The 111059-nt window shown below is 42.3% G+C and overlaps 3 protein-coding genes across 5 annotated transcripts; 1 reads left to right on the plus strand and 2 right to left on the minus strand.

Annotated features, from left to right (window-relative positions):
* Window positions 1–346: 346 nt before the first annotated feature.
* Window positions 347–26600, minus strand: LOC118357607 (pleckstrin homology domain-containing family M member 1-like). 2 transcript variants are annotated; one of them, XM_035734893.2, is made up of 13 exons: window positions 26263–26600; window positions 25778–25933; window positions 23959–24046; window positions 18900–19147; window positions 12597–13226; window positions 11917–12346; window positions 11495–11672; window positions 9047–10018; window positions 8791–8936; window positions 1575–1768; window positions 1271–1334; window positions 971–1128; window positions 347–861 (listed from the first exon to the last, which is right to left on the minus strand). In XM_035734893.2, exons 3-13 carry the CDS (start codon window positions 24010–24012, stop codon window positions 744–746), a joined length of 3192 nt encoding a protein of 1063 aa, XP_035590786.1. In that variant the 5' UTR covers window positions 24013–24046; window positions 25778–25933; window positions 26263–26600; the 3' UTR covers window positions 347–743. The 2 variants fall into 2 exon arrangements, with proteins under 2 accessions (XP_035590786.1, XP_035590785.1); XM_035734892.2 differs by lacking the exon at window positions 25778–25933 and having other exon boundaries at window positions 26263–26595.
* Window positions 26601–31571: 4971 nt separating this feature from the next.
* LOC118357608 (histone acetyltransferase KAT7-like) lies at window positions 31572–61021 on the plus strand. 2 transcript variants are annotated; one of them, XM_035734896.2, is made up of 14 exons: window positions 31572–31750; window positions 34830–34980; window positions 40099–40335; window positions 40484–40566; window positions 40695–40775; window positions 40868–40966; window positions 41140–41250; window positions 41399–41590; window positions 49822–49911; window positions 50161–50301; window positions 53765–53858; window positions 56489–56635; window positions 57403–57509; window positions 59816–61021. In XM_035734896.2, exons 1-14 carry the CDS (start codon window positions 31733–31735, stop codon window positions 59915–59917), a joined length of 1653 nt encoding a protein of 550 aa, XP_035590789.1. In that variant the 5' UTR covers window positions 31572–31732; the 3' UTR covers window positions 59918–61021. The 2 variants fall into 2 exon arrangements, with proteins under 2 accessions (XP_035590789.1, XP_052334346.1); XM_052478386.1 differs by having other exon boundaries at window positions 41140–41248; window positions 41385–41590.
* LOC118357768 (protachykinin-1-like) lies at window positions 60570–62072 on the minus strand. Its single transcript, XM_035735123.2, has 6 exons — window positions 61806–62072; window positions 61560–61650; window positions 61332–61367; window positions 61044–61097; window positions 60798–60872; window positions 60570–60613 (listed from the first exon to the last, which is right to left on the minus strand). The coding sequence occupies exons 1-6, from the start codon at window positions 61917–61919 to the stop codon at window positions 60570–60572; spliced, it is 414 nt and encodes a 137-aa protein (XP_035591016.1). The 5' UTR covers window positions 61920–62072.
* Window positions 62073–111059: the final 48987 nt, after the last annotated feature.

The raw sequence follows: 111059 nt of genomic DNA on the forward strand, positions 1-111059 counted from the left end.
TACTTGCACCTCCCCATCTGCTCATCTATCACTCCAGTGTTAATTTACTAAATTGTAATTACTTCGCTACTATGGCCTATTTATTGCCTTACCTCCTCACGTCATTTGCACACACTGTATATAGACTTGATTTTTTTCTATTGTGTTATTGACTTGTTTATTCCATGTGTAACTCAGTGTTTGTGTCGCACTGCTTACTTTCTTGGCCAGGTCGCAGTTGTAAATGAGAAATTGTTCTCAACCAGCCTTCCTGGTTAAATAAAGGTTAAATAGAAGAAATAATGTACAGAAATATACAGCAAGTGTTTCCTGTAAACATGAAATAACACCACAAGCTTCCAACCAATGACATCAATGTATACATTTATTTAATTTTTTTGTTTTGTTTTGTTGCATAAAGTAGATTCTTTGCATTATCCTTCATATTTGATTCCGTGGCTTGGACACTCAAGACAGAGAGAGTTCAGAGAGGTAAGAACATATCAGTGGGCTTCACCTTGTCAATCACATTAATTCAATAGCAGAAACCTTTCTATATTAGTGCAAGTTGTGTAGCTCCTGTTTTTTTACACTATCCAGTTCGGTTGGTCATGTTTGGTCTGTGGTCGTTACATACAGTCACACTTCCTAATTGCACTTGAGGTTAGTTCATGTAGAAAAAAGAAACTAGAAGCAGACAATGAATGTCTGCACTTGTCGTTTGTCATTTCATAGGTCTCTGCAGCTACAGGAAGGCCACTGGATCAAACAGAGCAGTCCTGCAGATCGCTCTCGAGGTACCTCTGAATACGCAGGCATCGTGGACAGGAGGACGACTCGGCCTTGCAGGTTGCGTGAAACATTGCCTTACACTCTTTACACCTGAGTGGGAGACAGAGCGAGTGAGTGTGTGGAGAGAAAGAGCGGGGTGAACTGATCAACGAGTGAACATATCCCAATGTATTGAAGTGATAAGGGACCAGGGCTCTACCTGACAGTGGTGTCGAACTGGAAGGGGAAGATGATGTCACTGGCATGACAGATCTGGCAGATGTAGCCCCTCTGGGTGCAAAGGTCACATTGTTGAACGTGGTTGGAGGCAAACAGGATCAACATATTCAAGTAGGCCACATATGTTCCCTCCGCTATCTAAACACACATGGGAAAAAAATACAATTTAAGCTTATTAACTACATCTACTTGGCGTGGTCTTGCAGGTTAAGAATGTGTATTATTTAATTGAAAGAGTGAAATGACTAACAGGTAATTCATGACTGTATATAGTAGATACCTGTTGTAAGTCCATGACACTGTAGAGATGGCTTGATTCTAACAGGTATGTCCTTAGGCCCAGTCTTGAGAAAAATAACACAATAGTTATACAAAGTCAAAAGCCTATGTGTAAATAATCAATGCATTGCCTTTTGGCCCAAGTCTAGATCACATAAAATAATGACCAGGGATGACTGGATTTCTCAGAATGAAGGATCAATATGATCCAGCTCACTTTGATAAACTTGCATTTGACCCAGTTCTGCAATACAAGAACATCCAAACAAAAGTTGCTCACACACGCGCACCACACACACACACACCTGGTCTGAATATTCTTGCATGGCCCACTGCGGCAGGTGAGCAGGTACTTTCCTACCAGCTGCAGCCTCTGTCTGAGACTGTGTGCCTGGGCCATGGGCTCAACATGCTCCCACAGGTTAGGGTTCAAAAGGTGAAGGTTGAGCAGGGGCTCATGTTCAACCTGAGCCAGCAGTTCGAGGGCCTGTCTGGAGACCTACATGTACACAACCAGGGCAAAGGACACACGAGAGCAGTTTAACAAACAATATTGATCAAAGGAGAACAAGATTAGTTCAATGTCAAAGCAAAAAGAAGAATTACAAAAATAGTTATTTTTCCATAGATGTGTGCAAATAAGAACAGGGTTCATATACATTTTGACAGGGAATTTCAACAAATTTCCATGACCAACAATTGGCGGTGTCTCCATGTACGTGTAAAGAAATTAAGCGTAATGTGGTATCAACACTGGAAGCCAGTGCTCTGATCCCATGTACCATCTCCTGTCGTTGTGCAAGGCACTTAACCCTCTGACATAAGTGAAATACCTGTTAGGCAACTGTATAAAACACATGGTCAACCCTCAGATTGGAGAGCTACTGGGTGTGCAGGCTTTTGATCAAACCCTGATCAAACACAGAGACGGTTTATCAAGGTCTGGTTGAGCAGCTCATTTCTCAAATGTGGTTTGTGAGTGGGGGACAGGAACAAAAGCCCACACTCCCCCATTAGCTCTCCTGGAGGATGGTTGACCACCCTTTGATGTAAAACATTGCAACCAAATACATTTGATGCTTTAAATAATTTGCTAATTTTACCTTTATTTAACTAGGCAAGTCAGTTAAGAACAAATTCTTATTTTCAATGACGGCCTAGGAACAGTGGGGTAACTGCCTGTTCAGGGGCAGAACGACGGATTTGTACCGTGTCAGCTCAGGGGTTTGAACTTGCAACCTTCCGGTTACTAGTCCAACGCTCTAACCACTAGGTTACCCTGCCGCCATTCAATATATTAATGATCATATGGCTATGGTAGGCTACAAATCTTTTTATTCAGCAGGAGCAAGCCCACAAATATTCTTCAGTCATATTTATCTTAGCTACTTTACAAGTGTTTACTTTGCAGTTTGACAAGCATCTATTGAGTTGCAATGTCCTATATATTGGATGGCCAAATCAACTGGAAAAGCAGTGCCTTCGAAAGTATTCAGACACCTTGACTTTTCCCACATTTTGTTACCTTACAGCCTTATTCTAAAATGGTATAAATAAATGTTTAAAAAAAACATCTCAATCTACACACAATACCCCATAATGACAAGGTGAAAACAGATACCTTATTTACATGAGCATTCAGAACCTTTGCTATTGATATCAATCCAAGATGGCGTAGCAGTCAGGAGTCTTTGTCTTGTCCCATGTATATATTTTTCTACGCATTCTTTTTCATATTTTTCCTAAACCTCAACTTCAAAATGCTCTCCTGCAACCCACCTCACCCAATGTGGAGTGGATCTGTTTTTTTTCTGAAGTATTTCTATTTACCTCCGAACTGGAATACCTCAACTGAAGCTAAGCTAGCTAACTAGCTACCAGCTATCAGTCAGCTAATAATTGCTAGCAGTCATCAGCTAACCTTTAGCTCGTAAAGCTCTCGCCAGTTCGTACAACGCGTTTCAAACCAGAGCATACCGGACATATTTTTCCCTCCATATCCCCGGATTCCTATCGCAAACTCTGAACCCTTTCATCTGGATCATCACAGCTAGCTAACCGCAACCCGGGTTGACTACTCCTGGCTAACGTTTCCGTCCCGGAGCTAGCACCAACTAGCCTGGAGCTAGCCCATGCTAGACCCATCTCCCAGCTAGGGCTCCTGGGCTACAATATCTACTCCCCAAGTTTGCTTTATTCACTGCTTTAGCACATTCTGCCAACCCGGATGTCTTAGCCGTGTCTGAATCCTGGCTTAGGAAAACCACCAAAAACCTGACATTTCCATACCTAACTAAAACATTTTCCGCCAAGATAGAACTGCCAAAGGGGGCGGTGTTGAAATCTACTGCAGAGATAGTAAGACAGAACCCTGCAGGCTATCCAGGTTTGTACCCAAACAATTTGAGCTTCTACTTCTAAAAGTACACCTTTACAGAAACAAGTCTCTCACCGTTGCCACTTGCTATAGACCACCCTCTGCCCCCAGCTGTGCTCTGTACACCATATGTGAATTGATTGCCCCCCATCTATCTTCTGAGCTCGTGCTGCTAGGTGACCTAAACTGTGACATGCTTAACAACCCAGCCATCCTACAATCTAAGCTTGATGCCCTCAATCTCACACAAATGATCTATGAACCTACCAGGTGCAACCCCAAATCCATAAACACGGGCACCCTCATAGATATCATCCTAACTAACTCGCCCTCCAAATACACCTCTGCTGTTTTCAATCAAGATCTCAGCGATCACTGCCACTACCTGCATCCGTAATGGGTCTGCGATCAAACGACCACCCCTTATCACTGTCAAACCCTCCCTAAAACACTTCAGCAAACAGGTCTTTCTAATCGACCTGGCCAGGGTATCCTGGAATGACATTGACCTCAACCAGGCATCATCTACTGACGGGATATTCTTTAAAAGTGCCGTCCTCACCATCTTAAATAGGCATGCTCAGTTCAAAAAATGTAGAACCAAGAATAGATATAGCCCTTGGTTCACTCCAGACCTGGCTGCCCTTGACCAGCACAAAACCATCCTGTGGCCGTTATGCATTAGCATCGATTAGCCCCCGTGATATGCAACTTTTCAGGGAAGTTAGGAACCAATATACACAGGCAGCTAGGAAAGCTAAGGGCTAGCTTTTTCAAACCGAAATTTGAATCCTGTAGCACAAACTCAAAAAAGTTCTGGGACACTAAAGTCCATAATAAGAGCACCTCCTCCCAGCTGCCCACTGCACTGAGGCTAGGAAACACTGTCACTACCGATAAATCCACAATAATTGAGAATTTCAATAAGAATTTTTCTACGGCTGGCCATGCTTTCCACCTGGCTACCCCTACCCCGGTCAACAGCTCTGCACCCACCACAGCAGCTTGCCCAAGCCTCCCCCATTTCTCCTTCAACCAATTCCAGATTGCTGATGTTCTGAAAGAGCGGCAAAATCTGGACCCCTACAAATCAGCCAGGCTAGACAATCTGGACCCTCTCTTTCTAAAAATGATCAGCCGAAATTGTTGCAACCCCTATTACTAGCCTGTTCAACCTCTCCTTCGTATCGTCTGAGATTCCCATAGATTAGAAAGCTGCCGCGGTCATCCCCCTCTTCAAAGGGGGAGACACTCTAGACCCAAACTGCTACAGACCAATATCTATTCTACCCTGCCTTTCTAAGGTCTTTGAAAGCAAAGTTAACAAACAGATTACCGACCATTTCGAATCTCACTGTACCTTCTCCGCTATGAAATCTGGTTTCAGAGCTGGTCATGGGTGCACCTCAGCCACGCTCAGGGTCCTAAACGATATAACCGCCATCGATGAGAGACTGTGCAGCCATATTCATCGACCTGGCAAAGGCTTGACTATGTCAATCACAACATTCTTATTGGCAGACTCAACAGCCTTGGTTTCTCAAATGATTGCCTCGCTTGGTTCACCAACTTCTTCTCCGATAGAGTGAAATCGGAGGGCCTGTTGTCCGGACCTCTGGCAGTCTATGGGGTGCCACAGTGTTCAATTCTCGTGCCGACTCTCTTCTCTGTATACATCAATGTCGCTCTCGCTGCTGGTGATTCTTTGATCAACCTCTACGCAGACAACACCATTATGTATACCTCTGGCCCCCTCATTGGACACTTAACTAACCTCCAGATGAGCTTCAATGCCATACAACTCTCCTTCCGTGACCTCCAACTGCTCTTAAATGCAAGTAAAACTAAATACATGCTCTTCAACCAATCGCACCTGCCCGTCCGTCCAGCATCACAACTCTGGACGGTTCGGACTTAGGTATTGTAGTTGTCCACATATTCTAGGTGTCTGGTTAGACTGTAAACTCTTCCACTCAAATTAAACATCTCCACTCCAAAATGAAATCTAAAATCTGCTTCCTATTTCACAACAAAGCATCCTTCACTCATGCTGCCAAACAAACATACCCCCGTAAAACTGCCCATCCTACAGATCCTCAACGATGTCATTTACAAAATATCCTCCAACACTACTCAACAAATTGGACGCAGTCTATCACAGAGCCATCCGTTTCGTCACCAAAGCCCCATAGACTACCCACCACTGCGACCTGTACACTCTCGTTGGCTGGCCCTCGCTTCATACTCGTCGCCAAACCCACTGGCTCCAGGTCATCTACAAGTCACTGCTAGGTAAAGCCCTGACTTATCTCAGCTCACTGGTCACCATAGCAGCATCCACCCGTAGCACGAGCTCCAGTAGGTATATCTCACTTTGCTTTATCTTGGCCAGGTCGCAGTTGCAAATGAGAACTTGTTCTCAACTAGCCTACCTGGTTAAATAAAAAAATTATGAGAATCGAAATTGAGCTCAGGTGCATCCTGTTTCCATTGATCATTCTTGAGATGTTTCTACAACTTGATTGGATTCCACCTGTGGTAAATTCAATTGATTGGACATGATTTGGAAAGGCACACACTTATATAAAGGTCCCACAGTTGACAGTGCATGTCAGAGCAAAAACCAAGCCATGAGGTCAAAGGAATTTGTCCTTAGAGCTCCGTGACAGGATTGTGTAGAGGCACAGATCTGGGGAAGGGTACCAAAAAATGTCTGCAGCATTGAAGGTCCCCAAGAACACAGTGGCCTCGATCATTCTTAAATGGAACAAGTTCGGAACCACCAAGACACTTCCTAGAGCTGGCCGCCCAGCCAAAGTGTGTAATCGGGGGAAAAGGGCCTTGGTCAGGTAGGTGACCAAGAACCCGATGGTCACTTTGACAGAGCTCCTCTGTGGAGATTTGAGAACCTTCCAGAAGGACAACCATCTCTGCAGCACTCCACCAATCAGGCCTTTATGGTAGAGTGGTCAGACAGAAGCCACTACTCAATAAAATGCACAACAGCCCGCTTGGAGTTTTCCAAAAGGCACCTAAAGACTCTCAGACCATGAGAAACAAGATTCTCTGGTCTGATGAAACCAAGATTGAATGCTTTGGCCTGAATGCCAAGAGTCACATCTGGAGGAAACCTGGCACCATCCCTATGGTGAAGCAGGGTAGTGACAGCATCATGCTGTGGGGATGATTTTCAGTGGCAGGGACTGGGAGACTAGTCAGGATCAAAGGAAACATGAACAGTGCAAAGTACAGCGAGATCTTTGATGAAAACCTGCTCCGGAGCGCTCAGGACCTCATACACGGGCGAAGGTTCACCTTCCAAAAGGACAACAACCCTAAGCACACAGCCAAGACAACGCGGGAGTGGCATTGGGACAAGTCTCAATGTCCTCGAGTGGCTTAGCCAGAGCCCGGACTGGAGAGACCTGAAAATAGCTGTGCAGTGACGCTCCCCATCCAACCTGACAGAGCTTGAGAGGATCTGCAGAGAATAATAGGAGAAACTCACCAAATACAGGTGTTCCAAGCTTGTAGCGTCATACTCAAGAAGACTCAAGGCTGTAATCACTGCCAAAGGTGCTTCCACAAAGTACTGAGTAAAGGGTCTGAATAATGATGTAAAATGTGATAGCAAATGTATTAAAAATAAAAACAAAGTTTCTAAAAACCTGTTTTTGCTTTGTCATAATGGGCTAGTGTGTAGATTGAAGATGGATTTAAAAAACATTTTTTTAGAAGGCTGTAATGTAACAAAATGTGGAAAAAGTCAAGGGGTCTGAATACTTTCCGAATGTACTGCATCTACAAAACATGTTTTGAAACCACATAATCCAAAAGAAAGGCAACATTAATATTTTTCCTAAAATGAAATGTTCACTCTTCACAAATGATTATTTAGATTATTTTCACAATTCAACAAGATTGTTTAGTTTGTTGCATCAACAACAATCGTTTCAATGAAGGGTAACATTTTTAAAATCAACTTTTTATGGCCTTATTCGTGAGTTCGGTGGAAAGTTTTTGGGACATGATGACATTCCGAAAACATTACTACAAGCTAATAACAGCTTACCAGTTAACTACAGGGTATAAGATACACAAAAGTATGTGGACATGCCTTCAAATTAGTGGATTCGGCTATTTCAGCCACACCCGTTGCTGACAGGTGTATAAAATTGAGCACACAGCCATGCAATCTCCATTGACAAACATTGGCAGTAGAATGGCCTTACTTTAGATCAGTGACTTTCAACTTGGCACAGTCATAGGATGCCACCTTTCCAACAAGTCAGTTTGTCAAATGTATGCCCTGCTAGAGCTGACCCGGTCAACTGTAAGTTCTGTTATTGTGAAATGGAAATGTCTAGGAGCAACAACGGCACAGCTGCAAAGTGGTAGGCAACACAAGCTCACAGAACTGGACCGCGAGTGCTGAAGCGCGTAAAAATAGTTTGTCCTCGGTTGCAACACTCACTACAGAGTTCCAAACGGCCTCTGGTATCAACGTCCGCACAATAACAGTTAGTCTGGAGCTTCATGAAATGGGCCAAGCAGCCACACAAAAGCCTAAGATCAAAATGCGCATTGCCAAGCATCGGCTGAAGTGTTGTAAAGCTCACCGCCATTGGACTCTGGAGCAGTGGGAACGCGTTCTCTGGAGTGATGAATAACGCGTCACCATCTGACAGTCCGACAGACAAATCTGGGTTTAGCGGATTCCAGAACGCTACCTGCCCCAATGCATAGTACCAACTGTAAAGTTTGGTAGAGAAGGAATAATGGTCTGGGGCTGTTTTTCGTGGTTCGGGCTAGGCCCCTTAGTTCCATTGTAGGGAAATCTTAACACTACAGCATACAATGACATTCTAGATGATTCTGTGCTTCCAACTTTGTGGCAACAGTTTGGTGAAGGCGCTTTCCTGTTTCAGCATGAAACGTGCACAAAGCGAGGTCCATACAGAAATGGTTTGTCGAGATCAGTGTGGAAGAACTTGACTAGCCTGCACAGAGCCCTGACCTCAACCCCATTGAACACCTTTGGGATGAACTGGAACGGGGACAGGATTTTTATGACTATACAAACCCTAAAGAATAAGCTTTACCAAGGATGTGTGTGTGGTGCATAGACCCCGTGAGAGACTCACCTCGCGAGGCGTGAGGTCCCAGTTATGCACCATGCGGGAGGGTATGGTGATGACGTCACCTTGGTGACAAGCTTCGCAATAGTACTTCCCTGAGAACTCGCACAGTCTGGCTTTTCCCCGGGAGACCCCCACCAGCTTTGGACAACCTGCAGAGAAGGCGGTAATACATACTCGGTCTCTCCCAGTAACGGCATGGTAAGGGAAACTTAATGTTAACAAAAGAGTTTCCTGTTATTAGGTTGAGCTGTAGAGCTACCTGCACACTTGAAGCCCTGAAGGTCCAGGCCCTTCTCCGTGGGCACTGTATATAGATGGGCCAGCAGCACCCCGCCCCCCTTCAGTCTATGCTGCACCAGTCTGTGGATGTTCCCCCCTGCCCCAGTGGCTAACCCAGGGCTATTAGGCTCCCCGTTCTCTCCACTCTCCAGGTAGGAGTCCAGGGCTCCCCTGATGAGGCACCTCCAGGCACGCGCCTCCTCAGGGCTCTTGGCCCTCAGCTTGAGCGTATCTCCGGTCGTTACGACCCTAAAGAAGGCCGGTCCCCCCAGAGAAACATCTGGGACCACGTCCCGTATCCCCTCGATGGGGTGGGAGCAGCACAGCACCTTTCGCCCATCCTGTACCCGGAAGCCGTTGAGAGTCTCCAAGGAGAGGGAGAAGACCAGAGGAGTCCAGTTGCGAGCCTCTGCGTCCTGGGATAGGTACAGCACCGCCTCCTTAATGGCGTCTGACTCAGGGTCTGTGGGACGCCTCCAGTCTAGCTCAAGTGGCGGCTGCTGCTCCTGCTCAACCACAGTACCCCCTTGCTCAGGGCTGGTGGGTACGGAGGGGGACGAAGGGGAAGATTTTGGGGGCTCTTCCAGGATGACAAAGCTGTCAATGGGCTGCAGCACCTCTGAATGGTCGTCAAGGAGGTGCAACGGGCGGCACATGCTGACGGCCTCTGCGATGCGGTCCACCCAGTCCTCTGCCTCGTCGTGGTTGGCTGCCCGCAGGTGGAGCCTCTTCCCTGGGAAGGCCAGGTCGAAGCGGCCCTCGGCCGAGGTGACGCGGGCGTCTTCGCAACGCAGCAGGGAGCAGTTGTCACAGCAGGTGCGCTCCTCTGCGTTCAGGTAGAGGCGGAACTCGAAGGGCGAGAGCTCGCAGTAGTAGTCCCGCCACAAGCCCACAGCGCCCCGCCGCTCCAGATGGCCCAGCTTCAGCAGCCCACGGAAAGGGTTGGACAGGCCTGAAGGAGAGAGGAAGAGTGAAAGGAAGGTCGAGGATGAAAGAGAAGAAGAGTGAAAGAGAAAAGGGAGGGAATGAAAGAGCGAGTGAAGTCAGGAGCGCCATTGAAGAACTGCACAACAGATCTCTGAAGTGAGGCCTCATTTCTGTCCAGATAAAACTTTGCTAATGACACGCAAGTATAACAGGTTTTATTGTAACATGAAACCGCAGTGCAAAAATGATATTCAACACATAAGTGTAACCCGTAGCTCTATATGGATAGGGCTACATTGAAATGTTTCTTCCAGAAGAAATATTGACAGCATATGCATAACCATGGTAGCAAACAAAGGGAACATTTTAGAGTATATGGGAATTTGAAAGCTTGTTCGATTGCCAACATGACTGGCTGATTCTAAAATAGGATTTTACAGTGTTAGGCTTTCACAATGCAATTCCAAGAAGCAGATTGTAATTTGTGAGCATAGAATGCATCTGCATTCAGATGTGTAAGTCCGCTGCAAATTGTCTTCACAATACAACAAAGATGGGCTCATTCTATATACCTTTACACTGTATATTACATGAGTTTAATGATATGGAAATGTGAAGCGCACATTTGAACTCACAGGTGATCGATCGGCTGGCTTGTATGACATTAAAGGGGGTATTTATTATCGTTCAAAATACATTGAGTCCTCAGTTTACAGCATTTCCCTCAGACAACAAAACATCTGCCGAAGTTGCCCAAATAGCAGGAGGGAAGGGGCAACTTCTTGTCACGGACGGTGCTCAAATTTAGAACGGCTGTCAGTCAACAGCCATGCAGATCTGAAGCGGAGAACCTGAGCGCTGACATTGTGTATAGCATGTTACTGTACAGACACTGCGTTCCAATTTAGGCACTTATCAAATCTGATTTGTTACATGGGCCAAATACAACAAATACACCTTACCGTGAAATGCTTACTTACAAGCCCTTAATTAACCAACAACGCAGTTAAGAAAATATTTACTAAATATACAAAAAATAAATAAAAGAGTAACAATAAGAGACGGTGGCAGAAACACTATGTACAAAATAAGTACATAATCAGAGTCCAAATCTGCCATTTTCAACCCATATATGGGTAGGAGTGTAAAGGGCTACACATACTGTATCATAAGGAGGAAGTACCAGCAAGATAACCTATTTATAATTATCTGAAGTTGTAAGCAAAAATGAGGAAGCACATACCAAGACTGTAAGACAGAATTAATTTACAGTACTGATAGAGGCATTAAAAAGTTCACACTGTCAGTTGTGGACTTTCCAATGACTCCTCATCATTGAACAAAACCAGAACAATGGATGAAAACTTAGGAGCAATACTTTGGCATGTCACCTCATGACCAAGGCCACTCTTATGGTGGTGATTGAGCACTGATTACAACAGACTGCATCACAAGGTGTTGTGTTCAAGAAGTGATGGTGCTCCCGGTTTTGAGAGCTTACCTATCTGCCTGCGGTGAACCACGCTGGGGGGAGACTGGGGAGTCTCAGGCTCTGGAGGGGGAGAGGTCAATCCATTCACACAAGCTGGGCCAGACCCTAGTAATGACTCATCGGGGTCAACCAGTTCCTCAAGGTGTGGCTTATAGATGTCATCCTCAGAGATCCAGGAGTGGGAATGCTGAGAAAGGGAAGACGGGTTTTACTTAGTGATGATTGGTGGCTAATTGAGAAAATCTTGAAATAGAATTGTTGTTTCAGCTTGTAACCATATAAATCCACAAATTCTTTATAATTGCACAAAAACTTTGCACAATATGACTGCAAAAGGTCAAGGAGAACTCAAAGAACTTAAGGTCAGGTCTGATGAAGGGAATGAGAGGGAGACCGAGAGATAAACAAAAAAAACAAGAGATTCAACTTACTGTGATTGAGTCTGTAGACATCCTCCTGCTATGCACACTGGTAGTAAGGCATAGGTTTGTGTGGGCTGAAGGCTCCGTGGTGCTCTTCGCGGAATCGTCTGTCTTTTTCTCCTTTGGCGTCTCTGTGACAGGCAGGTGAGGAGTTATCGCTGTTCTCTCCACACAGTCACTGTGACTGGAGGGCACTTCAGTGTGCGAGTACACTTCGGAAGGGACATGGGTCTTAGTGGACGGCTCCTCCTGGTCTGACCCCACTGAAGCAGGGTTAGAGGAGCCAGTGAGGGGTGTGAATGGCCCCTGGGCCTCGCCGTCAGAGCCACTGGAGGCCGTATTCTCTGAGAGGTGATCTGCACCCGGAGTGGAAACATACAAATCCTCGTGCATGGAGTCCTGACTGAAGGTGGCACTCTCCCTGAACTCTGCCAGATCACTGCAGTTACAGAAAGTAGGAAATGTCAGAGATCAACAGAAATCCCAAAATTAAAACGAGGGACAACATGTTAAGTATTTAACTAATTTCTGTACACATCGTTAGTTGAAGCATGTTGCTTTACATCACCTTTTTTTGGATAAAAACATCTGCTAAATGTATTTTAATGGTTTGGAGATTCACACCATGGCTGTGATTCAAAGGGCCTCAATTCGTCACACAGGCACACTGACCCACACTCACGACTTACTCTTTAAGAGGCCCCTTGGCATTGACATCGTTCTCCAGTCTGGCAGAGATCTCCAGTTCACATGGCCAGGGATCCTTGTCTGGGCTCTTGGGGTCCGAGCTTAGGCTGGAGGAGAGCTGAGATGACCCTGTGGTGTCCAGGCTCAAATTTGAAGAATTCAGAGGGGTCCTACCCCCTGAGACTCCACCAATCACCCTCCCTAGCACCCCTGCCCCCACATGCTGCACTTCGACCGTATCCGACCCGCCGGACGACAGTGACATCGTATCCCAAGAATCCTTGTGTTTGGTGAGACTGGGAAGGTCGACAGCGTCGGCCTGGGTGGCGGGGCAGAGGCCGGCCAGAGCCAGTGGGGTGGTGGTCCACTCATTGAGCACGGCTGACTTGTACGAAAGGTTGAAGACCAGGGAGGCCAGGCCCTGGATATAACTGAGCAGCACCTCACGCTCCTCAGGGTCCAGGAGCAGGGCGGAGGGCTGGTAGTAGGCCTGCAGGTTGGAGCCCTCACGGAACAGGGAGGCCAAGTAGCACTCCATCAGGCCGTGGTTGAGGGCCAGCCGTAGCCAAGCCCGGCAGCGACCCACCTCCGTACCCACAAAGCTCAGCTTCTCCAGCTCCGTGATCACGTCACTGAGGGGGCCAGGAGGAGACATTACAGAGAATCAATTTATGTACAGTAAACATACTACAACAATAGACATATACAGCAAGCTACACCATCTGATCTTAAACCTTTACTAATTGTCATTCTGCTTAACCACTAAAAACAGGGTATATGCAGGGTCCATGAAGTTTCATTTAAAGACTAAGACCTTTTTAATGCCACTTGGAATGCAATTAAGGTCTGCATGCCACACACACCTGCTAATATTCCTCTCCAGAAAGGAGCCCATGTGGGCAAGAATTATTATTATAATTATTTTCTTAGGGCTGGCTCATATTATCAAGGTGTACCATTTTAGCAATGTAAATTCTCCTGTCGCCCAACGGATGTTGTAGCATAGTGGGTGGCTAGATGGCTGAACAGCACTTTTCAAATCAGATGTGTCAGCGCTACACCACTTGATATTGTTTAGCCTAATATATATATATATATATATATATATATATATATATATATACACACACACACACACACAATAGAGGTGCTGATTTTTTTGGGACAGATTTGCCTAATGGTTTGTCAACTTGCGCACAATCCTTGACATCCCAGAGCTGCTGGCTCTTGCTCGTCTTGACCAGTCAGTCACGGAAAGTCGCATGTGGGGCACAACACACGAAGCTCAAGGCGCGCTTTCCCCTTTCCTCCGGTATCTATTTAGCAAGCGTGATAACATATCAGACACAAGCAAAAACTCTTATATTAATGTAGCAGCCTATATACACCTAAACATTAGTGATCTGACATTCTGTATGGCATGGAAACAAGAATATATTTCAGTCTGATCAATTGTAGGCTACTAACAGCAGCAGCGGCAGTCTAGCCTACTATGCGTCCTGACTCTCTGGCAGGGGGTAAGATACAGACGGTAACGTTATGTACGCTATTTATAGCCCATTTGTTAGAGAAAATGTGAATAATAACACGTCATTTGTAAAGCGCTTTTCTTACACTTAAAGGCGCTGAAGAAAATATGGAATAATAAAAACAACCCTAACACGGAACATTGAAAGCAGACAATCAAAGCCATATACTGGTGTCTTCAGACCCGGTGGACAGGAGAACAGAATTAACATTGGTCCTGGAAAGCTTTTCAGAACAGCTCAGTCTTTAGCTGAGCCTTGAACGAGGCCAGAGACTCTGCAGCCCTGACACAATGGGATCAAATTTGGTTTCTATTCAAATTTGGGCTGACTTGGCGACCTAGACTTTTTCAATACAAAATGATTAACTAGAATGAATCAATAAACACAATAGCTGACATGGACTGTGAGTTAATGTTTAATTAGGCCTACAGTTGCATAGGGCAGGACTACACGACGCAAACCTGCATAAAGCAAGCGCTCCCCTATGAGTTTTATTGTCCAATCATGTTGCATTCTCTGTGCATAGGAAACACCCAAGTCCTTCTCGAAAATATAATTAATATGAACAAGTACAAGGTTCCTGCAGTTCGACAAGGTTCTCATCCTCCCCAAGGCCAGGAGTTTTTTTTTTCTCTAAATCATGTGACCGGATTAGATAAAATGTCAGGTCTCATCATAGCTCATATTCAACCATTTCAAAAACAGATCATGTCATACCATATAAGGCACAGAGTTTTACCTTATTAGGTTACCAGATCAGGAAAAACTACAGGCACCAGATTTTATTTTCTTGCCACAACACTCTGGGACCTGTGGTGCCAAGTATTTAAAACACCCGGAGTAATTACATGACACATTATTATGTAAAACTCTGTCAAGTTGGTTGTTGATAATTGCTAGACAGTAATTTAAGTCTTGCCATTGATTTTCAAGGTGATTTAAATCAAAACATTAACTAGACCCCTCAAGAACATTCACAGTCTTCTTGGTAAGCAACCAGTGTACAAAACATTAGGAACAGCTGCTCGTTCCATGACACAAACTGACCAGATGAAAGCTATGATCCCTTATTGATGTCACCAGTTAAATCCACTAAAAAAAAAAAAATCAGTGTTGCTGAATTGGGGGGACACACACATTGTGTGTGACACTCAGAGGGGGAATGGGCAAGATTTAAGCGCCTTTGAACAGGGTATGGTAGGAGCTGCCAGGCACATCTGTTCGAATGTGTCAAGAACTGCAACACTACTGGGTTTTTCATGCTCAAGAATGGTCCAACACCCAAAAGACATCCAACCAACATTTATGAGAGGCATTGAAGTCAACATTAGCTAGCATCCCTGTGGCATGCTTTCAACACCTTGAGTCCCTGCCCCAACTAATTGAGGCTGTTCTGAGGGCAAAAGGGGGTGCAACTCCGTGTATATTTGGCCTCGTTTTAGGTTATTGTCCTGCTGAAAGGTGAATTTGTCTCCCAGTGTCTGTTGGAAAGCAGACTGAAGCAGGTTTTCCTCTAGGATGTTGCCTTTGCTTAGCGCTATTCCGATGACAAGCATATCCATATCATGATGCAGCCACCACCATGCTTGAAAATATGAAGAGTGGTGCATGTTGTTTTGGAATATTTTTATTCTGTACTGGCTTATTTTTCACTCTGTCATTTAGGTTAGTATTGTGGAGTAACTACAATGTAACTACAAAGATATAAATGCAACATGTATAATTTGTCATTTTTCATGAGCTGAAAAAAAAAAAATCCCAGAAATGTTCCATGCACACAAAAAAGCTTATTTCCCTCAAATTTCATGCACAAATTTGTTTACATCGCTGTTAGTGAGCATTTCCCCTTTGCCAAGATAAGCCATCCATCTGACCCGTGTGGCATATCAAGAAGCTGATTAAACAGCATTATCATTACACAGGTCCACCTTGTGCTGGGGACAGTAAAAGGCCAATCTAAAATGTGCAGTTGTCACAAAATGCCACAGGTGTCTCAAGTTGAGGGAGCGTGTAATTGTCATGCTGACTGCAGTATTATCAACCCAACCAGAGCTGTTGCCAGAGAATTTTATGTTCATTTCGCTACCATAAGCAGCCTCCAACATCGTTTTAAAGAATTTGGTAGTATGCCCAACCTGCCTCACAACAGCAGACCACGTGTAACCACGCCAGCCAAGGACTTAAGCTTATTCACCTGCAGGATCGTATGAGACCAGCCATCCGGACAGATGATGAAACAGGAGTATTTGTTTGTAATAAAGCCTTTGTGAAAAATAAAAATAAAAAATATTTAAAAACTCATCCTGATTGGCTAGGCCTGGCTCCCCAGTGGGTAAGCCTGTGCCCTCCCAGGCCCACCCATGACTGCACCCCTGCCCAAGCATGTGAAATCTATAGATTAGGGTCTAATGAATTTAATGAAATCGACTGATTTCCTTAGATGAATTGTAACTCAGTAAAACCATTGTTGCGTTAATATTTTTCTTTAGTATACTTCCTATCCAACAACTAAGATAGGAAGGACGCCTGTATCTTTGTAGTGACTGGGTTTATTGATACACCATCTAAAGTGTCATTAATACCTTCATAATGCTCAAAGGGATATTCAATGTCTGCTTTTTCATTTTTACCCATCTACCAATAGGTGCCCTTTGCGAGGCACTGGAAAACTTTCCCGGTCTTTGTGGTTGAATCTGTGTTTGAAATTTGCTGCTTGACTAAGTGGCCTTAGAGATAATTGTATGTGTGGGTTACAGAGATAAGGAAGTCATTCAGAAAAATCATGTTATACACTATTATTGCAAACAGAGTGATGAGTCCATGAAACTTATTAAGCACATTTTTACTCCTCGTCTTGCTGTAACAAAGGAGTTGAATACTCATTGACTCAAGACATTTCAGCTTTTAATTTTTAATTAATTTGGAAAAAACTTTCAAAAAACATAATTCCACTTTAACATTATGGGGTATTATGTGTGGGCCAGTGACCAAAAAAGTCTAAATGTAATCCATTTTAAATTCAGGCTGTAACACAATGTGGAAAAAGTCAAGGGGTATGAATACTTTCGGAAGGCACTGCACTTTCATTGCAGAAAGCAGATTAATGCACATTAACCAAATAATGGTTTTTAGAACAAAAACATTTGCAGGAACGCTGTGTAGCCTAATCAGCGATGTAAGCAAAATTGCTTCGGTAAGAGGAGGGCAATGTCGGGGTCAGAAATGTAGTGTTGTCTTTCAGATTGTATAGGCTACCGTGCTCTCTCCTCTGGCAACAGCCCGTCCAATCACGGGACCTATGTGTATAAAGCATTTTTTTTAGGGTGTTCTATTAAAGCCAAGTGTAATACATGCATTAATGTAACCAAATGACAAGAGATAAACAGTACATTTACAAGGCTTAATGGTGACATACGTAATGGGGAATTTATAGAAATAAAAAAGGGCAAACAATTCACAAAATGAAACTAATGTGCAAGAATTAGCGGGAGACAACGGAGAGCAGAGTGTACGCATTCTGGAGAGCCGAGTGTACGCATTCTGGAGAGCCGAGTGTACGCATTCTGGAGAGCCGAGTGTACGCATTCTGGAGAGCAGAGTGTACGCATTCTGGAGAGCAGAGTGTACGTATTCTGGAGAGACGAGCCATATCTTAGCTGGACAACCTTCCCCTTCTTGTGTCAACCATTTCAAATTATACTCAAGATGCATTATGCTTTTCACTGACAGCCACAACTCAATAAATAAGCTAGGCTTATTGCCACACACTGCTGAAATTGCAGGCTTCCCAAATAGGCATAAGCCTAAGCGCTTGTGATTTAAATCAATCCACATCTGTTTTTGTTTTGTAAGCGAATGATCCTCTGTGGCTAATTCATGCTCTCTGGTGAAGTCTCTTCAAGAATTTTTGTTTAGACAGTAGTTTTGTCAAAACATCAATTTACTTTAGGGGAAGCCAGCATCCGACCAGTGCACTATACACCCACCAACTTTTCTTTCCAATTTGCAAGTGGTCTATACCAGAGAGCTGAATATACCAGAGAGCTGAATATAACGACGAGAGGCTCATGTCTCCGCCCTAGCAATGGAAGTCGTTGTCCCAAAGCAGAAAGGCAGGAAACCAAGTTCAGGTCTGCATATTAAGCCCATAGAAATTAGAAGTCGACCGATTTTAAATCGGCATGCCCAATTAATTAGGGCGGATTTCAAGTTTTCATAACAATCGGTGATCAGCATTTTTGGACGGCGATTATGGCCGATTACATTGCACTCCACGAGGAGACTGCATGGCAGGCTGACCACCTGTTATGCGAGTGCAGCAAGGAGCCAATGTAATGAATGATTATCAATAAGTAATTGATGTTACATTTTTGTATTTTTTTGCTGTGGTTGTAACAATCAAGTAGCAGCACAATATAACGGAAACACTGTAGTCATGTCCATCACATGTTTAAGACCGTTGAAAACCTTTCTTAAATTCAGGTTAGACTCAGTGAATTTATGACTTTAAAAACGCACTGACACCCTGTGTAAATGTGATTTGTTGTACGCACTTATTGCATCAGAGGATATAAACATCCCATTATCTCAACTTCAACTTGTCATGCTTACAGCAACTGTCACAGACAGACTGATCGCACCTACAGAAAGCATTTGAGTATGAAAGTCTATCTCACTAAAGTGATTGAGGGTAGAGACAATGCATTAGAGGGGTCTGTAGGGTTATCTGTAGAGGTAAGTGTAATTCCTAGTGTACAGCTCCAGGCTTCCACCCACCGGTGAGTGACCGTTTTGAGAAGGCTCCAGAACACAGGTTGGGGGAGGGGTCCCCGGGACCCCCCTTTCCTGCCATGTCCTCCGGACTTGGAGCGGACATATTTGCTCTTGATGCCATGGATAAAGACGGCCTCCAGAGAAGAGCACAGCAGATTGGCGTCACCATCCTCGCTGGTTACCACGGCATCAGTCATCACGTAGCGCTTCTGCAGAGCCTTGAGTGACCACGCCAACTTCTCTTTGATCCACTAAAAAAAAAAAATGGCGAGATGGGTTAAATCAAAATGGATATATATAGTACTCCGTTTACTTCCTTTCAGCTTCCCTTTCACGAAGGCAACATACAATCATTCTCATTTTAAAATGTCAACCTGAAATGTAGGCCTATTCATGTGGAAATCAATGTAGTCATAGGTACATTACATAACTTGGTGAAAACCTCTGCATGAAGACTCAACAAGGTGAAAGGCAGTGGGACATTCCATTGCTTCCATTATGGCATCAATCAGATCAAACATTTTGTCACGATGACGAGGGTCGGCCGACGGCCTTGGGTCAAAAAGTTGTGCAATAAAGGTGGTAGGGAGCAATATAGTTTGTAGGCCTTGAATGATAAACGCAGCATCATATGATGCAAAATGCTTTCATACCGGCTGTACTTTGAAAGTTACACATCTTGAAAACTTGATGGGTGCCAAGCAAACATTTTGGGACTATAACAACAGACCAATAAAACAAAGAGTTTGGGTGGAGTTTTCCTTTAACATACAGGTGTGACCATTTTACTCACATATGGACCTAATTATTTTGTTGTGCGACCTGCGCCTAGGAATAAAAATACAAATCATTCACCCAGGTGATAATTGTTGCAATGATTACTTTACTGTACCACAGCCTCTGAGTGCCATGGAAAATACACTGAGCGCAGATTCATTAATCACGATTGTAATATTAAAAGAAAACTGCTTATTACCTCAAATATTGTGCTCCTAAATGTCTGCCAACGCTAACTATTTCCACTGGTGGCATTGGTACGGTCACCTTTTTCAGTTGGTGGCACAAGCACATGGTTTGGTCTGCTGTCACCAAGGCAAAGGGTGGCTACTTTGAATCTCAAATATAAAAACATTTTGATTTGTTTATCACTTTTCTGGTTAGTACATGATTCCATGTGTGTTATTGCAAAGGTTGTCTTCACTATCATTCTACAAAGTAGAAAAATAGTACAAATTAAAAAAAAACTGGAATGAGTAGGTGTGTCCAGCCTTGACTGGTACTGTACATTTTCTTCATATCAGGTTTCTTTAGACCGGTCTAAAATAAATAATGGATTCATTGTGATGGTGTAGAATATATTACATGGATTTATTAGACATGTAGATGTTCCAAAGGTCTGCATCAGTGGCTTGTAGACTACGTGTGGAAGCCAGAGCTGTGTTCGAAAACTCATAATAACCGCACTATTTGCAACGTAAATGGTTATTGGTCATAGTATGATATAGTTAGTACGCCAAAAAAGTTCCCGGATGTCGTACTAAATAATTCGCCAAAATCTAAAGTATTTAAGCAGTGGACACAATTTCTGTGCTTTTAGGGCCCATTATACAATTGTTCAGAAAATGGGTAGGGTTTCAAAACATATTAGTATATTAACTAAACTCCTCGCACTGTCAACTGTGTTTATTTTCAGCAAATGTGTAAATATTTGTACGAACATAAGATTCAACAACTGAGACATAAGCTGAACAAGTTCCGCAGACATGTGACTAACAGAAATTGAATAATGTGTCCCTGAACAAAGGGGGTGGGGGTCTAAATCAAAAGTAACATTCAGTATCTGGCGTGGCCACCAGCTGCATTAAGTACTGCAGTGCATCTCCTCCTCATGGACTGCACCAGATTTGCCAGTTCTTGCTGTGTACTGCAGTACTTACCCCACCAAGGCACCTGCAAGTTCCCAGACATTTCTGGGAGGGAATGGCCCTAGCCCTCACAATCTGTTCCAACAGGTCCCAGACGTGCTCAAGGAAATTGAGATCCGGGCTCTTCGCAGAACACTGACATTCCTGTCTTGCAGGAAATCACGCACAGAACAAGCAGTATGGCTGGTGGCATTGTCATGCTGAAGGGTCATGTCAGGATGAGCCTGCAGGAAGGGTACCACATTAGGGAGGAGGATGTCTTCCCAGTAACACACAGTGTTGAGATTGCCTGCAATGACAACAAGCTCAGTCAGATGATGCTGTGACACACCACCCCAGACCATGACGGACACTCCACCTCCAAAACGATCCCGCTCCAGAGTACAGACCTCGGTGTAACACTCGTTCCTTCGACAATAAACGCAAATCCGACCATCACCCCTGGTGAGACAAAACCGCAGCTTGTCAATGAAGAGCACTTTTTTCCAGTCCTGTCTGGTCCAGCAACCATGGGTTTGTGCCCATTGGCGACGTTGTTGCCGGTGATGTCTTGTGAGGACCTGCCTTACAACAGGCCGACAAGCCCTCATTCCAGCCTCTCTCAGCGCTGATGGAGGGATTGTGCGTTCCTGGTGTAACTAGGGCAGTTGTTGTTGCCGCCATCCTGTACCTGTCCCGCAGGTGTGATGTTCAGATGTACAGATCCTGTGCAGGTGTTGTTCCACGTGGTTTGCCACTGCGAAGACAATCAGCTATCCTTCCTGTCTCCCTGTAGCGCTTTCTTAGGCGTCTCACAGTACATTGCAATTTATTGCACTGGCCACATCTGCAGTCCTCATGCCTCCTTGAAGCATGCCTAAGGCATGTTCACACAGATGGGCAGGGACCCTGGGCATCTTTCTTTTGGTGTTTATCAGAGTCAGTAGAAAGGCCTCTTTAGTTTTCATAACTGTGACCTTTTTATTTTATTTTACCAGGCAAGTCAGTTAAGAAAAAAATTCTTATTTTCAATGACGGCCTAGGAACAGTGGGTTACCTGCCTGTTCCGGGGCAGAACGACATATTTTGTACCTTGTCAGCTCGGGGATTTGAACTTGCAACCTTTCGGTTACTAGTCCAATGCTCCAACCACTAGGCTACCTTGCCGCCCCACCTTAATTGCTGTTAGTGTCTTAACGACCGTTCCACAGGTGCATGTTCATTATTTGTTTATGGCTCATTGAACAAGCATGGGAAACAGTGTTTAAACCCTTTTCAATTAAGATCTGTAAAGTTAATTGGATTTTTACGAATTATCTTTGAAAGACAGGGTCCTGAAAAAGGGACGTTTCTTTTTTTGCTGAGTTTATATGCTAACTACAATGTTTATTGACTTGATAATTCACGTCATTCTTAGCTAAGTGGTATAGTCGTTGTATGCTCTCAATGGACATGGTTAATTCTGGCAATCTACTCTGATTTCAGAGTACTCTCGTCTGAGTGTGCCAGAGCGCAGAATAACTTGAGTTTACGAATGCTCAATGGTTGAATATAGCCGACGTCAATAAACGTTGGGGGAAAAAAACGTAATTAAATTGTTGCCAGCAGCAGTTACCAACGCTGTGGATGACATGAAAACAGCTCGGCTAGGGCAAGTAAAATGGTCAGAGTGAGGGGTGCGCTCATTTGTGTCTGGAACTAGTAAGCTAGCCAACGTTAGCTTAGGTGCTTGACTGACGTTTTGAGGTCAGAACGCTCGGACAACCCTAAACCTCAGCCAGAGCGTCCAGTGTGGGCCCTCTGAACATCCCGAGAGCGAAACACTCTGGATTTATGAACGCCCAGAGTGCACTCTAGATTGAATTTATGAACACACCCGAAAACATAAAATGTCTAGCTAGTCATTTGTTATGCCAACAAGCGGTTGCATAGCAACAGCATCAACTTCCAGTATATAGGCAAAGCACTAGTAAACTCAACTGAAAGGATACCCTTCGTTTACAGTATACTAAAATAATCTAAAAGTATATAGTAAGTTAGTATGGGTATTCGAACACTGCTCAGGAGTAGCTAAATGTGTTTGTTAATTAACAGTCACTTACTGTGAGACCGGCAGTTATGCTTGACAATCACCAGCTAACAGAATTTCATGACCACCACAGCACTAAGTGGGCTAACATTCCACAGGCCACAATCAACAGCCTGATCAACTCTATACGAAGATGTGTCAGGCTGCATGAGGCCACACCAGACACTAACTGGTCTTCTGATCCACGTCCCTACCTTTTCTTATGGCATCTGTAACCAACAGATGCATATCTGTATTCCCAAGATTAGTGTTTAAAAATGTATTTCAATTGACCTTTTTCCTTATATGAACTGTAACTCAGTAAAATCATTGAAAGTGTGGCATGTTGCAATTATTTTTGTTTAGTATAATTTGGACCATGCACAGGCTACACACTCATTTTGAAGTAGAATGTCCTTTTAAAAAAGACACCAGAACTGAGCTTCTCCCCCCCCCCCAATCGTGTGAAATTTACAGTGTTTCAGATTTGGTCCAGACTAACAAAATGTGTTCATTTGGGGGAGGAGCTCATTACAATAATAGCCAGTGTATATAATAATACCCATCTTTGCAGAAGGACAGGTCCACTACCATAATTCCGTTACCAAATGTAAATCCACTTCACCTACTGTAGTTCAATAACCAAAATATATGAATTTTTTCCCCCAAGTTCAAGGTGTCATGTCATAGCTGACACCCAATTCTTTCTGCAGATATCTTTGAATCTTGACTCAGAGCAGATATTTGATATATTTTGGGAAAATGTGGTCGAATAAAAAAAAAATTAAACTGAGGAAGATTTTACTATAATTCTGTTACCAAACTTCGCATCTGCAGTTCTTCCAGTAAATGTGTATTTGTAAAATGTTCTGTGTAAATTCTTCAAAGAAACTTTGAAAATCAACAGGTTTTGTTTGGCATACATTTCAAAGTGAAACATCTGAATCAATGCGTAATGCAGCCATGTGTCACTCAAACACTAACAAAGTAGGCCCTATCTGTGAAAGATATCTGATCAACTTTTCAGTGTTAAGTGGAAGTGGTTTATTGGATTAGGCAGGCCATTTACAGTAAAGGAGGTTGAGCCTACCTGCTTGACGTCTTCCAACTCTGGCCCAGTATCTGGTGTCTGTGTGGCTAGCATCGTCCCTCCAGGGATGAGTTTCTCTCACATCTCGCTGTGACATACACATAAGATATCCCCTGTGATTATACTGGCAAAAACAAGCTGAACCAAGAATAACTCGCTGAAAAATACATTGTCAGTCAGTTCTGCAATTCCCAGCCCCCTTTCTTCTCAATGTAGGTGACACTTGACATACAGTGCTTTCAGAAAGTGTTCAGACCCCACTTTTTCCACATTTTGTTATGTTACAGCCTTATTCTAAAATGGATTACATCATTTCACCCCCTCAATCTACACACACAACACAATTGAAGAAAAAACAGGTTTAGACGTTTTCGCAAAATAAAATAAAATATCACATTTACATAAGTATTCAGACCCTTTACTCAGTACTTTGTTGAAGCACCTTTGGTAGCATCGAGTCTTCTTGGGTATGGGACTACAAGCTTGGCACCTGTATTTGGGGAATTTCTCCCATTCTTCTCTGCAGATCCTCTCAAGCGCTGTCAGGTTGGATGGCAAGTGTCGCTACATGGCTATTTTCAGGTATTTCCAGAGATATTAGATCAGGTTCAAGTAAAGTGGGCCACTGAAGATCAATGAGACTCGTCCCAAAGCCACTCCTGGGGTTTCTTGGCTGTGTGCTTAGGGTCGTTGTCCTGTTGGAAGGTGTACCTTTGATCCAGTCTAAGGTCCTGAGCGCTCTGGAGCGGGTTTTCATCAAGGATCTCTCTGTACTTTTCTCAGTTCAGTTATCCCTCAATCCTGACTAGTCTCAGTCCCTGCTGCTGAAAAACAACCCCACAGCATGATGCTGCCACCACCATGTTTCACCGTAGGGATGGTATTGGCCAGGTGATGAGCAGTGCCTGGTTTCCTCCAGATGTGACACTTAGTATTCAGGCCAAAGAGTCCAATCTTGGTTTCATCAGACCAGAGAATATTGTTTCTCATGGTCAGTCTTTTAGGTGCCTTTTGGCAAACTCCAAGCGGGCTGTCATGTGCATTTTACTGAGGAGTGGCTTCCGTCTAGCCACTCTATCATAAGTGGAGTGCTGCAGAAATGGTTGTCCTTCTGGAAGGTTCTCCCATCTCCACAGAGGAACTCTGGAGCTCTGTCAGTGACCATCGAGTTCTTGGTCACCCCCTGACCAAGGCCCTTCTCCCCTGAATGTTCAGTTTGGCTGGGTGGCAAACTCTATGAAGAGTCTCGGTGGTTCCAAACTTCTTCCATTTAAGAATGATTGAGGGCACGGTGTTCTTGGGGACCTTCAATGCTGCATAATTATTTTTGGTACCCTTCCCCAGATCGGTTCCTCAACACAATCCTGTCTCGGAGCGTAATGAACAATTCCTTCGACCTCATGGCTTGGTTTTGCTCTGACATGCACTGTCAACTGTGGGACCTTATATATATAGACAGTGTGTGTTCCAAATCATGTTCAATCAATTGAATTTACCACAGGTGGACTCCAATCAAGTTGTAGAAACATCAAGGATGTTCAATGGAAACAGGATGCACCTGAGCTCAATTTCATAGCAAATGGTCTGAATACTTAAGTAAATATATTTTATACATTCACAAAACTCTAAACCTGTTTTTGCTTTGTCATTATGGGGTACTGTAGATTGCGGGAAAACAATATTTTTTTTAGAATAAGGCTATAATGTAACAAAGTGGTAAAAGTGAATGGGTCTGAACACTTTCTGAACGCACTGTATTTAAAGTAAGCAAACAGACTAAAGGGCTGTGACATTTGTTGACATAAAAAAATAATCTTACATCTGCATTTTCGGTTTAAACGGAAGTAGCCTATCAGTGAGTGGACACTTCAGAGTTTAGGCCTAGACATTAATCAGACGGTCTGCTGATGTTTTTGTTGATGGCAAGATATGTAGTCACAGAGCAAAATTGAGACGGGTTCACTTCCTGAAAGAACTGAAAAAACGGAACGTTCAGTAGTACTCATGAGACCATTACCGTGTGTGTGCGCGTCAAAAGTTGTGGCTTGATCATTGGATTCCTTGCTGTGTCCATCTAGCTACGTTAACGACAGTAGTGCCCAAAAACAACACTACTTTCTTATTCCTAAAACTCAATGCCCAATGTTTACGTCTCCAATTCGGCTTGAGAACGCCCGGTAATTGTCGTCTTAAAAGGTATGTCAGTAAAAAGACACACACACACACACACACAAAACGATGTATATTTGCCAAGAAATATAGATAAAACATAAGGAACATCGCGTATCTAAATTAGCTACATACCGTGTGATTGAGTTGGGCTACCGGCGTCGTTAGTTATGTTTGAAAAGAAAAGATGCGATACAATACTTTTTCCCCCACCGCTTTGTTGTTCTTGTTTGACTCCTACATGGACAGCAACATTGTCTCATGCTGTCATTTCTTTCACACGTACATTCCCGAGTCTGACACGGAAACAACAGTCGGCTCGGACGTGTCTTCGATCTTCAACCAACGTTAACTCACATTCAGGTTCAACTCAATGAGATGCATCACGGGATATTCTTTTTTTTTCTTCTGTGGGTTTTATGGAGGACTACAACCCCAAAACGTGTATTTCCGCCACCAAATGGACGGGTTGAAACCAAAACAAGATAGAAAGAAAATTCATACGTAATAGCGAAACCAACTTAATCCAGCCAAATAAAAATAGTACACTAACAAAACAAAACTCCAATTTATTAATTCTTTCAAATCTTCATATCTTCTTTCTCAGGCTCTAGGACTTGAGAGAGTGGTACTCCTTGTGACAATATTCCATGTAAATCCTTCACCGAGGCCGCATCCACAATGATTTCTATCTTCCTGGACCTTCTCTCCACCTCGGCAGTGCCATTAATCCCCATAGCTATAAAGACCACAAAATACACCTTCTTAACCTTTAAAATATCAGGATCCTGCTGGTGAAAGGCAACCCCTGCAGCCTGCAGTGAAGGACTGTCCACCACCATGGGCTTTTCAGGTGCATGATTCAAACCCTCAACCCATTTAACAGTTGCTGCATATGAAATGCTCTGGACAGCCCTGACTTTGGACTCCTCATTCTCTTTCATCCTTGTGGGGCATTTGAAAGACGTAGCTTCATGGTTCCCACCACAATTGCAACATGTCACATTTTCATCACTTTTATAACACATATGATCTTTTCCACAACTTGGACATCTCGACTTCTCCCTCCTGCAAACACTTGAAACACGACCAAATGCTTTACAATGATCACACTGCATTGGTCTTTGGATACATGCTCTGACTCTGTAGTTAATATACCATAACTGCACATGAGTAGGGAGAGACTCCATATAAAAAAACTAAAGAACAGATAGACTCTTCACTTTTTCTTCATTCACCACATGATTCATCTATTCAACATCAACTTCCCACGATACGCCAGATATAATCCCCTTGAGGGGTGCCCTGTTCCTAAGAGACACACACGACACTTCAAACTTATCAAATCGGGTGAGACGCAACACACATTTCTTCTGATCTCAAATGGATTCCTCAAGATTGGTAATTCGATCAGCTGCTTCTCATTAACAAACCTTACTCCTACTAGATACCAAGTGACATTCTCATCACTGTATACTACTTTTCTCCATTTTATATTATTTTGGACAATTTTCCAATTCTCCTGGATTCTACCACCAATTCTCCTGGATTCTACCACCAATTCTCCTGGATTCTACCACCAATTCTCTTTGATTCTACCACCAATTCTCCTTGATTCTACCACCAATTCTCCTGGATTCTACCACCAATTCTCCTTGATTCTACCACCAATTCTCCTTGATTCTACCACCAATTCTCCTTGATTCTACCACCAATTCTCCTTGATTCTACCACCAATTCTCCTTGATTCTACCACCAATTCTCCTTGATTCTACCACCAATTCTCCTTGATTCTACCACCAATTCTCCTTGATTCTACCACCAATTCTCCTTGATTCTACCACCAATTCTCCTTGATTCTACCACCAATTCTCCTTGATTCTACCACAAATTCTCCTTGATTCTACCATTCTCCTTGATTCAGAATCCACTTCATCATCCGCTTCCGCCATCTTTCGACACCTCAACAGGAATAATTTCATTCGTTCATGGGATGATCTACTGTACTTGTAGATCTTGCAGACTTGTTGCAGCAAAGATATCTGTGCTGGCAAGCATCTAGATGTGACTGACCGTCTACTGGACCAATAGTGCCCTATAAAATGCTTCTCATTCCTGTTCAGTGAGGTTTTGTTGGATAAATAGTCTGGTTGCAGAAGTCTTCCAGAACCACACATATGCGCTGGTAATTTCACTTGGCAATATAGGACAACTTTCTGCTCTAGCATACTCTTACCCCCAGTGGTGTAAACTACTTTGAAGTACTAGTAGTAGTTTTTTGGGGTATCTGAACATTCTACTACATTCCTAAAGAAAATATAGATTTTCCCTGACACCCAAAAGTATTTGTTATATTTTGAATGCACAGGCAGGAGAGAAATATGGTCAAATTCACACACCTATAAATATATATATATAAATATATATATATATATAAATATATATATAAATATAAATATAAATATAGCCTCTGTTCTGGCGGTCTCACTAAATACGCATACTGTGTTTGTAAATGATGTCTAAGTGTTGGAGTGTGCCCCCTGGCTGTCCGTTAAAAACAGAAAATCACGCCATCTGATTTGCTTAATATAAGGAAATTGATGTATAGCATTTACTTGTACTTTTTACATTTACTCAAGTATGACAATTTAGAACTTTATCCACCACTACCTTTAAAACCAGATACTTTTAGACTTTTACTCAAGTAGTATTTTACTAGTCTTGGTACCAGTCTCTTTAGCTAAAATTTCACTCCCTGTACTCCATATAATTTGGCAAGGACAAGGAGTGGAATGATAGCTAAAGAGACTGGTATCTTCTAAAGTATCTTTCCTTTTATTCAAGTATGACAACTGAGTACTTTTCCCACCCTTGTTTACCCCTTCAAATTCTTTAAAGGCTATGTCTGTCTGCCCAATTGGCCTAGGCTAGGGCCCTATGCTATATGTATGTCATTTAATAAAGGATATGTCTGTCTGCCCAATAGGCCTAGGCTAGGGCCCTATGCTATGTGTCATTTAATAAAGGATATGTCTGTCTGCCCAATAGGCCTAGGCTAGGGCCCTATGCTATGTATGTCATTTAATAAAGGATATGTCTGTCTGCCCAATAGGCCTAGGCTAGGGCCCTATGCTATGTGTCATTTAATAAAGGATATGTCTGTCTGCCCAATAGGCCTAGGCTAGGGCCCTATGCTATGTATGTCATTTAATAAAGGCTGTTTACCTTCTCCAAATGTTAGTTTCTTAAAATTCTTTGGAGGTTAGCCTAATGCGTCAGCAGCATCCAGGCCTACTTTTTTTGTTTTAGGTACAGCGTTACACATTGTCCTGTGTGTTTTTATTCTAAAGAAAGGATGTGTGTGCACTGTTCAGCAATAGAAAAATAGAACATTAAGAATGCATGAGAGATAAATTAGATGGAGGGAATTCAAGTGATTTCTTTAACATGCTATTGTTCATCATCTGTACTCTAGGAAATGTGGCACAGCACTAGGATTTTTCTCTCTCTTGCTTTACCAAGGTTACTGCTGAATATAGAGTTGAAGTCAGAAGTTTACATACACCTTGCCAAATACATTTAAACTCAGTTTTTCACAATTCCTGACATTTAATCCGAGTACAAATTCCCTGTCTTAGGTCAGTTAGGATCACCACTTTATTTTAAGAATGTGAATTGTCAGAATAATAGTAGAGAGAATGATTTATTTCAGCTTTTATTTCTTTCATCACATTCCCAGTGGGTCAGAAGTTAACATACACTCTTAGTATTTGGTAGCATTGCCTTTAAATTGTTTAACTTGGGTCAAACATTTCAGGTAGCCTTCCACAAGCTTACCCACAATAAGTTGGGTAAATTTTGGCCCATTCCTCCTGACAGAGCTGGTGTAACTGAGTCAGGTATGTAAGGCCTTCTTGCTTGCACACACTTCTTCAGTTCTGCCCACAACTTTTCTATAGGATTGAGGTCAGGGCTTTGTGATGGCCACTCCAATACCTTCACTCTAGCCATTTTGCCACAACTTTGGAAGTATGCTTGGGGTCATTGTCCATTTGGACATAATTTTCCTCCCTCATGATGTCATCTATTTTGTGAAGTACACAAGTCCTTCCTGCAGCAAAGCACCACCACAACATGATGCTACCACCCCCGTGCTTCACGGTTGGGATGGTGTTTTTTGGCTTGCAAGCCTCACCCTTTTTCCCCCAAACATAATGATGGTCAATATGGCCAGAGGACATTTCTCCAAAAAGTAAGATCTTTGTCCCCATGTGCAGTTGCAAACCGTAGTCTGGCTTTTTTTATGTGGTTTTGGAGCTGAGGCTTCTTCCTTGCTGAGCGGCTATTAAGGTTATGTCGATATAGGGACTCTTTTTACTGTGGATATAGATACTTTTGTACCTGTTTCCTCCAGCATCTTCACAGGGTCCTTTACTGTTGTTCTGGTATTAATTTGCACTTTTTGCACCAAAGTACGTTCATCTCTAGGAGACAGAACGAGTCTCCTTCCTGAGCGGTATGACGGCTGCGTGGTCCCATGGTGTTTATACTTGCAGACTATTGTTTGTACAGATGAACGTGGTACCTTCAGGCGTTTGGAAATTGCTCCCAAGGATGAACCAGACTTGTGGAGGTCTTGGCTGATTTCTTTTGATTTTTACCATGATGTCAACCAAAGAGGCACTAAATTTGATGGTAGGCCTTGCAATACATCCACAGGTACACCTCCAATTGACTCAAATTAAGTGAAATAATCTGTCTGTAAACAATTGTTGGAAAAATTACTTGTGTCTTGCACAAAGTAGATGTCCTAACCGACTTGCCGAAACTAGTTTGTTAACAAGAAATTTGTGGATTGGTTGAAAAACGAGTTTTAATGACTCCAACCTAAGTGTATGTAAACTTCCGACTTCAACTGTAAATGATTGAGCCTAGTGCCATGGTACTTACTGTTTGATTGAATGACACAAACAGTGTCTTAAGATGATAAAGGAAGTTTCTGTTTTGCAGTGATACTAACTACTTTGTTACCACAAACAATGGTCCAGAGACAAATATCAAATAGATGCAAAGCTAGGCTTTGATGGTGTAGCAGCTAATGTATGTATTTACCCTTTGATGAGCAGTGACCTTGAGAAGAACAAATAGGCTTGTTACCATATAGACTGTATTGTTACAACCAACCAGTGGGATAACATTTGCTTTGGTTTTGGTATCAGACAATACATAGTTCTCCCATAGCACAGATAGCTTTACAACTCGTATCAATGTATGTAAGCTAGTAGAACTGTAAAAGAGTCATACAAATTGGAAAGAAAGACACAGAATTGTACTGTACCTTTAATCAAAGGTTTTGGGTTTAGACCAATGATTTTTGGTTTTATGTAGATCATTGGCTTGGACCATGTACTGTGTCATGCCACCCATGCCACCCAGTGGAGACAGTCCCACATTACACAAAAACACAAGAGGTGTTCCAACCAGAAGATGTGGCGCGAGACATAGCAAGCTAATATTGTGTGTACATACAAACTTTTAAAGTAAAAATCTAATCTAAACTAGGTCCAACCGCAGCAGCTATTATACGTAGTTTCTCAAGGCAAAAATGCCCCGTAGAAGACAGGTAAGACAAATATATGTCGGAAGATGGCTAGCTGGATAAGCTAACCAAGTCAAATACCGGTAAATTAGCTATCTAGAACAGTTAGCTATGCTAGCATAACGTTGCTGAAAGGCGCGTTTCTATTTGGGTCGATTTGAAAGTATTTTACGTTATTAGCTAACGTTATCTTGTATATAAACAAAATGCATAACCATTAGTTAGCTAGCCAAGATGGCCTCTTTTTACGCTTATAAGCTAGATAGCTGATGCTAATATTGTGTTGTACTAACGTTACCAGCTAGCTAGGCTGTGTTTACGGTCATATTTTATCGTGGCGCGGGTAGCTACTAACTACTTAACTGTATATCTCAATTATTAGAATTTGATACATTAACGTTAAATAATCTAACGTTGGCAAATTGTTTATTAGCTACTGATGAAGTAGCGATAATTCTACTTCTAGCTCATTTAGATAATGCCAGAAGATACTGACCCTACCGTGACGCTTGTTAACACTGAGCTGCACTGAGGTCGGAACACAATCTTGCTTACATTAAAAGCCCATGTGTACTTGATCCGAAAATGTGGGGGAGGTTCTGTATGGAGGGTGTGGCTCAATTGCGCAGCCTCCGTAGGCATGCAGAGGCCAAATTGAGCTCCATACCGCATTGCTGTGCGCCTCCCAAATGTTGTAACAATGTTGAGGGCTCAATATATAGCTCCTCATTGACATGATTGGTTTACAGTAGGTGGGTCCTGTATAAACACAAACTCACTTCCTTGACTTCCTTCACAACACAAGAAGTATGAATGTCCTGACATCTGCAGAGGCCGTATCACTTTAAATGCTGCACGGTCAATGCAGACCTCTGCTTGACCAGGCAGCGCCTTTTAGACACCATGGAGTCAGAGCGAGATATGGGTCGGAAAATGTACCTCAATGCAAGGTTGGGATATCCCACATTTAACTTTTCCACACTACTTCACCGAGAAGATTGAAATACTTATAGTTTCCACAGAAAACGTTTGTCCTCATGCTAGCTACCAGTAGTAGGATGTTAGTCGGCCTTGATTATGACTCTCAGTTCTATTACATTACACATAAAAGTAATTGGCGGAAGGTGTCTTCTGTAGGGGGGAGTTTTGTTAAGAGCCACAACACTCGGTCAGAACTTTGACACGCATGGCTGGTTTTGGAACAATAAGGACCGTATCTTTCATATTGCCGAGAAATAGTTTTCAAAAAACTAAATATTTAATTGATACACACCTTTTTATAGGGTTAGGATTTCCACACAGCCATATTTCCATGTTACAGTGCTTGTTTATGGAAAACAGAAGAAAGACACAGTGTGCTAATTTGTTGTTTGCATTTTTGAAACACCTGTTTGTAAACGGAAGACAGATGCCACAAATGTGTTGCCACTGAAAAATACTGTCGGCTGCAACTGTGTTAAAACTAGTTAAAACAGTGTACAGTAAGTGCTTATTTTGCATTTGTGAAATTATTTTGTTGTGATATGAACGTAAAGGGATTTATGTTTCTAGGACCGTACAGCAATTGAGAATCGATTCCCGTTTAGATGGAGTATTTGCCTGTTTTGACTTCCAGAGCCAATTCACCCTTTAAACAGAACATGTAAGGTCCTTGAACAAAGGAGTAATGTTAGGCTCCTTTAGTCCAATATTGGGCTAAGGTGAAGCAACAAACAATGGACGTAATACAATAATTATACAATACAATACTTTTCACTAAATGTCAATAATGTGGTCGTCAAAATACATGATAAATCATTTGAAAACAACGTGGCAGTTGTTAACCATGTCTTAAAATCCCAATACTGTACGTTATGATATTAACATGATATGAGCCTAAATTTAAAGCAAGCGCCGTGCTAAGAACGTTCAAATCGGTTGGACAGACTTTTTTGTGAAACCCTCGAAGTCAGTGTGTTCATATTTGCTCTTTGCGATGGGTATTCCTCAAGCTATCAGAGTAAAATTGATGTGATATTGTATTGCCAAGGAGTATGGGAAAGTCCTAAGGGTGTTTCAGGGTCATCGGACATCTTTTGACTGAAAATATCATTACAATGTAACCCAACTCAGGTCTAGGCCTACCAGAAGTAAGCCATTTTATAGACTCTGTGTTACAGTTCTGACTTGGTGAGAAGTGGGCGTCTGTGTTAGGCTGTGAGTGTCTGTTGGTGGGGGTGCTGCTGTGTGAGTTTGTGGGCTTGCTGAGAAGTGTGTGTCTGTGTAAGGCTGTGTTGGTTGGGGGTGATGTGTGTGAGTGGGGATGGTGTGTGTGTGTCTAATTTGCATAAAGTAGTATGCTAGCTTCATAAAATGTTTAAAATGGTTACAAACTCAGTTTTGCATAAATAATGAAGATTTGTTAATAATATGACAAGCCTACCTTAAATGATTGGTCTTAAATGACTGTAATTATGTATTCCATACTGCCTAATTTGCATAATATAGCATTTTAATTGAATAATTTGTTAACAATATGACCACCTTATCTCGAGATATTGAACAAAATGTGTAGAAGTTAAGAATCCTATCCTCATGAAATAAAGTATTATGTGTTCCTAATAAGCTTCTATATAACATGGAATACAAAATATAACACCAGAACCCCAGTTTCATTTAGTTCCCTAACACCCAACGAGTAGCCACAGAAACCATTACAGAATGGCACGTTGCGTTTAACAACAAAGGAGCTGATTGGCTGACACTGCCATTCCAAAATGGCTGTGGTGGCTACTGCTAGCTAGCATGAGGACAGCAAGGGTAGTTTTCCAGGAAAACTAGCAGTATTTCAATCTTGTCAGTGTGGATAAAGGTACATTTTGGAGTACAGTGGCATGTCCCATCCCTGCATCGAGGTACGCTTTCCGGCTCCCTGTGTTAATGTATCCACGGTTGCGTTCCGACCTCAGGGCAGCTCAGTGTAAACAAGCTTAACGGTAGGGTGAGTATCTTCTAGCAAGCTAACTTATAGCTAACGTTAGAGCCACCATGGAAAGTAAATGGCTAGCTATCTTCTGTTCTAGCATTAACTTTACTAATCCTGCTTTATTTCATTTTCTCACAGAGAGTGCATGTGGGGAGCGGCTCTGATGGGACTGAAGATTCAGACTCTTCTGCTGAGCGGGAACAGACGAACAGCTCGGAGAGTGATGGAAACATACCCAAGAGAACACGCCTCACAAGAGCATCTCTGCGCCTCAGCCAAAGCTCACAAGGTAACGCCATGGGATGGATGCTTTAGCTGTGAATCAAAACCTACATTGCAATTGAAATAGTTTTGCTAGGTAACAGTGAGACAGTCACCTGTCGAGACCTTGTGAATTGCTAAAAGATTCCATTATTGTATCCTACATTGTAGGGTGTCCACCCACCAGGGTTCTGTTAGGAAAAAGTCTGGCCAGACATGTGACCGGCAAAATAAAAAGTTACCGGACAATGAAGACATGTACCAGACCCATATGCATGGGTGGGTAACCTGATTAGGGGGTCCACCCACTGTGCTCAGAATGACAGAAATCATATTTAGAATATGGTAGTTCATCAACTGGGGGAAACAGCTCTGACTGGGGGAAAAATAGTTTTGAACGTTCAACTCGGGAACTCTGGCGTCTTTCTAGAGCTCAGATTTTCCGACCTGAAGATGGCTGACGTCATGACGTTTTTCAGAGTACTGCAGCAGCAGCTCTTGCACTGTCTAACAGATTTTCCTCTCAAAGGCTCTGTATCTGTATGCTGTACGAGTCTAATAAATAACATGGGCTACATATTGAATATACTGTATAAACTCTGCAATTTAATTCCACTAAATTATGTAAATTCACCTAGACCGATAAGCATGACCAGTCAAATTACATCAACTGGTCTTTCCATCAATGACTAGGCTAAAAAGTTTTATTTCGCAATGGGACTTTTTCTTCTTCTTCTCCTGGATATTACCGGCTAACAGAAACTCTGACACCCACTCCGCACAGAGTGGAAGAAATTGCGATTTGGTGATGAAATTTGTTGTAAAATACATTTTACCAAGAGAAATATGATTCTTCATGTTCTGAATGGTTCAGTGGGGTCTTTCTCTAACATATCATTAACATTGTATACAAAACTTCAGATTTCGTAACCTAACACATCCGATAATAAGCACCGAGCTCTGTTGACAGAGTGCCACCGCATTCTCCTATCGACATTTGTGGATTTGACATGTCGTGGTGGTGTCTGCATAGTTGTATCCGCGGGTCGCAAAATTAATATGATATGAGCTAGATTAAATGTGAAAGGATTTGAAAATAAAAAGCTTGCGGTACGCTCCGTTGACAATTTACAAAAATATGCTTGTTTTTGTGAATGGAATTTCGCATTAATATTAAAAGCGTATACTACAATATGAACATACTGCATGCCATGTCTCAAAATCAATATCTAACTTACCTCTATATTGTTTTATGTTCTTCGGATTTGAGAAGAAAGACGAGTTCAACAGTGAGCCTGTCAGTTAGCGTCACATCCAGACCGCTCACCGCATGTTGATTTTGTCCACCCACACCAGACGCGATCAGGACACGCAGGTTGAAATATCAAAATGAACTCTGAACCAACTATATTAATTTGGGGACAGGTCGAAAAGCATTAAATATTTATGGCAATTTAGCTAGCTTGTTGTTGATAGCTAATTTGTCCTGGGATATAAACGTTGAGTTGTTATTTTGCCTGAAATGCACAAGCTCCGACAATTAGTCCACACATAAAATGGTCATCTGAATCGTTTCTAGTCATTTGACCCCAACCAACCTCACTACTAACTGGACCCTTATGATCACTCGCTAAGCATGCCTCTCCTTAATGTCAATATGCCTTGTCCATTGCTGTTCTAGTTAGTGTTTATTGGCTTATTTCACTGTAGAGCCTCTAGCCCTGCTCACTATACATTATCCAACCTTTCAATTCCACCACCCACTGTATTCACATCCTACCATACCTTTGTCTGTACATTATTCTGTGAAGCTATTTTATCGCCCCCAGAAACCTCCTTTTACTCTCTGTTCCAGACGTTCTAGACGACCAATTCTCATAGCTTTTTTTTCTCATAGCTGATCCCCTGGTGTTGTAGAGGTGAATCCAGGCCCTGCAGTGCCTAGCTCCACTCCTATTCCCCAGGCGCTCTCTTTTGATTACTTCTGTAACCGTAAAAGCCTTGGTTTCATGCATGTTAACATTAGAAGCCTCCTCCCTAAGTTTGTTTTATTCACTGCTTTAGCACACTCTGCCAACCCGGATGTTCTAGCCGTGTCTGAATCCTGGCTTAGGAAGACCACCAAAGATTCTGACATTTTCATCCCTAACTACAACATTTTCAGACAAGATAGAACGGCCAAAGGGGGCGGTGTTGCAATCTACTGCAAAGATAGCCTGCAGAGTTCTGTCCAACTATCCAGGTCTGTACCCAAACAATTTGAACTTTTACTTTTAAAAATCCACCTCTCAAAAACCAAGTCTCTCAACGTTGCTGCCTGCTATAGACCACCCTCTGCCCCCAGCTGTGCTCTGGACACCATATGTGAACTGATTGCCCCCCATCTATCTTCAGAGCTCATGCTGCTAGGCGACCTAAACTGGAACATGCTTAACACCCCAGCCATCCTACAATCTAAGCTTGATGCCCTCAATCTCACACAAATTATCAATGAACCTACCAGGTACCACCCCAAAGCCGTAAACACGGGCACCCTCATAGATATCATCCTAACCAACCTGCCCTCTAAATACACCTCTGCTGTTTTCAACCAAGATCTCAGCGATCACTGCCTCATTGCCTGCATCCGTAATGGGTCAGCAGTCAACCTCCACTCATCACTGTCAAACGCTCCCTGAAACACTTCAGCGAGCAGGCCCCTACCCCGGTCAACAGCACTGAACCCCCCACAGAAACTCGCCCAAGCCTTCCCCATTTCTCCTTCTCCCAAATACAGTCAGCTGATGTTCTGAAAGAGCGACAAAATCTGTACCCCTACAAATCAGCCGGGCTAGACAATCTGGACACTTTCTTTCTAAAATTATCTTCCGAAATTGTTGCCACCTCTATTACTAGCCTGTTCAACCTCTCTTTCGTGTTGTCTGAGATTCCCATAGATTGGAAAGCAGCTGTGGTCATCCCCCTCTTCAAAGGGGGGGGACACTCTTGACCCAAACTGCTACAGACCTATATCTATCCTACCCTGCCTTTCTAAGGTCTTCGAAAGCCAAGTCAACAAACAGATTACCGACCATTTCGTATCCCACCATACCTTCTTCGCTATGCAATCTGGTTTCCGAGCTGGTCATGGGTGCACCTCAGCCACGCCCAAGGTCCTAAACGATATCTTAAATATATATATATATATATATAAATATATATATCTTAACTGCCATCGAGGAGAAACAATACTGTGCAGCCGTATACATTGACCTGGCCAAGTTGACACCATTCTTTATACTTCTGGCCCTTCATTGGACACTGTGTTAACAACCCTCCAGGCACGCTTCAATGCCATACAACTCTCCTTCTGTGGCCTCCAATTGCTCTTAAATACAAGTAAAACTAAATGCATGCTTTTCAACCGATCGCTGCCTGCACCTGCCCGCCTGTCCAACATCACTACTGTGGACGGCTGTGACTTAGAATATGTGGACAACTACAAATACCTAGGTGTCTGGTTAGACTGTAAACTCTCCTTCTAGACTTACATCAAACATCTCCAATCCAAAGTTAAATCTAGAATTGGCTTCCTCTTTCGCAACAAAGCATCCTTCACTCATGCTGCCAAACATACCCGTGTAAAACTGACCGTCCTACCAATCCTCGACTTCGGAGATGTCATTTACAAAATAGCCTCCAATACCCTACTCAATAAATTGGATGCAGTCTATCACAGTGCCATCCGATTTGTCACCCAAAGCCCCATTTACTTTCCACCACTTCGACCTGTATGCTCTCGTTGGCTGGCCCTCGCTTCATACTCGTCGCCAAACCCACTGGCTCCAGGTCATCTACAAGACCCTGCTAGGTAAAGTCCCCCCTTATCTCAGCTCGCTGGTCACCATAGCAGCACCCACCTGTAGCATGCGCTCCAGCAGGTATATCTCTCTAGTCACCCCCAAAACCAATTATTCCTTTGACTGCCCCTCCTTCCACTTCTCTGCTGCCAATGACTGGAACGAACTACAAAACTCTCTGAAACTGGAAACACTTATCTCCCTTACCAGCTTTAAGCACCAGCTGTCAGAGCAGCTCACAGATTACTGCACCTGTACATAGCCCATCTCTAATTTAGCCCAAACATCTACCTCTTTCCCTACTGTATTTATTTATTTAGCTCCTTTGCACCCCATGATTTCTATCTCTACTTTGCACATTCTTCCACTGCAAATCTACCATTCCAGTGTTTTACTCGCTATATTGTATTTACCTTGCCACCATGGCCTTTTTTGCCTTTACCTCCCTTATCTCACCTCACTTGCTCACATTGTATATAGACTTATTTTCTACTGTATTATTGACTGTATGTTTGTTTTACTCCATGTGTAACTCTGTGTTGTTGTATGTGTCGAACTGCTTTGCTTTATCTTGGCCAGGTCGTAATTGTAAATGAGAACTTGCTCTCAACTTGCCTACCTGGTTAAATAAAGGTGAAATAAATAAACATTCTAGTCCTCCTTCCAGGCTTTTTCTTCTTTGGACTTTATATGGCAATTGGCATCTAACTTTCATAATAAGGTGTATTACCACAACCGACCGACCTCCATTCATCTTTCAATCACCCACGTGGGTATATCCAATGAGATGGCATGTGGGTATATGCTTCTAAAAGCCAATGAGGAGATGGGAGAGGCAGGACTTGCAGTGCGTTCTGCGCCACAAATAGAACCAACTTCTATTTTAGCGCTTGGCAACGCAGACGCTCGTTGGCGCGCGTGAGCAGTGTGGCTGCAATGATTGAATAACATGTATGTGTACATTTATTTTGCAACGCATGTGACTTGAGCGGCCTGTTCAGCATGACAATTCTCACAAAGAATCCAGTCTAACTGGCGCAATGATATTTTCCAGATTTTTTACAGCTTTTTTTCTCTGGCCTCCATTTAATTATTCACCCACGTTTTGGCCATCCTACAAGGGTTAAAACTAAAGTAACTTTTGAACAGATTATGATAGACATGGAGCATTGGTTGTCTTAGATTTGTATCTACACATTTAACATGTTATTTTACCCATTGGTCCCATCATTTTATGTTTTCATTGGACACCCTATACATTGCCTTGTAGCTAAATGTTGTGCCGTTTCTCCCACCTACCCATGTAGACACACTTGATGTGAAGCAAGACGAGTCTCCACCGTTGACGCCTACAGGCAACGCCCCGTCGTCTGAGTCTGAGCTGGACATCTCCAGCCCCAATGCCTCCCACGATGAGAGCCTGGCCAAAGACCCTGCCCTCAGAGACTCTGACAAGGACCTCTCCCACCGGCCCAAGCGCCGTCGCTGCCACGAGACCTACAATTTTAACATGAAGTGTCCCACGCCGGGATGCAACTCATTGGGTAAGATAAGTCACCGTTTGGTTAGTGGCGCCACTGCTAGTTTACTGGATGCTCAACAAGACTTGTTATGATTCGTGTTATGATTCTAGTCAATTAAATGTATTCTCTGTAAACTCATTGCTTTTCTTCCTCTCTTTGTTTCTCTCAGGACATCTAACAGGGAAACATGAACGTCATTTTGCGGTATCAGGATGCCCACTTTACCACAACCTCTCTGCTGATGAATGCAAGGTATATGTCAAAACAATATTTTCCATTGGTTATGTGTTTTTTGAGGTACATTAACTTCATTGTCTCCTACGATGAGAGCCACAGAGAATCAAATCCCCAATAAATGTATTCTTCCTTTTTATTGACAGGTGAAAGCAACCACTCGTGAGAAACACGAAGAAGAGGCAAAGGTGCAGGAGGAAAGCAACAGACACGCCACACGACACCAGGTCAAATTAATATTGAATACTTTTTAAGGTGATACATTTTATCATGTTGGAAGTGAAAAAAAATCGCAATGAATTTCTGTTGTGTCCACCAGACGCCCACTTCAAGACAGACTAGATACAAAGAGCAGGTGACTGAGATGAGGAAAGGGAGGAACTCTGGGTTGTCTAAGGAGCAGAAGGAGAAATACATGGTGAGACATATTCAGGGACAATTATGTTTGCTATGGAGATCTTACATTTTGGTGTCTTGGAATTTGAAACGTATTTCAAAAGTCGTTTTTGTGATGTTGTCATGTAGACTTGGTTTATTGACACAATCAACACTCCATCACCCAACCGTTTTATTTCTCCATCTCGTCCACAGGAGCATCGACAGAGCCACGGCAACACTAGAGAACCTCTTCTGGAGAACATCACAAGTGAATATGACCTGGAGCTCTTCAGAAAAGCCCAGGCACGTGCATCTGAAGATCTGGTAAGAGAAAAACCTCGGTGCACCTACCTCCTTCATTCATAATTAACCAATAGTGGTATAGATTGTATTGTAGATAAGGTCATCTGGGTTGTTTAGAAGAATTTCATATTTCACATCTCTTGTTTCGCACTTATTGAAAACACCACAGGAGAGGCTGCGGATCCAGGGCCAGATTACGGAGGGCAGCAACATGATCAAGACCATCCTGTTCGGCCGCTACGAGCTGGACACCTGGTACCACTCGCCCTACCCCGAGGAGTACGCCCGCCTGGGACGCCTCTACGTCTGCGAGTTCTGCCTCAAGTACATGAAGAGCCAGACCATTCTGAGACGACACATGGTAAGACAAGGAAGAGCCAGGCTTATCACCTCTTAGGCTTGTGTTACACAAAGCAACTTTCACGCAATTTTAGTTGCAGGTTACGAGTGACATCTTCTCAAGCCCTGCTGGTGCACAAAACAACTCAAATGCAATTGAAATAGCATGCAACAGCCAATCAAATTTAAGCTGCTTTTGTCATATGTTCGGGAGTTCTAAACTTACCCAATGTCATCTGCTGCGTTACATTGTGAATTCACAAATTATTTGTTCATCCAACCGTTTGGTTTTTGTATAAGGATCGAGTTAGATAAGCTGGCTGTACAATTTAGCTAGCTAGCCAAAATAAAATTGCCAGCACCGTTTCAGCACCGCTACGAGCTAACCAAGCTAGCAACGAGCTAAGCCAACAAATGCAGTTCATGTTGGACAATTTCAGTTGAATCTGGTCAGAGAGAGGTCTGGGTTAGCATAAGAAATTATGTTTAACATGCCAAACCATGTACATAAATCTTTACTAGCCATGATGACAATATTTATTTATACAGCTCCCGTTGGGCTTAATGTCTCTTCTGTATTGGTTCCCGCAGCACTGGCAGCTGTGTTGACATAAAAACATAGGGTTCGAACCTTGGAATGGATCATGTGACAAAATGATTTGTTTTGATTGGCTGTTTCTTGCAACTAGTTGCACAAAGTTGAATTGTTTGCAACTGGACGCAACCAAGTCGGAGATTAATTGCTTATCAGTAGCAGTAGCAGTGTTGCACGAATCAATCGTAATGCAACATAGTTGCAAGCAACTAAAGCTGCGTCCAAGTTGCTACGTGTAACTACACCCTTAAGGCATGAACAGATCACCAAGACTGTCGGCTGCGGTACACCTCTGCCCAGAATGTCAGTCAATGCTTTTTTTGTGTGTACACATTAGTGATGCATGTGTTGATTCATAACTCGCAGTCTCCGCGGTTATATCCGTGTGCCGGGCAGGTTTTGGGTCATGAAATATTGTGTGTATTAAAGGTGGGTGGGTAGGTTAAATAAAGAGAGAACAACGCATTAAAAAATCCCAAATGTATAATTCTTGTGCAATTCATATCTATAGGCTACATTTTGTTTTTTCTTTTGTCATTTTGATCTGGAGTTGGTCCATATGCCCTAAAGTTTAGGCTTAACTGAATGCGTGCCAAATAATCGCCATTTGCCAAATTCTTTTGGGAACTTGGGCAGAAAAAGTTAACATTGATCCAAGATTAAGCCGTTCTTGCAGTAAAATGTTACACCAAATGTACATTTTGACTCGGGAACAGAAGTAGAGAAATATAATATATTTATTTCAGAATCTTGAGAGAATAAATGCGCTGTTAGAGAATGTATCTAAAGATTCTATCTTTATCAACATCATAAAAGCTGCTAGTATTTCAACCACATAAGTTATACATCCAACCCGAACTAAAATCTTATCGGAAATATGTTGGAGTGTTTTCACTGCTTTTAATTCCCTTTAAACTGGTCAAACTAAATGCAGACCTGCACGCATTTTGACGTCAAAGTATGCTGGTACAAAAAAACGACACCAAAAATATGCTTCTCGTCGGAACATTGTGTCTGAAGTTGGTGCTGAGCTAATCGGAGGACTTGGGCAAGGAGAAAAATGTCTAGCTCTTCAGTCAGGCACTCCCCGTATTCGTAGTACTATTATCAGGGCCAATGGAATATATGTGGCGAGGCAGTATTTGCCGCAGCACTAGTTTAATAAAATATATTGATGGAAAGCGTTAAAAATAGGGGCAAAGTGTATTATTATTTTTTTACCAAAGTGCCTCATGGTTTGTGAACTCGCTCACAATGTCTGTCCTTCATATCAGAGTCCTGCTGCAGGCTTTTTGAGTATGTTTAAATGCACACTAATAATGAAATACTCTGCTTATCTTAATCGGCATGAGGTCAAGATCGAAGTAAGCATACGCCAATTAAAACTGGTTTTCTGAGCAGTCTCTCGAATGATTAGGACATGTAAACACCTTAACCGATGTCCAGCGGTGTATTTGATCAGTGCATGCGCTACAGTAGCACCAGCTGAGCAAGCCTCCCTCTTTTAGTGCGAGTAAAGTCATTTTGGAACAACTGAATGAATGCGTCTTAGAAGTCGTTTTCACATATAAATTTGGTATGTCCAAACTCTTGTGTTAAAATGTTTATTTTGATTGGGGATTTTCAGCATTTTCAGAGTGCCATCAGGTAGCCTGATTTCAGATGTTGCCATGTAAACAGGATTTTTAGGGAAATCGTTCTTGCAAGGTATGTAAGTGTTTTTAATCAAACTATTATATTAATCTGACTATCCACAATAATCAGATTGTTGCGTGCATGTAACTGCACTCTGCGTGTCTTGACCAATCAGATTCACAGAAATCGCAGGTCGCGTGGATCGTGTACAAAGCGTACTCTCCACTTTCCTCCGGTATTTATTTAGCAAGCTTGATAACACATCATTCCCGACAGACACAAGCAAAAACTCTTTCTTTTTTAAATGTAGCAGTTTATACACCTAAACATTAGCGATCTGACATACTGTATTGCATAAAAACAAAGACTATTTTTCAGACTGATCAACTGTAGGCTACTAACAACAGCTGCTGTATAGTCTACCCCTGTAACGGCGTTCTTCGTTTGTAGAAAGAGAGTCGGACCGAAATGCAGCGTGGTTGTTACTCATGTTCTTTAATGAAGAGAATGACGATACATGAAATAACTATAGAATTACAAAAACAAATGGAACGTGAAACCTAATTACAGCCTATCTGGTGAAAGTACACAGAGATAGGAACAATCACCCACGAAATACAAAGTGAAACCCAGGCTACCTTAATATGGTTCCCCATCAGAGACAACAAGAATCACCTGACTCTGATTGAGAACCGCCTCAGGCAGCCAAGCCTATACTAGTCACACCCCTAATCAACCACAATCCCAATGCCTACAAAAACCCCAATACGATAATACAATAACCCCATGTCACACCCTTGCCTGAACAAATAATTAACGAAAACACAAAATACTAAGACCAAGGCGTGACAACCCCAGGGTTTCCCAAAATCGGACCGAGGCACCATCCTCCACAAGGCCAGGAGCTTTTTTAAAACCATATGACCTGATTGGTAAAAACTCTGGTCCCATCATTTTCAACCTTTTTACAACAGTTTAATCACATCATACCGTTTATTTCCAGGGTTTTACCTGGGTAGGTTATCAGATCAGGAAATTCTACAGGCACCAGAATATTTTTTTCGCATCACTCTGGGACATCACTCTGACTATTTTCCTCCCTCGAGCTAGATGGCAGCTCTCCACCATTGACATCACTGATGTGTGAGGAAAAAGGGTAGTGAACATGGAGAACGAACTGTTTGCGAAATCCATTTTCCAAAATGTAAGGCTCCCGAGTGGCGCAGCTCCCGAATGGCTACAGACCCTAGTTCGATCCCGGGCTGTATCACAACCCGGCGCACAATTGGCCCAGCGTCGTTCCGTGTTAGGGGAGGCTTCGGCCTGTGTAGGCCGTCATTGTAAAATAAGAATTTGTTCTTAACTGACTTGCCTAGTTAAAGGTTTAAATAAATAAAAACTGTGTTAGTCAAGCACAATCACTATTTCAGAGTTAGCTCCTAAACCAAGGTGTCATTACTTAGAAGGTAGTTAGCTACAACGTTTAGTCAACGAAGCAAAAGCACTTTCTTGCCCGCACATGCCTTGATCTCCGCCACCATAGTAGGCACGAGCGCATTGAAAAGCAAGGAAACGTTGTGGTAGTTCAGTGTGCACCTCTGCCTGGATGGAAAGGCCGAGAGAGTTGTTCAGCAAATACGACCTTCACAGAAAGTTATGTTAGACGGTGAAAGATTAGTAGGCCGATGTTAATGAATCAATCCTTGATCTGTCCTCTTGATATAGCTGTATGGTCAACAGTAGATTGCCAATGATGTGATAATAGCCAGTTCACCAATGACACGGCATGTTGAATGAATGGTAGCCTAGTAGTCCGACCTAACTTGATGGAATAGGTCAGGAATGGAAATCTGGAACAAGCTCATATAGGCCTAGTTCAGTTGTTTCATAATATTCCAAATAGCCTACAGTAAGCTAGACTACTACATTGCATCCAGTAATTGAATTATTCCGAAGGTAGCAACACATCTGCCACGCTGATCCTTAACACTGGAGCTCCCCAGGGGTGTGTGCTCAGTCCCCTCCTGTACTCACTGTTCACCCACGACTGCAAGGCCAGGCACGACTCCAACACCATCATTAAGTTTGCAGACGACACAGCAGTGGTAGGCCTGATCACCGACAACGACGAGACAACCTATAGGGAGGAGGTCAGAGACCTGGCCGGGTGCTGCCAAAATAACAACCTATCCCTCAACATAACCAAGCCTAAGGAGATGATTGTGGACTACAGGAAAAGGAGCACCGAGCACGTCCCCATTCTCATCGACGGGGCTGTAGTGGAGCAGGTTGAGAGCTTCAAATTCCTTGGTGTCCACATCAACAACAAAGTAAAATGGTCCAAACACACCAAGACAGTCATGAAGAGGGCATGACAAAGCCTATTCCCCCTCAGGAAACTAAAAATATTTGGCATGGGTCCTGAAATTCTGACCGGTTGCATCACTGCATCGTACGGCAATTGCTCGGCAAGTGCGTACGGCCCAGTACATCACTGGGGCAAAGCTGCCTGCCATCCAGGACCTCTACACCAGGTGGTGTCATAGGAAGGCCCTAAAAATTGTCAAAGACCCCAGCCACCCCAGTCATACACTGTTCTCTCTACTATCGCATGGCAAGCGGTACCGGAGTGCCAAGCTTAGGACAAAAAGGCTTCTCAACAGCCCAAAACCTACATGTACATACTACCTCAATAATCCTGACTAACCGTTGTCTGTATATAGCCTTGCAAATGTCTTTTTACTGTTGTTTTATTTCTTTACTTACACATACACACACACACACACACACACACACACACACACACACACACACACACACACACACACACACACATATTTTTTCGCACTATTGGTTAGAGCCTGTAAGTAAGCATTTCACTGTACCTGTTGTATTCGGCGCACGTGACAAATAAACTTTGATTTGATTTGAAAATAAATAATTAAGTCAGTTTACATTTTCACTAGACTACAGGTGTGTCATTGAGACCACCTCAATATCATTTAGGATCAAACACAAAACGTCTGTGCTGGCTAAATATGATAGAATTTAAGGCTCTAGGTTTCAGGAAATGGCAGTTACAGGCTTTTCAAAAATGCAAAATGCTCCAATTTCTTGAGGGGGAAGTAGAGTGACCCCTCCTGCCCTACCCAACCTTATGCCTACATCAGCACCACCTTGTCATAAAATCCCAGGGAGAGCTCTGATTTTACATCTAAACATATTTCTAGTTTGCTCCTGAAGAGCAGCTAATTACCAAGTACCCATAACAGTCTATAGTCTACCATTCACAGTGAGGCAGTCTTCTGCCAACATCATTATTAGGCTAAAAAGGGTACATTGCCTATGATTTGACCAGTGGGGGTGTCGCAAGTGCACCGTTGTGGGGTCCGGTGGTGCCGCCGCCGCACTGAAGTGGTACTCATAAAAAATAATCAAGGTTGGCATGTCTGCTGATGTCATTTGAACATTTTGCACGGTTGATCTTTCCCCCTATTTTGGTTATTGTATTCTCTCCCTGGTCTCTAAACCTCTTTGCTGCGTGAGAGAAGCAGACTTTACCGATGTCAACTAGATTTAATAATTCATTTTGTTGATGTAGGGTAACAAGTGATGACAAGTGACGCTGCAAGTATCTAATTATAGACACGTTTATCAAGTAGCCTACCAAAATGTTGAAAATTATAAGCAGAAACATAGGCCTATCCAAATTAATAATCATAATAATCCCGCACCCCCTGTCAATAAATTGTTCTGGCATCTCTGACTATACAGCACATTATATTTGTGGGTTAGGGTCAGGTGCTGCAGGCCTGAGCTTTTCACTTTATCACATATAGTTGGGCGGTTGCGAATGGGATATTGGCAATTGCGGGAGATCAAAAAGCTGACCCACTAATACATATAGAAAGTATTCACACCCCTTGACTTTTCCCAAAATGTAGTGTTATAGCCTGAATTTAAAATGGATTATATTAAGGTTTTTTTGGTCACTTTCCTACACACAATAACCCATAATGTCTCAGTAGAATTATGTTTTTAGTTTATTTTTACAAATTAGTAAAACATGAAAAGCTGAAATGTCTTCTCAATAAGTATTCAACCCATTTGTTATAGCAAGCCTAAATAAGTTCAAGAGTACAAATGTGTTTAAGTCACATAATAAGTGGCAGAGACTCACTCTGTGTGCAATAAATCTGTTGAATTTCAAACACAGATTCACAAAGACCAGGGAGGTTTTTTTCCAATACCTCGCAAAGAAGGGCACCTATAAATAAAAAAATCAGACATTGAATATCCCTTTGAGCATGGTGAAGTTATTCATTACACTTTAGATGGTATATCAATACACCCAGTCACAACAAAGATACAGGTGTCCTTCCTAACTCAGTTACCGGAGAGGAAGGAAACCACTCAGGGATTTTACCAATGGTAACAGAGATTAATGGCTGTGATAGGAGAAAACTGAAGATGGCTCAACAACATTGTAGTTATTCCACAATACTAACCTAATTGACAGTGAAAAGAAGGAAGCCTGTACAGAATACAAATATGCCAAAACGTTCTGTTCTGTTTGCTACAAGGCACTAAAGTAATACTTCAAAAAATGTGGCAAGCAATTCACTTTTTGTACTGAAAACAAAGTGTTCTGTTTGAGGCAAAGTGGCAGAGTTACAATTTTGACTTATATCTGCTTCAAAATCTATGGCAAGATCAGAAAATGGTTGTCTAGGAATTATCAACAAACAATGTGACAGAGCTTGAAGAATTTTGAAAAGAATAATAGGCAAATGTTTCACAATCCAAGTGCGGAAAGCTCTTAGAGACTTACCCAGAAAGACTCACAGCTGTAATCGCTGCCAAGGTGATTCTATTGACTATTTATCTAATCACGATATATTAATGTTTTATTTATTATACTTTTTTTTTTTACAAATATAAGAATTTGACTTCCACTTTGATATTGCAGAGTATTTTGGGGAGATTGTTGACAAAAAATGACAAATCAATTTGAATCCCACTTTGTAACACAAGAAAATCTGGAAAAAGTGAATTGGTGTGAATACTTTCTGAAGGCACTGTAGTGCTGTACATTGGGGTTCAGCCTGGTTAAAATACTCCAGGCCAGAAGGTGGCAGTAGCGTTGCTTTCGCGTTGTTTACATGTCAAATATGATCATTTCCCCCCATCGTTTTACTACGTACACTGAACAAAAATATGAACGTAACGTGCAACAATTGAACTATTTTACTGAGTTACAGTTCATATAAGGATATCAGTCCATTCAAATAAATAAATTAGGCCCTAATCTATGGATTTCACATTACTGGGCAGGGGGGCAGCTATCGGTGGGCCTGGGAGGGCATAGGCCCACCCACTAGGGAGCCAGGCCAGCCAATCGGAATTAGTTTTTCCCAACAAAAGGGCTTTATTACGGACAGGAATACTCCTCAGTTTCATCAGCTGTCCGGGTGGCTGGTCTCAGATGATCCCGCAGGTGAAGAATCCAGATGTGGAGGTCCTGGGCTGGCGTGGTTAGACGTGGTCTGCAGGGGCGAGGCCGGTTGGACGCACTCCCAAATTCTCTAAAACGACGTTGGAGGTGGCTTATGGTAGAGAAATGAACATTTAATTATCTGGCAACAGCTCGACCCCTCAAAACTTGAGCCATCTTTGGCATTGTGTTATGTGACAACTGCCTTTTATTGGCCTATTATTGTCCCCAGCACAAGGTGCACCTGTGTAATGATCATGCTGTTTAATCAGAGATGTATGTAAACACATTTGAGCACAACATTTTAGAGGAATCTGCTTTGTGCGTATTAAAGGTATTTTATTTCAGCTCATGAAACATTTGACCAACACTTTATTTACATGTTGCGTTTATATATTTGTTCAGTATACATCACTCCTGTATATCATTGATTTAAATGATTATAAGACTGTAAATATCAGACTAGGTCAGTGGATAATTGGATTTGAATTAGCAAATCAATGGTGTTGTCTCCCTGTGTATTTGTTAGGCCAAGTGTGTGTGGAAGCATCCACCCGGAGATGAGGTCTACAGGAAGGGAGCCATCTCTGTCTTTGAAGTGGACGGCAAGAAGAACAAGGTGAGGAGCCTATACATTTTCTCTAACCCTGGACTCATACTTTACTTTGTCTGTTTTTTCCTCAAAATAGGTGTACTGGTCTAAAGAGCAAAGAAATATTCATGGTTTAAAAAAAAAAAAAAGTAACGTCTCACACTTCTTCAGCCTATGGTCCCTAACCCCAGGGGTGCCTGGCTGTCCTATAAAACAAGCTTTATTATCACTGGCAAGCTCTTTAGGGAATTTAAAAGGTGTGGTTTCCTTTTCCAGATCTACTGCCAGAACCTGTGTCTACTCGCCAAGCTCTTCCTGGATCACAAGACGCTGTACTACGACGTGGAACCCTTTCTGTTCTACGTTATGACTGAGGCAGACAACACAGGCTGCCATCTGGTGGGATACTTCTCTAAGGTAAATAACATTTAAAATAAGACCAAGGCACCCATCCACAATGATAGTGGTTGCCTGTATATATTCAGAGCCATATCCCTGTAATGCTTAGAGAAGACCACATGTCAAGTGTTATTGAAGTGTTGTGGTTGCAGGTTCACCTGTCTCATCTAAAGCCTATTATTTTGGAGTGTTGCTATAGGTCAACAAGTGCTCACAGTCAGTATCTAAATAATGTGTGTGAAATGCTTGATAGTGTATGTGATGTAAACAGAGGGGTTTACTTTCTTGGGGACCTGAATCAAGCTGTCCGCTCAAGAGGAAGCTTCTCACTGTAACCAGTGCCTGATTCAAGTTATACATTTTTATTTTACAAGACAAGTCAGTTAAGAACAAATTTCTGTGGCTCAGTTGGTAGAGCATGGCGCTTGTAACGCCAGGGTAGTGGGTTCGATTCCCGGGACCACCCATACGTAGAATGTATGCACACATGACTGTAAGTCGCTTTGGATAAAAGCGTCAGCTAAATGGCATATATTATTATTATTATTATTATTATTTTCAATGACGGCCTAGGAACAGTGGGTTAACTGCCTGTTCAGGGGCAGAACGACAGATTTGTACCTTGTCAGCTCGGGGATTCGAACTTGCAACCTTTCAGTTACAACCTTTCAGTTACAGGTCCAACACTCTAACCACTAGGCTACCCTGCCGCCCCATTAATGAAACTACCAGTAGAACGTTCTTCTAAAGCTGTATCTTTACCCATTGGGTGCAGTGATCACAGTATAGTGATTATAGCCACATTTCCAAAAGTTGGGCCTAAAATAGTGAATAAGAGATTATACAAAAGATGTTGCTGTGACTCATGTGGATGATGTAAAAAAATATGATGTGAAAAATATTTTTTAAACGTCACATTATTGATGAACATGCACCTGTTTAGAAACGTACTTTTAGAACTGTTAAGACCCCATGGATGGATGAAGAATTTAAAAACTGTATGGTTGAAAGAGATGGGACAAAAGGAGTGGCTAATAAGTCTAGCTGCACATCTGACTGGCTGACTTATTGCAAATTGAAAAATGATGTGACTTAACTCAACAAAATAAGAAGGAACTATATTATGAAGCCAAGATCAATGCTATAAAGAATGATAGAAAAAAACTTTGCAGAAAGACATTCAACTCCATCTTTCATCGAATCAAATGGCTTATTCATCACAAAACTGTTTGATGTTGCCAATTATTGTAATGATGACTTCATTGGCAAAGTGGGCAAACTTCGCCAGGAAATGCCAATAACGAACAGTGAGCCATCGTATTCATGCAGAAAAAACAAATAATGAAAGAAAAGCATTGTAAGCTTTAATTTTAAGTTAGTGTGGGGAAATTATTGTTATCGATCAATAATGACAAACCTCCTGGCATTGACAACTTAGATGGAAAGCTACTGAGGATGGTGGCTGACTATAGCCACTCCTATCTGTCATGTATTTAATATGAGCCTAGAGGAAAGTGTTTGTCCTCAGGCCTGGAGGGAAGCCAAAGGCATTCCGCTACCCAAGAGTGATAAAGCGGCCTTTACTGGTTCTAATAGTAGATCTATTAGCTTGCTACCAGCTCTTAGCAAACTGTTGGGAAAAAATGTGTTTGACCACATACAATGCTATTTCTCTGTAAATAAATTAACCACAGACTTTCAGCATGCTTATAGAGAAGGGCACTCAACATGTACTACACTGACACAAATGACTGATGATTGGTTGAAAGAAATTGATTGTGGGAGCTGTACTGTTAGATTTCAGTGCAGCCTTTGGTATTATTGACTATAACCTGTGTTGAGAACTTATGTTTTATGGCTATTCAACATCAGCTCTAAATGCACGGTACGGCAAGCTATCTAATATAACTCAGAGGGTTTTCTTTAATGGAAGCTTCACAAATGTCAAACATGTAAAGTGTGGTGTACTGCAGGGCAGCTCTCTAGGCCCTCTACTATTTTCTAGTTTTACCAATGACCTGCCACTGGCATTGAACAAAGCATGTGTGTCCATGTATGCTGATGATTCAACTGTATATGCATCAGCAACCACAGCTAATGAAGTCACTGAAACCCTTAGCAAAGAGTTGCAGTCAGTTTTGGAATGGGTGACCAGTAACATCTCTAAAACTAAGAGCATTGTATTTGGTACAAATCATTCCCTAAGTTCTAGACCTCACCTGAATCCAGTAATTAATGGTGTGGCTGTTGAACAAGTTGAGGAGACTAAATTACTTGGTGTTTCCTTGGATTGTAAACTGTCATAGTGAAAACATATAGAGTCAATGGTTGTGAAGATGGGGGAGAGGTCTGTCTGTAATAAATAGATGCTCTGCTTTTTTGACACCACACTCCACAAAGCAAGTCCTGCGGGTTCTAGTTTTATTATTATTATTGTCCAGTCATATGGTCAACTGCTGCAAAGAAAGACCTAGTTAAGCTGCAGCTGGACCAGAACAGTGCGGCACGTCTTGCTCTTCATTGTAATCAGAGGGCTAATATGAATACTATGCATGCCAGTCTCTCTTGGCTAAGAGGAGGAAAGACTGACTGCATCACTTCTTGTTTTTCTTTCAATAAGAAACATTGTGTTGGAACTTCCAAATTGTTTGCATAGTCAACTTACACACAGCACTGACACACACTTACCCCACCAGACATGCCACCAGGGGTCTTTTCACACTCCCCTGGTCCAGAACAAGTTCATGGAAATGTACAGTATTATACAGAGCCATGAGTGCATGGAACTCCCTTCTGTCACATATAGCGCAAGTGAACAGCAAACCTGGTTTCAAAAAACAAATAAAGCAACACCTCACTGCACAACGCCTCTGCCCCATGTGACTGGTTGTGTGTATGCACTGACATGTGACCTACTGGTTGTGTGTATGTACTGACATGTGACCTACTGGTTGTGTGTATGTACTGACATGTGACCTACTGGTTGTGTGTATGTACTGACATGTGACCTACTTGTTGTATGTACTGAAATGTGACCTACTTGTTGTGTGTATGTACTGACATGCATGTGGAACTGATAGATACACACACACTACATGGTCATGTTTTTAAATGTATGTCAATTGTAAAGTCTTCTGTCGGTAATGTTTTTTACGTTATGTGTCAGGGGGCTAGGGTCAGTTTGTTATATCTGGACTTCTCCTGCTCCTATTCGGTGTCCTGTGTGAATCTAAGTACCCCAGTGTCCCAGACTACCTGACATGAGGACTCCTTGCTGTCCCCAGTCCACCTGGCCATGCTCCTGCTCCAGTTTCAACTGTTCTGCCTACTATTAGACTAGTTTTTGGATCCCGATAAATCTTTCTCCCATGACGTGTTGATACGGTTTATGCTAGAGCTTTATTGTTTTTTTATTACGAAGTCTCTGTCATTACTTTAGTTTTAAAGATGTGACTCATACACATATTCTCTGTTCTTACAGGAAAAGAACTCTTTCCTCAACTACAACGTCTCTTGCATCCTGACCATGCCCCAGTACATGAGACAGGGCTATGGGAAGATGCTGATTGACTTCAGTAAGTCGCTCTAGGCAATTTGTTTTACCTCTGTTCTCTCTTATTAACTACAGCCTGGTGGAATTACTAGATTATTTTATTAAGAATGAAAACAAAGGGTATTGGTGATTTAAATACACAGTCAACACTGAAAGGGCTGACACAAAATTCAACTGCTTCAATATGCCCTGAAAGCAAGCTCTTTGTATTTACATTACGAGGCTATTAGGGCTGGGCAATATGGCCTAAAAGTCAGATATCTATTTTTTTTTTCAAACTTAAGGGTGATTCATGATATAGCTAACAAAAAATATATAATAATAATAATAATCTCAAAATAAGCTTTTTGTACAATTAAAGGTAAAATACACTGCATTTCAATCAGTCAGCAATAATCTAATGAATTCAGGCCTTGTAAAAATTATACATAGGCTAAATATAAGCTTTCCACAATCCATAAGACCCACTAATAATATCGTTATTTGAACAAAATATTTAAACCTGCTTTTTTTGCAATAATTACTTATTTGCTTTCAAGTATGTCTATGAAAATGCTATTTAAAAAACAAAATATATATATATATATATATATATTTTTTTACAAATGTACACCACTACCGTTCAAAGTTTGGGGTCACTTAGAAATGTCCTTGTTTTTGTAATAAAAACATGTTTTTTTGTCCATTAAAATTACATCAAATTGATCAGCAATACAGTGTAGACATTGTTAATATTGTAAATGACTATTGTAGCTGGAAACGGCAGATTTTTTTATGGAATATCTACACAGGCGTACAGAGGCCCATTATCAGCAACCATCACTCTTGTGTTCCAATGGCACTTGGATTAGGTAATCCAAGTTTATAATTTAAAAGGCTAATTGATCATTAGAAAACCCTTTTGCAATTATGTTAGCACAGCTAAAAACTGTTGTTCTGGTTAAAGAAGCAATACAACTGGCCTTATTTAGACTAGTTGAGTATCTGGAGCATCAGCATTTGTGGGTTCGCTTACAGGCTCAAAATGGCCAATAACAAAGCACTTTATTCTGAAACTTGTCAGTCTATTCTTGTTCTGAGAAATGAAGGCTATTCCATGCGAGAAATTACCAAGAAACTGAAGATCTCGTACAATGCTGTGCACTACTCCCTTCACAGAGCAGCGCAAACTGGCACTAACCAGAATAGAAAGAGGAGTGGGAGGCCCCGGTGCACAACTGAGCAAGAGGACACGTACATTAGAGAGTCTAGTTTGAGAAACCGACGCCTCACAAGTCCTCAATAGGCAGGTTCATTAAATAGTACCTGCAAAACACCAGTCTCAATGTCAACAGTGAAGAGGCGACTCTGGGATGCTGGCCTTCTAGCAGTGTTGCAAAGAAAAAGCCATGGAGGATTCGTTGATGAAAGCAAAGTTTTTGAAGGACACACTTATTATTTCAATTAAAAATAATTATTTATAGCCTTGTCAACTTCTTGACTATAATTCCTATTCATTTTGCAACTCATTTCATGTATATTTTCATGGAAAACAAGGACATTTCTAAGTGACTCCGAACTTTTTTGAACGGTCGTATTCATCCCTGAAATTCCCCACTAATAATGACCAACTTCTTGTAGCAGGCATTTTAGAACATTTTGAAGACGGACAGGGTGTGTTCATAACTGTCTATCTTGTTAGTTATCTAATACATCCAAGTTGGCTAGATTTTAAATATAAATGTTAGCGGGCATTACAGGTCTCATAAACACTCTCTCAAGCATGAGCCCACATGCTAGTGAATAGCCAGCTAATCTTTATATTTAAAGTCTAGCCAACTTGGATCTATTAGCTAGCTAACATGGTAGAACAGTTGAACTGCTATGAACACACCCTGTCCGTCTCCAACTGTTTGAACAGCATGCCAGCCTGTCCACTTTGATTGGATGTTGAAATCAAGTAGCCTACTTGGATAAGAAGACGCTTATTTCTCAGAATGAGAATGAGGTGCCAATTCCTTATTTAAATGGGTCTTTTTATGCTCATTTATAAAACAACTAGACAGTTGGCAAAAGTATGTGGCAAAAATGGTTCTATCGGACTGTACGTGGTACAGCAAAGCTTTAGCAGGGTCTGCTCTCCGTACATTACGGGATTGGAGACAAAAAAAAGTTATAGTTAGATAGGTTAAGTTCTCCTCTATTACTGTAAATGTGTGCCTCAATGTGTTTCGGGATCCATGTGATCGATTATGTTGGACCAAACCTCAAATGCAAATAGTGAGTTGAAACTGCTTGTTGTCAGAGAGGAAGAATGGATGTTTCTACTGTGAGTGGCAGCGGCAGGGGCTTGGTGTGTGATTGGCACAGTGCACAAAGCCCAGAAGGAGCAAGAGAGACCAGACTAAAAAGACAACATGAACAAGTGGACATAAACGCTCATGAAAACGTCTCAAACATTCTTGCGATACAGGCTAAAACATAAATGACATTTCATCAAATTCATTTGGTGTATCGCCCAGCTCTAGTAGCTATTGCAGTAGAGTAAAACTACAGTTCATTTTGAGGTTTTGCCTTTCTCCACTGGGTCTCATTGCTATTTTAGTGCAGTCCATCTCATTGTTTATTTGAACTGCTACTGACCACCCTGCCTACCCTATCCCCTTTCTATAGGTTACCTGCTGTCCAAGGTGGAGGAGAAGGTGGGCTCCCCGGAGCGGCCCCTCTCGGACCTGGGCCTCATCAGCTACCGCAGCTACTGGAAGGAGGTGCTGCTGCGCTACATGTACAACTTCCAGGGCAAGGAAATCTCCATCAAAGGTGATAGAGAGGACTTTACATAGAACTGAATTTTTCACACAAAAAATGTGTGTGCTTTAATGCCACGCTTTAATGTGTTATGACTATTTGGAAAGAATGTACAATTAGTTTAGGGTCAAAATGAAGCTGTCAAATGATGTTGCTTGTTCAGGTTACACACATACACACACACACACACTTCACACACACTCGCACACATACATCATCTCCAAAGTGTTCCTTTTCAATTGTTACTATGTTACTATATCCTTCTTATATTTCTTCTGTTACAAACATTATAGTTTGTGCCTGTCCAAATAGGGCAATTTTCCTCTCATAACTCATTTGTCTCTAGGCGCATCCATCTGCTTAACATACACTAAGCACTTTAAACCTGGGAAGACTACCGGTACCCTTGATTTTGCACAGTTTTTAGCAAGTATTTGCTGTAACTTGTGCATATGTAGTATTTATCTGTTTCATGTGGTGGTTGTCATTTGTGTCATGTTGTCTGTAAATGTTGGTGATTTAATGTTGTTAATTATGTGGCTTCAGGTTAGCCTAAATTTCATTTGAACACGTTAGCAGATTTTCTACCAAGCATTTGAATGGTTAGGAATAGCATATTCCTCCACCCATACGTAGAATGTATGCACACATGACTGTAAGTTGCTTTGGATAAAAGCGTCTGCTAAATGGCATATATTATATGAAATGGTACACGCTTGGCAGGATTCTCTTTTTTGAATGAGTGTGTGAAGAGCTGTGTGTTATGTTTGTGTGTTCAGAGATCAGCCAGGAGACAGCCGTGAACCCAGTGGACATTGTCAGCACCCTGCAGTCCCTGCAGATGCTCAAGTACTGGAAGGGAAAGCACCTCGTCTTGAAGAGACAGGTACTGTATGTGTCCCCTTCATGAAGAAGATGTGTGTCATGACCATATCAACATCGGTTAACCCTTTGTACTCAAAATGGGTGACTTGGTCACTGATAAGTGTTTAAATTGGAACGCCGTGGCTGTACAGTAACATACTATAAATTACGTATTGAGTCTCCGCTTTACAACGACATATAGCTTTAAACTGACAAATGTTTTAAATGGGACATGAAAGTGTATTGAAATGACTGTGCACACTTTGAAGAGGTGTGGCCATTTGGAGACACCAGTTAGACCTGTCACTCAAACCTTTGTATTTTTTAAAATTTTTTAATTTCAGTTGAGAACAAGTTCTCATTTACAACTGCGACCTGGCGTATTGTATTTTTTATCTTGTCATGTTGTATCCACCCCAAGTTTTGGCATGAATATTCTTGTTATATTATTGAACTATTTGCACATTTCGTTATCGACAAATGGTTTCAAAAAGTACAGTAAAGGCCAAATGCACATAAAATCAACAGTGTAATGTTTGAATGTGGTTCTGTCTCAGGTGAACTGTCCTCACCTTTGTTCCCATTCAACAGGCACTAGACTAGACACTTAACCTGGGAAGGAGAAGTCCTGTGGACATTTGAGCTATCCTTGGTTTTGCACTTCGGAAAGTATTCAGACCCCTTGACTTTTTCCACATTTTGTTACGTATTCTAAAATTGATTAAATAAAACAATTTTCTTAGCAATCGACACACAATACCCCAACAGGTTTTAGAAATGTTTGCTAATTTGTTCAAAACAAATAAAAAACAGACATAACTTATTTACATAAGTATTGAGACTGAAAATTGATCTCAGGTGCTTCCTGTTTCCATTGATCATCCCAGAGATTTTTCTTCAACTTGGAGTCCACCTGTGGTCAATTCAATTGATTGGACATGATTTGGAAAGGCACACACCTGTCTATATAAGGTCTCACAGTTGACAGTGCATGTCAGAGCAAAAACCAAGCCATGAGGTTGAAGGAATTGTCCGTAGAGCTCCGAGACTGGATTGTGTCGAGACACAGATTTGGGGAAGGGTATCAAAAAATGTCTGCAACGTTGAAGGTTCCCAAGAACACTGGCCTCCATCGTTATTAAATGGAACAAGTTTGGAACCACCAATAATTGTCCTAGAGCAGGCTGCCCGGCCAAACTGAGCAATCGGGGTAGAAGGGCCTTGGTCAGGGAGGTGACCAAGAACCCAATGATCACTCTGTGGAGATGGGAGAACCTTACAGAAGGACAACCATCTGTGTAGCACTCCACCAATCAGGGCTTCATGGTGGAGTGGCCAGACAGAAGCCACTCCTCAGTAAAAAGCACATGACAGCCCGCTTGGAGTTTGCTAAAAGGCACCTAGAGGACTTTTAGACCATGAGAAACAAGATCGAACTCTTTGGCCTGAATGCCAAGCGTCACATCTGGCACCATCCCTATGGTGAAGCAGGGTGGTGACAGCATCATGCTGTGGGGATGTTTTTCAGCAGCAGGGACTGGGAGACTAGTCAGGATCAAGGGAAGATGAACAAAGCAAAGTACAGAGAGATCCTTGATGAAAACCTGCTCCAGAGCGCTCAGAACTTCAGACTGGGGTGAATGTTCACCTTCCAACAGGACAACGACCCTAAGCACACAGCCAAGACAACGCGGGAGTGGCTGAATGTCCTTGAGTGGCCCAGCCAGAGCCTGGACATGAACCCAATCTAACATCTCTGAAGAGACCTGAAAATAGCTGCAGGAACGCTCCCCATCCAACCTGACAGAGCTTGAGAGGATCTGCAGAGAAGAATGGGAGAAACTCTCAAAATCAGGTGTGCCAAGCATGTAGTGTCGTATCCAAGAAGACTCGAGGCTGTAATCGCTGCCAAATGTGCTTCAACAAAGTAAGTAAAGGGTCTGAATACTTATGTAAATGTGATTTTTCATTGTTTATTTGATATATTTTTTAAATAAATTAGCAAAACATTTATGAAAACAGTTTTTGCTTTGTCATTATGGGGTATTGTGTGTCGATTGATGAGGGAAGAAAACAATTTGTCAATTTTAGAAGGCTGTAATGTAACAAGATGTGGGAAAAGTGAAGGGGTCTGAATACTTTCTGAAGTCACTGTATTTGCTGTAGCTTGTGCGTATATAACCCTATCTGTTTTATGTGGTTGTCATCCATGTCATGTTGTCTGGGAATGTGGATGACTTAATGTTGTCTTAGACTCAGTGCTCTTGAATCCGATACAAATTCCTGTAAAAGGCCAATAAATTCTATGAATTGAACTCCCCCTTACAGGATCTGATCGACGAGTGGAAATCCAAGGAGACCAAAAGAGGCAGCAACAACAAAACCATTGACCCCAGTTCGTTAAAATGGACCCCGCCCAAAGGGACATAGGCTAAAATAAACTCTTCTTTCTTCTACCACTCCTGCCAGGACAGGAGTCCTATCATCTATCAATGCCACAGTGTTCTTTCTTCTATCCCTCTATCCACCCTGTATAGCTGCCCTTTACTAGGTTTTTCTTGTCTGGAGGAACTCTCGTCCCCTGTTTTACATTTCGACTCGTATTTATATTTTAGAAATTTGTCGCCATGTCACCATTCAATCAATTCTTGGCTTAAATATTGTTAAACAATGAAAGTTGGAGAATTCTAGTTGACGACTTTTGTTTTAAACGATCCACCTACATCAAGATAAGCTACGAATGTATTTACACCTTGTCGAAGCCTTGTACCGAAAGCTCAGACTAGTGGATCACATAATGAATGTTTTGCTTCTTTGTCCTCATAAAAAAAAAACACATACTTCTGACCTGCTGCAGCATTCCTGGCCTTTTATTCCATTCAACACAGTGGCAGTTGTTTGCAGAGACAAGTGCTTTTTTGGGGGGGGGATAGAATACACAATAATCATCGGCATGAACTTGGATACCTTAAAGACATAGCATTTTTTCTTTAAAAGTATGAGATACTGTTGTTTCTTTTTTTTATGCGTTGATATCAACATTGTATAGATCATGTAAACAATCAAATCTGAATCTTTTTTATTAGCTGTAGTCATACAGGAGTTGGTCCCATGCCTCTTGTGAATCTGCCAAGTGAAGAAGTAGAAATAGTACAGAATACCGGTTAAAATGTTTGGTTTGCATTTAGTCATCATAAATACAGGTTTTACATGTGTATTTAACAGTTTCAAATGTTTTACTGTGCAAACTACATTACAAATGTTAAAGTGCTCTCAGGTTTTAACCATAACATCAATGTAGAAGAAATACCTGGTTGTGTGTGTGATCCTTCGGCGATATCGATCGCAGTGCTTGTAGCATCTGGAATGATTCTTGTGAACGATTCTGCAGCGACAAAAAAGCATTTGTTCATGGCGCACGACTGGAATTGTCGGTACCTGTTTTATTGTTTAGACCTTTTGGTGTTACTTCTCTGTGCTGTGTTTATGTCATTCTTTTTTTGTATTTTTAATAAAAATTACCTTGAGATTTTATATGGAGTTGAATTATTCTTACCCCCATTTGATGCTCTTCTTCCCATAAGTCCAACAAACATCTCCCCTTTATTTCCTGTTGAAGACAAAATCAGGAAAGATTCATTTAAAAAAGGAGATGCATTGTTCAATTTAAAACCCGTTTTAAATCCATGTAATGCAGAAGAATTGCTCATACTGTTGGTCTGCTGACAGGATTTAGACACTGAATAATCTAATAGTGTGTGAACGGTGGACCACAGAGTTCTGTTTAGGCCACCACTATATTCCAAAAAAAGAGTTTGTCATTACTCCAGTGTTCTATACTTACGTCTTCTATTCACTCCAATAGGCTGCGGCTGATCATCTGTAATAAAAGGTACCTGAGTTTAAAGGTATTTGAGTTTAAAAAGACAAGCAATTTGCTTTGCTTATTAATTAGATATAATACATACTGAACATAAATACAGTACACACCATAAAATGTGTATTCTAGTCTACCTTAATCCTGTAATAAGATCCCTTTTACACATTTGCACAGGAAGAACGTTAGTGTTACCTGAGCGTTTGCCCATGAGCCCGTAGAACTGATGGGCTTTAGATCTCTTAATCAGACTAGCCACTTGGCGGGCCAACCTCTTCTCCAGTGGCTCATTGTGGGGAAAAGATTAAAGACAAGATTATTATTTTGTTGTTGTTGGTTAATTTGCCTGATTTCTTTTCTCCACAATTGTGACAATTATTGCGATATGATAACGTGTTTGGTTCAAATCATGAATAGATCAACTATATGAATTTCACTTACCTGCCAGTCTTTGGATACCCAGTGTTCCTTGTCAACACTAAAAGACAATCCCTGACATGTATACACCAGGGAATACAGGGTAACTATTACCAGCTGGAATTTCCAAATATCCATTGAGTGTAATGATACCAGACAAAACTGTGTTCAAATAAGCCTATTTTACTTCAGAAATAAATATTTTAATTAAATAATAATCGTTTGCTGTTGAGTGAGCTCAGAAAATATCTATTTGTTCAGCTGGATAGAGGGCTGTGTCTATTCCTTCTCTGACTGATCCTCCACTGACTGAATATAATGTGCATTTTATACTACAGTACCCCATACAGCCTCATGTCCCCTCCCCCTCAATGCCATCAAATCCCCAAGCTCATACGATTATTACGCAGTATCTAAGAAATATGGAACTTTTTTTACGTCATGCAAATTTCGCATGAAATAGATTTTTGCAAACCTATATGTACATAATTGAGTGTAAAAAAAAATGGTGAGGTAAATGCAACAAGCTGTACTCCAGTTTGATCACTTGGGCTGATGATATGCATAATGCTCTATCTAATTTACAAAACATGTAATTGCACTACTTATCCATGGTTTTAAAAGTTATACCTGGTGCTCAACTCGTTTTCCTTGGGTTTGATTGTATTGGGAACTGTGTTAAAATTGTGTAATTGATTTGCCTCATATTTCCTATAATGCACTGTCTTGAAAGCGCTCTTATCTGATCTGTATGTATGCAATTCACAGTTAAATATTTGCTTTTTAAAAAATAGATTCTGTTATTTCCATGTTTGTCATAACCGGATCTCAATATTTGCCAGAAAAAAACAGCCTCATTTGTGACCTTTTGATCTTTCTCTTTGATGCGAGGGGGCATGAAAGCAGGCACCTGACGTATTTGAACAATGACTTGTTAATAATGCCTTCTATTCCGCAGTCAGGGGTTACCTGTTCACCAATTGACTTAGTGAATCATGCCTGTCTGTAACAGGAGGACAGCCCAATATAGACCTCATAAGGTAAAAAAAAACACGTAAAAAACAAACTAAGTGGATTTGCTACATGGCTGGTTCATGTTTGTGTCTGTCTTGAGAAAGCAGTGTGCACCATGGTATACTATCCTGAGTGATAGGGGGGGGGATATACATCTCTGTGAAATTGCCTCATGTTGGCCGAAGTCAGATGAACAAAGCACCAGAAAATCTGACACTCTCAAATGGGTTCTTCAATTATAAGCCACATTTTAGTGACCTAGAGTACTTCAGGCTTATCTTGAGAGATAGGGCTATAGCAAGCAGATGGTATTTCCTAACAGCACTGAGGGTAGTGTGATACCCAGCTTAGAGAGATGCTCTAGAACCACAATGTCATGCTGTGCTGCAACAGCTGATTTGGTTTATATATATATATATATACACACACAGTGGGGAGAACAAGTATTTGATACACTGCTGATTATGCAGGTTTTCCTACTTACAAAGCATGTAGGGGTCTGTAATTTATATCATAGGTACACTTCAACTGTGAGAGACGGAATCAAAAAAGAAATTCAAATGCAAATTAATTACTTAAAAATCATACAATGTGATTTTCTGGATTTTTGTTTTAGATTCCGTCTCTCACAGTTGAAGTGTACCTATGATAAAAATTACAGACCTGTACATGCTTTGTAAGTAGAAAAACCTGCAAAATAGGCAGTGTATCAAATACTTGTTCTCCCTACTGTGTGTATATATATATATATATATATATATATATATATATATATATATATATATACACACATGACCAGAGGTATGTGGACACCTGCTCGTCGAACATCTCATTCTAAAATCATGGGCATTAATATAAAGTTGGTCCCACCTTTGCTGCAATAACTGCCTCCACCCTTCTAGGAAGGCTTTCCACTATATGTTGTTACATTGCTGCGAGGCCTGGCTCACAGTCGGTGTTCCAATTCATCCCAAAGGTGTTCAGTGGAGTTGAGGTCAGGGATCTGTGCAAGCCAGTCAAGTGATTTCGGCAAACCATTTCTGTATGAACCTCGCTTTATGCACTCGGGCATTGTCATGCTGAAATAGGAAAGGGACTTCTCTAAACTGTTGCCACAAAATTGAAAGCACAAAATCGACTAGTATGTCATTGTATACTGAAGAGTTAAGATTTCCCTTCACTGGAACTAAGGGGCCGAGCCCGAACCATGAAAAACAGCCCCAGACCATTATTTCTCCTACACCAAACTTTACAGTTGGCGCTATGCATTGGGGCAGGTAGTGTTCTCCTGGCATCCGTCAATCCCAGATTCGTCTGTCGGACAGCCAGATGGTGAAGCGTGATAAATCACTCCAGAGAATGCGTTTCCACTGCTCCAGAGACCAATGGCGGCAAGCTTTACACCACTCTAGCCAACGCTTGGCATTGCACATAGTTAGGCTTCTCAGCCATGCAAATCCATTCCATTAAACTTCCAACGAACAGTTGTTGTGCTGACGTTGCTTCCAGAGGCAGTTTGGAACTCGGTAGTGAGTGTTGCAATCAGGGACAGACTATTTTTACACATTCTGTGAGTTGTGGCCTACCACTTTTCAGCTGAGCCGTTGTTGCTCCTAGAAGTTTCCACTTCACAATAACAGCACTTACAGTAGTTGGGGCGGCAGTGTAGCCTAGTGGTTAGAGCGTTGGACTAGTAACCGGAAGGTTGCGAGTTCAAACCCCCGAGCTGATAAGGTACAAATCTGTCGTTCTGCCCCTGAACAGGCAGTTAACCCACTGTTCCCAGGCCGTCATTGAAAATAAGAATATGTTCTTAACTGACTTGCCTGGTTAAATAAAGGTAAAATTTAAAATAAATAAAAAAGACCGGGGCAGCTCTAGCAGGGCAGAAATTTAACAAACTGACCAGTTGGAAAGGTAGCATCCTGTGACAGTGCCACGTTGAAAGTCTTTGAGCTCTTCAGTAAGGCCTTTCTACTGCCAATGTATGGAGAACCCATGGCTGTTTGCTCAATTTTATACACCTGTCAGCAACGGTTGTGGCTGAAATAACAGAATCCACTAATTTGAAGGGGTGTCCAAATACTTTGTATACATATTGTACAGTTGTAGTCAGAAGTTTACTTAGGTTGGAGTCATTAAAACTCATTTTTCAACCGCTCCACACATTTTTTGTTAACAAACTAGTTTTCGGTTAGGACATCTACTTTGTGCATGACACAAGTAATTTTTCCAACAATCGTTTACAGACAGATTATTTCACTGTATCACAATTCCAGCGGGTCAGAAGTTTACATACACTAAGTTGACTGTGCCTTTAAACAGCTTGGAAAATTCCAGAAAATGTTGTCATGGCTTTAGAAGCTTCTGATAGGCTAATTGACATCATTTGAGTCAATTGGAAGTGTACCTGTGGATGTATTTCAAGGCCTACTTTCAAACTCAGTGCCTCTTTGCTTGACATCATGGGAAAATCAAAAGAAATCAGCCAAGACCTCAGAAAAAAATTGTAGATCTCCACAAGTCTGGTTCATCCTTGGGAGTAATTTCCAAACACCTGAAGGTACCACGTTCATCTGTACAAACAATAGTACACAAGTATAAACACCATGGGACCACGCAGCTGTCATACCGCTCAGGAAGGAGACTCGTTCTGTCTCCTAGAGATGAACGTACTTTGGTGCGAAAAGTGCAAATCAATCCCAGACAAGCAAAGGACCTTGCGAAGATGCCTGAGGAAACGGGTACAAAAGTAACTATGTCCACAGTAAAACGAGTCCTATATCGACAACCTGAAAAGCCACTCAGCAAGGATGAAGCCACTGCTCCAAAACCGCCATAAAAACGCCCGACCACGGTTTGCAACTGCACATGTGGACAAAGATCATACTTTTTGGAGAAATGTCCTCTGGTCTGATGAAACTGTGTTAATCTGCAAAATTGTATTATTCGCCTACCTCCTCATGCCTTTTGCACACATTGTATATAGACTGCCCATTTTTTTTCTACTGTGTTATTGACTTGCAAATTGTTTACTCCATGTGTAACTCTGTGTTGTCTGTTCACACTGCTATGCTTTATCTTGGCCAGGTCGCAGTTGCAAATGAGAACTTGTTCTCAACTAGCCTACCTGGTTAAATAAAGGTGAAATAAAATAAAAATAAAAATAAAATAAAAACTGTTTGGTCATAATGACCATTGTTATGTTTGAAGGAAAAAGGGGGAGGCTTGCAAATCAAAGAACACCATCCCAACCGTGAAGCACGGGGGTGGCAGCATCATGTTGTGGGGGTGCTTTGCTGCAGGAGGGACTGGTGCACTTCACAAAATAGATGGCTACATGAGACTGGAAAATTATGTGGATATATTGAAGCAACATCTCAAGACAGTCAGGAAGTTAAAGCTTGGTTGCAAAATGGCTTAAGGACAACAAAGTCAAGGTATTTGAGTGGTCATCACAAAGCCCTGACCTCAATCCTAAAGAAAATTTGTGGACAGAACTGAAAAAGCGTGTGCGAGCAAGGAGGCCTACAAGCCTGACTCAGTTACACCAGCTCTGTCAGGAGGAAGGGGACAAAATTGACCTAATTTATTGTGGGAAGCTTGTGGAAGGCTACCCGAAACGTTCGACCCAATTTAAACAATTTAAAGGCAATGTTACCAAATACTAATTGAGTGTATGTTAACTTCTAACCCACTGGGAATGTGATAAATGAAATAAAAGATTAAGTAAATCATTCTCTCTACTATTATTCTGACATTTCACATTCCTAAAATAAAGTGGTGATCCTAACTGACCTAAAACGGAACTTTTACTCAGATTAAATGTCAGGAATTGTGAAAAACAGTAACAGTATATGTAGGTGTTTATTTTTATATATAAGTGACACAAAGTGACTAAATGTTTTGCAAAGGCCATCCATTTATCTCTAGAGGTTAATTATGGTGTAATGGAGCCTTTTATATGATATTTGGTTAGTCCCTATAAAATGCTTGCTTTTTTACTTCAATCATATAACCTTTTATTATGAGCAGTATATTTCTTCCAGCATAATCTGGACATAAAAAGTATTCGAGGAGCAATTACTTGTCAATTGGGTGTTCTAAGGACATCCTCTTGAAATCTGGGTGACACACACATCAAATGCTTTGAACTCTGCACAGGTGCTCCACAAAGCAAGATAAACATATGGCAATTTGAGCCGAAAGGCAATTACACCAGAACAGCCCTTGTGTCGTGTGCCCACAGACTAAAAGACGGCTGACGTTGAGTGGCGAATCAAAAGGAATCAGACGTCCTTCATTTGCATGTGAAATGGCTTCATACAATGGGCTCCTTATAATGACTACACCAATATTTTTTCCATGTTACACAGCATAAACCAGGGACAGTTGAACAACCCAAGCCCAAGAGGACAGCCTGCCACTGGGCTTTTTTTGTTGTTGTCTTGACATGGATCGCTGCATCACTTCTGTCCATTGCTTTTGAAGACATTGTATCATTACAATTTTTGAAAGTCAATAAAATGTCAACATGGTAATTGGCCATTTGCTGCGTTGTCTCAGTGTCATAGTATTTGCATGTCATCGCATCAAGCAGTAGGGGGCTGACATTTTCCAACAGGTGCAACACTGTGCAGTACTCTATGAGCATGGCCACAGCATGTCCAGAGTCCAGTCGTGTCCCTACAAGAACCATGTTCAAAATGTCCTGAATACACAGCTGTCCAACAGAAATTCAATGGGAGAATGGAATCTCACTCTATTCATAGCTGCAAAACATGTCAATGAATACGGATGGATTCAGGGCTATTGAGGATGACTCTAGAGAAATGACCTGATTTCAAGTAGAATGTATTTCCTTTGGACCTCTTGAACCCAGTTACATAGCTGCAATAATGTTATTTTTTTGCCTTAGATTACTTTCTTGGTAGTCTGCAACTTGCCCAAGACTAGAAAAAAGCTTCATATGCTTGAAATGTGGGAGTATTCTACAGTACCTGTTTTGATATGCAGGTAGCCTAGTGATTAGAGCATTGGGCCAGGTACTGAATGGTTGTGAGATCAAATCCCAGAGCTGACAAGGTAAAAATCTGTCGTTCTGCCCCTGAACAAGGCCGTCATTGAAAATAAGAATTTGTTCTTAACTGACTTGCCTAGTGAAATAAAGGTTCAAAAAATATGAAGTATCTCTGCACTGACCAAGTACAGGAGGAATAGTCTGTGCTCTCATGGAATTAGTTATCTTTCCAATAAGATTGGTTTTGTACCTGATTGGTTGCGTCATTCACGAGACATGCAACATTTATTTGTATCCGGTAATGGCCTCCTGAGTCCTCTGGAGGTAGGCAAACATCAAATTTGAGCCCACTTTGCAGTAATGTGACTTGTGCATTCCTCACTTCAATTTAACTCTTTTTTTTATTTGAATGATGTTGGGGTTGTACACTCAATTATTACTTTGAGGATTTAATTTTAACCAATCAATGGAATAGTCCCAGAAGGGCACACTCTGCCCACCCTGCACGCTGGTTGCCAAGGTCTGATCGACTAAACCTGTACTTACATCTAGATGACACTAGAAGGCGCACTATACATTCACTAAAGCAGAGGCCTTAAAGATGCTATATGTTATCAGATGGCCACAGATAGTAAAATATTGCGAGTTAAATCAGGCCTGCTGTCGTCACCATAACATTGTCTGATAAGAGTTGCTTTAATGTCCCCTAAGGCACACCGCATTTATTCCTCTTTGATTATCTACACATAATTAGTCCATTCATGGAACTAAGTGGGTATGGCTTAGTGGAAAATACGAGGTGACCAGAGGAGATTTGAACGGTTTCTTTGAGAAATGTGTCAGTATAATATTTGAAAACGGTATGATATACAGTAGCGAGAATATGCAATGCCTGGCCGTCATAACTGCTTTTGTGTAGTTCAAGAGTAGGCTACAACTTTTTAAATGTTTATTTAATGTTAGGTTGTTAACAAGTACAAATCTAAACATTATTCAACTAGGAAACACACTTGTATGTTTCGTTTTAAAATGCCACACAGGATTAAAACCTATCTAATTGGCTGTTTTGGAAGGTAGCCTTCTGTTCAGAAGGCCTGATATTATTCAAGAGGTCTTGGATAAAGTTCCTGTTCTAGTAGCGCTAAATTAGTAGCGAGCTGTAGACAGAAGCTCTGAGGGATTTCCAGTCTGACTCAAAACTAAGACGATCGTAGACCAATACATTTTTGTATACCAGACTGCATTGGGACTGTAAATTGGCCTTAAGCAAAGATATATGATTAGTTTATTCCCCCTAAATCGTAACCTTAACAGTTAGAGCTGAGAATGGCAAACTGATCTTGGATCACAAACGCACCAGTTGAATCTGCACTATAGATATACACTCCGTATACAAAATATTAAGAACACGTGTTCGTTCTTGCCATAGACTGACCAAGTGAATCCAGGTGAAAGTGATGATCCTTTATTGATGCCTCTTGTTCAACTCAATACTTGTTCTTAATGTTTTGTACACTCAGTGTATATTACTCCATACCACCTTTATTGCACAACATTTTGACCGAAGCCTATCTTAGTCATCACGACAAACTGTTGATCTGATTGATACAATAACGTCCCACTGCCTTTCACCTTTGGATTCTATCAGGTCTTCTATGAGTAGTGGGTTTGGAGTCAGGCGCAGAGGGTAAAGGACAATCGTATTTATTCCGGTACAAAACGGTCACGCCAAAAACACTAGACGCATAAAACTGACCGGCCCAAAAACAGGACCCAAACAGTCCGGAGAAAATAAAATACAAACGCACATCCACAAACTAACAGAGGAACAAGCCCGCGGGCATAACCGGATTAAATAGCCCTAACCAAAACCCAAACAAGAAACAGGTGTAACCAATAAAACAAAATTAACAGAAAAGGAAAAGGGGATCGCTGGCAGCAAGTAGACCGGTTACGAAACCAGCTGAGCGCCGCCTAAACAGGAAGAGGAGCCACCATCGCTGTGGGAATCGTGACAGATTCTTTATGCAGAAAGGTTTTCACTGTTATTTTTGGTGTACTCAATGTATATGTATGTGAATGGTGTAAATAGACAGTATGGACAGTATATGAATAGAAAAGGTGGTCCTTCTGTAGCTCAGTTGGTAGAGCATGGCGCTTGTAACGCCAGGGTAGTGGGTTCGATTCCCGGGACCACCCATACGTAGAATGTATGCACACATGACTGTAAGTTGCTTTGGATAAAAGCGTCTGCTAAATGGCATATATTATTATTATTATTATTAAAAGGTGTGTACAGCAGTATTTGTATAAGATAAGCCTTGACTAGAATACAGTATATGCATGTAAAGTGGGTAAAACAGTATGTAAACATTATTATAATGTGCAGGAGTCTCTATGGTGCAGGGTAGAGTAACTGGTGGTAGCCGGTTAGTAACAGTCTCTAAGGTGCAGGGTAGAGTACCTGGTGGTAGCCAGTTAGTAACAGTCTCTAAGGTGCAGGATAGAGTACCTTGTGGTAGCAGGTTAGTAACAGTCTATAAGCTGTAGGGTAGAGTACCTGGTGGTAGCCGGTTAGTAACAGTCTCTACGGTGCAGGGTAGAGTACCTGTTGGTAGCGGGTTAGTAACAGTCTCTAAGGTGAAGGGTAGAGTACCTCGTGGTAGCCGGTTAGTAACAGTGTTTAAGGTGCAAGGTAACCTGGTGGTAGCCGGTTTGTAACAGTCTCTAAAGTGCAGGGTAGAGTACCTGGTTGTAGCCGGTTGGTAACAGTCTCTAAGGTGCAGGGTAACCTGGTGGTAGCCGGTTTGTAACAGTCTCTAAGGTGCAGGGTAGAGTTCCTGGTTGTAGCCGGTTGGTAACAGTCTCTAAGGTGCAGGGTAACCTGGTGGTAGCCGGTTTGTAACAGTCTCTAAGGTGCAGGGTAGAGTACCTGGTGGTAGCCGGTTAGTAACAGTCTCTAAGGTCCAGGGTAGAGTACCTGGTGGTAGCCGGTTGGTAACAGTCTCTAAGGTGCAGGGTAACCTGGTGGTAGCCGGTTTGTAACAGTCTCTAAGGTGCAGGGTAGAGTACCTGGTGGTAGCCGGTTAGTAACAGTCTCTAAGGTGCAGGGTAGAGTACCTGGTGGTAGCCTGTTAGTAACAGTCTCTAAGGTGCAGGGTAGAGTACCTGGTGGTAGCCGGTTTGTACCAGTCTCTAAGGTGCAGGGTAGAGTACCTGGTGGTAGCCATCTAGTGATGACTGTTTAACAGTCTGATGGCCTGGAGATAGAAGCTGTTTATCACTCTCTTTGTCTCAGCTTTGATATTGTCGTACTTTCTCCGCCTTCTAGACGGTAGCAGGGTGACCAGGCCGTTTCTCGGGTGGCTGAGCTCCTTGACGATATTCTTGGTCTTCCTGTGACATTAGGTGCTGTAGATGTCCTGGAGGGCAGGCAGTGTGCCCTTGATGATGCTGACCGCACCATCCTCTAGATAGCCCTGTGATTGCAGTGCAGTGCAGGGCGGCGCAGTTGCAGCCCGACAGAATGCTCTCGATGGTGCATCTGTAGACGTTTGTGAGTGTCTTACGGGCCAAGTCGAATTTCTTCAGCCTCCTTTGGTCGAAAGAGGCGCTGTTGCACCAGTGGAGGTTGGTGGCAGGAGCTATTGGAGGACAAGCTCATTGTATCAGCGAATATAGGCCACAGTAGCTGGACTTTCTGTCTCACCTTCCTACCCATAGCTGTGATTTCATATTCCAAAGACAAGGCGTCGAACCAATTTCTAAAAACCTTATAAAAAGCCTTAGTCTTTGAAGTTATTTAATCGTACCTTGGCATGATGAATGCATTGCAAATACCCAGTTCTCAACGTGGGAGAAAATGTACCAATTTCACTTTTGCAATACGGTTAATAGTCTATTAACTTGTCGACAAGTTAACAAATGATATGTTGGATTCAGGTCTCCATCTCAATCCAAAATAAAAAGTAAATAAATAAAATAATAGGATTAAGCCAGTGGCTCAGATCTACATCTACTTTAAATTTTGATATCTGGTTGTGTTGTCAACCGATAACAGTTCAATATTACTTTGGTAAGACAGAAAATAGCCTGATTGATGCTAAAGCTATTTTACAAACATTTTACAAAATGTATCAGCATTTATTCAACCTTAAAACAAGTAACAATAAATGTCTTCTTATGTAATCATAGAAAGCCTGTATGTTCAGTGTCGCGGGTCTGTGGAAATCATCACCATTGCTATAATAATCTGCATAGAATCTCAAACCGCATTCATCACTTGCACCATGTACTTAATGATATCTTGCAGTGTTTTTATTCGTTTCTTTTTAAATGCAGTATTGATAAATGTATTATTTAATCGTCGCAAATGTGACAGACAATTTATGTACCAACAACACTAGTTTGAATGTGTTTAGATTGAGTTTGTTGGCCAGTCTTTCCATGAATGAATAAATAAAGGTTAAATAAAAATAAAAATACATTTATAAATGAATTAGATCTATAACTGCATTTATTCAGTTCTCCAGAAGGGGGCAGTCTTGTCTAAATTCTAAACCTATAAAATGCCATGACCTGACATTTGAATTCATATTTCTAAAACAAGCCTGTTTGACTGGACTATAGTTGTTTGAATAGGTCTTAGTCTATGTGGCTTTCTTTCATTCATTGTCATACATTGTAAAGAATTGAACACAACATTATTCAAAAGCAGGCTACAAAACAATGACATCTTCTGTATGTGATTAAACTGAATAGGAGGGATGAGTAAGAATGAGGCATGTATTTAAATATAACTCCTTTGTTTGTTTGTGGTTGTGACCCTTTTTGGTGATCTCCAACTCCGAGACATCATAATGTCAGCATATTTCCAACTCCACCTTTCTCAGAGCTTTACAAAACCGACATTGCACACTTTATGAACCAGCCAGGTCTCAACATCAATCAAATGATTTAACTTCATGAAGACAAAACAACCTGTTATCTTGCTTTTCCGATCATGTAATGACTGTTCATGACACAAATCACTCTCTAGTATAAACCACCACATAGATTTGATGTCTATCCTAGACCTCCGGATACAGTTACCTTTTCCATCAATGAAAGTTGTGTAGTACCTCCGATGTTATCACCACACGTTCATCGCTTTCTTGTTATATAACAATCTGACACAGACGGACATTTTCAAGAGAAAGTAACGTCCTTCACAATGGTAGGCGTTGGACTAAGTCTGCTTTCGGACTATAAATTATCATCAGTTTTCACTGTTGGAGTTGGCCTTAATGCCTCACTCGGCTCTCTTGTTCCTCAAGTTGTTTTTCTCATTTAGTGCCCTGTGGTACTTTTGTGTGGTTTCTCTAGAGAGCCATAAATTTGGCCTTTGAGGCTCTCTGTGTCAGGGTGAAGCCCCACTGTCTGACACTGCAGGCTGGGCCAAACTGGGGCTTTGTGTGGGCTCCCGCTCCCATGTGGCATTGGGGATATGAACCACTCTGGGAATCTGTGGCTCTAGGTACAGAACTAGGATCAGTTTACCCATCCCAAAGCCACTAGGAAAGAGCCAAACTGGCCTGAGATCAGTGTCTGTAGGGGAAACTTACAGAAATGAATACAGAGGCATTGGCAGAACATTCTGGAATGGCTGTTGTATTTGCCAGAGAGAGTTTCATTTCCATAAGCTTACCATACTTCAACATGTTAAATGCTTTTGTAGGCCTTACTACGCTCCCTTGACATTCTCTTGAGGAGTTACGGGTGTTTTGTTATGCTTGACGGCCCTATTTGACACAACTAACACAATGATCAGCTTCCAAACCAAACAATCTGTAAAGAGCGGCCGTCATGGTGAAGGTAACCCCTGGCAACCACTCTCAGACAGGAGCTGGTCTTGTGGACGCCGTATCTTACATGCTGTTTGGTAGTGATGTTAGGTGCATGCAGCCTCACTGGAGCGATACAAACACAACAAACACAAACACAGCAGTATCCTCAGTGACTGATTTTGAGCTCTCTGTCGGAGCCAGGGAAGTATCCACTCTTAGAAAAAAGGGTTCCAAAAGGGTTCTTCGGCTTTCCCCACAGGGGAACCCTTTTTGGTTCCAGGTAGAATTATTGTGGGTTCCACGTAGAACCCTCTGTGGAAAGGGTTCTACATGGAACTCAAAATGGTTCTGCCTGGAACCAAAAGTGTTCTACCTGTAACCAAAAAGGGTTCTTCAAAGGGTTCTTCCATGGGGACAGCCAAAGAACCCTTTTAGGTTCTAGATAGCATCTTCTAAGTGTGTAGACCGATAGGCTTTGAAGTTGTCCAAATATTTGGAGACGCTTCAGGCCTACTTATAGCTCTCGCTGTATGCCTAAAGGCCTACCTAACACTATGATGTGTGTGAGAGTTTTCAAGAGGGATTGGGACAACCCACAAACAGTTGCTTGGAAATGGCTTGTATTTATTTGAGCTCACATCGATGTGAAGTGTTTCAGGGTATGAAACAGTTCTACTCATAAGCTTGAAACTAGATTCAAAATAGTTCAAACGGGTCGATATAATAATAGCAGCTGTAACCTAGTTATCTCATCTCATCTTATCTCCTCTCATCTAATCCCGTCTCATCTCTTTGTTTGAGTCGTCTGTGTACATATATTTTGGCCTGATTAAGTGGTATGTCTCTTGGTTTAATAGCTTGGTAAGACCACTTGGTCTCCGGGGCCCATAATTGGACCTCTCAGAGATGTGCTTATTGCCACATTTCTTGTGGCTTCTTCCTCTCACAGGCAGCCAATGGGCTCAGCTTCATTTGGTCAAAATGGGCTTACTTTGTCTCTGAGCCAATCACATTCATTCTTTCAGAAACCCTCAGGAGTTCAAAAGCCAAGTGCATAATTACGCCTTAAATCAATCTGCAAATTTAGTGGTCTTTGAGCAGCAAACAGTTGGCCCAGATTCATCCACTCACCAGGAATGGCCATCTAGGCTTTTAGAGTCACAACAAGTTCTGTGTCTTGGAGAAAATTGCTGTCGAATTGGAGCAGATATGGAACGTGAAAGAGATTAATGTCACATGCATTTTACATTAGAGGATCAGTGTGATCCATTTCCTCAACCTCAATGGGTATCATCCTTGTGTCTTTGTGGTTGTGATGGGGTCTAGAGCCACACAGTGTCCCAGAGCCTCTTCATTTTACCATTGTGTGTGTGCATGCATGTGCGTATGTGTGTTTAAAAAAAAACTTTCTTCATGGCCTGACTTCAGTTATCCTCTGCGTGTCTGTGTGAGAGAGAAACAGGAGACATGGAGTGTAGTTGGGGCGGTGTCGCTTAAAACAGACAGGTCTCATCTCTCTGCTCTCTGTGCTCACCTGAACAACAGCTCCTATCCACACACACTTTGATGCCCTTGGCTTTACGAACCTCGCTTTAAAACACATCTCTCTCTCTCTCTCTCTCTCTCTCTCTCTCTCTCTCTCTCTCTCTCTCTCTCTCTCCCATCCTCCTCTTCTCCCTGCTTTATTTGCAGGCAGCTTTAGCGCCAGACACCCTGAGGCAGCAGTAGCGCCAGAGAGTCTTCCCACCTCTGTTTTTGTGGTGGGAGATGACATGTGGAAGCTTTGAAGGGTAGGAAGAGGGAGGGAGAGAGGAGGAACACATCACTCTTTAGCAGAGGGACTGTAATGTCATGTGGCCTGCAGTCCGCCCAGATTTCCTGGCTGTCTATGTGGGCAGGGAGGAATGGCGACAGGAAGCAACCCCCCCCCTCCCTTTTTCTCATTCCCTCACTCCTTCTCCGGTCTCCCCCCTGCTCTCTGTTTCCTCTCTCTCTCCCTTAAAGTTTTGGGCAACATTATAGCTGTGTGTGAATCTGATTTTAGACGAACGGTTGTAAAGTAGTTTTTTTTTTCAGTTTTGTCATAGGCTTGTCACTCATATCTCAATGGTGTGTGAAAGTGTAGGTGTGAATGGGCAGAACAGACAAAACATGTTAAATGCAGATCCTTAGGTATTACACAGACCTGAAGGGGGTGGAATAAATCAATAGTAAAAAGTGGAGCAAGTTTGTATTTGTTGTCACACACACTGAGTGTACAACACATTATTTAAGATGTGACATAGACTGACCAGGTGAATCCAGGTGAAAGCTATGATTACTTATTGATGTCACTTGTTAGATCCACTTCAGTCAGTGTAGGTGAAGGTGAGGAGATCTTGATACTAGCCATCCCGGATCCTGAATCGTGAATACAGCCTCAAGCTCATTACCATAATGCAACGTTAACTATTCATGAAAATCGCAAATGAAATGAAATAAATATGCTAGCGCTCAAGCTTAGCCTTTTGTTAACAACACTGTCATCTCAGATTTTCAAAATATGCTTTTCAACCATAGCAAAACAAGCATTTGTGTAAGAGTATTGATAGCTAGCGTAGCATTTAGCATAGCATTTAGCGTAGCATTTAGCGTAGCATTCAGCGGGCAACATTTTCACAAAAACAAGAAAAGCATTCAAATAAAATAATTTACCTTTGAAGAACTTCAGATGTTTTCAATGAGGTGACTCTCAGTTAGATAGTAAATGTTCAGTTTTTCCAAAAATATTATTTGTGTAGGAGAAATCGTTCCGTTTTGTTCATCACGTTTGGCTACCAAAAAAAAAACGAAAATTCAGTCATCAAGAAGCTGATTGCTGGTATTTTGGCCCATTCCTCCATGCAGATCTCCTCTAGAGCAGTGATGTTTTGGGGCTGTTGCTGGGCAACACAGTCTTTCAACTCCCTCCAAAGATTTTCTATGGGGTTGAGATCTGGAGACTGGCTAGGCCACTCCAGGACCTTGAAATGCTTCTTACGAAGCCACTCCTTCGTTGCCCGGGCGGTGTGTTTGGGATTATTGTCTTGCTGAAAGACCCAGCCACGTTTCATATTCAATGCCCTTGCTGATGGAAGGAGGTTTTCACTCAAAATCTCACGATACATGGCCCCATTCATTCTTTCCTTTACACGGATCAGTCGTCCTGGTCCCTTTGCAGAAAAACAGCCCCAAAGCATGATGTTTCCACCCCCATGCTTTACAGTAGGTATGGTGTTCTTTGGATGCAACTTTTATCCTCCAAACACGACGAGTTGAGTTTTTACCAAAAAGTTATATTTTGGTTTCGTCTGACCATATGACATTCTCCCAATCTTCTTCTGGATCATCCAAATGCTCTCTAGCAAACTTCAGACAGGCCTGGACATGTACTGGCTTAAGCAGGGGGACACGTCTGGCACTGCAGGATTTGAGTCCCTGGCGGCGTAGTGTGTTACTGATGGTAGGCTTTGTTACTTTGGTCCCAGCTCTCTGCAGGTCATTCACTAGGTCCTCCCGTGTGGGTCTGGGATTTTTGCTCACCGTTCTTGTGATAATTTTGACCCCACGGGGTGAGATCCTGCGTGGAGCCCCAGACCGAGGGAGATTATCAGTGGTCTTGTATGTCTTCCATTTCCTAATAATTGCTCCCACAGTTGATTTCTTCAAACCAAGCTGCTTACCTATTGCAGATTCAGTCTTCCCAGCCTGGTGCAGGTCTACAATTTTGTTTCTGGTGTCCTTTGACAGCTCTTTGGTCTTGGCCATAGTGGAGTTTGGAGTGTGACTGTTTGAGGTTGTGGACAGGTGTCGTTTATAATGATAACAAGTTCAAACAGGTGCCATTAATACAGGTAACGAGTGGAGGACAGAGGATCCTCTCAAAGAAGAAGTTACAGGTCTGTGAGAGCCATAAATCTTGCTTGTTTGTTGGTGACCAAATACTTATTTTCCACCATAATTTGCAAATAAATTCATTAAAAATCCTACAATGTGATTTTCTGTATTTTTTTCCTTCTCATTTTGTCTGTCATAGTTGAAGTGTGCCTATGATGAAAATTACAGGCCTCTCTCATCTTTTTAAGTGGGAGAACTTGCACAATTGGTGGCTGACTAAATACTGTATGTGTGCCCTTCAATGGGCAAGACAAAATATTTAAGTTCCTTTGAACAAGGTATGGTAGTAGGTGCCAGGCGCATCGGTTTGTGTCAGGAACTGCACTGCTGCTGGGTTTCTCATGCTCAACAGTTTCCTGTGTGTATCCAGAATGGTCCACCACCCAAAAGACATCCAGACACAACTGTTAGAAGCATTGGAGTCAACATGAGCCAGCATCCCGTGGAACGCTTTCCACACTTTGTAGAGTCCATGACCTGACAAATTGAGGCTGTTCTGAGGTCTAAAAGGGGTGGAGGGTTAGGGGGCTTGTTCTTAATGCTTTGTACACTCAGTGTATGGAGGTGGGCACACCAACACCACCTGATTGTTCTATAAGAGGCCATTGTTGATGAGACATCTAAAATAAATGTCTGCGAGAGAAAAATGAATTGCCTTATGCGAACCCAAACTTGTAAAAATGTATATAAAACAATATACAGTACAGTGGCTTGTGAAAGTATTCACAAGTATTCACATTCCCCTGGGCATTTTTCCTATTTTGTTGCCTTACATCCTGGGATTGATATAGATTTTTGAGGGATTTGTATCATTTGATTTACACAACATGCCTACCACTTTGAAGATGCAAATATTTTCTATTGTGAAACAAACAAAAAATAAGACAAAAAACAGGAAACTTGAGGGTGTATAACAGCAATTACAGCTGCAAGTCTCTTGGGGTATGTCTCTATAAGCTTGGCACATCTAGCTACTGGGATTTCTGCCCATTCTTCAAGGCAAAACTGCTCCAGCTCCTTCAAGTTGGATGGGTTCCTGCTGGTGTACAGTAATCTTTAAGTCATACCACAGATTCTCATTTGGATTGAGGTCTGGGCTTTGACTAGTCCATACCAAGACATTTAAATGTTTCCCCTTAAACCACTCAAGTGTTGCTTTCGCAGTATGCTTAGGGTCATTGTCCTGCTGGAAGGTGAACCTCCGTCCCGGTCTCAAATCTCTGGAAGACTGAAACAGGTTTCCTTCAATAATTTCCCTGTGTTTAGCACCGTCCATCATGCCTTCAATTCTGACCAGTTTCCTAGTCCCTGCCGATGAAAAACATCCCCACAGCATGATGCTGTTGGATGGTGTTCTCGGGGTGATGGTGTTCTCGGGGTGATGAGAGGTGTTGGGTTTGCGCTAGTCATAGCATTTTCCTTGATGGCTAAGTCTCCCACATGCCTTTTGGCGAACACCAAACATGTTTGCTTATTTTTTTCTGGACACTCTTCCATAAAGCCCAGCTCTGTGGAGTGTACGGCTCCAATCTCCGCTGTGGAGCTTTGCAGCTCCTTCAGGGTTATCTTTGATCTCTTTGTTGCCTCTCTGATTAATGCCCTCCTTGCCTGTTTCGTGAGTTTTAGTGGGCGGCCCTCTCTTGGCAGGTTTGTTGTGGTGCCATATTCTTTCCGTGGGATGATCAAAGTTTCTGAATTTTTTTTATAACCCAACCCTGATTTGTACTTCTCCATTACTTTGTCCGTGACCTGTTTGGAGAGCTCCTTGGTGTTCATAGTGCCGCTTGCTTGGTGGTGCCCCTTGCTTAGTGGTTTTGCAGACTCTGGGGCCTTTCAGAACAGGTGTATATATATACTGAGATCATGTGATAGATCATGTGATACTTAGATTGCACACAGGTGAACTTTATTTAACTAATTATGTGACTTCTGAAGGCAATTGATTGCACTAGATCTTATTTAGGGGCTTCATAGCAAAGGGGGTGAATACATATGAATACAATAAAAAAAATAAAAAAATTCATTTCACTTCACCAATTTTGACTATTTTGTGTTTGTCCATTACATGAAATCCAAATAAAAATCAATTTAAATTACAGGTTGTAATGCAACAAAATAGGAAAAATGCCAAGGGGGGTGAATACTTTTGCAAGGCACTGTATATTCCATGTATAATAATGCACACAAAACAAGAAAGAGGATGATGATCGCATAGCTCATCTCTTTGGCTATAGCTTTCAGGTCTCCTCACCCATCTTTATAGTTCATCACTGTTTATCTTTCTATGTTCAGAGTTAGAGTAGATCTTTGTGTTGGGCATAAAACAGCAGGGATTACAGAGCAGACAGACAGACAAGGACCATCCGGAGACGATCATCAAGCACAATTGCTGCTTTGCTCCGATGGTTTTCAGTATGGGGGTTTGAATACAGAATTACACACCATTAAGGTAGTGCCAGAGATATCTACCAGTCATGGAAATAAAATGATGAAAGGGAAATGAAAGTCTGAGTGTTTGATGTACTTGTTTTAAGTTACTTCTTCGACCACACCTGGATGTTTTAATGTGGGAAATGGCATGTTTTCAAATGGCTGTTACTCTACAAAACCGATTTTGGAAAGTGAGATCCAGAGCACCCCTATCCACGCTTATTAGGTTATTGTCCGTCGACAGAGACTAAACCGAGGCTGTTACAGGACCCAGACTTTGCTGTGTCAAGTGTGTGTTTATGTGTGTGTTTCAAGTTTGAGGTTTTATTATTTGTATGTACAGGATACCTATGCTATACACTGCCCAATGAAATGTTGACTTGCAGGTTCCTTCTCGACAATTAAACCTCAATAGGAAATAATAGAAGACAAGAACACGAACACAAAGTAAATGGCTCAGTAGAATAGAATGAAAATTAAAGCATAAGTATAACACAGGAAGGTACAATTTTTATAGTCCAATATTTACCCTGTTTTGGGGAAGCGGGATTGAGAGGCAAGTGTTTAAATTGGGCAGTATTAGCAATAGTAAATAAGAGTTTGGTAGCAGCAGTTGTGATGTGTGTAGCATGAATGTGTGTATAGTAATGTGTGTAATGTAAATGTAAATGTATAGTGACTGAGTGACTGAGTGCATGTGTGCTAAGGTGCGGAGAGTCAGTGCAGGTGGTCAGTCTTGTTCAATATGTGTGCGTGTCTGTCTGTCTGTCTTTTACTAACCCATCTCCAGGCACTTGCCTTTAAACATCCAACGAGGTCGATTCCCACGCCGCAATCAATGAGTTGCCTCAAGAGGAACCCAGCAACCGATCTCTCTACTTCATACCAGCTATCGAACAAAGTGCCTGTCCAGACTCCTTATCTATCTCACTCAGCTGATCTCACCTCTACAGTGGTCTTTGCTACATCACTGATATCATTACAGCCTGGGTTGATATTTCAGCCCTTACCACAGACAGAACGGGGAGAGATTACAGGGTAAAGCAGTCATTACACAAACCATTAGTGCGACAGCGTGTTATTATACAGTAGACGTCAGGTGAGATGTCAGACCCACTAGGCTGTCTGTGTCACTCCAGGCTTTGCATGCTCAGCACTCTCACCACAGAGGGTTAGCCTTGTGTTCTTTGGCTGAGTTCTCATGGGAATTGACAATGGCATTTGATCTTAGACTGTCAATTATTCCAAATATGACTTTTTATGAAACTTTCTCATCACAAGATGTATTTATTCTGTTAATGTAGCACTTAATTAATGCCAACAATCGTGAGCTGATAGTTACTTCCATAGAATCCCTATGCTGAAGATGTAGGTATTTTGACATTCTTACAGTAATAACTGGCAACATGTTACAGAGTTTTGCAACATGTTACAGAGTTTTGCAACATGTTACGTTGTTGAAATTTCACTTTTAGATTTCAAACCCCTAACAACTCTTCCCTAAAGTGTGTTAAAAGCATCAGGAAAATGCCCACTGCCACAAATGTGAATGAGCACATAAATGACACCGCCCCTTTTTTCCTCATCTTTCTTCTTGTTGTGTCTACATTTTCCATGGCTGGCCTCCCAACTGCTGAGAGTGCTGTTCCTTGAAACCGCAGTGTATTTTGAAACAAGGTCGAGAGAAAGCCAGTGGCTCCAAAAGCAGGCACAAGCCTCCCAGTGTTCCAGTGTTCAGGCTGGGGCTTGGCACTCGCCCTGACCAGAGGGGTCCAGGCTGAAGCGGCGCTTGCTGCGTTTGTGAGTGTGTGTGTGTGTGTGTGTGTGTGTGTGTGTGTGTGTGTGTGTGTGTGTGTGTGTGTGTGTGTGTGTGTGTGTGTGTGTGTGTGTGTGTGTGTGTGTGTGTGTGCGTGCGTGCGTGCGTGTGTGGACATGTTTAACTATTCTTGTGGGGACCAGAAGTCCCTACAAGAATAGTAAACAAACAAAATATTGACCAACTGGGGACATTTTGTTGGTCCACACAAGGTCAAATGCTATTTCTAGGGGGTTAAGGTTAGGATTAGTTGTAGAATTAGGTTTAGGAGCTAGTGTTAGTTTAAGGGTTAGGGTTAGGTGCCATGGTTAGGGTTAAGTTTTTGGGTTTAAGGTTAGGGTTAGGTTAAGAGTCTGCGTTAGAGTTAGGTTTAGGGATAAACTTAAATGTAAAATGTAATGTAAAATGGATAGGGGAAAATAGGATTTTGAATGGGACTGAATTGTGTGTCCAAGACTGTGTGTGTGTGCATGTATGAGAGAGAGAGACACACTACAATTACACACTACAATTACTTAGGTTTAAAAATAAGCTCAACTGGACACCTTAATGAGGCAGTGAATGAGCTGAGAGAGAAAGCATGCAGGGCATTCTATGCCATTAAAAATCTAATTCAAATTGAAATACCTATTAAAATTTGGCTAAAAACTAATCGAATATGTCATTGAACCAATTGCACTTTATGGCAGCGAGGTTTGGGGTCCACTTTATGGCAGCGAGGTGTGGGGTCCACTTTATGGCAGCGAGGTGTGGGGTCCACTTTATGGCAGCGAGGTTTGGGGTCCGCTTGCAAAACAATATTTCATCAAATGGGACAAACACCCCATTGAAACCCTGCATGCAGAGTTCTGTACGATTCTCCTACATGTCCAGGGGAAAACTACAAACAATATATGCAGAGCAGAATTAGGCCAATATCCACTAATAATAAAAACTCAAAAAAGAGCCATTAGGTTTTGGAAACATCTAAAATACAGTGACCCCCCTCCCATATCATTACCAAGCCCTGCAATGCCAAAAGCTGAGCAAAGAAAAGAGTCCCCTCATCCAGCTGGTCCTGAATTCACAAACCTGTTCTACTAACACACTGAAGCCTCAGGACCAGAACATCCAATCAATCAGGATCAACCAAATTACAACACAGTCAAAACAAAACTACATTGCTTATTGGGAAACACAAACACAAGCACAAAGCAAAATGCAGTGCTATCTGGCCCTAAATCGACAGTACACCGTGGCTAAATATTTGACCATGGTTACTGATCAAACCTTAGAAAAACCTTGACAAAGTACATGCTCAGTGAGTACAGCCTTGCCATTGAGAAGGGTAGACACAGGAAAACCTGGCTCCTTGTAGAGGAAAGGCTGTGCAACCACTGCACAACAGCAGAACCTGAGACAAAGCTGCATTTCCTGACTAAATGTAAAAAATATAAAACAATTAGGGAGTGTCATTTTCCCAAATTTGAAACCCTTATTCAAGGTTTCAAAGACCACTCTGATGAGGATAGGCTACCCGTCCTGTTGGGGGAGGACGCAAAGAGCTGTGGGTTGGCAGCGCACTATATTTCTGCCTGCCATAAGTTGAGGGACAGTGTCTGACAGACCAATCAACCTGCACATGTACTCTACTGTATGCCTACTGTTATTGTTGAATGAATGTATGGTTATTTTGACCCTTGGTTATTGTTGTTACTGTTGTCCCGTTGACCATTTTGATTCTCTTTTTTTTATATATATATTGTAAATATCCAAAATAAAGCTTTGGCAATATGTACATAGTTACGTCATGCCAATAAAGTGAATTGAATTGAGTGAGTGAGTGAGTGAGTGAGTGAGTGAGTGAGTGAGTGAGTGAGTGAGTGAGTGAGTGAGTGAGTGAGTGAGAGAGAGAGAGAGAGAGAGAGAGAGAGAGAGAGAGAGAGAGAGAGAGAGAGAGAGAGAGAGAGAGAGAGAGAGAGAGAGAGAGAAAAATTAGGCAACAACAAATTCAATCCCTTTTAGACAATTTCATTCCACTGTAATAGTGAAGGTGTACACTTGGCAGAAGAAAATCTTAATAGTATATTTGACCTCTCAGCTTCCCTATCAAATCTATAAATCTCAAATAGAAAACAAAAGAAAATGAACAACAATGAAGAATGCAAAAATCTAAGAAAGAAATTGAGAAACCTGTCCAACCAAAAACATAGAGACACGGAAAACCTGAGTCGACGCCTTCACTATGGTGAATCACTAAAACAGTACAGAAATACACTACGGAAAAAGAAGGAACAGCACGTCAGAAATCAGCTCAATCTAATTGAAGAATCCATAGACTCTAACCACTTCTGGGAAAATTGGAAAACACTAAACAAACAACAACATGAAGAATTATCTATCCAAAATGGAGATGTATGGGTAAACCACTTCTCCAATCTTTTTGGCACTATAACACAGAATAAAGAGCAAAAACATATACAGGATCAAATACAAATCTTAGAATCAACTATTAAAGACTACCAGAACCCACTGGATTCTCCAATTACCTTGAATGAGCTACAGGACAAAATAAAACCCCTCCAACCCAAAAAGGAATGTGGTGTTGATGATATCCTTAATGAAATGATCAAATATACAGACAACAAATTCCAATTGGCTACACTAAAACTCTTTAACATCATACTTTGCTCTGGCATCTTCCCCAATATTTGGAACCAAGGACTGAATACCCCAATCCTCAAAAGTGGAGACAAATTTGACCCCAATAACTCCCGTTGGATATGCATCAACAGCAACCTTGAGAAAATCCTCTGCATTATCATTAACAGCAGACTCGTACATTTCCCCAATGAAAACAATGTACTGAGCAAATGTCAAATTGTCTTTTTTACCAAATTACCATACAACAGACCAGATTCACCCTGCACACCCTAATTGACAACCAAACAAACCAAAACAAAGGTAAAGTCTTCTCATGCTTTGTTGATTTCAAAAAAGCCTTCGACTCAATTTGGCATGAGGGTCTGCTATACAAATAGATGGAAAGTGGTGTTGGGGGTAAAACATACGACATTATAAAATCCATGTACACAAACAAAAAGTGTGCGATTAAAATGGGCAAAAAACACACACATTTCTTCCCACAGGGCCATGGGGTGAGACAGGGATGCAGCTTAAGCCCCACCCTCTTCAACATATATATCAACGAATTGGCGAGGGCACTAGAAAAGTCTGCAGCACCCGGCCTCAACCTACTAGAATCTGAAGTCAAATGTCTACTGTTTGCTGATGATCTGGTGCTTCTTTCACCAACCAAGGTCTGCACAGATTCTGCCAGACCTGGGCCCTGACAGTAAATCTCAGTAGGACCAAAATAATGGTGTTCCAAAAATTGTCCAGTCGCCAGGACCACAAATACAAATTCCATCTAGACACCATTGCCCTATGAGCACACAAAACTATACATACCTTGGCCTAAACATCAGCGCCACAGGTAACTTCCACAAAGCTGTGAACGATCTGAGAGACGAGGCAAGAAGGGCATTCTATGCCATCAAAAGGAACATAAAATTCAACATACCAATTAGGATCGGGCTAAAAATACTTGAATCAGTCATAGAGCCCATTGCCCTTTATGGTTGTGAGGTCTGGGGTCCGCTCATCAACCAAGATTTCATCAAATTGGACAAACACCAAATTGCAAAAATATCCTCTGTGTACAATGTAGAACACCAAATAATGCATGCAGAGCAGAATTAGGCCGATACCCACTAATTATCAAAATCCAGAGAAGAGCCATTAAATTCTATAAACCACCGAAAAGGAAGCGATTCCCAAACCTTCCATAACAAAGCCATCACCTACAGAGAGATGAACCTGGAGAAGAGTCCCCTAAGTAAGCTGGTCCTGGGGCTCTGTTCACAAACACAAACAGACCCCACAGAGCACCAGGACAGCAGCACAATTAGACCGAATCAAATCATGAGAAAACAAAAAGATAATTACTTGACACATTGGAAAGAATTAACAAAAAAACAGAGCAAACTAGAATGCTACAGAGAGAACAGAGAGTACACAGTGGCAGAATACCTGACCACTGTGACTGACCCAAACTTAAGGAAAGCTTTGACTATGTACAGACTCAGTGAGCATAGCCTTGCTATTGAGAAAGGCCGCCGTAGGCAGACATGGCTCTCAAGAGAAGACAGGCTATGTGCACACTGCCCACAAAATGAGGTGGAAACTGAGCTGCACTTCCTAACCTCCTGTCCAATGTATGACCATATTAGAGACACATATTTCCCTCAGATTACACAGATCCACAAAGAATTCCAAAACAAAACCCAACTTTGATAAACTCCCATATCTACTGGGTAAATTCCAGTGTGCCATCACACCAGCAAGATTTGTGAACTGTTGCCCCAAGAAAAGGGCAACCAGTGAAGAACAAACACCATTGTAAATACAACCCATATTTATCCGTATTTATTTTCCCTTGTGTACGCTTAACCATTTGTACATCGTTACAACACTGTATATATACGTAATATGACATTTGTAATGTCTTTATTGTTTTGAAACTTCTGTATGTGTAATGTTTACTGTTAATTTTTTATTGTTTATTTCACTTTTGTATATTACCTACCTCACTTGCTTTGGCAATGTTAACATGTTTCCCATGCTATTAAAGCCCCTTGAATTTAATTGAATTGAGAGAGAGAGAGAGACAGTGTTGGAATTAGTATTGTATGTGTATACAGTGGGGCAAAAAAGGTATTTAGTAAGCCACCAATTGTGCAAGTTCTCCCACTTAAAAAGATGAGAGAGGCCTGTAATTTTTATCATAGGTACACTTCAACTATGACAGACAAAATTAGATTTTTTTTCTCTCCAGAAAATCACATTGTAGGATTTTTAATGAATTTATTTGCAAATTATGGTGGAAAATGGAAAATAATGGAAAATAAGTATTTGGTCAATAACAAAAGTTTATCTCAATACTTTGTTATATACCCTTTGTTGGCAATGACAGAGGTCAAACTCTGTCAAAAAAATCCAGAAAATCACATTGTAGGATTTTTTATGAATTTATTTCTGGCTCTCACAGACCTGTAATGTAACGGTTTTCTTGAGTTGAAGGAGAGGCGGACCAAAATGCAGCGTGGTTTCTATTCATGGTTCTTTAATAAAGCAACTCCACATGAACAAACTAACAAAACAACAAAACGTGGAAAACCGAAACAGCCCTATCTGGTGCAAACACAGAGATAGGAACAATCACCCACAAACACACAGTGAAACCCAGGCTACCTAAGTATGATTCTCAATCAGAGACAACTAATGACACCTGCCTCTGATTGACAACCATACTAGGCCGAAACATAGAAATACCCAAATCATAGAAAAACAAACATAGACTGCCCACCCCAACTCACGCCCTGACCATACTAAATAATGACAAAACAAAGGAAATAACGGTCAGAACGTGACATGTAACTTCTTCTTTAAGAAGCTCCTCTGTCCTCCACTCGTTACCTGTATTAATGGCACCTGTTTGAACATGTTATCAGTATAAAAGACACCTGTCCACAACCTCTAACAGTCACACTCCAAACTCCACTATGGCCAAGACCAAAGAGCTGTCAAAGGACACCAGAAACAAAATGGTAGACCTGCACCAGGCTGGGAAGACTGAATCTGCAATAGGTAAGCAGCTTGGTTTGAAGAAATCAACTGTGGGAGCAATTATTAGGAAATGGAAGACATACAAAACCACTTATAATCTCCCTCGATCTGGGGCTCCACGCAAGATGATCACAAGAACGGTGAGCAAAAATCCCCGAACCACACGGGGGAACCTAGTGAATGACCTGCAGAGAGCTGGGACCAAAGAAACAAAGCCTACCATCAGTAACACACTACGCCACCAGGGACTCAAATCCTGCAGTGCCAGACGTGTCTCCCTGCTTAGCCAGTACATGACCAGGCCTGTCTGAAGTTTGCTAGAGAGCATTTGGATGATCCAGAAGAAGATTGGGAGAATGTCATATGGTCAGATGAAACCAAAATAGAACGTTTTGGTAAAAACTCAACTCGTCGTGTTTGGAGGACAAAGAATGCTGAGTTGCATCCAAAGAACACCATACCTACTGTGAATAATGGGGGTGGAAACATCATGCTTTGGGGCTGTTTTTCTGCAAAGGGACGAGGACGACTGATCCGTGTAAAGGGAAGAATGAATGGGGCCATGTATCCTGAGATTTTGAGTGAAAACCTCCTTCCATCAGCAAGGGCATTGAAGATGAAACGTGGCTGGGTCTTTCAGCATGACAATGATCCCAAACACACCGCCCGGGCAACGAAGGAGTGGCTTCGTAAGAAGCATTTCAAGGTCCTGGAGTGGCCTCGCCAGTCTCCAGATCTCAACCCCATAGAAAATCTTTGGAGGGAGTTGAAAGTCCGTGTTGCCCAGCAAAAGCCCCAAAACATCACTGCTCTAGAGGAGATCTGCATGGAGGAATGGGCCAAAATACCAGCAACAGTGTGTGAAAACCTTGTGAAGACTTAAGGAAAATGTTTGACCTCTGTCATTTCCAATAAAGGGTATATAACAAAGTATTGAGATAAACTTTTGTTATTGACCAAATACTTATTTTCCAACATAATTTGCAAATTAATTCATTAAAAAATCCTACAATGTGATTTTCAGATTTTTTTTTCTGATTTTGTCTGTCATAGTTGAAGTGTACCTATGATGAAAAGTACAGGCCTCTCTCATCTGGGAGAACTTTCACAATTGGTGGCTGACTAAATACTTTTTTGCCCCACTGTATGTCTTTGTTTATAGTTCCTCTAACTATGGAACCTAACTCATGAATGACTAATCACCAGCAACACCCTTCACCAAGTAAAGGTTTTACTCTGAGCCTCGGAGAGTCAGAGAGTCTCATGCTTGGTTTCTGTTTGAGGGTTTCTAAATTTTTGTTAATACGACCCCTCCTCCTCCATCCCCCATGGTGGTGTCTGCTTGTTACCGAGCTGGAGGTTGGCCCAGATGTACAGCACAGGAATTGGACCGATCTACACAGGAGGTTACAGGGGGAGCATTGCTAAAAGGGTTCAATACATTGGCTGACAGTGTTGACGTCATTGAGCTCTGAGAAGAATGGCCTACACTGTTGATAAATAGTGAGCTGGTGACAATGACACTGCCACCCCCAAATTCCATCGCTGGTCTTTGGTTGTCATTAGAGCTACAACACAACATTGTTGAAACTAGAGAGTAGCTTGTCTTGAACTATATAGTGAACTGTAAGTGATGCAGGGCCTACATCGGGTCGTTAGAGGGGGACCACAAATACAACCCTGAGTCGTACCGTTTACACACATGGATATGACATTAATCCGGAAGGCTCCATAAGTATGTCATTCAGCGTCTCAATGGAAACCTATTCATCTGTCTTCGTCCTCCGTCGGAATATCCTCCCAGGGTCTGGAAGTCTAGAACGCAACACACAAAACCGCCGCGAAACATAAATAAATGGCAGTATTTCTTCTTCTTCTTGTGCTTTTGTCAGGTCAGGACACTCTGCTGTGGCGTTGCCAAGTTGATAATCTACATTTGGGTTTGGCTGCTCCCTCCTCCCTTCTGCTCGGTCGCCCCCAGAAACCACAGGAAAAGGAAGACGAAGACCTCTGAAGGCTCAGAAAATATTGTCCTGGGTAAAAATGGCCACTCGAATGGCAACATTCATCCCCCATCCACTACAAACAAAAGGACTTTTACAGAGAGAGAAAGAGATGTGCAGTTGTCTTTTTTGTTTCTGCTTTTGTAGCTACAGTTACACTTTCATTATCACTTTTATTTAACAGCTGATGTGAGTACAGTTTATGATTGATATGTTTACAGCAACTATACTTTTTTTTCCCAAATGTTGTTTACTTGTGTTTGTATTCTACTATTGTCTGCTAGTGGTTGCGTTTGTGGACTTCTAGGGAAGGAGAAACTTCATGCATAACGGGGGTCAGGTCTGTCGCACTGTACCTGTAGTATCTTAGCCATGAAATGTACTTGAAATGTGATATAACTGTAGTCAATGTCTCTCCATTGCCATCGTTTTCCATCCCACTACTACGGAACTTCATCCCCCAACAAACACACATAAAAACTACATTTCCACCCCACACACACAGACACACACTTCCTGGGACTCAAACACAAACACTCATACACATACAAACAGCCCTCCACAAACAAACTGTCCCGCCCGCCCCCACCAACACATGATTTTGGCGTCTTTAATAGAGGCTAAGGCGTGGTCTATATACAGTAGGTGGTGTGTGTGTGTACACGTCTGTTTAAAATGTGTGCGTGTGTGTGTGCTGCTGCGTGTGTTTATGTGTGCGTACATGTGTGTGTGCTCACTCAATGAGGAGGGCCATCTGGTCACCCCGCCATGCCGTTCGTGGTCGCTGTGAAGTGCTGTCAGCATAGCCGCTGTGGGCGACCGTGGCGACTGGAGGCTTGCTGAGCAGCACATCCAGGCTGGGCTCCCACCTCAGAAAAGGACATTTGGGTTTGCTCAAATGAAGGGGTTGCTCCTGAGCTATATACAGAACCCTGTACCAGTCCAGCACCACCCACGATATTCCACATGAGAACCTGTGTGTGTGTGTGTGTGTGTGTGTGTGTGTGTGTGTGTGTGTGTGTGTGTGTGTGTGTGTGTGTGTGTGTGTGTGTGTGTGTGTGTGTGTGTGTGTGTGTGTGTGCACGTGTGTGCACCTAATGTAGTGTTTGGTTCTGAAATACAATAACATAAAGTAAATAATACAAAATAAAACGGCCTATCATCACATCACTCCATTCATTAGCATTATGACTTGGCTACAGACCTGCAATGTGGTACAAGAGTCATTAGCGATTCTGAGCTCATTTACACCTTACACAAGCACTGACACATCTATTCACATGCCTTGCATAAAGCCGGGGCACACTCCAACTCATTCTAACGCCGACAACGAGAGTAGAACCACAAACTCAGATTCCAGAAATCACACAAATGAAAGCATAGATCATTGTCAAACCTTTTGACGCAACATCTAAATAGCGCATACCTAAGCTGAGACATTGTCAGTCCCTTCTCGCCTTGCTTGTATAAACAGTCATTAGGGCTTCGCTGTCTGATTGAAACACTGGGTTGCAGATCAGATCGCAGATCATTTAAATATGATGAGTGGGGCAGAACAGCTTGATCCCGGAGATTAATGAGAAACCTGCTTGTAGGAAACTTTGGTTCAAGTGAGATCATACGCATTTTTCTTTCGATGCCCGTCAATTAGGTTTAGTGGTTAGCTACTGCCACAGCTCTTTAGACTGAGTAATCTGCTGAAACAGGGGCCTTGTGGATTTCCTTAGTTGCCTCAGAGTGAAGCAGTGCTGCTGTAGCCTACATTGACATCCTTAGCTACCGGACTGACTGCACACATGGTACACTGATAAACATTGCAGAAAGGGATCATAGTGATGAGACTGGGTTCTCTCATGATTAGTCAATCAATTGCTCAACGTATAATCTTTGCTGAATATACATGTAGCTACTGCAAGTCAAATATGACTTCACTAATGTGCAGTACTCTCGCTGAAATATTGTAAGTACCTCCTCCCCTGCGTGTTTTTTAGATGTATCCAAGACGAAAGCAACCAAAAGAACTCCCAAACGCCTACACACACACACACACACACACACACACACACACACACACACACCTACACGTTAAACAGCCAAACCACCCAAGTGGGGACAACCTCCAACAACTCCAAAGAAGTCTCTCTTGGTCATGAATATTAGGTTCAGGTTATTTTAGGCAACCCGGCCTTGCTCCAGGAGGAAATGACACTGGAGTGGTCTATTCCACTGTACAATTTTCCTGTTTCTCTTTTCAAAGGAAGCGGTACTCCACCGAGGAAGACCTGTTGAATTTACGGGCCCTCCGGGCAGAAAGTTGACCCCGGGTCAACAGGACGGGCTCCTGCAGCCCCTCTTAAAGGACCGAGGAGACATGGCCATGGAGCTTTTCTGTCTATCGTCTGATGGAGCCGTAAACGTTTCAGGACAGGACACTTTATCACCTCACTTAATCTCAGAAGTTATAGGGACGTGATCAATCAAAACAGATATCCGAAGGGTTTTTCGGGGGGCGAAAACAGTCATCTTGCCCTTGAGATGTACCATCATGTTTTTAAAGGGCCCTGGATAAAAGTAAAAAAGAAGCAATGTGTCCGAATGATATATGTCACAGTTGTAACAAGTTTACTGTGAGAATATGTTTTTTGACTCTCCAAACAACATATTTGAAGCAGAAATAAACTCAACCTGCAATCAATTACACTGCATGGGCCGAACGAACCTTGCGTTGTCTGAACCCGGAAAAGTCTCAATATCATCTCCAGACGACCAACTGCACCAGAACGACAGCAGTTAGTTCCTCTTGCCTAGACAGGAGAAAGGCCTTGGAAGAATGAAGATGATCACTGCTTCCTCCTGTTGTGTTTACACAACCAGACGTCTACTGCTCTGACATAATTATGCCAGTGGTGGAGAATCAAAGGTAAACTGGGCATTACTTTTGATACACACAGACAGGCGCCCGTACCTCTTCACAGACACAGACACGCACAAACACATACTTTCCTGTCCCATCCATGCTTGTGAGTTCATAAAGTCCCTCAAAAAAAACCATTTCATTTTATACTGCGCCTTTGATCTTGTCCCAAAAAGGACTGCGTGCTATAATTGCGTGCTAAATGTCACATGATAAAATACAACCAGGGAATTAATTACACCTGAAAGTAGCAGACGTGTGGTGTGCTGACATACAATGTTAGTGATGTATATGCTTATATCACTCCCCACATAATCATCATCAATTCATTTGAACAATAATACATATCATGCTTCATGTCCCCTGAAGGCAAGTCGATATGCTTTATATCAACGATTCCTGTTGAATGTCATGAACAGTGGGCTCTTTCCGTGTTTCCGCGTCCCGTCCCAGGGCCCCTGCCTGCAGTATAGTGAGAGGAGGAAGGGTGGACTTGGGACTGGAGCGGTGCTCTCTCTGCTGTGCTGTGCTGGTTAATTATGGGTCTTGGGTCGGGAACTGTAGCTCTGCTCTGCTGGCCTGGCTGGGTGGGTGTTGGAGCCAGTGGGTCTGGCACAGGGAGGTCTGGCCACAGACCCTGGCGGTGACGGCATGAAGTCTGGGACGAGTCAGAACACCAGCTCAGAGGGTTTGGCGCATTCCTTGCATTCCCCTCCCTCCCTCCTTCCTCCTCCCTCTTCCCTACCAGGGCTGCCTGCCTCCTCTCTAGGTTAGAGCCTCCACTGTAAAAGGAAAAAAGAGAGCGAGCAGGGGCTTCCATGTATGCGTGTGTAAGAGAGAGAGAGAGAGAGAGAGAGTGTGTGTGCACTCGCGCGCGTGCGTGTCCATGTATTTATGTGTGTCCACATGCATGTGTTTGGGTATTGGACATACTGTAAGTCTCAGGTGCAGGACAGTATCTGTACAGCCCAATCAAACAATACTAAGCAGTCTGCCTGCCAAGGCATCTCACAGGGCGTGTGTTTGTTAATGTGTAGGACAGCTGAGTGGTTGCAGAAAGGAAAAGAAGCACTAAATATTTCCTAGGACAAGCATCTCATGCCTTCTGATGACTATATTCCTATGGAGATATACACGTGTCATTGGATTCAGCCTATAGTAATGGTAATGGTAAATTCAACCAAGGAAAGTTAGGCATGTGAAGACAATGTGGGATATGTTGACATGAGGTGTCTTGATATGTGGTGTGTGTTTTGGAGACGACATGCTGCAAGTACAGAGAGGTGTGTGGGCTGTGGGGAACCAGAGGCGTGGTTGCGGTCGAGATAGTAAAAACACAGATCAAAGCAGTTAGTACGTCAAACGGCTCCAGTGTGTACGCAGTCCAGAGTCGTCTTTACAAGCCTCCTAACTCTATCCCCATGACAAAACAATAAGGCATTTACCACCGTCGCAATGGAGACTAAAACATGGAACACACGTTAGCATGTTAGCTTGAAAGAGTTTAAAAACCTTTGCTGTTGTTGGAAGGCTTGTAGCTTGTAGCATGTTGGCATGTTAGCATTGAAGAGTTGAATAACCTTTGCTGATGTTGGAAGGCTTGTAGCTAGTAGCATGTTAGCATGTTAGCATGAATAACCTTTGCTATTGTTGGAAGGCTTGTAGCTTGTAGCATGTTAGTGTGACATGTGGGACCTTTTAGTTGTCCACCACTGTGGGGAAGTAATGAAAGGGTTAAATGACCTGCTATCCCTTTAAAAGGCAGTCAGAAACTTTAAGAAACTACTATGGAGCCTACATCAGGTGGTTGTTTTGGTGTCCATTGTTTGAAAGTGTCCTCATGGTCAGCTTTTCAAATAAGTAAGGATATTGAAATTGTTTGTTTGAATATATGATAACGCTTTACATGACATTTTCCCTTATTATAATGATTTAACTAAACAGTAATAACTGTGGTAACAATATAGTAATAGCGTAGTAGTTACATAGGTATTGCTACTTAATGCCATGATAATAGGGTTTAGCAGTATTGTAATTACACATCCACTTGCTGAAGGTTATTCCACCTGTGTAATTACTAATCATATTACACATTTATGTAGCTACTGTTCGTAATTGCATGTTTGAACGTCACCTGTGATTTACCATGTTAGTAACTCGAACCAAAATATGACCTTGTTACATGTTGCTACACAGTGTAGTTACATAGTAATAAGGAGCAACTTAATGTAAAGTGTTACTTTTAAATATATTAACCATGTTCAAAGTTCAACAACCTTTGCTGTTTTGCATGTTTGTTTTGCTTGCTTGTTGGAAGGAGTGTAGCATGTAAAGATATTAGCATGCAAGATGCTATGAAAGGATATTAGCATGAAATATGCCATTAAATGGTCCTCTAAATCATTGTGTTTGCAACATCAGGACAGTGGGTTAGATTCCCGGGACCACCCATGCGTAAAATGTACGCACACATTACTTTGGATAAAATCGTCTGCTAAATGGAATATTTTCATATTATAAACCGTTGAACTACATTTGCTGTTGGGAATTCAACATGCTTTCTTGTTGGAGGACTTCCATCTTCAATTAGCCGTTCTTAACCTGATGTCAATACTCAAAGAGCTGAAGTCCTTCAGTAATTTATTGCATATATTGACACATGCTATAGTTATATTGTGTTCCGGAGTTCTAAATTGAGCAGCTGCTGAAAAATGAGCTCCTGTATATATTGAGATTTAAATGTTTTTTTAGAGTGAAGTACATCGAAAAAATCAAGAGAAAACTGCAAGACTCAATAGAAGACAAAACAAGGAACAAGCCAAAAAAGACAGTCATATTATTATTATTATTATAAAAATTAACTATTTTTCATAAAATTGTACAGTTATCTTAGCTAGCTGAATTGCTAGCAGAATTGTTTACTTGTTGCTAAGCAGTTGCTAGGGACTCTCCTGGAAGAAGCTAGCTAGCTTACAAAGAATAACAACAAAAAATATCTAGTTAACAGAAGAAAGGAAGACAAAATAAGGACAAAAGAAGGACAGAAGAAAAAGGAAAAGAAAGAGGACAACAAAGTGAAACAGTCAGCACTTCTATTGCAACTTCATATTTCGTCGTCCTAACATAGTCTACACTGCTATCTGCCCAGCAGCTAGCCAGCTAGCAAACGTCCACTGTCTACCGAATAGCAGCACTGTAGAAACTATTACACTCAACTGAACGACTTGATTAGTGTAGTGTTAGCTAGCTACATAGTTGTCTTTGCTGTCTTCGTATCCAAGATAATTGTGTAGTTTAGAGCGTGTAGTCTTAGAGTGATTATCTTAATTTACCGAGGTTAGCTAGCCAGCTATTTGTCGTCCTTAACATAGGAGACACTGCTAGCTAGCCAACAGCTAGCCAACGTCTACTGAATAGAACTTCCGCACTCAACAACCCGGTCGCATTCCGCTTCGCTCCACAGGTAGTATCACATTTTCATTTCATTTCATTACAGCACAACGGTTTGATTTGTTTGATCGTAGCTAGCTACATAGCTAGCTACATAGCCGTCTGTGTATCAAAGATAATTGTGTAGTCTAGAGCGATTTTCTAGGTTAGCTAGCCAGCTATTGTCGTTCTTTTAACGCAACGTAACGTAATCAACACTGCTAGCTAGCTAGCTAGCCCCCGAATAGCAGCACTGTAGAAACTATTACACTCAACGGAACGACTTGATTAGTGTAGTGTCAACAACGCAGCCACTGCCAGCTAGTCTACAAAGTCAACAACGCAGCCACTGCCAGCTAGCCTACTTCAGCAGTACTGTATCATTTTAATCATTTTAGTCAATAAGATTCTTGTTACGTAAAGCTTAACTTTCTGAACATTCGAGACGTGTAGTCCACTTGTCATTCCAATCTCCTTGCATTAGCGTAGCCTCTTCTGTAGCCTGTCAACTATGTGTCTGTCTATCCCTGTTATCTCCTCTCTGCACAGACCATACAAACGCTCCACACCGCGTGGCCGCGGCCACCCTAATCTGGTGGTCCCAGCGCGCACGACCCACGTGGAGTTCCAGGTCTCCGGTAGCCTCTGGAACTGCCGATCTGCGGCCAACAAGGCAGAGTTCATCTCAGCCTATGCCTCCCTCCAGTCCTCGACTTCTTGGCACTGACGGAAACATGGATCACCACAGATAACACTGCTACTCCTACTGCTCTCTTCGTCCGCCCACGTGTTCTCGCACACCCCGAGAGCTTCTGGTCAGCGGGTGGTGGCACCGGGATCCTCATCTCTCCCAAGTGGTCATTCTCTCTTTCTCCCTTACCCATCTGTCTATCGCCTCCTTTGAATTTCATGCTGTCACAGTTACCCGCCCTTTCAAGCTTAACATCCTTATCATTTATCGCCCTCCAGGTCCCCTCGGAGAGTTCATCAATGAGCTTGATGTCTTGATAAGCTCCTTTCCTGAGGACGGCTCACCTCTCACAGTTCTGGGCGACTTTAACCTCCCCACGTCTACCTTTGACTCATTCCTCTCTGCCTCCTTCTTTCCACTCCTTTCCTCTTTTGACCTCACCCTCTCACCTTCCCCCCCTACTCACAAGGCAGGCAATACGCTCGACCTCATCTTTACTAGATGCTGTTCTTCCACTAACCTCATTGCAACTCCCCTCCAAGTCTCCGACCACTACCTTGTATCCTTTTCCCTCTCGCTCTCATCCAACACTTCCCACACTGCCCCTACTCGGATGGTATTGCGCCGTCCCAACCTTCGCTCTCTCTCCCCCGCTACGCTCTCCTCTTCCATCCTATCATCTCTTCCCTCTGCTCAAACCTTCTCCAACCTATCTCCTGATTCTGCCTCCTCAACCCTCCTCTCCTCCCTTTCTGCATCCTTTGACTCTCTATGTCCCCTATCTTCCAGGCCGGCTCGGTCCTCCCCTCCCGCTCCGTGGCTCGACGACTCATTGCGAGCTCACAGAACAGGGCTCCGGGCAGCCGAGCGGAAATGGAGGAAAACTCGCCTCCCTGCGGACCTGGCATCCTTTCGCTCCCTCCTCTCTACATTTTCCTCCTCTGTCTCTGCTGCTAAAGCCACTTTCTACCACTCTAAATTCCAAGCATCTGCCTCTAACCCTAGGAAGCTCTTTGCCACCTTCTCCTCCCTCCTGAATCCTCCTCCCCTCCCCCCTCCTCCCTCTCTGCAGATGACTTCGTCAACCATTTTGAAAAGAAGGTCGACGACATCCGATCCTCGTTTGCTAAGTCAAACGACACCGCTGGTTCTGCTCACACTGCCCTACCCGGTGCTCTGACCTCTTTCTCCCTCTCTCTCCAGATGAAATCTCGCGTCTTGTGACGGCCGGCCGCCCAACAACCTGCCCGCTCGACCCTATCCCCTCCTCTCTTCTCCAGACCATTTCCGGAGACCTTCTCCCTTACCTCACCTCGCTCATCAACTCATCCCTGACCGCTGGCTACGTCCCTTCCGTCTTCAAGAGAGCGAGAGTTGCACCCCTTCTGAAAAAACCTACACTCGATCCCTCCGATGTCAACAACTACAGACCAGTATCCCTTCTTTCTTTTCTCTCCAAAACTCTTGAACGTGCCATCCTTGGCCAGCTCTCCCGCTATCTCTCTCAGAATGACCTTCTTGATCCAAATCAGTCAGGTTTCAAGACTAGTCATTCAACTGAGACTGCTCTTCTCTGTATCACGGAGGCGCTCCGCACCGCTAAAGCTAACTCTCTCTCCTCTGCTCTCATCCTTCTAGACCTATCGGCTGCCTTCGATACTGTGAACCATCAGATCCTCCTCTCCACCCTCTCCGAGTTGGGCATCTCCGGCGCGGCCCACGCTTGATTGCGTCCTACCTGACAGGTCGCTCCTACCAGGTGGCGTGGCGAGAATCTGTCTCCTCACCACGCGCTCTCACCACTGGTGTCCCCCAGGGCTCTGTTCTAGGCCCTCTCCTATTCTCGCTATACACCAAGTCACTTGGCTCTGTCATAACCTCACATGGTCTCTCCTATCATTGCTATGCAGATGACACACAATTAATCTTCTCCTTTCCTCCTTCTGATGACCAGGTGGTGAATCGCATCTCTGCATGTCTGGCAGACATATCAGTGTGGATGACGGATCACCACCTCAAGCTGAACCTCGGCAAGACGGAGCTGCTCTTCCTCCCGGGGAAGGACTGCCCGTTCCATGATCTCGCCATCACGGTTGACAACTCCATTGTGTCCTCCTCCCAGAGCGCTAAGAACCTTGGCGTGATCCTGGACAACACCCTGTCGTTCTCAACTAACATCAAGGTGGTAGCCCGTTCCTGTAGGTTCATGCTCTACAACATCCGCAGAGTACGACCCTGCCTCACACAGGAAGCGGCGCAGGTCCTAATCCAGGCACTTGTCATCTCCCGTCTGGATTACTGCAACTCGCTGTTGGCTGGGCTCCCTGCCTGTGCCATTAAACCCCTACAACTCATCCAGAACGCCGCAGCCCGTCTGGTGTTCAACCTTCCCAAGTTCTCTCACGTCACCCCGCTCCTCCGCTCTCTCCACTGGCTTCCAGTTGAAGCTCGCATCCGCTACAAGACCACGGTGCTTGCCTACGGAGCTGTGAGGGGAACGGCACCTCAGTACCTCCAGGCTCTGATCAGTCCCTACACCCAAACAAGGGCACTGCGTTCATCCACCTCTGGCCTGCTCGCCTCCCTACCACTGAGGAAGTACAGTTCCCGCTCAGCCCAGTCAAAACTGTTCGCTGCTCTGACTCCCCAATGGTGGAACACACTCCCTCACGACGCCAGGACAGCGGAGTCAATCACCACCTTCCGGAGACACCTGAAACCCCACCTCTTTAAAGAATACCTAGGATAGGATAAAGTAATCCCCCCCCCCCTTAAAAGATTTAGATGCACTATTGTAAAGTGGCTGTTCCACTGGATGTCATAAGGTGAATGCACCAATTTGTAAGTCGCTCTGGATAAGAGCGTCTGCTAAATGACTTAAATGTAAATGTAAATGTATATTATTGATTACCAACAACGACGAGACGGCCTACAGGGAGGAGGTGAGGGGCCCTCGGAGTGTGGTGTCAGGAAAATAACCTCACACTCAACGTCAACAAAACTAAGGAGATGATTGTGGACTTCAGGAAGCAGCAGAGGGAACACCCCCCTATCCACATTGATGGAACAGTAGTGGAGAGGGTAGTAAGTTTTAAGTTCCTCGGCATACATATCACAGACAAACTGAATTGGTCCACTCACACAGACAGTATCGTGAAGAAGGCGCAGCAGCGCCTCTTTAACCTCAGGAGGCTGAAGAGATTTTGCTTGTCACCAAAAGCACTCACAAACTTCTACAGATGCACAATCGAGAGCATCCTGGCGGGCTGTATCACTGCCTGGTACGGCAACTGCTCCGCCCACACCCGTAAGGCTCTCCAGAGGGTAGTGAGGTCTGCACAACGCATCACCGGGGGCAAACTACCTGCCCTCCAGGACACCTACACCACCCGATCACAGGAACGCCATAAAGATCATCAAGGACAACAACCATCCGAGCCACTGCCTGTTCACTCCGCTATCATCCAGAAGGCGAGGTCAGTACAGGTGCATCAAAGCAGGGACCGAGAGACTGAAAAACAGCTTCTATCTCAAGACCATCAGACTGTTAAACAGTTGAGTGGCTGCTGCCAACATACTGACTCAACTCCAATCACTGGAAAAATGTATGTAGTAAATGTATCACTAGCCACTTTAAACAATGCCACTTTATATAATGTTTACATACCCTACATTACTCATCCCATATGGATATACTCTACTCTATACCATCCACTGCATCTTGCCTGTGCATATGCCATTCTATACCATCACTCATGCATTTCGCTACACTCACATTAACATCTGCTAACCATGTGTATGTGACAAATAACATTTGATTTGATTTGATTTGAATAGCACACATACACAATCCAAGTTCTAACTGGCTTAAAAACCTTCTTTAACCCGTCTCCTCCCCTTCATCTACGCCTATTGAAGTGACATCAATAATAGATCCTAGTTTTCACCTGGATTCACCTGGTCAGCCTATGTCATGGAAAGAGAAGGCGTTCCTTATATTTTGTACACTCAGTGTATTTTGAGCTGTGTGCTGTGGCAATTCCCCAATTACAGACCGTGACTCCCCAGACTCGGAGGTGTGCTGGAGGTTTTTAAGAGAGGCGGACCCAGTGGGGACATCAGGAGACCAGCCCTCTTGTAACTAACAACCTGACAGGCAGGCCTCACACCACATATTCATACACACTACCATACCACACAGTAACCAGGTTTCCATCCAACCTTTTAATATGCGAGTAAAGTACATGTCGGATAAAACATTTAATGACAGGCCTGATTGAAACAGAAACGTTTCCGGTAAAGTTTGAAAACGTCGACAAACCAAAATCAGCCTGACACGGTAGGAAAAATGTATTACGCGAGACATGTCGGTGGAAACGCTTTTATGCGCAAATGTTGATATAATAACCTCCATATCGAAGTAAGTAGGGCTCCCAAGTGGCGCAGATGCCTAAGGACACTGCATCTCAGTGCAAGAGGTGCCACTACAGTCCCTGGTTTGATTGCAGGCTGTATTACATCTGGCCGTGATTGGGAGTTCCATAGGACGGCACACAATTGACCCAGCATCGTCCGGGCTCGGCCGGGGTGGGCCGTCATTGTAAATAGGAATTTGTTCTTAACTGACTTGCGTAGTTGAATGAAGGTTGCTTGTTTTTTTATAAACTTGGAGTCACGCTGGATGTTGTGTAGTCCTCCCACTGAGATTTGTCAGGAAAGAATGCAGTTTATTAGGCTTCAGATGAAATAACTTACGATGAATTTCACAGGGTGGTGAAAGTGAATTGACCCACGAAAGGTATTTTATATGTGCACCACGTCACGCACAGCCTTTTATCTTCATCAAGTCAATTTAATGGAAACACATTTCTGCTTGGAAAATACGCATGTTGTTTATATGCTGATTTTTGAATATTCACATGAACATCTATTGCCAATTGGATTGAAACCTAGCTACATCCCAGGGAAAAATAGAGTGTGTGAAAATGTATAGAACAGGGCCCTGGCCAGAAATAAAATAATAATTTACTGTTGAGAGATAATATAGTAGATTACCTAACGTGCAATAACAACATTTCGTAGTGTCACAGGTGTGACCGATTTGCATTTAATCTAGATGAAAAAAATGGATATTGTATAATTGATGGGTAATGTGATTTGGATTCTGTTTATTTCAACCCCCCTGTATTTGTGTTCTAGGTGGCCGCCCACAGGAAGTGAATGCAGTCCAGAGGCATGGTGGATCGTAGGTTTTGCTAGTGGACGTAGGGCTTTGTTTAGTGACCGCATGGCTAATGGAGGTTGTTTAAGATGAAATGGAAGTCTTGAGAAGATTGACGCCTGCCTTGCGGGCTGCACCACTTCCGGTGCCCCTTTGTTTCTTTGTTTTGGGTTAAAAGTCAAATAATTGACATTTATGGCAACAAAGCAATTTAATGGAAATGAGAAACTGGAATGTTCTGCTTATAACTATGACTATGAGAAATCTAAGATGTGTCAAATAAATGACATGCAGCTCAGGGCTCCAGTTCTGCATTTGGTTTGCTAACTTGCTAGCTAGGGTGGCTAGATGTTAAAAGCAAGCTTCTTGGTTACAGCAGAGATTCAATCCACTCCTGGGTCAAGATCCTTGATGCCTAAATTGTTTTGTGCATCATATTTTTATATATACAGTGTATATATACTGTGTATAAACGCCACGTGTCAAGTGTTGGTCTCATGTTTCATGAGCTGAAATAAAAGATCCCAGAAATGTTCCACATGCACAAAAACCTTATTTCTCTCAAATGTGAGTGAATGTTACATTTCATTTCTCTACCATAAGCCGCCTCCAATGTCATTTTGGAGAATTTGGCAGTATATATATATATATATAGGGCTTCAGTTATGCATAGAGTGCATTCGGAAAGTATATATATAGAGTGCATTTGGAAAGTATATATATAGAGTGCATTCGGAAAGTATTCATACCCCTTGACTTTTTCCACATTTACAACCTTATTCTAAAATGGATTAAGTAAAACATTTGTCTCAGCAATCTACAAACAACACCCCATAATGACAAAGTGAAAACAGGTTTTAGACATTCTTAGCAGATTTATAAAAAATTAAAAACAGAAATGCATTATTTACATAAGTATTCAAACCCTTTGCTATGAGACTCCAAACTTTTGACTGGTACTGTATATACAGTTGAAGTTGGAAGTTTACATACACCTTAGCCAAATACATTAAACGCAGTTTTTCACAATTCCTGACATTTAATCAGAGTAAAAATTCCCTATCTTAGGTCAAGTAGGATCCCCACTTAATTTTAAGAATGTGAAATGTCAGAATAATAGTAGAGAGAATGATTTATTTCAGCTTTTATTTCTTCATCACATTCCCAGTGAGTCAGAAGTTTACATACACTCAATTAGTATTTGGTATCATTGCCTTTAAATTGTTTAACTTGGGTCGAACATTTCGGGTATCCTTCCACAAGCTTCCCACAATAAGTTGGATTAATGTTGGCCCATTCCTCCTGACAGAGCTGGTGTAACTGAGTCAGGTTTGTAGGCCTCCTTGCTCGCACACGCTTTCTCAGTTCTGCCCATACATTTTCTATAGGATTGAGGACAGGGCTTTGTGATGGCCACTGCAATACCTTGACTTTGTTGTCCTTAAGCCATTTTGCCTTTGGAAGTAAGCTTTAACTTGCTGACTGATGTCTTGAGATGTTGCTTCAATGTATCCACATAATTCTCCTTCCTCATGATGCCATCTATTTTGTGAAGTGCACCCGTCCCTCCTGCAGCAAAGCACCCCCACAACATGATGCTGCCACCCCCGTGCTTCATGGTTGGGATGGTGTTCTTCGGGCTTGAAAACCTCTCCCTTTTTCCTCCAAACATAACAATGGTATATAGTTCTAGTTCTATGTGAGACCAGAGGACATTTCTCCAAAAATTACGATTTTTGTCCCCATGTGCATTGCAGTGGATTCTTCCTTGATGAGCGGCCTTTCAGGTTATGTCGAAATAGGACTCCTTTTACTGTGGATATAGATAGTTTTGTACCTGTTTCCTCCAGCGTCTTTGCAAGGTCCTTTGCTGTTGTTCTGGGATTGATTTGCACTTTTCGCACCAAAGTACGGTCATCTCTAGGAGACAGAACGTGTCTCCTTCCTGAGCGGTATGACAACTGCGTGGTCCCATGGTGTTTATACCTGCGTACTATTGTTTGTACAGATGAACGTGGTACCTTCAGGGGTTTGGAAATTGCTCCCAAGGATGAACCAGACTTGTGGAGGTCTATAATTTTTTTCTGAGGTCTTGGCTGATTTCTTTTGATGTTCCCATGATGTCAAGCAAAGAGGCACTGAGTTTGAAGGTCAGCCTTGAAATACATCCACAGGTACACCTCCGATTGACTCAAATTATGTAAATTATCAGAAGCTTCTAAAGCCATGACATCATTTTCTGGAATTGTCCAAGCTGTTTAATTAAAGGCACAGTCAACTTAGTGTATGTAAACTTCTGACCCACTGGAATTGTGATATAGTGAATTATAGGTGAAATAATCTGTCTGTAAACAATTGTTGGAAAAATTACTTGTGTCATGCACAAAGTAGATGTCCTAACCGACTTGCCAAAACTATAGTCTGTTAACAGGACATTTGTGGAGTGGTTGAAAAATGAGTTTTAATGACTCCAACCTAAGTGTTTGTAAACTTCTGACTTCAACTGTATATACAGTGCATACAGTACCAGTCAAAAGTTTGGACACTCCTGCTCATTCAAGGGTTTCTCTTTATTTTTACATTTTTTTCTACATTGTAGAATAATAGTGAAGACATAACAACTATGAAATAACACATGGAATCATGTAGTAACCAAAAAAGTGTTAAACAAATCAAAATAAAGTTTAGATTTTAGATTCTTCAAAGTTGCCACCCTTTACATACTGTATAAATATTTTCTCTCTGCCCCATGTAAAATAGTTTTAGAATGGCAGAGAGTCTGTGTTAAAACTGCAACAATTAAAGCTGAAATAAGCACGTTATTGGCCTTATGAACATAGAAACGTGGTTGCAGTTTCTATGCTACAATGGTAAAATGTCTCTTTAATTAAAAAAAATATATATATAAAAATATATCTTTAATACTGGTAATCAGAATGTGTTATAGGTGTCAGATTTTATGGTTGCGATCTAATTCATTTTTGAAGTGAAATTGTATGATTCCTTTATAAAAATATAGATGGTTTCAAGACCCTAAAAAGCTATTGTTTCCCTGTTAACTATTTGTTCTAGGGGTGCCCAAAACTTTGAGCCCCCTAGTATAGAGTGTTTGAAAATATAAAGGGATGTTAAGTTTTGGAATTATGCTCGGTTGTACTAGAAATATATGAGGAGATGATGGCAGAAATATTGCAGTTGTGTCCTACACATAGGCCTTTTAGTTCAAAGCTTTAAGATTTGAACAAGTTTCTCTCCAAAACACTTTGTATACATATTTTCAGAAATGTTGGTGAATTTGCTTATATTGTTTAAATAAAGTTTTTGTGTTTTTTTGTTGTCATGGCATGGGATTGTTCAATGACAGACATATTTGTTTGAAATCTCTCAGTTTCATATTAGAGAGACAAATAATCATGCTTTCGTTTCGCAAAACACTATATATCCACCTCACACTCATAGAAGTATGTAGTACTGCTAGGTTTTACACATTGAAACGTAAACATGTAACAAATGAGTAACTATTTTACATTGAACTTTACAAATGTATATCATGTATATTTTTAAATGTATCAATACAATTACATGAGACATGTAAGTAAAACATGTTTGACATGTTATTTGACCTTTTAGTCGTTTAGCAGATGCTCTTATCCAGAGCAACTTACAGTTAGTGCATTCATCTTAAGATAGCTCGGCGAGAACCACACATCGCAATCAAACATACCGTGTACAAACATTCCATTCCAGCTAAACATTGGAGATATAGCATTTTTGCATGTATGCTATGATGAATATTCCTTGTGTCGACATTATTACGTGGTCATTCAAGTTTGTCTTTGTGCATCTACTGTATTAACGTTGGGATATAAACAAGGAGTTTCTACCAAGCTCTTCTTACACAACCTCTGTGAGCCACGTAGAATAGAACAGTGGGAGTTTGTGTTTGTTTCTTGGATGTTCTGTTGAATATGGCGCTGGTCACAGAGGCGAGTTGAGGGGGGAACCGGGGTTTGTGGTTATGTGGGGGTGCCTGGAAGTCAGTCAGGGCGGTGGCTGAACCACCTTCCCTCCACCCCACCTCCACCCCCAACACACACCACCCTCCTCGTTCCCCCAACTACACCCCGCTACACAAAAAAGGCACACACATACACACAAGCGTGCACACACACACACACAGAACACAAGAACACGCATCGTGCGCACACACACACACACACACACACACACACACACACACACACACACACACACACACACACACACACACACACACACACACACACACACACACACACACACACACACACACACACACACACACACACACACACACACACACACACACACACACGGCTCCATCTCAACGTCTCCTCTCCAGCCAGGACAGTATAATATAGTCGGGCTTCCAGAAGAGTGTCGTGCCAGGCAGCAGGATATACTTGACGGCCTTGTTTACGAGGACTGCGTGTGATGCAATGCCACGTTCAACAGAAAGACTGATGCCACAAGACCAGAATTCATTAAACACCTCTCTGACAATGTCCAAAAATACACACATCCAATTGGCTAAGGCACACCAATAAACGAGTAAGCATACTGTGGCATTATGTGACGCCAGTAAAGTTTACTTGAATTTAGACGTACAAGACCATATGTAAGACTAGATATATATTTTTTAATCAATGTATCGACTTGGAAACATGGTCTTTTGAGGTGTGAGGCTGCTGTGAGGCTGTTGTTGTAACTGGTCGTCTGACAGATAGCTGGGAATTGAAAACAAACAAGAAAGGTGGTGTTGATGAGACTCCACATACTTCCCCTGAGGATGAAGAGTCTGGCATCGCCTCTGTGGTGAAAACCAGTGTTGGCACCGGTACTACTACAGTACTGGTGTTATAGGACGTCTTTTGTAATCGCAACCCTTTTATTCTTACTGTTTCAACCACGACTGGACTTGTTTCCAGGAATCTGCTCTCACACTGTCACCATAGCTGCATAACAAATAGTAGCGTTGAACTCACCATTCAAACGGAAAAGCTGTATTCTTCTCTGCCCACTGTTAAGGTATCAGTGTTTCCGACTGGAAACAATGGGCCGCATACTGTAGGCCTATGAGACAATGGGCCGCATACTGTAGGCCTATGAGAATGGTCTCTCTTACTGTGGGTTGCCTTTGTGGTCAGCACAGTCATGTGCATTGTAATGGACACAATGTGGTTTTGAAAAGACAAATAGCGTACATGTACATCAGTCATTTGTTCAGATGTCAGTGCCAATGTCGCAACCATATACACAACTTACCACTCAGAAAAGCTATTTTGGTCCACCTTTACACTACTTGTTTAATACATATTAATGTCATTTCCAGAATAATTTTTTATTTACTAGATAGGTACTGTAAAGCAATATTTACTTTTGAGGCAGACTTGTCACCTTTGACACACTATCAACATCACTACAGACAATATTTTCTTAGCCTCTTTTCCTGCTCTCTCTGCACACTTTTGCAGATCAAATGACTGCTGCTGCAGTCACCTGCCAGTGGAACGCTCCTAATCTCTCATCTATCAGCGGCTCCTCTCCCACAGCAGGCATGGCTGAGGCCTACCAACCCCATGAAGCCCCCGGGGCAGCAGAGCACCGCAAAAGGCCTGACTGGTGGCATGACTTCTACTGCTAGAGGTGTGTGTGAATGCATGTGTGTGTGTGTGTTTGTCAGTGTGTCTGTGTGTGCATTCATGTGTGTGCATGCGCGTTCGTTAGGTTCCAAGCAAGTGGTACCGCCGACCACCTGACCCAACAAGTCTCGCTTTGCTCTGGGTCGGCCGGTGTGTCTGTCTGATGTCTGCGGTTGAGACAGGGCGTTTTACAGTGTCTCACCGCGTTCACAAGAAGCCGGCTTGACTGCGGCTGAGAAAGAAAGAAAAGGGATTTGGCATGTGTCAACAGGCATACCTGTTACCTGGGAGATCTACCCTCCAGGCACCTAGTGATTTTCTCATGATTGTCAAGGCCAGACGCAGACGACAGGTCTTGCAAAAGTATACTCCTCAGCAGGACTGGGGTGGCTTAGTATGGCGTCAGCCAGCACCACCACCACATTCCTAGGGGATGCTTTTAGTGTACAGGACAGGTTGGGGGAGGGATGTGTAAGTCACAATGACTGTTTTTGTTGGGCCCCTGCGGGACGGTGGTGGCATGGCGGTAAATAGGGATGGGACACATACAGGTGTATGTCTGTGTTTACATGTGTATTTACTTGTGTGTGTGTGTGTTTACGTGTGTGTGATGATTGTGTGTGTTCTCATCCTACCCATGAGAACCGAAGCAGACGTCAGGGGAATAGAAGAGTCCGAGGGCTTAGGGACTGGCCCCCGAAAACAAACCCTTTACTGCGTCTGTTGCCTCGGCTGCTGTGTACCGAAAAACAAGAGCTTTGGTGGAGATACACTGGATGCAATTTCACATCGTTTTTGTTGGCTCCTTTTCTTCATATCGGGTTTATATGCCCTTATTAAGTGTCTTTGTTCCACTCCCTTAGAAGACTATCCTTTAACTTGTGTTTGTTTTAGGTTTACTCGTGTTGACTTCTTCCCCATATAATTCAAAATCCACTTTCTGTCCCATGACACTGTTTTGTTTAATCTTCTTTTCACTAAGCTGTCTTCTTTCAAGTGTGGCTCCCAAGTGACAAGGTGGCCTCAATTCCCAGGTTGGGTACTTTAAGGTGTTGTTTATCACGGTCTCCGTGACAGCGCCGAAACAAAAGGAGGGGTTGTGTGTGTGAAAGTATGGGGGGTCGTAAAGGCTGAACCTTGGCGTGGCGTGGCAAACAATATAATAGCCATGATTACTGTCGGTTGTCTTGAAACGAAACATGAAAGGTTGCTCAAGACAGGTGGAGATGGAGCCAGAGAGGTGACGCCTACCCACCTACCACATTTTTACCAGGCTGGGTTTCTGTATAAGCACTTTGTGACATCTGCTGATGTTAAAGGGGCTTTTATAAATAGATTGGATTGATTGATTTAACAGCCACTGTGTGTCTGACCCTGTCTGCTGCTGTTTGTCACTACTGTTATTAGACTCACTGGCATCACAACAGGGAATACCTATACTCCCTACTATCAAAAGGTGCCAAACAGATAGTCCACAGACAGAAATAGAACTGTGTGTGAGTGAGCGTGTGCATGTGTGGTGAGGGAACGTAGTCAATTAGCACAAGGTTACAGGCCGCATAGTCATTGGCCTCATAATAGCAGTCATTATCATGTAATTACCTGTTTTTCACTTGTCAGTCATTTACATTAGCCGCCCCATCTCCCCTTTCCCATTGGTGCAAGTCTGTAATAGACTAATAGATGCATGGTCTAAAGCAGTTCACCTAATTGATGTGCGATGATTGAACCATGAAGATAAGCTGATAGTAGCTCCTACACCCTGGGGTGACTACTACTAAAATAGCAGTGTTCTAATAATAGCAGGTTCTTCCAGGACTCACTGCAGATAGCAGAGGAATCTCGAATTGCCCTCAATTATCAACAATGAGAGGCCTGCTACAGTTCATTACATTCCACCAGGTGGTTAGCAGAGTGTGTTAGTTAATGCTAATGGTGTTGAACGATATGTTGTTTAACATATATTAGCCACCACATAGTGGAGGCTCCTCATAGGAGGAAGGGGAGGACCATCCTCTCCAGTGAATTTCATAAAAATAGTGAAACATTAAACAAGTTATCCTCTTTAGATAAAACTATACTAAATATATTCACGTCACCAAATAATTGACAAAAACACACTGTTTTGCTATGAAGGTCTACAGTAGCCTCAACAGCATTCTCTATGGTAGCACCATGGTGTAGCCGGAGGACAGCTAGTTTCTATCCTCCTCTGGGTACATTGACTTCAATACAAAACCTAGGAGGTTTGTGGTTCTCACACCCTTCCATAGACTTACACATTAATTATGACAACATCCGGAGGACGTCCTCTGTCCTATGAGAACTCTTGCAGCATGAACTGACCTGATGTCCACCCAATCAAAGGATTAAAGAATGAATCTATTACTGAAAGCCTACGCTACATCTAGCTAGCACTGCAGTGCATACAGTGTGGTGAGTAGTTGTCTCAAAGAGATAGAAAGACAATAGTTGAACAGTTTTGAACAAATTCATGTTTTTTAAATGAAGGAGAGGCAAGAGGGAGAGCGAGAGTGTTAGCTATACCAACCCCCCCCAAAAAAACCTACCACTTTCACATACTTAGCTAGCCAATGAAGCTAGCTTGTTTAGCCTTCTCAAACATCCAGCTCAAACAGAGACTGATGCTATGTTAGTTAGCTGGCTATGGCTATCCAACACTGGAACTCTTCCATGTCAAGGTAAGCTTTTGGTTTTATAAATGTATTGCCACTGGGGTGTAACTGATAAACTATTTTGCTGCTGAATACACTGTACTGCATTGTTGTAGTGGGTTTACTAATACGTTAGTTCGAGTAACTATTTTGACTTTAATATGGTGGCAACGATGTAGGCAGTGTATAGCGGTTAGTGGTTGTGATATGATTTTTTCTCCTTCTCAAAGACAGCTGATGTATTGTGCACTGAAGTCCACAAGCAAATGGAAAAGGTGAGAGGAGGAGAGTGCGTATATGCTAGAAGGAATTATACAACAATCAAAGGGATCATGCTGTTTGTATGTGGCTGCTATGAAAGTGAACTGTGTTTGCGGGTGTATTCATTCCCCCGATTCTGTTGGAAAACGTTTCTTAAACGGAAGCAAAGATATTGAAACGGGGATAAACATACCTGAATTTGTCCAATAGAAACTGTGGGACTAATGATTACACCCAACATCAGCTAGATACAGGCAAGAGTGTGCAAGGCAGTAAAGGATGCGTCAATGTCTGTCGCCTTGATTACTAAAGTTTCTTTCGACCTGTTGTAAACATTCATTCGTAGGCTAGGTTGCAGCAACATCATGATGGATATAGGGGGAAATGTTGCATCATGCAGTAGCCTACACCTATCAATGTTACTTTGAGCTGGGTGAATGGAATATGAATGACAGTCATTCGCGACCGCCACTGCCACCTTTCATTGACAATGTTCTAATAGAAGCAAAGGCAAATGTTTTTAATACAGCAATGTGTGCTTACACAAATGCATGATCAAACCTCTAAAGGCGTTTCTATGGTCTGAGCGGGTGTGGTGTTTCTAGTGTGACATAGAAGAGGCCTCACTTGCCACACTGTCAATAACAGAAGGGATGGGAACATATTGTACTCTGAGCCTGTCCTTAGATGAACTCTGATTCTTTGAGTTTTTATAT

Source organism: Oncorhynchus keta, chromosome 24 (genome assembly GCF_023373465.1).
Source record: "Oncorhynchus keta strain PuntledgeMale-10-30-2019 chromosome 24, Oket_V2, whole genome shotgun sequence".
NCBI lineage: Eukaryota > Metazoa > Chordata > Actinopteri > Salmoniformes > Salmonidae > Oncorhynchus > Oncorhynchus keta.

Coding starts and splice junctions, on each gene's coding strand:
- LOC118357607 (XM_035734893.2), bottom strand. CDS start 24,012: ATGCTAGCCACACAGACACCAGATACTGGGCCAGAGTTGGAAGACGTC. Junction 13,227..18,899: donor CTCAAAACGGTCACTCACCG/GTGGGTGGAAGC, acceptor TGGCCCCCTCAG/TGACGTGATCACGGAGCTGG. Junction 862..970: donor CAGTTCGACACCACTGTCAG/GTAGAGCCCTGG, acceptor TCTCCCACTCAG/GTGTAAAGAGTGTAAGGCAA.
- LOC118357608 (XM_052478386.1), top strand. Junction 34,981..40,098: donor CCTCAGCCAAAGCTCACAAG/GTAACGCCATGG, acceptor CTACCCATGTAG/ACACACTTGATGTGAAGCAA. Junction 50,302..53,764: donor TGGTGGGATACTTCTCTAAG/GTAAATAACATT, acceptor CTGTTCTTACAG/GAAAAGAACTCTTTCCTCAA.
- LOC118357768 (XM_035735123.2), bottom strand. CDS start 61,919: ATGGATATTTGGAAATTCCAGCTGGTAATAGTTACCCTGTATTCCCTG. Junction 61,368..61,559: donor GCTCATGGGCAAACGCTCAG/GTAACACTAACG, acceptor CTTTTATTACAG/ATGATCAGCCGCAGCCTATT. Junction 60,873..61,043: donor AAGAAGAGCATCAAATGGGG/GTAAGAATAATT, acceptor TTGTCGCTGCAG/AATCGTTCACAAGAATCATT.